This window comes from Cryptomeria japonica, chromosome 8 (assembly GCF_030272615.1).
Source record: "Cryptomeria japonica chromosome 8, Sugi_1.0, whole genome shotgun sequence".
Classification (NCBI taxonomy): domain Eukaryota; kingdom Viridiplantae; phylum Streptophyta; class Pinopsida; order Cupressales; family Cupressaceae; genus Cryptomeria; species Cryptomeria japonica.
The window spans coordinates 523,229,113-523,351,840 of NC_081412.1; the positions used below are offsets into that span (position 1 = coordinate 523,229,113).

At 36.6% G+C, this 122,728-nt stretch overlaps 1 protein-coding gene across 1 annotated transcript; it reads right to left on the reverse strand.

The window, feature by feature from the left end:
* Positions 1–61,931: 61,931 nt before the first annotated feature.
* On the reverse strand, positions 61,932–120,824 carry LOC131055930 (uncharacterized). The gene is made up of 7 exons (XM_057990254.2): positions 120,364–120,824; positions 100,004–100,061; positions 99,733–99,813; positions 63,463–63,501; positions 63,042–63,281; positions 62,800–62,938; positions 61,932–62,573 (listed from the first exon to the last, which is right to left on the reverse strand). Exons 1-7 carry the CDS (start codon positions 120,543–120,545, stop codon positions 62,092–62,094), a joined length of 1,221 nt encoding a protein of 406 aa, XP_057846237.1. The 5' UTR covers positions 120,546–120,824; the 3' UTR covers positions 61,932–62,091.
* Positions 120,825–122,728: the final 1,904 nt, after the last annotated feature.

Sequence of the window (122,728 nt, forward strand, 5' to 3'; positions counted from 1 at the left end):
GGTTCATGTACCATCTCTTGTTCGTGATCATTGTTCAGCCATGGCTACATTTAATGGTTGTAAGAGTTTGAAGAGGATTAGAACTCTCTCAACTCTTGTTGGTTTAATCTTTATTATCAGTCATGAGTAGAATAAGTCATCTCCTTGTTGTCATAGGAGAAATTACATTTGTAATAAGTTTTTGAGTTTGTAATTACTCCAACTCTCAATCCTCAAGCATAAATCTGAGATTTTGTTGAGTTGTGAGTAAGTAGTGTTGATAGTAGTGTTGAAAGTAGTGTTGAGAATAGTTAGTGTAGAGTGTAGAGAGAGTATCCAGTTAATGTTGAGTCTTTTTAATGGTGTCTATGCTCAATCAGCAAGTCTGATACATGTCCATGTAATATTTGATTTGCAATAAGAAGATTATTTGAGCATTGAAGCTTGTTTATTGAAGATGGAATGCAAATGACAGATTGAAGCAACTCAAGCAAGGGCCACTTGAGGAACTGTGATTTAATCATAGTTTAGATTTTTATTAATTATTCTTTACTTTTATTAGTGAGTTGGTTATAATAGGTTTTGTTTTCATTTCACTAGTTTTAAAACAGTCAGCCTACAGCCACTGCAGTTGCAAATAACCAGTCTTCCTGCAGCCACTGTTGTGTGATTAGTTTTATTTCGAGCATTGTTGTGTTTTCAATTTAGTTTATTGTTTTGAGTTTTTTTTCTATACACAACTAATACAATGGCTTAGAAGGCTCCCATAGTGCATACGCAGTGTTGTCTTATTTCAAGTTCACGTCCCTGGGTTGATAATTAAATGTAGCTTCTAGTTCATGAAGGTTTGCTTAGTGTTGATAAAAATCCCTATGTTTTGAATTAGTATTCCAACCTCAATTACAATTAAAAAACTCAATAGTGTGTTAGGAAAATGTGATGTTAATCTCTATGTAACCTGGTTTGATTTTAATATAGGGAGCAAGAAATTCATTTCAAATTCAAATTTTTGGGTAATTTCCTGAGAGAAATACAGAATGAACTCAACAATGCAAATAGATAGAGATAAATTCAGAATAATATTATAACACTTCAAAAATATGATCACTTACATTTAGGTCACTAGCAGTCGCCAATGCAGTCAGTAGCAATGGTTGTTCCCTGTCTAAAACTTCCCTAGTGATGAATTGAGAGCTCAGAATCGACCAAATTGTGTAGAGATAAATCTGATCTTTGACTGTATTTATACCAATCCTTATTTGGCAAATTCGGCGAGAATTTAATATGGTATACAAATATTTGGTGAATCATGCTTAACTATAACATGCCTTGTGTAATTTTTGAGGCAACTATGGGTCGTCCAATTAATTGGCAATTATAATAGAGTTGACAAAAATTAGGGTGAATTGAGACACACTTCCGCAAAATTCCGGGCAAATTGGGTCCTCCTAGCCAATAAATCTTTATATGACTATTGGCGAATTATGATCGTCTATTAAGACAACCTCGAAAAGTGTAGACGAAAATATTGAATTTATCATGTGGAAAATGCAGATTCTATTGGCAAAATCTTGATAGAGATACCATTAATTACATAAAACAATGGGCGATTGGGTCATGCATTTGACGAGTATTTATAAAGTCTGGGCAACATGGCGACCCCCGATCGATACAATATATTTGCCATTTTCTAGGTCACCGACGTGAAATATTCGCCATTAGCAAATATTCGCCACTAAAGTAAACTTTGGCTCCAATTGTGCAATAAATTGATTTTTAAAATAAGAAAAACATCAAAAATACTAGGTGGCAAGAATAAAGTCAAATTTATGAGATGCCCCCTATACAAGAACAATTATTTCACTATTTGTTACAAGGAAGTCATGGGTTTAGTTATCATTCATATCAATATCATTATCAAAATGAATAGTACTACAAAAATAGAAATATTACTCATTGTTCTCATGTCGTCCACCATGGTAATACCCTTATTTCTTATTTTTGTGACAAAGGATTTTAGGAATGCATTTCTCAAGTCATTTTAGGAGAAAATGCCTATAGTTATACAAGATTTATAACATGTTCTCATGCCTTTCATACCATTTTTCCCCAAGACAAGTAACATTGTTTATAATTGAACATGAAGATTAAAAAAATTATAATTAGTGCTTCACAAACCAAATAGAACTCTTTCATTATATGTACATATAGTCCATCAAACCTCTTATAAAATTCTACATATCCTAAGCCTTCCTTTAACTCTACTCTAATGATTTTCCAAGTTTATATAAATATTTGTAGGCTACACAAGATTGTAAACCCCTACACAAACCTTATAAACTTATTTCATAACTACACAAACTCCATGATGACACATAAACCTTGAAGTGATACAAACTTATAAATAATGTTTGATAGTGATAGAAATAATGAACAACTTTTCTATGTAGATATGATTAAAATCTTGAAATCTTGTGTGAAACTTTTGAACTTGAATCACCTTAAAATGACTCCACTAATCATGTCTATATTTGTAGATAAACAAATCACTATATAGCCTTAAATATTGTAAAAATTATGATTTATCATTTAAATTACAACCTTAATATCACCACAGTTCCTTATTGACTTGCATTGTTTCCAATGTTTTCTACAATTGGTAAGCTTCATACACAAGTTGGGATATGTATAGAATTAACTAAAAACCCTACAAGTTCACTTTTACTCAAACAGAAATCCTAAACATATGTGAGAGTTCAAAAAACTTACATACCTTATTTCAAGTTGAGACTTCCCCCATGATGTAAATGTGGTTTTTGGAGAGTCTAAGGTTAATTTGAATACTTAAAACTTAGAAATGTGACATATCAAGGGATATACCCCCTCTAAACTTTTGAAGGTTATGTAAGACCCTAAATACCTATTAAAGATCATGTACAATATTTTAAGATGATGAAAATATCATTAAACACTTTTAAGCACTCTTATAACATTATTTAAGTCTAAATACCAAAATAAGTCAACACCTACTTTTTATATTACAAAACCTTGTTAAGATTCTATGTCGAAGTGCTTAAATTTTTTGCTCCAAATATGACACTCTAATTTTCAAGAAAAACACTTCCACTTTTTTTCCCAAAAGTGGGTCTATTATCTTTCTCTTACTCTACAATTGTTGTTCTTTCTCTGATTTACATAATGAAGATATTAATCTTCTACCTTATTAAACATATATGTAATGCCCTTTCCATTTGCAACTTGGAGATATGTTCATCTCGACCCTAGTTTGACTATGTATCTAGAGATGCATAGGTTGTGGTTGTGTCTTTTCCCTTCTAAATGTTTGGTTAATGTTTGTTCTTTGTCGTGTTCATTAAATGCAATGAGCTCTAGGATTGGTCATGGTTTACCTATTTTATCTTATAGTTTACAAGATATTTTATATGCACGTAAGACAATTGCCTAAATTTATTATAACTTTCTATTCTTAATGGATGATATATGTTATATGATATATGCATGTGTCTTATAGATATTTATGGGATGGTATGATTTTATGATGTTATAAATTAAAGTAATTTGAAAGAATGATTTTTAAGAACTAACTTGCAGCAATAAGCTCAATTGTTAACCCACAACATTCCATCTCTTATGACTCACAAGACAATGGTCACAGAAGTATTGAATGCGATGCAACTGTCAAGGATGGAAGTGGTTGATTTTTAATTTCTATTGATCTTGTCAATAGAGAATAAATATACTCGAAGGATAATGGAACACTTATGGATGAATAGGAATATGGCTCATAATGACATTTACTTTGTTCTTGCACATTTCATATTTTGATCATTCTTTAATGTAATGTGAGTTCAATTGGGATTTTGAAACCATTAACTCCTATTACTTAGGTTGCTATTACTATTTATTGAGAGAATAATTTATCTCTCATTTTTTATTAAGGATCAACAATTGTTAGAGAATTTGTTTAGAATTCTAAAGAAATCCACTCTCATTTTTTATGTATAAATTCTAGATCTTGTCAGAGTTAGAGGGTTACTGTGGATGTATCAGTTATTCAATTGTTAGATTCTAACATAGTTTTCTTGTCAATCAATGATATCATTCACTATCAACTTACGTATCTATTTTTAATTTGAATAAAGGATGTAATCTTGATGATACTCCAAGTTATACCAAGCATTGGTACAAAGGTTACAACACTCAAGAAAGGGCCACTTAAGGTATTGTAACTCTCTTTGGAGTGTAGATTGTTAATATTAATGCTATATTGTTAGTTAATTTGATAGATTAATTGCTATGTTCATTTCCTTTAAATTAGATTGACATGTTTAGTTGATAGCATTATTAGGATAAGTTATGTGTATTAAGGTACAACATAGTCATAATAGATAATCACTCGCAACCACCATTGTGTTAATTGATCAGTGACCTACAACAACTATGTGTAATTGTTGGTTCAAAATTTTGTAATTAGAGGATGATTACAAAATGTGTCTTTTAGCCACAATATGATGAGATAGAATCTCTCCTCACAAAGGGGATGTTTCTTTCTTATTGCAACTAGCATCTATTTAACCTCTATCTTCTAAATTATTTTTCAAGGCATTACAATCCCTATATTCTCTTTTTTCAGAATAAGTGTTTATCCAATTCTCTTACTTCAAAATGGATTTCCTCCTTTTACAACAAATTACAAATTACAAGACACTAATTTTAGCAATAATAACCGATATAATTTTTAGCCAAATGAAGAAATGACCAAAAGATGTGCCAACAAATCTACAATAACTAAGAAATTTCGTAAGCCCAAAGCCTTTTGTTGGTTCCTCAACTGATTCTTGAAGCAAAATTGTAGTATAGAGGCAGCACAAAGTCTCTTCATATATATCAAAACTTTTACTACTCTAAACAAATAACCATATGTAGCACAAAGTCTCCACCTAGTTATCAATCACAAAAAAATATCTCCAAATATAATACTATAGCTCAAAGTCTACAATATTATACCCTTTATACTCCTTAGTATAACAACCTCATACCTCACACGATTCAATCTTTAAAGATAACATGACAAGAATGATATAAGAAAAATCTCACCATATAATAAAGTGATTCCAAGACAAATATTTGAAACAAGCTTTATTTCTTTATTGATTGAAGTTTTAGATTTCACTTGAAACCACCAGGTCTTAATAAGCTCTACAATCTCACAAAATTTTGATGCATTAGCCAAAAGATGATATTTACAAAGAAGCCCCTCATATTTGTAGAAGAGAGCTTATGAGAAAATAGAGGTAAAGTTGTAACTAACTTTGACTTATTCAACAGAAAAGTCCTATTTGACTTCATACTTGTGTTGTTATTACATGTAATTTTATGTGTACAAAAAGATGTGTAAAATGTAGATAAAAAACTACAAACTACATAGCTTGAAAGCATGAAAAATGGCTAAGTTTCTGGAGACACATCATCATCATCCTTCTTGAGAAAATATTCATATCATTCCAAAGTAGCCTATGCTTCAGAGTCATCTAGTCCCAGTGTGTAGGAGCAGGCATTTGGAATGGAATTATAGTACTGAATTGAAGAATCCCCAGAGTTGAGAAAAATATTCCTTTTGGATCAAAAATTATAAATCGGATTTTAAAACCTAATTTGCACCAAGGTAAGTCAAAACATGCAAATCGGGTTTCAAAACCCAATTTGCACAAAGGATAGTGCAAAACATGCAAATTGAGTTTCAAAACCCAATTTGCACTTAAGAATGGATTATACATGCAAGTTGGGTTTTGAAACCTGATTTGCACATAGGATGGAGTTATGGTGCAAAACATGTTCATCAGGTTTCAAAACCTAAAGAACAATTTGGGAAAAGTGTTTAGGAAGGTTGCACGTCGGGTTTTAAAACTCGATGTACATATGACAAGTACAAAGAGGAAATGCAGAAAAAATGCACATCGGGTTTTAAAACCCGATGTGCATGTGGGAAGAGAGAAATATGCCTATTGGGTTTTTAAACCTGATTTGCACTTTGTGTAACATGGATGATCTACAGTTTGGGTTTTAAAACCAAAACTATATATGAAGGAATTTCTATATCTCCCGAAAAACAATGGACAAATTTCATAGGGGTTAGCCCATAATTGAGCAAGCTAAAATTGGGGATAACAGTAATTAAGCTTACTTTCAACATTGTTATGTTTCCAATTCATTTGTTATTGTTGGCATATGATGAACCGGCATGTTGATATGATGATAATGTATGTTGTCATTGATGTCAATAAGTGTAAGTAACTCGGTATGTAGATTGAAAGAAGTTGGCGAACCGGTATGAAGAAATGCAATGAACCGGTGTTGGGGTTTCACTAAATGCGACTACCGGTTCATAGTCTCAGCTCTAGGGTTTCCGGTTTGGCAATCCAGCTTGCGCGATGCAACCGGTGACATTCTGTGATGAGTTAGCTAAGAGATTAGGATGAGATCGAGGTGCCATGTCAGCTTTGTGCACGTGAAGGATTTCATTGAGGATCTTGCATGAGAAGATCAACTCCATTAAAAGTCTACCTCGGGAATGAACATTCTTCTTGGCAATATGAGAAGAAAGCGTGATGAGTTACTGATTCCCATGTGCGGTGAAGAATGAATGATGCAGATTATCTTGTGATCTATTTGAAATTGTATTGCTCTATGCAAAGTGTTTGGACGGTCAGGATTGGACCGCTTGTATTGTAAACCTAAGATGCTTAGGGTTTAGGGTTTATGCTACTGACCTAATTGTTGTCTATAAGGTCGTTGATGTTTGTTATTGTAAGTTGTTGGCAAATGTTGTGTGTGTATCCAAGTGATGAGATACTTGCCAAACCAGTAAGAGAAAACTGCAGAGTGTGATTGCAGAAGTAGAGGAACTGAAAAGGATCTGCCTTGGCATGTAGTGTTGTTATCAAATCAAAGTTTTTTACCTGTTGTCTTCTAACCATTTCAACAGTTGGAAAATCCCTTTACCGAGTAGCTTTAACAAGCTTACTGTAAATCCCCTAACCAGGTGACTCAAGTTTATTGAGATCTTTAAATCCTCTAGTAGGGTAACCTTTAACAGGGTATATAGCCATCCCTTAATTGGGTGATCTTTAACAGGATCGGTTCCTAGCAGAACCTTATTGTAAAGTCTTTAATCAGACTAGGCTCCTAATAGAGCGAGCTTCAAAAGAGTTCAAAAATAAGCTTGTGGGTATTTATCCCCATCGTGGTTTTTCCCATTTGGGTTTCCACATGAAAAATATGTGTGTTAGTGCATTTTTCATGTGATTCTTTGTTTGAGTAATTATGCATGTAGAGCTAATGGTTATGGCATTGGCGACACACCACATGCATATGTTTATGGGTGAAGTTTTTATCAAGTATTGAATGTATTTGAAGTGTTCAGACTTATCAGTTTATGTTGTCTGAAGTCTTACTGTGTTCAACCAGTATTGTCATGGTTAAGTTCAGTAATGAAGACAATCGGTTGGTATTGCTTTAACTTGATAAGATAGTGAGAAATTTTTTGTCTATACTGATTCACCCCCCCTCTCAATACCAGTTAGGGTATCTATTGTTCATCATTATTCATCAGTTATATCCAGTTCATTTTCTATGCACAACTAATACCAAAACTTAGAGACCTTAACTACACATATAGTTCCAACATCATCCAAGAAGACACATCCCTCGAGGTAGATAATTAAATGAACCCTTCTAAGATAATAGGTTACATGATAAGGGATTTGTGGGTCCATTGAGTCATATGCATTGACTTTTCTACATCATTTTTTTACACTTAGTAGGAGTTAGTCAACATGCTTTTGCTTCCCTTATGATTCATGATTTGTTTCGACCACCCACATGTTCGAGATGGTATTCCTCAACATATGTTGATGAGATGCATGCATATTTATTGTGCTAAGTACCTTGCAAGGACTTGTATTCTTTTGTGGTGATAGTCCATGTAATTTATTTGAGATGGTAGAAAACATGATTACTACTATGCTTCAAATTAATAATGTGTGAGATATGATTTAAATGTAGATTGAATGTGATTTTGAACTTATGATGTTTTGAGGAATTAAATTCGGTTTGAAATGAAATGATAATGTGATTTAGATTAGTTAAATAAAATAAATGTGACATTGGAACCCATTGGTTTATTTTTCTATGCTTCAGCTATTGCATGCATGCATAAGTAAACTTGATAATTTTGGAGTGATTACAAGTACAAAGTATTTCTTCACCTAGCTCCAAAAGTCTAATTTGTACCCCAATAGCGATTATATGAAAGATTTCACATTAGTCATAAACATTAGGCTTACCCATCATACTCAGTTCAAGTACAATTTCCAATTATTGTGTTCGGTACTTTCCCTAGATATCATGGTTGGTGGCATTCTAAAAACCCTAATCCTTCTGTGGATGCCTAGTAAATAGTGTTTGAGTACTTTATGCAATCTCATATTTCTATAAATTTAAATTAAATATAATCTATGATTTTAAAATAGTTATTTAATGTTGGAATTTAAATGTGGTGTATATGTACTTGTCAATGATGTGTTTTGGAAAAACAGGGCAAAGGAAATCAATTGGGTATTAAAAATTATTATTTTAATTATTTTAATCTCAAAAAATGAGAAGTATTTTTGAGTTAAAAGGGAAAGAGAGTTCATTTTTACTCTTGGTATTTTCTGGAGAAACAATTGAGAGAAAAAGCCTAATTGTGACCTGAAAATGGTTTTAATCATTGTGGGAGCAACTATACACTAAATTGCACAGGATCAATTGCATTTGGATAGGAATGGTGAAGAGAAGTGGTGTCTTGATTTTTTTGTGCATGCATTGCTCATATTCAAAGTGTTCTCCATTTGAAATTCAAAATTTGAATTGAGGTTTTTTATTAAACCTTCCATTATACTCTATTTTAAATATTTTGAAAGGTTAAATAGGCATTTTTAGAATGTCATCATTCCTCCTAGTCCTTCGTTTCATTTAATTAGATTGAATATAAATTTGTATGTGGATTTTTTGTTAATTTTTCAAAATATAGGGTTATTATGCCCGAGTTTATAAAGTATTGATGTTATATCAAGAATAGGTTGTTGGTGACTTTTCTTCCAAAAGGGTATAATTAAAATTTAAATTTTGCAACTTTCAATTTTTTTATGAAATTCAAAGGTATTTTAATGGAGTTTGGAGAAATTTCCTAGTTTTTGTGTTTTTTGAGAAAAATAGGAAAATGAGAATTTATGATCATATTTTGTGGAAATAATGGTATACTTTGTCAAATGTGAAAAAAGATCTATTTGAATCATGTGTGAGTAATTTGGTGAAAATGTGAGAAATAGGGAAATGATGCCTTGTTAAGTATTTTATACTTTGTGTTGGTTTTATGTCATGTTCATTGGAGAACATGATGACCCTAAGGTGTAGGTATTAGATAGGGTTATGGGAATGGCTTCCGATGAGGTTAAGGACACAAAGGGGCCACCAAGATAACTTGTTGTGAAGTCATGGTAACAAAGTGATGAAACATGAGTAATTAATCAACTAAGATAATAGATGCCTCTCTCATGCCTTGAGTGTTTGTAAAGTTTAAGGATGAATTGGGAAGACCTGGGCATCTATGGGGCTTTGATCTAGAAAAATTGAATATCCTCGTCTCTTGGAGAGGACAACTCGATCTCATGTGAGTCATACCTTTGACCTACATGATGACACCCCCTCTCTTGCTCTCTAATATCTAACCCTAGAGTAGTTGAGTAGATTCAATTGGTGTTGACTTATTGATGCATATTTAGATGTCATGAGAGATTTGTTCTTGGATATCATGTATTCTACATACCTTAATATCTTTGTGTTTGGATGACTATATTCCCTTTTCTGTGTTTATCTTGCATATGTGAGTGTTTGGGCCTTATGACTATCTCCTAGCACAATGGATTACATCTCTTTATTACACATGATTGGGTGGCATGTATACTATCATTAGGGTCTAGAGGATAGCAGGTTGAGTTACTCAATAGACTCTTCTCTCATGGTTTTACTTATGCTTTTAAGTTATTTGATTAAAATGTAATTGTATATTGAAAGGAAATTTGAGTCCTCTTGTAATGTAAATATAATATTATTTCATGAACCTCTAATTGAGATGGAAGTAATTGTTATTAGTCGATACTTATATTATGAATTAGGTTTTGTGCTAAGTAGTGTTGGAGTTGATCACAATTGCATTATGAATTGACCAATTACTTTTGTATGGTTAAGGTAAAATGAGCATAGGAACTTGTATTTTGGACTTAAAATAAATTTAATAAGTCTTGGAGTCATCTTGGGTGGTTTTGTAGACCTACCATGTCCTCATCATGTCTCCTTATGTCATTTCAAGTGGTGTTGTAAATTTTTTGGGCCAAATTGGACCCACTTGTAGAGTAATGTAAATGTCAAAAGTGTCATATTTCAATAACCCCATAAGTGTACCTTTTTCATTTCAAATAAAAAGAGAAACTACTCAAATAACTCTCAAAGTTTACTGTTGACCCTTTTTCTGTCAACAAAGTTGCAGATCCAATCTGAGAAATCCAAGTTTTTTGCATAACCTTCATGTTATATGCACTGTATTGGTGGCAAAATAGGAAATTTTTTCTTTTCGGGCTCCAATTCTATTTTTGAGTTGACCGGGTCAGCCGGTCAACTCACTTAAGGTCACCGGTTGGAGGGTCCCTTCTTCATGGTGGGACCGACCCTTTTCACCCGACATCAGCTGGTGGTTCTCCTTTTCGATCAAAGTTCAGTGGTCAAAGGGAGGCTTTTTTGTCTTATTGAAAGCCTCGGTTACACCGAAATACATTGCGGAATAGAGCTAGAAAATTTTTTCTTTGTTATCTCGTGGTGGGTTGAAAGGTAATCAAATGGATGTGTGGGGTAAGCACTAAAGTAAGCAGACAGCTTTCCTTTTATCCTACAAGGTTAATATGGACATAGGTGGTGTCATGTGGGATAACAAAAGTCAAGACCAAGGATGGATACAATATACCCCATGCAGGATAAAAAAGTGAGATCAAAGGGTGTCCCCTTATCCCGCAGCAGGTTAATAACAAAATGGATGATCGTGCAAGATAAGAGTGATTAGTTGTTTGGTCTTCCCTCATGTGATGAAGTGAGAATGGTAAAATTTTGTGTGGAGTAAGCAAACAAAGGTAAGCAAGAGTTGCCCCCCTTATCCCGCAAAGCAAAAAGGTAAAATAGAACAGTTGCGCGAGATAGAAAGGTTAATAACAAGAGGATGGTTTCTTCTTGTCCCACACTAAGAAAAAGCACAAACGAAGGGTCTTGTCGGATAAGAAATAACAAAGTGGATGGTCTTCTTCTTATCCCGCAAGGCAAATAGAAGGAAGGAGGCTTGTGGGATAAGAAGAAAGGGTAGGCAGATGGCCTCCTCGTTGTCCTGCATGGATCAAAAGCATCAAAGGATGGTCATGTGGGGTAAGAAACAATAGCAAAATATACAAGTGATCTCAGCCTGCCACGTGGCATACGTGCGGTCATGGATTTTCACTTAAGAGTTTGATTAAGGACCATGTTTTAAAGTTCTTTTGAGCCCTTTGGAGGGCTATGTGGAGAGATCTCACGTGTCCATATTTGCATGACTCTCTCAAATCGATGGCCATTTTTCAAACCCGTAATAAAAATTAATATTCAAACCTCTTTGCACGCAGTGGTTGTTGACCCATTTGTTGAGACAATATTTTTTTGCCTGGTCGACGCCCTGAATCCGATCAGATTCTCACTCAATTATCAGATTCTTTCACCATAACTCTAGACATGAATCTACCGGTAGATTTCAAATGCCACCCATACCTCTTCAATGTAGATTGAAGACTTATGTGCATGCAAACGCCATCTAGTGCATCTGTGTAGAGATTTCCCCCCTTTCTGTGTAGGGGTTTTGTTTTTTTAGAGGAAGAGGACACGACCAAAGGTTGTTTCAGCATGCTATCAGATCAGTCAATCAAATCTTCTCCTCCTCTCAAATATTTTGTAACCTAACTCTGGCTAGGGTTAGAATTTCTAACTCCATCTTGATGTGAGTTATGCCTAAACTATAAAGGCAATTTTGTACATTGTTTTAGGGATCTTATTTCTTTCTTTTGCAGAAAACTATGTTCTTCTACATTTGTAAAAAATTGCTTTGCCCTACATTAATAAAGCTTGTATTTTTTACCGATATTTAGTTTGTTTAAGTTTGTGTGAATTGTCACCTTTCTTTATGAATGCATCTCTTTTAGTTTTCTTAGTTATCTAATTGATTGTGTTGAATCCATATTTGAATGCAATTTGTGAGCTAATTGTCAACTCCCTTTGTATCTCATAAGAACCCCAACCTTCATCTTTTCTTAGATAACTGATTTAGATAGAATCTTGTGTATGCTTTGGGTAGGTTTTGTTAATGTTTTGTGCAGTTACAGGCAAGGAAGATCATCATTTCAGTCTAGGTGCAAACCCCTTTTCCCTTCTTTCTAGTATCCATTCTCTATTCTCTCTTTTCCTCATCAAAACCAATAGATTAGGATTTTATCAATGTTGGGTTGGACCAATACTTGCAGTTAGATTGGAAAGAAAGTCGGCCTTCTCCGAAAAGTCAACCTCACAACTGTACAAGGTCCCACAATTGAGAGGTTGATTTCATGTTTCACAAGGTTGAAGACCAAGGTTTCTTGGATCATTAAGGGTGCAAACTTTTATGACAACTATTTTTGTCACACCCAATGGAACAAATTTTATGAGCATTCAAGGAAGATTCACCAGCCATACCACAATTTTTGGCAAACCTGGTTGGATAGACTAAACTAGTTCTAGTTCACACTTTATTATCTTTTGTTGATAGTTGGTGTCTCTATAGGCAAACTCAACCTTTGGAGGTAGCATCCTACATACCTAGTGACTCTACAAAGAAAAAGTCTACTAGTTAATGCAGTCCAGAACTCAAGCCAGCTGAAGAATTGGTGTGATCTTCAGTCTCAGCCTTTGGAGGTAGCTTCTATCAAGCACTAGACCTCAACAAGTTTCAGCAAAACAATGGTATGATATCAGCTCCTTGTTTTAAATGCTTTCATGATGGGTACATACCATGGGTGTAATTTCTATTCACCCCCCTTTTTTGAAAATACCAACTAGCCTCCCCCATTCTATCAGCATGAACAAAGTGCGATTGCTCCTAGTTTCAATCCTAATGGCTTTGCTCCAGCAGCAGGTCGGGATTTCTTAATGCTTACCACCCACCCACCCCTACTCTACGTCCTTATCAACCCCAAAGTGATGATAGGGATACTATTGCTGAGATAAAAAGTATGATTCTCAGTTTCAAATAGAGGATTGATGAGATCAATCAACAACAGCTTTAGGAGCAGCAATAGCAGGAGGCCTTTTACCAACAGCAACAACAAGAGGAGATTTCTTATCAAGCTCAACTTTAGTAGTAGCAAGAGTTGGAAGCCCAACAACAACATGAGGGCTTTCTTGCAGAACAGTTTTCTTCTACAAGGCAAGAGGAGGTCAAGCAATTGGCAGCACTTGAGGTCAAAATCATGCAAGTAGAGGCCTTTGCTCCTATCGCCCCTAAACAAATATTTCCAAGTTTCAAACAGGGGAGCCCTCCTCGATATGTTGAGGAGCCTATCCTTAAGCAGATCCATCCTTTTGAAGAGCATATTCAAGAGAGCTCTAATTTCAATGTCCCAAGTTTCATGGGAATGTCGAATATGGAGGTGCAAGAGCATATTATTCCACCCCTTTGGGGCTTTATCCTTATTGAGATTCACCTCTACAAAGATGGACTTGTTGTGTGTGGGGCAGATGGAGCTCATCATCCCTATCAAAATACCAAGCAGTTTGTTGCTAAAGAAAATTCCATGGTGGATTCTGAGGTGCTGGAAGAGCAAAAAGAGGACAGGTTCCAGCGTTTGGACACCAAGAAAGAAGAATGCAATAAGGAGGAAGCTTTGATCAATTTTTATCATCTTCCCTCCTTCATTGAGGATGAAAAGGTGCTTCCTTCATCTGAGCCAATGGTGTATTCTCTGCAGGAGGGGCCTACACTTGAAGAAGTTAGTCCTAGTGAATGTTGGATATTGGGAGAAATCAGTTATGCTCCCATTCCCATTTTTTCAATCCCTCAAGAGAGCTGCAACAATGCCCAAATCAATCCCATTTTACAAAAAAGTGAAGACGAGTTGTAGGAGGACTCCTTTTCGGATATTTTGGAGGGTTTTTGCTCAAATTTGGACATGTTGCAACCATGTCAAGTGCAATTCCGTGAGCAGACATTTGAGGACTCTCAAGTTTTGGAGAGTCAAAAGGATGACTTGTAGGAAATTGATGTTCAAAGTGAACAAGAACACAAATCAGAGATGATTGATGAAGATATAGTTTCTTATATCTTTGATTTTCAAAATTATAAGGTTGAGGTAGAACATGTAAAGGTTGATCATGATTTGAATGATCACATGTTCTCAAATATCATTGATTTTTTCTGTTCCAACCTCAATGATGAGTTCATGACCTTAGGAGGGCAGCAATCTAGTCAGTATGATCAGCTTTCAGTGGGAGAGACAGTTGAACCTGAGCAGGCTAGCAATGGAAGCTCAGTTTTTTGTCATATCAAGGGGTTCCCCGATCATATATCTCTCCATGATTGGGGCCAAGCATGAAGTTGCAGAGCCACATTCCCAAGCTACAAGTGAAGAACAGATCAGCAATGTGTCTGATCAATCTTTTGGGTATGTATGCTTGTTTGTGAGTTGCAGGGCTTCTTGCAATTGGTCTTTGTTTTGCCCTTCATCTTCTAGCTCTATATTTTGTTCCAAATCCATTTAAATCACCCCTCCTTATTTAGGGAGGGAAGCTACTTTAATCAATCTGTGAATGGTTTTGTTTAACATTTTAGGATTGATTGGTTAGAGTAGGGTAGTTTAGGATTTATTTTCCTCCAAGTGCTTTAGCACATTGTATTTTATTTTCAGTTATTTTTGTTTCCAAGAAATGCATGTGCATGCTCTGTTCTTTCAGAACAACAGAACTTTTGTTATCTTTTTGCAATTTGAGAGGTAAAATGTATCTATCTGGTTTATGCCTTGACTCTATGCCCAATGGATATACACAAGGACATATGGTCTTTCCCTAAGAAGGCTTAGGGCCCCCTTTGAATCACCAAAATGTTGACCCTTTTTTTGTCAAAAAAGTTGCAAATCCAATCTGAGAAATCCAAGTTTTTTGCATAAGCTTTGAGTTATGCATACCTGCATAACCTTTGTGTTATACACATTGTATTGGTGGTAGCATAGGAGCCTTTTTTTCTTTTTGGGCTCCAATTTTATTTTTGAGTTGACCAAGTCAACCAGACAACTCACTTAAGGTCACCAATTGAAAGGTCCCTTCTTCACGGCAGGACCGGCCCTTTTCACCCAGTACTTGCTAGTGGTTCTCCTTTTTTGCCAGAGTTTAGCGATCAGAGGGAGGCTTTTTTGTCTTGTTGAAAGCTTCGGTTACACCGAAATACATCATAGGATAGGGCCAGAAAAGGTTTTCTTTGTTATCCCAGGGTGGGTTGAAAGGCAACCAAATGGTCATGCAGGGTAAGCACTAAGGTAAGCAGGCGGATTTCCTTTTATCCCACAAGGTTAATATGGACACAGAAGGCATCGTGCGGGAAAAAAAAAGTCGAGACCAAGGATGGATACAATATGCCCCATGTGGGATAACAAAGTGAGATCAAAGGGTGCCCCCTTATCCTATGACAGTTTAATAACAAAACTGATGACCGTGCGGGATAAGAGTGATTGGTTGTTTCGTCTTCCCCCGTGTGATGAAGTGATAATGGTAAAAGGTCATGCGGGGTAAGCAAACAAAGGTAAGGTAGAGTTGCCCACCTTATCCCACAAAGAAAAAAGGTAAAATAGAACAGTCGTGTGGGGTAGAAAGGGTAATAACAAGAGGATGGTTTCTTCTTGTCCCGCGCTGAGAAAAAGCATAGATGAAGGGTCTTGTGGGATAAGAAATAATAATACGAATGATCATCTTCTTATCCCACAAGGCAAACAGAAGCAAGAAAGGAAGCTTACAGGATAAGAAGAAAGGGTAGGTGGATGGCCTCCCCATTATCCCGCATGGATCAAAGGCATCAAAGGATAGCCGCACGGGGTAATAAATAGCAGTGACATATACAAATGAGACGGCCTGCCATGTGGCATACGCGTGGCCATGGATTTTCACTTAAGAGGTCGACCAAGGGCCATGTTTTAAAGATTTTTTTAGCCCTTGCAAGGGCTATGTGGAGAGATATCGCGCCTCCATCTTCACGCAAATCTCTCAAATCGACAGTCATTTTTCAAACCTGCAATAAACGTTAGCATTCAAACCTCTCTGCATGTGATGGTTGTCGACCCGATTGTCGAGACAATCTTTTTTGCCTAGTCGATGCCCTAAATTTGATCATATTCTCACTTAGCTACCGAATTATTTTGCCATAACTCTATATATGACTCTGCATGTATATTTCAGATGCCACCCATGCCTCTTCAATGCAAATTGAAGACTTTTATTCCTGAAGACGCCATCCAGTGCATCTATGCAAAGATTTCCCACCCTTCTATGCAGGGATTTTGTTTCTTCAGAGGCAGAGAACACTTCCAGAGGTTGTTTCAACACGTTATCAAATCAGTTGATCTGATCTTCTCCTCCTCTCAGATATATTGTAACCTAACGCTGGCTAGGGTTAGGGTTTCTAACTCTAGCTCAATCTGAGTTATGTTTGAACTATAAAGGCAATTTTGTACCCTGTTTCAGGGATCTTCTTTCTTTCTTTTGCAAAAAACTATGTTCTTCTGCATTTGTTAAAAAATCCTTTGCCCTACATTCATAAAGCTTGTCTATTTTACCTAGATTCAGTTTGTTTAAGTTTGTGTGAATTATCACCTTTCTTTATGAATGCATCTCTTTTAGTTTTCTTAGTTATAGCTGATTTTGTTGAATCCATCTTTGAATGACATTTGTGAGCTAATTGTTAGCTTCCTTTGTATCTCATAAGAACCCCAACCTTTATCTTTTCTCAAATAACTGATTTAGGTATAATCTTTTGTATGCTTTGGGTAGGTTTTATTAATGTTTTGTGTAGTTATAGGTAGGGAAGATCATCATTTTAGTCTGGGTGCAAACCCCTTTTCCCCTTCTTTCTTGTATCCCTTCTTGCTTCTCCCTTTTCCTTGTCAGAACCAGTAGATTAGGATTTTATTAGTGTTGGGTTGGACCAATACTTGTAGTCAGATTGTAAAGGAATTCTTCCTTCTCCAGATTCAACCTCAAAACAGCGCAAGGTCCTACACTTGAGAGGTTGATTTTTGTTGGCATTCTACACTCTAATGAGAAATGATGGTGTTGTCATTGATGGTAACCTCCTAGCAACCACCCTGTATTCATCTGGTAAAGCCATCAGCAGGCACTGGCACCGGCTAGACATCTACATACACCAGCAGGCACTTCACCGACAACGGCTACAATGTATACCGGCATGCCAGCCGATAGGAATAAACTTTTGTTTAATTGTAATTATCTTTTGTAAAGCCGACATGACATATTGTAAAAGACTCATATATATGTATGAGATCTTATAGGTCATTTAGGAAGTGAAGAATTGTGAATTGTGTATAAGGTGATATAAGTGACAGCAAAGGTTTTTGGTTATAGTATGAGCTTAAACAGGTACTAAACCTGGCATAGTGGATGCTGATTTGAAGCAATGCATTGTATTGGATTTTCATAATCCATTTTGTAAGTCAATGAGACTTCTATTTTGTAGATTGAGCAGTGAGCTCTAGGCAGTTGGCCTTCCTGCATGTGCAGGCCCCTCATTGTAAATAATATTTATTCATTGGCCAGTGAGTGAATATAGTGGGTCACAAATCCCACCGAGGTTTTTCCCACACCGGGTTTCCTCATTAAACATCTTGTATTATGGTGTGTTTTCTATGTTGTCTTTATTGTTCCTGTTTACCACATTAATTCTTATTTACCAGTACACTGATTTGGAATGTAAAATACTTAATAAGGTTAAATATTATGCTAACCGGTTAGATATTGATTCACTCCCCACCCCCCTCTCAGTATCTTTGGGACTATCGTTAATCCTAACAATTTCATGTTTCACAAGGTTGATGACCAAGGTTTATTGGGTCATCAAGGGTGCAAACTTTTGTGACAACATTTACCTTTCAAATGTAACTCCCAATTCAATACCTTCTTGCAAGAGTATTTCCAAGTCATCGAGAATAGATAAATAACTACATATCTCCCCACCCCAACATTGACATCATGATTTTCTAGTCTATTATATTTGAAGATGCATCCATAATTATCCCTATACAATATAATTTTTCAACACTATATGTGAGTTTCAAACAATATGAATAATTCAAACACCTAATATACAAAAAGAACCATACGATTACAAGGTGAATATCACACCTAACGATAATAAATATTTTACTATGGAATTAAATAATATAGCTCTTATACATTGAATGTGTGAAGGAAAGGATTATTCAATTTCTCTTGTTAAAAATATAAAATAATATTGGATTGGGGACAAAAAAATCAAAATAAAAACTAGGAAAAACTACTACCAATGAAACCCAAAATGAGTCCTCTGGGAAAGAGATACAATGTTGATATGGAGAAATTTGATGCTTGCTTCTTCCAATGATGTAAAAAATACCAATATAAAATAAATTCGCCACATCCTCTTGTATGTTATGGAGTCAAGATATAGTGTTTTTGGATTATGGTGTGTCTAGAATAGTATGAGTAAAAGAGCATGAGAGAGGTTTGAGGAGCAATTGTAAAAGAGTGAGCTTATCAACTAATTTTTTTAAACTTGATATGAAGACTAGAAAAAGAAAAAATGCCTCAAGAATATTTATTTTTTATCTCAAGGAGAGAGGAGAGAGAGAGAAAGAGAGAGATTTGAAATGGGAAATCATGTTGAGAATTCATGATACTAATTCACATTCAAAAGATAATTTGGTATCCATTGGTATATGTTGTCGTGACTCTTTTCTATCTTTCATTTTTGTTATTAAATATGGATTCTATCATAAGAGTACTAGCATGCATTATCGTTTGAGAGACAAGATTTTTGGAAAATGTTATTGAAATATGAAAAAATGAAGGTCTTCATAAGATTTGATAGAATCATAGGATTAACATGATTCGGCACTTTTGGATTGGGTATAAGGCTAATGCATTTGATTTAGTGTGACATAGGATAAAGGTGATCCCATAATATTGGGCTACCTTTTTTGGCCAACTTTGACACTGAAATCAGCATTTTGCATCAAAGCTTACTTTCTAAAACCTATTGCAACTAAATAATTAAGAATTTGAAGATGAAGTAAACTAAGAAGTTGTGAGATTTTTCATATGGTTTCTAAATTATTATTTTTTTAATAATTAAAAATTAATTGTCCATGCTTTTAATAACTCAATATTTACAATAATCAGCATTTGTTAGAAGTGACATTTATTTGGTAATGCATAACATTTTTTATAGAAAGAAGGAAATTCTAATTTTAGAAATATAGAATTGTCACACCAATATCTAGTGAATAAATATTTTTCATAATATTTTGTTACATATATATTTTTTAGTTAATTTTTGAAGACAAAGTAATTGTAATTTGTATAGAGGTATATTTTGTAAGGCATAACTTTTTTTTGTATCCATTTGACTTAACTTATTCCTTTTGAGTTGAAATGAGGATATAAACACCTACGAAAAATATATTTTTTACAAAAAAAAAATATATTTTTCAATTTTTTCACACATGTGAAACACAATCCTTAATGTTTGATGAAAAACCTACATTCATAAGAAATAAAACATAAATATATTAATGAAATTAAATATATTAAAAATTATAATATTTGGAAAGCTTATAATAAGGACTAAATATTAAAAAAAAAATCTAAATGAATTCATTTGACCCCCCAAAACCTAATGTAAAAGTGGTTTTTTATCAGCATTTTGATAGGTGCGAAGGAGACTCCATTGCAAGTATGATTTAGAAGAAGAGAGGTGTTGGCAACAATAAAGAAAAATGAGAGAGGGGGTGAATCAGTTTGTACAAAACTTCTACACAACTCAAACTTGCATTCAAATCTGATAATTAACAGTTAAAGCATAAATCAACACCACATCAATAATACACATAGCACCAAGATTTTTGACGTGGAAAACCCAGTTAAGGGAAGAACCGTGGTGGGAACCTACCCACAATGAGATAATACCATGTTAGGAGTAAATGAAATATTACAATGGGGAATGCACATGCATTCAGGCACACTACTTAGAGCTCACTGCTCAAATCACAAAACAAGAAGGGATACAACCCTGAGGAAGACTCGCTGTCTTACAAAAAGATTTGGATTACATCTGAAGAATTATGAACTGATGAAATAGCATCTTCTCATGTTTGGTTACAATTCTGATTAAGCACATAAACTCAAACTCTGTACTTTCACACTTCTTCGCACTTCTCCTCTATTACTGAAAAATCAAATCAACATTCGCACATGCAAATACATCTCTCAAATGAATATTACATGTATTTATAAAAATCATCAGCCTATATTTCAAGGTCGGCTCAACCCTCAACACAAATTACAAAAGAATAACCATACATGCTACATCAACACATGCAGACCAAAACAATGTTGGCTAAGACATAGTCTAGACCCAAATCAATACCACAAATATGAAACACCTCCAAGAATTATGCCTTGAACATCTGCAACATGATACAATTGCCATAAGTGTCGCATAACACAAAGAACACCACCGGATCAAGAAAATGATCAATAATGTGCACAACGATCAATGCGGACCAATAACATGGATAGAACATGATCTAGAAACATCCACAAGCAATGTGAATTACCACAGAAACAACGGCAACATCACATCTTACTAGAATCTTCATCATCATTATACCAAACCTCAAGAACATCAACTCAACTGATTGTCAAACTCAAAAAATTCACTTGTGGATCTCCAAATCACGAACCATCAGAATTGAGGACACGCCTCAACATCCCAAACACTATGCCAAATACACAAACTAATATATTGCAATTCCAGAGCAATGCGGAGCACAAACCAAAATACTAAATAACATGAACAACTAAATATCAGCCAAAATACTTGATCAAATCACCATGCGGACCATAGAAACTTTTGTTGAATCAACTAGAGATACTTATCTCAAAACCCATTAAACCGCAACAGCACAACTACAACACACTGGCCAAACCAACTCATTTAATTTGACTGCAACACTGAAACATGTACAAAAGAATATGTTGACATCAATGACAAAACATTGTTCCAGAAAACTTCTCAACAATATCCAACAAGAGGTTCTATCCAAGATATTTTGATCTAAGAGTCTTTGATTTAACTCTCCTCAATTAATTACTTCAAATGGGACATCTTAAAGCTTAAATCATTATATTTTCTAAAAATTGTACGATTTCAACAAAAATCAAGATGTACTAAAAGGTGTAACCCACTATTGTGGGACCACGCATAAACTATAGGACCATTCATTAACATAAGTATGAATTATAGTGAGGTTGCGGAGATTATGCAATTTCTAACATTAAATTTTCCCCCACATTAGCAAGCTTATGTTACTATGTGAAAACTAAAGCTAAAGTATACAAATCAAAAGATGTGAAATGTAACTTGTATAAATATTGTAGCCACCTAAAATTGTCCTAGCCTAATTAAATAAATATTTTATTTATTTCATTATTTTATCCTAAGTCTTCTATTAATTAAATAGATATTTATTTAATTAATTAATTCATCAAGCCTTTTCTAAGTCTTTCCCCATTTAAATAAATATTATTTACTTAAATTATCCTTCTCCTAAACTACTTAAATATTTTATTTATTTAATGTAGGCCATTTCTTCTATTAATTAAATAAATATTTATTTATTTAATTAATTAATTAGTCTTTTCTTTCCATGACAAGTGTCATTCATCTCTTAATTGCCTTTAACCACCACTCTAATATTTTACAATTTCCTATGCGTACCCTCTAATCTGAGCCAATGATTTATCCTTCCACCTCTTAATCTTAGCCCTCTGTTTCTAGGGTACTCTCTATAAAAGAGGATCTTTTCCCTATCCTTCTATATATCAATCAAGTGCAAGTACCTAAACTCTGTTGAATTGCATACACAACCACTACCCATTCTCTATTGAGCTCTTGTAAACACATTAAATCTAAAAGCAACCATATCAAGCAAGATCAATGAAGATAGGAGGACAATGGAGATCAAACTCATGAAGCATGTGAATATGGTTCTCTATTGATGTTATGTTGGATTTCCTTTTGGAAGTCTAGGGTTTCAATGGTTGAATTCATTTAGATTTACAATATTTTGTTATCCAAATCTAGCATAAACAAATATAAATGTTTTCAAACACATGAAAAGGATATATTGCATATCTTTTAACTAGATGGCATATGCTTTAGCTTGAGAAATGAAAAATAAATATATGAAATATTTCTTTAAAATTGTATTTTAAGAAATTTATTTTCTTCAAAACTAAGTGTCACATGAAATGTGAAATATATATGCTAACAAAAAATATAACCTATAAAAAAACAGAAATGTATCATAATCCTAATCCAATAACATGTATATATGTGCTTTGAATACTAAAAATTGAAAATATTTGCATAGAGAGAGGAAGATATCCATAGGTGAGAATAAAGTATATCCACACATAGATATAAGAATTGTCTACAAGACGAAGGACACAACTAGGAGAGTGAGAGAGAGATGATTTGTAGGCTCACATACTCTATTAATAAGAATCATAAGAAGATGGATTGTGTAGGTTAGTGTTACACTATTGCTAAGCAAATCCTAATAAAATTGCTTAGGGCTCAAAATATAATGATATGAATTTAGGGTGTAAAATATAAAGTGGCATGGTTCATGGGTCATAATATAAAGTGATGTGGCTCATGGGCCATGTGAAATTTTATGCTAAATAGAAGAGTGAAAAGGATATTCCCCCTTAATGGTTTGTAAGAGGAGATAAGCAGTCATTTCAAGGAGAAATGATAGAAAATTTCAAAAAAGAGAATTGCATGGAAGAGATAGAAAGGAAGGAAAGGTGCACTATAAAATGGCACCCAAAAGGAGTATACAAAGGAAGAATATGAATTACACATAATAAAGACAAAATAAAGGCATACAAAGGTATCATATTCATAATTCTATTCTCAAATGTCCAAATTGAGGAAGAGATGGTGCTAATGGGAAAATTATTGAGGGGAAAGGGAAGTGAAATCAATGATTATGATGAAAAGAATACGAAATTCAACATGACACGCAGGGAAATTTTTAAGTTGTATGAAGAGAGAAAGGTAGAGGGGTAATGAAGGGAGAATAAGGTAATGAGAAAGACACCCCATAAAAGAGGTGTGAAGATCGACATGCCTAAGATAATATGGGGATCAAGAAGAGATGTGCTTAGATGTCAAAAAAGTGTAATTAAATACTTGTTTTAGTTAAATTATATAAGCATTTGAACAAAAAGGGTGTAATATGTTGAGGAATCATGAAAAAGAGGAGAGATTCCCTATTGAGTTACAATTTCCTTCAAATAATATAGGTAAGCAAAGAAGAGCAAAGAAGATGTCAATATAGAAAAATGGTACACCTAAAGTCGTACCCATGTGATGATGTGAGAAAACAAGAGGAAATGTCATATGAGGAAAAGAAACATCATGGTAATGGTCACATAGAGGGCTCTATACAAGTTGGATTCAATATGTATTTTAAGTTGGATTCAATATGTATTTTATTTTTATTATTGTAGCGTCGTAAATTGTACGCACTTGCTAGGGTGGTACAATTTCACACCTAGTTTAGCACCCGCCTTGGCGCATTTTTCATTTTGCATTGCATTTCCCCTTTAGCACTTAATTAATTAAATTAATTAGGTCTAAGGTTCTATTTCATCATCATCCACATCATAAAGTTGGGCCCTTTCATTAAAGTGTGCCCTTTTCATTTTATTCCTCCAATACATCATTTAATCAAAAACCCTGATTAGGTCCTATTTTGAACTTGGGGGCTTGATTTCAGGGGTCAAAACATCTCGAAATCACCTGTAACTTCGGGATTCTCTCTAAAATCATCATATCCGATGGCCCTGAAAATTTGGTGAAAAGTTGTCGGGACCATGGCGCCCGGAGTGCACACAGTCCCGAACATTTTTCCTGAAATTTTAGGAGCGCGATCCAATCATAAAATAAAGCTTAACCCCAAGAAATTGGTGGGAGATTCAATCTCTAGGTCGGCCAAAAGTTGAAATTAAGACCTAGGGTTTCATATATAAGAGCTCTCTTTCTTCATTTGAAAGGATCCGAATTTTTGGTTTCAGGGACCTTCTAGGCAGCGAAAGAGCAGATCTTTGAAGACTTCAACAACATTCAACATCTATCCATCAAGCATTCATCAATTTCATTCATCCATTTAGGGCTTTGAAGACATAGAAGAACAATAAGAGATCACCGACTGAAGATTGGCTTGTACCCCTCCCTTGGGGTTGGGTATGGTTTCATGTTGTTTTCATGTCTTTGCACAAGCTTCATTACATCCTTTGCACTCATGTTTTAGATCACTTTGCATCTTGATTTGGAGCATTTACATTATCATTTACAAGCAATTAGGGTTTACTTTCTAGGTTGCTCTAGTTTGCTTACTTGCATTTTAGGATCTTGCACACACACAAGGTCTGCACACACACTACTTTTACAATACAACTTGGCTATTCGTGGAGGTGGAAATCACCAAAGCGGGGGTTTGACTAAGGCAAAACCCTATATAGCCGCCCACCATACCCTTTCAGATATAAGTGCAGATTTCGGGATTCGAAGGACGCCGCAAGTTGCAGATCCGACAGAAGCGGACCGAGACAGAACTTCACACCGAATTCCAGCCCAGAAAGCTAGGACAGGGGCGTGGGGCGCCTTGGTCCTGCCAGGACAGGGGCGCTGGGCGCCCTGGTCCCTGGGACAGTGGTGCTGGGCGCCCTGGTCCTTCTGTCAGACAGCAAGTTTTAGCATTTTTCTAACAACTTTTCAGGTTGCAAAATAGCAGTTTCAGGAGCAGAATCAGGACAGTGGCGCCTGTGCCCTCGTCCCGAACATTTTCACTCAAATTTTAACTCCAGGTACGCATCTGCATTCTTGTCTTGTCCTTGTGTTTACAGCTTTCCATTGTTTAATCTTAATTATGCAATCTTGTTATTAGTTCATACTTACACTTTAGGGTTAATAGTTGAACTTTCATCATTCTATCTATCATTTGCAACAAAGGAATAGAAATCCTAATAGGTAGCCCGTGGCTCTCTTTTCCACAAAAAGAAGTAGCCAATTGTGTGATACCTCTAGGCTCTTTTGTATTCCACAAATGTGTGTCAAAAGGTAGGATTAGGGCATGTTGGCCTAGTCTCGCTTTTTCCCCCACACAATTATATGAAAGAATATATAATGACAAATTTCATCATTCCTCAACATACATTATAATAATTGCAAAGAATTTATATCAATGCTTCTACTTGGGTCAACATGGTTTGGGAGAAAAGAGGTCAAACACTATACATCATCGAAAATGGATTGGAGCTTGTTAGAAAGAAACATAAGAAGAATTATGAGAAAAAAAAATAGAAGAAAGGGACAACACAAAATTATTTGAGCCTAGATTATATACATACGGCGATTGCTAGGGGTCTCATAGAAGATTACAAATTAGTGTTTAATACTACTCTGGGCTCACACTATATGCTTTTTATTTGGATAAATGGGAAGAAATTAAAACCATGTACTCTAATCTAAGGTTCCTTATTAGTTACTCTACTCCTACTCGTGTTCATCTCCTAAGGGTGACTATCCTCCTCGAGTTACAATGTAAGATTCCAGCTTACCATCCTTAGAATTTTGGTAATGTGCATGTTGTGGGTGAAAATGGTAATTGTAATGGGTGTAAATTAAGATTAGGGTTTCACCAATTGAGATAGTAAAACCACTAAATATCTAAATTAACCTAATACATTGAAAGAGGAGGGAACCCACTAGATTTAGTCTCAATCCAAATAAGGAAAGGATTGACATTCTTATTGGATTCACTGGTTGGAATTGGTATTCCTCTTTCTTAGTTGAATGTGGAATGTAGTTGTGAAATTAGGGTAAAATTATGAATAGTTGAAGTAAATCGTCACAAACAGACTACTACATATATCCCACAGAGCCACAAGTTGAGATCCGGGTAAAAGAAGATGTTTAGAACCTATTACCAAAAGTTCGACCTAATTTTTCAAGACCAAGTAGCACAGATCCACCCTAGTCCTCCAAATTTTCCACTGTCGAAAGTTGAACATGTTTATCACTATCAACTCTACTAGAATTACTGAGTACAACTCTTGCACCTATTCCCTGCACACAAAAAGAGATGAAATAGGTTGACAATAGGGGTTTTCCTTAAGTCAAACCCTAGTTTTGGAATTAACCATGAAATTCAATTGATAAATGTAATGAAATACTGTAATAAAATACTTTCTTTTTTAGGGAAATGTTGGATCTAAAATAAAATACTTAAAACAACAATGTATACCTTGATAAAGTTGTGTTTGACCTTCACACAAATGTTATAGGGTTTCATTAGAATGCCTTCATAAAACATTGATAATGGATGCCATCTTCAATACTTGAACTTGACTTCACTTTTGCTCCAATGCTTGATGAACGACTGATTCCTTGCTCACTTGAATTGAATTAGAATCATAGTTTTTCCTCTTGAAAATGTTAGGTTTCAAATGAGATGGGTAGACCTCCCTTTATATTTGACTACCCGAAAACAAATTAAATTTCTGAAGTGGGCTGACACGATATCCAATTTCCCACTCGTTTGAGATGACCATTGTAGGGCCTATAAATGGGTCCTGATTAGGAGGACCAAGGTATTGTGAACCCTTAACCTAATTTAGGACTAGGGTACCCAACACCCTAGTCCTTAAGAATCGGAACTCGGCATGAGGGGGGAGATAGGGTAAATGTTGAAAATGTAAGTTTGATAGGGTTGTGAGCAAAATCGGCACAGTTATTAGGCATTGAAAGTTGGAATGCCAAAGTGAGGCCTAGGTGAGAACGGAATTGTAAGTGAGTACAATTTACGATGCTATAGTAATGAAGAAAATGTTGGCATTATGTGAACTGGCATGAAGACATAATGACATTGTATGTTGTCATTGATGTCAATATGTGTTATGAAGTGAACCGGCATATGTGATATGTGAGAAGAGGGAACTGGCATATGTATGAACTGGTTTATATGCCAAAGTGAAGTAGTATATTTGTTCAAGGTAAACCGGCATGTAGTTATGGGAACCGGCACATGGAAGCATTGTATGACTACCAGTTGGTAGGTAGCTTCCACTTCAGGATTTCCGGTTGGAGTACCTCAAGTCTGTGTGACTCAATCGGTGATCTTCATGTGATGAGTTAATGGAAAACAGATTGTGTTCCCACGTAAGCTCTGTGCGTGTGAAGGATCTAGCATAAAGAAGACTATTCCTATCTACCTCGGGAATGTGCGAAGTCTGTCAAACGGTGATAACGCGTGATGGGTTATCAGCCGCCATGAAATCGGTGGAAAATGGATGATGGAGAATGTCTTGAGATTGATTCAAGACTGTTGCATTTAATGCAGTATGACTCAACGGTCAGGATTGAACCGCTTGAATTGCTTAACCTAACAGGTTTAGGGTTTAGGGTTTTTTGCTACCGACCTGTCTATTTCCTATAAGGTCGATGTTGTGTTTCTTTCTAGGGTTGTTGGCAAAAGTTGTGAATGTGTATCCAAGGGAAGTGATACGTGATTCTTGCCAGACCAAAGGAGAGAAGAGATACCTGCAAAGTGAATGTGCAGAAGGAGAAGAGAAGCCTAAACGGATCTGCATTAGCATTGAGTGTTGTTAACAGATCATTGCAATTCCTGTTGATCTCTAACCACTTCAACAGTTGTAAAATCCCCTAACAGGGTAGCCTTAACTGGCTTGATGCAAAATCCCCTAACAGGGTGGTCTTAACAGGCTTGATTCAAATCCCTTAACTGGGTAACTCAAGGTTAATGAGTTCTGAGAAGCTATAGAGCTCTGGAGATCCTTTAGCTATTGAGTTCTTGAAATCCTCTAACAAGGTGACCCTACCAGGTTTAACCCTTAACAGGGTATTATAGCTATCCCTTAATCGGGTGATCCCTAACAGGATCAGTTCCTAGCAGAACCTATTGTAATGTCTTTAACCAGACAAGGCTCCTAACAGAGTGGACTTCAAAAGAGTTCAAAAGAAACTTGTGGGTATTCATCCCCACGGTGTTTTTTCCCAGTTGGGTTTCCACGTGAAAAAATATGTGTGTCATGTGTGATGCTTTTATCTTGTGATGCTTTGTTATTACCTGTTGAGCATATGATGGTTTTGTGTTTTATGCCTGTATATAAAGCATACTGAACTAACTGTTGTGATGATTAGAGGATAGTTTATGTGTTCATGCATGAGGGTGAAATGGTAGTGTTGTTTTGAGTTAAATGAAAAGCTAAGTGTTCGACCGGTCAATGCTTGTTTTAGACACTCTTGGCTTTACCGGTTGCAGTCTGTGTTGAATAGGTATTCATGTTTGCTAGTCGTTTGGAGTATTTGTTGTCAAACCGGTTTTGGACTGTATTTGTGTTTGTACTGATTCACCCCCCCCCCCCTCTCAGTACCGGTTTGGTACTAGTGGTTCATCATTAAGTTATCAGAAAATGTTCATTCTATTGAGGGTGGTATTCCTGCAAATCCAAATAATGTTCCTATTGTTGTTGCTTCTCTGGTTACCCCTTCTTTTGAAGGAAGTTATCATGGCAGTAATTAATTGCTTATTCTCTCTATCATGTTGCTAGTTTTGACAATTTGTACTTAATGTTTTTTGCTATCTCTAGAATCAAACATCGATATACAATAGTCTCTTTTTGTAATCTATGGCATGCCCCTCTTTGTTGGACCTGCCATATGGCCACATATATGATAGCTTAGATTGCTTCTGTATGTAATCTTTAATATTGTGTACTCCAGTTTACATCAATATAATTACATATGCTTTGCATCTTTCACCTAAAAAAAATTATTCCTACATCCATATCATTGCAGAAGTAACATGGGTCCCTCAAGTTGAACTAGAATATATACAACACACAACCCTTGGCTTTCACCAATCATCAAGTAATTCATTTATGTATGAATAAAAATCATAATAAGTGATGTACTAGTGGAAAGGGGGGGGAAATATCTTTTGGAGTAAACTAATGAATATGAGTCAAGGCATCAATACAATTATAAAAGGGATAAGAGGGATTCCCCATAGAAGAATAAAACATATGATAATAAAATAAATCAATGGTTCCATTAAATTTTGAGAATGGAGAGGAAATATACTAATAAACATAAGAAATATATCATTAAGGTAGAGAAAAACTTATTATGAAAGTGAGCTACCAATTCAAGCACAAAAAAAATTAGGCATAATATTCTAAACAATGATGATAGAAATGGACACTTTAGGATCTAAAATTTATTAATGGACAAGCACCATACCAAAGAATTAGATGATTCTTGTAGTACAAAAGAAGAAGGGTGATATTTAGATATAGTGAATAATCAATGGTAAAGTGCTTAAAGTTACATATGGGATGCTTAGGGGTATGGTGAATGGTATATATTTATCGAAGGAAGGGGAATTCGATGTATTGGTGGGTGAAATAAGAAATGGCTTATATCACTTCCAACCAAGGGTGACCTAGGAGAAGATGAAAATAAGAACTAGAGAGAATTATTTAGAATTTAATCTTATACTAATTTACACCTAAGAGTGGCTAGCAATATGATATGCTTAATAATTAAATGTTGTGCATCAATGGCACACCTTAGTGATAGTATTGAGTTACGGTAGGTCCTTTGATACAAGGAAACACAAACAAAGTACTCTTTCTAATTATATTGAAGATGAAAGTTGTGTCCACATAGACACCATGATGTGTAGATAAAATGTAATCCTCGGTATATAATAGGGCATACTAGCTATGGTGATGATTCTCTTTAGGAAATAAGGTAAGGAAAAAATGAGGGGGATGGAGGAGGATTATAGCAATGGAAGTGCAGAGTGGGAGTTATAATGAATAGAAGAGGAGCTAGAGGATGAGAACAAGGGATTCTATTCTCAATAGTATGGGTTGTCTCCAAGAATGACAAGATATTAGGAGAGTGATAATAGTATTATGGAGGTAGTAAAAGAGGTGAAGATGGTCTAGACAAGGAAGATATCATCATATTAGCACAATTGGCAATCGAGTGTTGAGACAAGAAATTGGTGAAAATTATAAGTTCAAATTATGAGACGCTAATGGCTTATTTCTTTGATCATTCACCTCTTGTACTAGGATCATGTTATTATCAATGAAACCCTAGATTAAGTGTCACATGCACATGCACACACACCTTTTAGTGTTATGTCCATTGACATAGTGGTTCATAAAATGATTTTTGTCATAGTATTGAGGCAAGGGAAGGTTAAGAAGGGACAAGAAGAAGGGAGTTAGATAAGGTTATAGGAACGAAACTTATGAAGAAAATAATTGAAGGGATCTAATAGCTTCATTTGTCAATCATTAGCTTATGAATGAAGGGAAATAGCTATCTTGAGGAGGGGGGAGGAGGGTTTGGATTAGCTTTGTAGACACCTAAAATTGTCATGTCTAATTAAATAAATATTTTATTTATTTAATTATCTAAGCCTAATTCTTCTATTAATTAAATAAATCTTTATTTATTTAATTAATTCATTTATCCTCTTCTAGCCTTATTTCTCATTTAAATAAATACATTTATTTATTTAAATTACCCCTTTTTCCTAAATTAAATAAATATTTTTATTTATTTAATTGTCTTATTCTTCTATTAATTAAATAAATCTTTATTTATTTAATTAATTCATTATCTTTTTCTACACATGACACATGTCATTCATCTCTTAATTCCTACACTACCTACCTCTTTCATTATTTTGGTATTTCTTATACCTACCCTTTAATCCTAGCCGACCTCTCTTTTTACACCTCTCAATCTTAACCCTCCATTTCTTATTGTGTCTTCTATTTAAGGAGATGCTTTCTTCATTGTCAAACCCTAACTACTTGATCAATTGACTACACTACAATTCTACTTGCAACCACATTCCGTTCTTTGTTGAGCTCTTGTGCATACAAAAATCTGAGAGCAAGCATATCAAACAAGATCAATGGAGATAGGAAGAATGGAGATCTAAACCCTAGTGGACATGTGATGGTATAATCTTTGTGATTTTGAGTTATTTGCATTGTCTTAGGTTATCTTCATATGTTATGGTGGATCTTTGTTCATTGTTAGGCTAGGGTTTGGTGGTTGAATCCATTTTAGTCTTTCAATATTGTTGTTTATTGCTATCCATTTTCACCATATACATTTTGGCACGCCCGGTGGGACTCTTGTCCCTTTGCATTTAACATTTTTGTTGCAGATTTTGCATTTTTGAAGTTGCAGATCGGACGATTTCGACGACATTTTAGGTTTTTTTTCCGCGTCTACGAGTGTTCGGATCGCGTTTTTGTATTTCAGAGGCGTCTGTGATATCTTGGATCACGTCTGTGTTTCTGTCATTTTCTATTTTTGCAGGTTTCCGAAAGTCGCGTCTGTGATTCCGAATCGCGTCTGTGCATCATATTATCGCGTCTGTAGAAGAAAGAGGTGTCTGTGTTCTTAGATCGCGTCTGCGAATCACAGAACAGCGTCTGTGCATTTTGTTTTGCAAATTTTTCAAGTTTTTCGATTCGGGTTTTCGGATTTTGTACTTAGGGTTCCAGATCTAGTTTATTTTTGGCTAACCTTTGCAGATCTAGTTAACCTGATTTGTGCAGCTTGCTTTGGAGGCAAATACGTTTTTGTTGAAGGCCCCTTTTCACAAAGTCTTTTTGGGTTTTCTAAAATTTACCTAACTTGTGTGCTTGCAGGAAGGGGTTATCATTTGAAACAACCCAAACTACTAACAATTTTGTTGTAGGGCCTTGGCTAGGGTTTTTGTAATTTTATTGTGTGCCTTGTTTTCATAGCTTAGCAAATACTTCAATTGGTGCACTAAAATTGAACCATTGTCTTTTGTGTCTTGAGCAATAGGCTCTTTTTGTTTATTCTTTAGAGGGCCTGTCTTCCCGTGTGGTCATTAGGACTACTAGTGAGAAGAGAACGACCCAAGTGGTAGCAAAAGAAAAGCCATCTTCTTCCAAGCCACTATAATCAAATGTATTCATGGTGAAAACTATGAATAACGTGTGCTGATTAGTTCATACCGACACTATGTCTCCCCATAAACCCGTTTGATCAAATTTATTTGATCATTTGTAGGGCGTAACCCCTACCGGCTGGGAGCCTTCTGTATTTACAGAGCTGAAAGTGCCGCATGTATGGCCACACGAGCGGATGCCCTTACTAGCACCTCACTGTTTTAGATGCTCAAATCCTTCTAGTTGTTGAGGCAGGAGGTCGGACCTCTGGTAGCGGCCCACACACATACGGTTCTTAGTAGAGATACAAAGTTCGCCATGGGGAGTTTTCATGGGGACTGATGCTTGGCTGACCCGAGAAGTGAGTGCCGAGGGTGGAGCCAGTGAGGTCAAGCATCTAAGTATCCGCTCTGAATAGCGTAGCCTCGGGGGTGAAACCCCATGTGGGATCAACAATTATTGTCCTGGCTAGCCATAAGAATTGTGCTTGACTTATGATAAACATTCAAACAATCAAGACAAAACAGCAAAACATTGTGTCTTTTGTGTCTTCAAGTGTATGCAAAAACTTTTTACATCAAACAACACACTTTTTGGAGTCTAAACAGTCTGCAAACATTGGGTCATCAACACTATGTCCTCTTGTCATGAAAAACAGTCGAAAAATCAGATTTGGTCACAGCAAAACAAATTCACAGATAGGAAAGATTGCACTAAGGTTACAGAAACGCGTCTGTGTCTGTTAAAACCGCGTTTGTGTCGGATAAATGCGTCTGTGAAGTACAGAATAGCATCTGTGTTTTTATCAGCGTCTGTGTTGAACAGAGACACGTCTGTGTCTGGAAATCGCGTCTGTGAAGTATACAGGCGCGTCTGTGTCCACAATTGCAAAAAACTGTTACAGTCCCAGCAAACATCAACAGGAAAATCTCAGAACCACGCTTGCGTCAAACAGAGTAGCGTCTGTGTCTTAAAACCACGTCTGTGAAGTATACAGAGGCGTCTGTGTCAGGATTTGAAAAGTTTAACAGTCAAACAAACAAAGAAAATCAGTTTCGGCATACTTAAGCTTCCTAGATTGTCTCTTCAGATTTCATCTAGCATTCAGCCTGTTCTAAGGTCTTACACAGTCCATCATTGCTTCATACCTCATTTTACATTCATACTTGTCTAAACTTGAGTCAAAAGGTCACTTGCTTGTCCTCACTATACTTTGTCAACACACTACAACACTTTGCTAAGTGGTCCCTCATCAAGGTTTCTTACCTTTGGGTCTCATTTGGTCTTACTTAGAGTCAAGGTCAGCTTACCTCATCAAGAGAAACTATCCTCTCTTTGGAAGTCACACCTACTCTACTACATACATACTTGGTCTTACACTTTGGACATTGCAAGTAAACTTCAGATTCATTTACATTCCATACAACTCTTGGTCTTACATACTCTTGTCATTCTTCATCTAGTTTCTCACATATTGCTAAACACCTAGTTCATGGTTGAAACCCGTCTTCAAAAATCTAGGAGAATAGTCAAAGAAGCTCAAGGGTCCGTAAACATGAGTTCTTATGAGTATGACAATGATGTCTTCTACAATCCTGAGCACACTACATTACCAGACATGAATGTTTATAGACACAATCCAAATGTGGAAAGCGCAAACACTATAAACAACAATGCTACACTCAATGATAATGTGGACAATTCTTCAATACTATCAGCAGACATACAAGAATCTATAATGGATCCTCAATTCAATAGATTGGTTGAAGAGATAATGAGGAGAGATCGTCAATATTTCCTAAACATGATGGCACAAAGTGGAGCCAAAATACCGCATGATTTTGACTTATCTCAACTTATGGAAAGTAGACCTTCACAACAAACTCAACTTAATAGTGGAGGACCCAATAATATGATGCCGGAGTCACCATCAGTTTTGCTTCAGAAACCAGCGATCCCACATACACAAGCTCAAATGCATGATACTTACACTCAAAGACCATCATGGAGGCCTTATGTTCAAACACATGCTCAAGATATGGGTCAATTAAGACAAGTGGATACACAAGGACATCCTCAAAATTTTGACACAAGGAGACCTCATGTCAAAATTGGGGGCAACACAATGGAAAATGAAAGGCCTATTGAATATGGTTTATACACACAAAACAGATATGGGGTCCCTCAACAAGAAATTATGCCAAGTGCTCCATATATGTCGCAACAATATAGACCTCCATATGGACATGTCTACGATCAATATCATCCATATATGCAACAAGTTCCCCCTCAAATGGGTGTTTCAAACATGGGACATGCTACAAGAAATCCATCTCCTCCCAAAAATAATTTGGAGCAACAAATTAGAGATCTACAAAAGAAAGTGGAAGACATGGGCACATCAAAACCCACATATACTATGAGAGATATATGCCCTTATCCATTTGATAAGAGCATTCCAATGCCTCCGTTTCCTCCGCACTTTGCAACGCCAAAATTCGACAAATATAGAGGGAGAGGAGACCCCAAGGCACACATAAGACAATTCTTCACAGCTTGCATTGAGGTAGCGGCAGAAGAAACATACTTGATGAGGTTGTTCCCACAGAGCTTAGGTGACCAAGCTATGGAATGGTTTTCTCAATTACCTCCTGGTATCAAGTCATGGGGCGACTTGGCAGAAGCATTCATTCAGCATTTTTCTTACAACATTGAAACAGATGTCTCAGTTACTACCTTGTGCAATACTAAACAAAAGGAAGGAGAATCTTTCGCGTCATTTTTACAAAGATGGAGAAACTTAGCTAGCAGATGCTCTTGTGAAATCCCGCAAAAACAAATGGTGGAGATGTTCACACAAAATGTTAACAAGGCTATTGGCTATGATCTCAGAAAAGCTTGTTTGTCTACATTCAAGGATGTCATTGAAAAGGGCCTAGCAACAGAAAAGGTCTTGATTGAACAAGGAGTTATCAAACTATTCAAAGAAAACAAAGAGGACTTTAAGGGAAAGGACAAACCAAAATTTTGGAACAAGAACAAGAACACAGTTAATGATGGTGTTGTGGATGCCAACACAGTGAGACCAAAGTTCGTCTTTTCTGGATCAAGTTCTACCAACAATCAAGTGAACAATCAAACGGCTGCTAAACCACGAAGGAAATATACTCCATTGGGAGAACCACTTGAATCAGTATTCAAAAAGCTGGTAGCAAACAAGGTGATCACGGTCCTAGACTTTCCTCCATATGAACCAAAGGTAAAACCGAATTGGTGGAATGATGATGAATATTGCGAATTTCATAAGAGCAAGGGTCACAAGACAAGTAATTGCCATCGATTGAAAAACATTGTACAAGATCTCATTGACAGAGGAGATATTGAGATTGAGGGACATTCATCTAACCAAGAGCATGAGGTGTTTAAGGAACCATTCCCAAAACATGACAAGGGAAAAGGCAAAGTCACAGATGATCAAGCCAATTACACTAGAGCATCTTACAATTATGATTCCACTATTAATCACATCTCAATGGACAATCATATTTCTACCATTACTATCAAAAACAAAAATCCTGAGAATCCTCCTCAGCGACCCAAAATTGTCCTAAAAGGTGTGGGATCTTCATCCACATCTACCTCTGAATGTCATGTTACAACCCGTCGAGGTAAGATCACATTGCCAGGTACCTCTACTAAGAATACCAATCTTTCGTCAACTAAGCCTGAGTACGACCTTGTAGAGCAATTAGGAAAAACACCCGCACTCATCTCTATTCTTGAGCTCTTACGCATATCTCCTGCACATAAAGTTGTCCTTGACAAAACCTTGAGAGATACTGCTGTCCCTACTGATCTAAACGTGGACCAGTTTCAAGCCATGGTGGGATACCTATCCGTTCCACACTCCCTCACATTCACAGAAGCCGATGACGCCTCCATAAGTCAGCCTCATAATGCACCTCTACATATTGAAGCCTTCATACATAAACACCGAATAAAACGAGTCCTGATAGATGGAGGAGCAGGTCTTAATATTTGTACCTTGAGCACCATCAGACAATTGGGATATTCTGACAAAGCTGTGAATTCTATGAACCAAATTACTATTAAGGCTTATGATGATGAAGAGCGTTCGTCCAAGGGCACGGTCATCTTACCACTAAGAATAGGGCCAGTCACGAAGGACGTGGTTTATCAGGTCCTGGATCTAGACCTCACGTATAACATATTGTTAGGACGTCCATGGATTCATGAAATGAGGGCAGTCCCATCAACGTACCATCAGTGCATAAAGTTTCCTCATAATGGAGTCGAGGTAACGGTCAATGGTGATCCAAATCCATTCATATATTGCAATAACTTGAGATCACATACTGAGACTATCATTCCTAGCAATCGTGAGGCTACTCCTTCTTCAGCATATATTGATCCTGAGTCATTAAAACCCTCGACGTCCAAACAAGGTGAACTTAGAGCCAAGTTTCAAGACAAAGGCATGGGAGAATACACTCTGAATCAAACAATGTTCTTACGACAAGTCATGAACTCCCCCAAGGAATATGGGAGGCCACATCCTAATAAGCAAATCTCCATCATGCTACTCAAATGGGATCCTACCGTCTTTCAAAAATGGGGCGAACTAGAGGAAGAAACTTTATATAAAATGCTATATAAGGACGCTGAAGATGATACACGTGATCAAATTATAATACCCTGTGAAGACTATGGCAAAGGTTTCAAAATTCTACAAAGATTTGGGTATGATGGAAAGAGTCCTCTCGGACTACGCAAAGAAGGTGTCATGGAGCCTCTACAACCTGAGCTAACTACAAGAAGGGAACGCTCTAAGGGGCTTGGTTTTCTAAATCCCAAGATTCAAAATAAGAGAACAAAATAGATATGGCGAGTCAAAGTGGCTGAAGTTCAACAAGAGGATAATTATTCCACAGACTCCAATGAGTGGGAATGGGGTTCAGACAAATCCTCCAGCGAGTATGAACTCAATGAGACATTTAGAGAGCCAGATGAACCTACAAAGGAGGAGGAGTTTTACAAGAAATTCAGAGTCGGTCAAGAACCGACCCATAAGGATCCCGCACAAGCTTCGTTTCAAGGCCCTAGGTCAGGATCACATAGGATGAGGACACCTGTCCCTGAGGGTGCTACTAGTGATGATAATTTGGACTCACTCATGATCGACACTGATGAGGAGAGTGCCATTGACGACCTCGATGATTACCTTGACATACCTGAATATAACCACATCTTCACTATTAGCCTTGCGGACTCTAAAAACACTAAAGACCTTCCCCTCGTTCACCCCCAACTCATTGACTGGGATCAGGATGGACCACCACAGCTTGATACATTTCAAAATGACGAAGCTATTGTTGATTATCTTGGCATTCGCGATGATCTTCCTCTTGGAGACCATAAAGCAGGATACGCCATAGAGCTTAATAACATGGCATACTTTGGTGAGGGTGTCGGGCCTTCTAGTCGCAAAAATGTGAAAATAAAAACAAAACAAGGGTCTTATGGCGAAAACCACACTGTGGCGCTCTCTGACTCTAAAAAAATAAAAAGAAAGGACGTATCTGAGGGTGAAAACCTCTCTGAGGCGCCCGAAGATGGAAGGCTTGACATTCTCCCAGCATCATACGAGGAAAAATCATCCATGTTGGTAGAGGAGACTATAAAGACAAACATTGGTACAGCAGAGGTTCCACACAACATATTTTTGGCTCAATCATTGACAGAGGCTGAGAAAGCAAGGTTCATAAGCTTCTTTAAGGAACGACAAGTCAACTTCACATGGTCTTATGCTGATATGCCTGGACTAGACCCCGACTTAGTAATGCATCATTTAACAGTCAAACCGGGGGCAAAACCAGTAAAACGAAAATTGAGGAAAATGCATCCACAGGTGGCATTGCTAGTCAAGGCAGAGCTGGAGAAATTATTGGATGTCGGATTCATACGCCCAATTGATTATCCTGAATGGATTTCCAATTTAGTACCTGTCAGCAAACCAGATCGCAGCATCCGAATATGTACAGACTTTAGGGATATCAACAAGGCTTGTCCGAAGGATGATTTCCCATTACCAAACATTGATTTAATTGTTGATCTCACAGCAGGCCATGAGATGTTATCTTTAATGGACGGATTTTCTGGATATAATCAGATCAAGATTGCACCTGAAGATCAACATAAAACATCATTCACTTGTCCATGGGGAACCTTCTGCTAGAATGTCATGCCCTTTGGGCTGAAAAATGCAGGTGCCACGTATCAACGAGCCATGACTACTATCTTCCATGATCTCATGCATGTAACGGTGGAAGATTATGTTGACGACCTTTTGGTTAAATCAATAGACAGAAATACACACTTGGATATACTTTCAGTTACTTTTGATAGGCTGTAAAAATACAAGGTAAGATTAAACCCAAAGAAATGTGTCTTTGGAGTAACCTCCGGGAAGCTCCTAGGATTCATTGTGTCTAAAAGAGGAATAGAAGCGGATCCAGCAAAAGTCAAGGCTATCTTGGACATGCCGCCACCCAAGAATATCAGTCAACTTCGGTCTTTACAAGGGAGACTCCAGTCCATACGAAGATTCATAGCACAACTTGCAGATAAGTGCAATCCTTTCCAGCACCTGCTACACAAAAACATTAAGTTCAAATGGGATGAGAACTGTCAACAGGCTTTTCAGGCACTCAAAAACTATCTTTTGAACCCGCCAGTTTTGATGCCACCAATTCCGGATCAACCATTGCTACTTTACATATCAGCTACTCCAACAGCGCTGGGGGCACTCCTAGCACAGCAAATACCTGACGGCAAGGAAAAAGCAGTCTACTATATCAGTCGCACATTGGTGGGCTATGAGCTAAACTACACACCAATTGAGCGTGCATGTCTCGCTGTGGTCTTCGCTTCACAAAAATTACGACATTACATGCTTACTCACAAGACCAAGTTGATTGCCAGAATTGATCCACTAAAATATCTTCTCAACAAAGCTACACTTACTGGGCGACTGGCCAAGTGGGTAATGATTTTGAGTGAATTCGACATTGAATACGTGGACAGAAAAGCAATCAAAGGACAAGCCATCGCAGATCAACTGGCAGATGCTCCCATGATAGATGATGTTTCTCTACAGTCTGAATTTCCAGATGAGTCCATTCTAACAATATCACCTGCAAAGCCATGGCAACTATACTTTGATGGCTCATACACACAGCATGGGGCAGGAGCGGGTGTACTCTTTATAACTCCCCAAGGCGATTCTATACCAAAGTCATACCGCTTATCATTTCCTTGTACCAACAATATAGCGGAATACGAGGCATTAACAACTGGGTTAAAAATTGCAGTTCAGTGGAAGATCCAAGAACTTCGTGTTTTTGGGGATTCTCAACTTGTCATCCGTCAAGCAACTGATGATTATCAAACAAAAGATGAAAAGCTAATGCCTTACAAACAACCGGTAGATGATCTGAAACAGCACTTTGCAAAGATAGAGTTTGAGCAGATACCAAGAGAACAGAATCGTGCTGCTGATGCCATGGCTACAATTGCTTCGCTCATTGATCTGCCACAAAATGAGACCTGCTATGAGTTCCTGGTTGACAACCTGCTGATTCCATCATATGAGATCACTCCTACGGAAATGATATGTGTTGTTGGTCCTAAATCCCAGTTATATGGTTCCATATTCACATACCTTCGCGACAATATCTTACCTCCCGATCTATCGAACAACCAACGCCGCACTTTCATTCGCCAATCCTCTCGATACGTTATCCTAGCTGATATTCTATACCGACGAGGTCTAGATGGCACCCTCCTTAGATGTTTAGAGAGTGACGAAGCTCAAATTGCATTACGAGAAGTACACGAAGGGATATGTGGTCCGCATACTAGTGGTCCTACCTTGGCCAAGAAACTCATCAGGACTGGATACTACTGGCCTACTATGGAAAAAGATGCATATCAGTTTGTCAAGAAGTGTAAGCAGTGTCAAATTCATGGAGACCTTATACATGCACCAGCACAAGAACTACAGCCACTTGCATCTCCTTGGCCCTTTTGTCAGTGGGGACTCGATCTCATAGGCAAGATTCACCCTCCTTCTTCCAACGGACATAAATTCATTATCACAGCCACAGAGTATTTCACAAAGTGGATTGAAGCTGTGCCTCTCACACAAGTTACTGGGAAACAAATCGCTACTTTCATCCTGAACTACATCATTTGCTGATACGGGATTCCTACTTCTATTATCACCGATAACGGGCGTCCTTTCAAGAACCAGGATGTTCGTGAACTCTGTGAGCGCTTCCATATCTCTCACCGTTTCTCCACACCATACTACCCCCAAGGTAATGGCCAAGCTGAGGCGTCTAACAAAACAATTCTCAAAATCCTTAAAAAGACAGTCGACAACGCTGGCCGTAACTGGCATGTCCAACTCAATCCAGCACTTTGGGCCTATCGTACCAGTGTCCGCACACCTACAGGAGCTACACCCTACTCACTTGTCTACGGTGCTGAAGCCATCTTGCCTATTGAGGTCGAGTTACCTTCTTTACGGGTCTCCTTGAGAAACATAATCAACGATGAAGACTACAGGGTCTCTCGCTTACAAGAACTAGAACTGCTGGAGGAACGACGACACACTGCTTTTAATCATCTCAAGGCTTACCAACAACGAATGAGTCGCAGTTACAATCACAAGGTCAAGCCTCGCACATTTGAGGTAGGTGACTTAGTCCTCAAAGAGAACCCCAAGAATCAACAAGACAGAGATAAGAAGGGCAAGTTCGAACCAAACTGGCTTGGTCCTTACATCATCACAGTGGTATATGGATCTGGGGCATATCAGCTCTCAACTACAGAAGGAGAACCCTTGGAGGATCCTATCAACAGCATGCACCTTCGCAGGTTCTACACATAAGCTCTTCGGAACATCCTAATTCAAAAATACAAAAAAATCGTTACTTGGTGAAAACCTGGCAAACAGGCGCCTTGTGACAACAAAAAAATTGAAAAATTGAAAAAAGTAAAGAGAAATAATTTCGTCCAACGGTGAAAACCACTTCGGTGGCGCCCTGGGCAAGTACCATGGTGAAAACTGGGTTCCCAGCACCATGCGTAGGGACTTTGCTCCTCCCTCCTTCAGGATTCACTTTCATCCTTTCACTTTGCACACACTCACAACCTATTCACTCACAATAAACATACCTATTCCCATCATGGCTTGTTATTGATCTACCTAAGATTGGTTAGCCATCCATAACCCTCCCTTTTCACTCCCTTTTCCATCCATAATAAATCAGATCCTATCTGTGACTATGGCCAATTCCTACGTCTAGTAATGGGTGTGGAACTGAGAACATCACATGTTTCGAGGAGTACAGTTTCTTTCAGCTTTCTTCAAGTCTATCCGCGCACAATCCGCAATAAAGCAGCATTTGTATCACAGATCCGCAATAAAGTTTCGTCTTCTCCGCAATAAAGTATCAGTTTCATGGATTCAGTCAGTTTCAGATGAGACACAGCAGCAACAATGGGCTTCAACAAAATCAAATCTTTCAACAGACTCAGACAACATATGGTTCAGTGCTATCTATCCTTTTTGTGAAAGTGAACATTGTGACCACAATCGAATAAGACTTAAACAAGTGACAAGAGACACTAAACTTGAGGACTACAGTGGATGTTGGTGTCGAGTCTTGGTTTTCTTTTGATTTTATCTTTTTGGTGACATGTCTTTTAGCTTTTCCAGGATGTCTTTGACTAGAGATTCTATCTCCAGGATGTTTTTGACTAGAAAGGCGAGGATGGGGTATCGTCACCTATTTGCATTTGCTGTCTGTGGATTGTCTTTTAGTAATGCTATGACTTGTCCAAGGATATGAGGACGCTGTGAGTCTAGTATGAACTGGGGCATTCCTTGTTTGTGACTGTCTTATCTCCATGCAAACAGGTACAATGACTTTCTGGGCCGAACAAATGTCTCGATTGTCATAACCTATTCTGCCATTATAAAGCTCAATGATGATAACGCACAAGAAGCTCTTTCACGTTCATATCTTCTGTCTTCCATCCCCCTTTCTTGATTGACTTCCATTGTCCTTCTCGAGTCCGCGTAGCCCGCTATCACATGACTGAGTATAATGACACACCAAAAACATTTGCATTTCATGTAGTTGCACCTGCATCACCACATATAAGCATTTCATACATACATATAGATATCACAATTGCATCACATCCTGCATACAACACATGTTAGCACATCTCACATTTTCATTAAGTAAATAATCATTTGCATTATCATATTCATTTGCATTACATACATTCACATTTGTATCATGCATCACATATACAACATAAAAGAACAAAAATATATTGCATTGCATCATATAAGCATCTATATCATAAAACAGGTATCACATAAGAACATTTCATCACATAAGGTACACATGCATATAGCTGCCGCAGAAATGAATCATCTCATATATAATCAAATGTGTCATAATACAATGATGTCAAAAGAATCATATGGCTACAAAAGAATCACCCGCAGGTGTCTACAATACAATAATGGTACATATACTGATACAATGGGAGCCCACTATAGCTATGAGGAACTCCCTCCCTCGGAGCCGCCTCGCCTCGATGGAGTCTGAGCTGTAGATGGACCCGCCCCAGGATCCCCCTGTCTCTCTGGTGGTGGTGGAGGCCCCATAACCCCACCGCTGGATGTCTGTCTCTTGCGACTCCCTCCCGTAGCCGTCGCTATGCGCGACGATCTCTGGAAGCTCCTAGCCCACTGATCTGCTGGCACGGCTGCATAGTATAGATCCCTCCAGTAGGCGATCTCCTCTCCCGCTCGCAAAACATATGCGTAGCCTGCCCCTGCATCCTCTGCTGCCCGCCTACCTGCCCTCAGAGCTATCTCGGCCTCTGTGTATCTCTGGATGGCCTGATCCCTCTCCCGCTTTGTGTCTCGGACCCTGATCCTGAGGTGGTTCCTCTCTCGAACCAAATCCTCAATCTCATCTGCCTGGCCCTGGCAGATCTCCCGCAGCCTCACCACCTCATCCTCCTCAGAGTCTCCACTCTCCGCCTCTGCCTGTGGCTCCTCCTCTACAGGTGCCTGTCTCTGTGCCTCTGCCTGCACCTGTCCCTGTGCCTGTATAGGTACCTGTGGCTGTACCTGTCTCTGTCCCTCTGGCTGCACCTGTCTCTGTCCCTCTCTGGGACCCTGTGCTGCTGGCACCTGTAGGGGCAGTCCACCCCGTCCTCTCACCACTGGAGCTGCTCTCTCCTGTCCTCCCTCCCTCCGAGGTGCCACCCGCCTCTCTCCCACCACTCCCCTCCGCCTCCGCCGGCCCCTACCTCCATCCCCTCCTCCATCATCATCCTCTCCTCCACCCTCTCCATCTAGTGGCTCTGCCGGATCTGTCAATCTGGGAAATGGATGTTCTGCCCAGTATGCAGAGTACTCTGCGTCCATCCCTGCCTCCTCTACCTCTGGCCACATGTCCCATGGCATCGGCATCATCTCCGCTAGCTGCATCACTACCTGATCATATGATAGCAGTGGGCCAAACTGTACCTGATCTCTGACCGTACGGACATACATGCCCGAGCCTCGTGGCATCCGCTGGATCCGCCCAAACTGCCTGCATACCCTGTCCACCAGCTGTCTCTCTAGTATATAGGGCGTCCGCCCAATCAGGTACCTACTCCAGAAGGTGTAGGGCAGCTCCACTGCGTCATCCTCCCACTCCTCGCATCCTAGATACGGCCTCCAGATCACCATGTCAATATCATCAATAACTCTCCTCCAGTGCTCCAATCTCCCAATCCGAGGCTGGGATGTAATCATGGCATACAGGTGCACGAAACTCTGTCCCTGTCCTCTGCCTCTGAAGTGAATCGGCTGTGTGATGGGAAGGTGCTCATAGGCCCACACCTGCAAGAGAGTCACACCGCAGCCCAAACCCACTGATCCATGGTATACAAACTGATGCAGCTCATAATACAAATGTGCTAGGACACATGGCCCCCATGCATACCTAGTGTGCTCTGCCATCAGCGTCTCCAATGCCCCTCCCCAACCCACCGCCAATCCTCGTGTGGCCCTGTCTGGACACAAATATCCACTGATAACTCCCCCAACAACTGCCGGCAATGCTAATCCTGTGGCAGTCATGGTGTCCCAGGCTACATGACCTGCTCGCATCTCCAACTCAGGATCCTGAAAAACTCGTCTCAATGCCTCCCTGTCACCGTCACCGTCGTAGGGGATCAACTCTCCATCAATAGGAACATGTAGAATCCTATATACATCCTCTAATGTCACTGTCATCTCACCCATCGGCAGGTGAAACGTGCATGTCTCTGAGTGCCATCTCTCGGCCAACGCAGTCAGCAACCCCATGTTTGCCCGAAACTCGGGCACATAGAGCATATGTGTGAGACCCATCTCCTCAATGGAAATCATGTCCTGAATCGACAACTCTGGTCGCAGTCTCTGAGTCGATGGGAATCTCTCCCGTGACTCCAACATCGGCAAATACTCCTGCAGTCAAGCAACTCAATCATGTCAGTTATCGTGGCATTCACTGTTTATCACAAAATGCTACTCGCTACCTAAATGCATATGGCTATCTACCCTAGTGACACTCACTGTTCATCACAAAGTGTTGCTATCTACCCTAGTAGTGCTCACTGTTCATCACAAAGTACTACGTGTGTGACATTCCCTGTTCATCACAAAGTGTCACTCACATTCGCACTCCCTGTTCATCACAAAGTGTTGTCTATCCTGGTGCTCCCTGTTCATCACAAAGTGCCTTGATCTATCCTAATCTTCCTAGAGGACCTGCTTGAGTGTATCCTCTCAGCAGCTTATCCAATCGACAGCGTATGTTCATCACAGAACTGTCGATTTGACCTAAAAGACTAAAACCGTGCATTTAAACACACAAACGCACCTTTTCAACACACACGCGCTTTTAACTCATAAACGCGCTTATAGACTGCATACACGCGCCTCTGCAACACAGACGCGCTTTCTGAACACAAACGTGCCTATGCCAGACACAAACGCGACCAGGGAACACAGACGTCCCTACATGACATAAACGCTATTAAAAATCACAGACGCTTCTACATTTCACAAACGCGTCCGCATTCAACACAAACGCGGGTCCAGGCACAGACGCGCCTGGACCCGACACAGACGCGCCTGGCGCTGACACAGACGCGGTTGCGCGTTTTTGCACTTTTAAACTATCCTATTCCTAGCGCATTTATTGCTCCTAAACATGCATTTATGACAAAACTCGAAATGCGTGAAAGTACGCGGAGGTTTTCGGGTACTTACTGGCTCTCCTGCATCGGCTGGTCGCTGGAATCGGCGGACACGGTCGAATCTATGAATGAATGCCATCGCTGCTGACTGCTGCTGCTCTTTTCTCACTCTGCACTGTGATCTTCTAAGGGTGTGGATGACAATGAGGATGTCTTTTGCCCGTGGTCTATCTTATAGCCTAGCCTAGCCCTCGCCTGCATTTTCCCGAGTCCGTATTCTTCATCCCGTGACTCTCTCACTCTATTCGCTCAACCCATTCTATCCCGTCTTTCTTATCGAGAGATTGTCTGCAATCTTTTCAGACATTTTCATCCAATCTCTCGAGGGGGCATATAATTCCCATTTTGGGGCAACTCTGTATCAGTTCATCTTATCTTCTTTGAAACAACGCGACAAGCCGCATTGTCTCAAAGAGGGGCAAAATGTAGACACCTAAAATTGTCATGTCTAATTAAATAAATATTTTATTTATTTAATTATCTAAGCCTAATTCTTCTATTAATTAAATAAATCTTTATTTATTTAATTAATTCATTTATCCTCTTCTAGCCTTATTTCTCATTTAAATAAATACATTTATTTATTTAAATTACCCCTTTTTCCTAAATTAAATAAATATTTTTATTTATTTAATTGTCTTATTCTTCTATTAATTAAATAAATCTTTATTTATTTAATTAATTCATTATCTTTTTCTACACATGACACATGTCATTCATCTCTTAATTCCTACACTACCTACCTCTTTCATTATTTTGGTATTTCTTATACCTACCCTTTAATCCTAGCCGACCTCTCTTTTTACACCTCTCAATCTTAACCCTCCATTTCTTATTGTGTCTTCTATTTAAGGAGATGCTTTCTTCATTGTCAAACCCTAACTACTTGATCAATTGACTACACTACAATTCTACTTGCAACCACATTCCGTTCTTTGTTGAGCTCTTGTGCATACAAAAATCTGAGAGCAAGCATATCAAACAAGATCAATGGAGATAGGAAGAATGGAGATCTAAACCCTAGTGGACATGTGATGGTATAATCTTTGTGATTTTGAGTTATTTGCATTGTCTTAGGTTATCTTCATATGTTATGGTGGATCTTTGTTCATTGTTAGGCTAGGGTTTGGTGGTTGAATCCATTTTAGTCTTTCAATATTGTTGTTTATTGCTATCCATTTTCACCATATACAAGCTTCATTGGTAGTTGGTTTAGGTTTAGAAATAGGAGAAAAGAAGTTATTAGTACTATTTTTTATGTATATTGGGTTGTTGGAAAGAAGATGGGGTTGATGAATAAGTAGGGCAATCACATTTCAAAGAGGAGATGACCTCAAAATGCGCAATTTCATACTCATAATCACACATGTTTGTGCAAAGAGTGGAGAATGAGGGATACTTATGCAAGAGAATTTGGATGAAGATTTGGGAAAAGGTTCCCAATAGAATGGAATATATATTATATCACCTTTTCAATTTGACCTTGTGTGCAGCTTACAAGGTCAGTAAAATTGATGTATAGGCCAACGTTGACTTGAAAGCTAAAGAAAAATATATGCAAGTTCGATAAAGCAATCAATAAAATGCCTAGATAAATAGTAGAACCATTATAAGGCCTTTTTCTTGATGGAATAGGGAAAATACTTAGCTAACAAATGACCATTATTATAATGATCTATACATGTAGATAGGATGATTTGGACATAGAGATTAGGGTCAAATTTCTATCTATACATTTTGAAGCTTGATGCAACAAATTATGGTAGAAGTAGGTGACTTATAATAGAAAAAAAAAGACTCATGTCAAGGAATTACGGTGTGTTCTCCCCTAGGGTAGAAGGCAATGGGAGAGTGGCTAGCTACCATTGTATCATTCACATATCTTGGAATAGCTAATGAAGAACATGGTATAGAATGAAGGTCAAGATATTATGGGTGGGAGATGTTGATGCCATGAAATCTAAATAAAGGTGGGGTAAGAGTTGTGAGCTAAAGGATAAGCTAGAAGAGGGAGTGGTTGTGGTGACAAAAGAGAAACTAGTAGGATAAGAGAAAGGTAAGGTTTGGGATGGTGGCACATAGGAGTAAAAGAAAAAAGCATTGGTCAAAGAGAAAAGATCATGGTTAAAATAAGAAATGAAGAGATGAAAATGGTAAGGATGTGGGTAGGAAAAGATGGAATAAGCATAAAAATTTGGGTAAAGAAATATTAGGTAATGTTAAAAGGAAAATAAGTAGATTAAGAAGTGAGGTGAAGATATGGAAGCTAGGTTACAAAGGGACAAGGGTATAAACAATGTATCCTATACCTTGTAAAATTTCTAATCCATCCAGATTGATAGCAAGGAGATTCATTGTGGAATATAAAAGGAAAGAGGTTGAAAAATAGGTGATATCATCATGTAGGTTTCTTTCAAGGAGGGACAAATATCAAGTGATCCTTTAGCAGGTAGCAAGCTCAACCTCAACTAATATGGCCTCGTCACTGAATTGGTTATCATTCAGAGGCATCTAAATTGGCATGTCTTGTGGGTTGAAAGACAAGAAATGGAGGAACAAGAACCAAAAAAAAAGGTATAGATATTATTGAATTTAAGTGAAGGATCATGTGAGGCATAATAGAAGACGAAGGGGTACTTGAAGAGAGAAGGCTCATGAATTATGTTAGAGAAAAATGGAGATAATATATATTCCATCTTTTTTCTTATTTTTTCAATGTTAGTATTGTTCATCCATATACTTGTCTTATTCCATTGGCCAACTCTAATTTGGCTCATTTTTTGAGTTCCTTGATAATGATTTTGAGGATGATGACCTTCTTTATTATCATTAGCTAGTACCTAGGTGACATGATCTGTTTTTTTACTCTCTAAATGGTTCTCTTCTAATTATTGTCCCTCGCTATAGTGGATGGTGCATGTTACCCTCAAATTTTTATGTTCTATGTCGTGTATATTCCTCTACATGTTTGATGCATCCTTTACTCTTTGTATATCAATGTGTTTCCTTCCTAAATATTTGGGGATGATGCAAAGCATCAAACTGTGACCTTGTCATGTTAACCCATATATTTTGAGTCATATATTTTACCTTTCTATTGTATAGTGTTCTACTTTTTATCTTTTCTTCTATTTGGTGTCTACACTTTATTTCCTTCCTCTTTATGTATCACCTCTTTTATATTGACCCAAAGATAGCTTATGCTTTTTCATCTTACTCGTTGTTGTTTCTTGTTCTTTACTACTTCATATGTGCATGTATTATTCGATGAGAAAGGAGGGGGGTCCATTTTAAGATATTCTTATCCTTATAGGAATGAGAGCAATCTAATAAAATCCTTCATACTTTCTATACATGTTTTCTATGTAATTGTACTCTTATTTACCTATTGGCATTAGTTTTCCTATTTCCTTTTTGTCCTCCATTTTCATATCTCATATTTTTAAAATTGATATTACTATGTCTCTTAGAGATTGTTAAGTGTGTATCTCTCTCTTTTATCTTCTCAATGATCACTTCACATACATTCTATTTATTGTAATCTTCCATACAAGCATGTTTATTTATAGGATTTACTCATATATGTAATAATATTATAAATGCCTACAAATATAGGAACATATAGCATTCTTCTATTAGTTACTCCTTCCCTGCCTTTCCACTCAATTGTCTCATAGGTTGTGACCCTTTGAGATTATAATCACCTTTCTATTTACTAATCATAGCATTCTCCTTTATCTTATTCTATCACATTTTCCTTTCTCATAATGGCATCACTTAGCTTACATATCATTTTCTTAAGCTCCTTATCCATTTTCTTATTTATCATCATTTTTATGCTACTCTTATTTAACCTTTAAGAATGATCTTGAGGACTATTTACAAGTCCATTACTTGGAAGCAAATATTCTTAGGGTTATATCCTTATGTATCCTCTATTCTATCTGCTATCTTACATACCTTGGATTTTTTTCTTTTTCCCCTTCTACTTACCTTATATTGATTAGTTCTCCTCTTTTCCAATCAAACTTAAAATGGGCATAATATATGTTACTATCTATATGGTGGTCATGAAGGAACACAAATGGACCACTAAGAGGGGGGGAGGGGGCAGTGAATCAATGGTAACTCAAAACTTGCACTTTCTAAAAGATTAAAGCTCTAATAGAAATGATCAAGCAACGATGAGAAAAGACACTAAATAAATCTGGACACATACATAAAAGACAAGCCCACAACACAAGATATACGAGGAAAACCCAAGATGGGAAAAACCTCGGTGAGAAATGTTGCTAGAGTCTACTGCTCTAATCCAGCCTCACAGTAGAAATAGTTTGATTACAAAGTTTATGGGCACCAACCCCTGATCTGAGCACCCACTCAGATGATTACAAAAGATTTATGATAGCTACAGATTGAATACCTCGTTACAAATGATGTTTTGTAACACGTGTTCTCCACACCTGAAACTGAATATGCTCTTTTCAGCTTACAGGTTGTCTTCAACTCTTTAATCTCTGCAATAGATTTATGCTCTCTACTTGTCTCTTACTCTGCTCTACATGGTGTGAAATACACATTGTGTTTCTTATGCTCTATTTTCTTGCTTTTGTTTTTTCTGCAACAACACATTCCATTTTGCCTTCAACAACACACTCAACACTTAGCAAATCCTTCTACTAGATACTTTCAAATGATCACGATCCTTTTTTTCTTGAAATTTTCCCTCCAAAGAAGAATTTCAAAAATACTTCTCAAGATATAGAGCTTAATTTTCCTTAATTTGTGCTTTTTGATTTCCTACCTTTCGTATCACATTATTTCTAATTTCAATTAGTTAACTTAGCATTCTGGAACGATTTTTGCATGCAACACTCATTCTCATAAATGAAACTTCTAGTTGTCATTTCCTCAGCAACCATATCTTGTTAGCAATCTCTTATTGGTCCTATACATTCCACATCCTCCATATCTCCTTTTAAATCATCAAGTCAAACTTGGTCAAAAGTCCACGTAGATAGCTTCTGTGTTGGCATCGAGTGAAATACCCATCGTTTTCTCAACATCGCAAACCAACTTGCGAGATGATGGGACTGGACGCCTTCTCCCATTTTACTTATCTCACGAGTTCATTTTCATCACCCTTCTAGGTTGCAGGATAGCAAGATCACTTATTTTCATGTTGTGATTATTATCCCGCAATGCCTTTTTGTTTGGTCTTTCTTGTTGCGCGATAGCAGGGCATTGTGCAAAACACATCATTGATCTTATGCGGTAAACACTTCTTCTGACTGATTATCCCGCAAGGTCATTTTGCTCCAGTCTTCTAGGCGCGAGATAAAGGAGGTCGCGGTTTACTTTGTTTTTTGTTACCCTGTGAGACAATTTCATGTCGCTTGTCTTTGCGCGGGACAATGGGGGCGCCAGTTTCTTCACTATGGTGATTACCCCGCGAGGTCATTTACACCCATCCATCTTGTCGCAGGATAGCAGGGACCTATGGTGATAAACACGTTGGGTTTGCCACAACATTTTTCTAAAGCTTTATTGACAAGACTTGATTGATCTCTAAGGCAGCCAAGGCATCTTGTCAAAATGCAATCTCACATCAACAAACTCAGGTGCAAAATGAGTGGCGTCAAACACGTTGTGTAGTCAACATGAAAAAGTCCCGTGCATTAATGCCAATGCCTGAACCAACACTTCTCCCTTTGCATCCTGAACCCAAATCAACTCTACATCTATGCATGTTGATATCAATGACAACTCAATGCCAATAGGTCATTCCAAAATTTACATTTGATCTAACCTAGCTTCTTTTATTGATGGAGAAACAACCTCATATAATTGGGTGGAAACCACATTATTATTAGGTTTACAATGTTTTAAATCTAGTTTATCCTTTGAGTGGCAACCTTATATAGCTAGGTGACAACTCCAATGCCATTTTACTTAAACTTTTTGGCTAGGTTTTACCCCTTTAATCATTATTCATAAATCCCCGATCTCTTTTGTTTCTCTTCATACTATATATTCATGGTTGGAACATAGTCAAAACCATTTCCAAGGTTCTTTTACTCCATGCTATATCCATGTGTCATTCATAGCCTCTATTTTCCTATCCCTACTCTATATGATCCTTCATAAATCTCCTAGTTGGTCGGTACACATTTCAATAAAATAATGGCTTAATAAAATAAGCATGTGCATGAATCTCTTCTAATATTATTCTACTATTAGCTTTAGCGTGTTTTTCTATCAAGGGTGTGTTTCTTTCTAAATGATATAGTGATTATGTTCCTCAACATGGATGTATTGCAAAATTGGAAAACATTGGAATGGAAGAGAATAAAAGAGCATGAGCTCTTCATATACCCTTTGTAGTATACTTACATATATATATATATATATATATATATATATATATATATATATATATATATATATATATATATATATATATATATATATATATATATATATATATATATATATATATATATATGTATTTACTTTAATGTATTGTTTCACCTAGTTGCACCAACTTGTGAAAATGAATAAAAAAAATACAAGGTCAAAAATTGCATCCTTTGGAATTTTTGCCTTCAATTCAGTGCTCATTCTTATGGTGTTCTCTAGGGATCTTTTGTCGTATTTATAGGCATTATTCCAACATTGGACTAATTTTTGACCAACCTAGAACTATTCTAACACCTAAAATCCATCCAGAAAGTTCCAAGCTCAATTTCAAATTTAGACATCAAAACACTGGTGTCATGGTCACCTAAACATTGGGCCAGTGGTGTCCACTTGAAACTTTTGAATATTTGAAATCCCTTTTAACCAAAACTCTTACTCTAAATTAACCCTAACACGTTCTCAAATGGTCATATTGACTTAAGCTCAAAATAAAGCCAATATCATGCTCATTTTTAAAGGTCAATTGTTTTCACTTGCTTTCACTTATAGCTCTTTGTTGCATACTAAGTCTTCTTCTCTCCTTGGAGCACTATAGGGTTTTAAGGCTATTTACCTTGGACAAAATTTGCAAAAGATCATCCTTAAGATTTTCTTTCAATCTGTCATCACTAGTATCCTTGTCCTTCTATTCTATTTGTGATTTTATCCAAACCTTCCCAATTTATTTCATAATCACTTACAAACATTCATATTCATTTCCCTTGCATCTTCCATTGTCTTAAGCTTTAGATTTGGCCATCAATCATTTCATTTTCTTTCCCAAATCAATTAAATCTTCTCCATCACCTTCAACCCTCCATCCACTTGCACGCACCATTATAAATAGATTTTCCTTTAAGGGTTTTATCCCTCTAGATCCAAATTTGCACGCACCACTTTATATCACCACTCTAGCACTTTACATAGTTCATTTTTTCAAAGGTCTTATTCAATTCGAAAGAGGCCACCTAAGGTACTGTTGTCACAAAAGTTTGCACCCTTGCTAAACTCTCAACTCAGCAACCTTGTGAAACATGGAAACAACCTCGAAGTGTGGAACCTTGTGCAAGGGGGTTGAATCTCCGAAGAAGGTTGGCTTCCTTCTCAATCCAAGTGCAGGTGTTGAACCAACTCAACACTCCAAATTCTACTTCTTAACCTATCCTAATAGCATGCAAAGGAAAAAGGAAGAAGAAAATGCTAAAATGAAAGGAGGTGATGCACCAAGATAAGAGATGTTCCTTTCTCCACCCGAAATCACACAAAGAATCAATTGAAATACCCTAGAGATGCACAAACTTTGGTTGCATGAATGACCCCAAACACATATATAAAGGTTGGAAATTGTTGAGTGTCAAAGGGGGAGAAGGTTTCCCACATGTTGCACCCAGAAATAGGTTAACACAGCATATACATGAGAGAAAGCCACAAAACATACACTTATAATGAAGGTAAGAAAACATACACAACATCCATAAGTTGAAAGAAGACAGGAATGACAATTATATTCATTCTAAGGCCAATGGCCAAACTTATAGTTGGAGATATGCAAGAAATATACAAGTCTTCCAGAGAAGTGAAAAAGTAAATAATAGCTCAAGCCAGTAGGGAGAGAACCCTTTACAATAAGACTTAATAGCCTTTATATAACAAACTAGTCGCAGAGGAGACCAATGGTCAAGGCGGAGAGACCAATGGTCAAGGAGGGGAAGCCTTGACCATAGAGGAACGTCAGTCAGGGAAGTGCACAAACCTGTCATGGTGTACATGCAAGCAACCCAGCCATACCTTGACAAGGCAATCCTAAAAGAAAGTACCTCTAGATGGTGGATTGCCTGACATTCCAAAGTCAAAGCATGCAAGTATGACATGAAGGCCAACAAATAACCATTAATGCGCATGGCCTTGTACTCCACTCGATGGTCATCCTACAAAAAACATTGCATACGCTCCTGTAGCTCTATGAATGAAAGTGTACATGTCACAAGAGTTGGTGGAGCATTAAGAGCTTTGAGTATTGATCATGCCATCTGAAGTGTCGCAAGTCAAAAACCTAGGATTCTAGGGTTTGGAAGACTAGGGTTACTTGAGTTTTTGAGGCTGGAAGACTTGGGAAACTTGGGTTTCCGAGGTTACACCTATATGTATATATTGATTAGTTACACCTATGTCGAGGTGTACATGGAATTATGCTTACTTTTCAAGACTTTTATGAGCTTTCAATCATTAACCTTCATTGACCAAGACCTTCGATAGAGTAATTTTGCCAATTACCCCATGCGCTAATATGTGATATATTTCACTAAATTATTTTAAATCATTTTTGCAGAAAGGACCAAAGAATTCTGAAAAACATTAAAACACTAAGGTATAGTATAGTGTTCTCTTGGCATTAGCCTGTGTTAATGAAATTTACACATGTATATACTGTTTTACTAAATGTAAGTACATGCATGTGGCACCAACTAGGTGGAACTTTTCATTATGTTTTGCAAACAATATTTATTGCTTCAACTAGCCAATGAACAACAACAATAGGGCAAGGGCCATACATACTATCCTCGAGAGTGATACTCATGTGCTCCTTGAATGCATAATCAAGCCTGAATGGATCTAATCACCCATCTCCTACAATAGAGCTTGAGAAGAGGTCCATTTCTCATCCCCTTCTATTAATCCGACCAGCCCAAAACAAACCCAATAAAAGAACCATTTTAGTTATAAAAAAATGCAACTTGAATTGAGACGGCAAAGTTCAATGGGAGAGCTGAAGTTGAATTTTGATAGGGCATCCAAAGAAAATATAAATGGCACCAACATTGGGTACTTCTTGTGGGATCATAATGGAGGCTTTGAGATGGGTATTCTATCTATATGGAAGAACAAACAAATAATTATCTGGAATGGGTAAGATTGCTTGGTAATCTTAAAGCTACATATGTATATGGTTTTTGGATAGTGGATGTTGATTAGGACAAGTAGAGATGACATTTAACTCAGTGTCTCTCATTGCTCTAAAATCCAAATTAGCATTGCCAAATGAATTGGCTAATCAAGGAGCATTGCTTGAAGAATTGACTTTGATTGAAAAGAAGGATATAAAAGATTGGGTTAATATTGCCGCCATAATTGAGAAGGATCGGCCACCTCAAGTATTTAATATGATTTACACTAATTATGATATGTTAAGTCAGATAGTGTGGTGGATTAATGTGATTGGAGACTTAGTATGTGGAGGCTCATGATATCGGGTGACGTTATTCTAGTATTTGTTGTTTTGTAGCAAATCTTTGGTATATGCAACTAGCACTTTGAATCCGATCTGGTAGCTACGCGCGAGTTGTTACAATGTAGTCTATATTTTCTTTAGGATGGCACAAAGGAGACCCACTTAGGTAAGGACCGGTCTTGAACCACTAGTTGAAACGGATATTCAAGTGCGATGAGGCTTTGCTGATAATGGATGCTTTTGGTCGTGTGTTATGATTCTTTATGAGATTTTTGAGAAGCTTTCTAACAGAATAGTAAATGATGAAATTACAGCTTTTATGATGGAATCTTGGTTGAGATACACGAGAAGGAGATTTTTGTCTAGATAGCCAAGATATGTGGCAAATCTAAAACAATATCAACCCACGAGCATTCAACTTGAAATGTCCACATTGCAATTCCAAGAAGTGTATGAGCTAGAGGATCGATGATAAAATACTCCAGGAGTTCTATCAAAACCTAACAACCGTGATGTGTCATGTGGTTTCAACATTTCATGATGGTACTTGTTGTGAGCTAATCACACATCACCCCATCCCAGATAGGGACCCCCTAACTTTTAGGCTCTTTTGGTCATTACGTCTTGGTTTTTTGTGGGTTTTGGTGGCAGTCTCGTCAGTCTCTCCGCTTTGCAAGTGTTCGAGGGTCATTTGGATTTAATCTGCTTTTCGTTTGAGCGAGTTTGGTGAAGTCTAGGGCTTGTTTTGTCCTTTTTTAGGGTTTCTACCTTTTGCCCTAGATTTTAGGGATTTTTGTTAGGGTTTTGAAGAAACTAAACATGCGACTGGAATCAGGACCCTTCAAGGAGCCTCCCAGTAAAATTTGAGCCAAAACGGAGCAACTTTCTATTTTTAGAAAGTTCTTATTTTTTAAGGATTTTACTAAATCCCATAATGTCGTCATTTTGTCAAAAATCAAACTTACTATTTTTAGTAAGTTTCTATTTATAGTAAGTCATTCCTATATCATGTTTAGGGGTCTAACGCTAACACTTTAAAGGTTTCTAGTTTTGGAAGGTTTATTTTGACAGGACCATTCGGGCACGGTGACAAAGATCAGGCATTTGCAACTATTTCTAATTCCAAAAAGTCAGAAAGCAAACAGAGAAGGTCAGAAGATGGTTGAGTGCTGGAAGCCCACTCCTGAAATGGAAGGCTCGGGAAATTTGTCTCTGTCTGGAAAAATCATCCCAAATTCTTATATGGTGGCTTGATCCGAAAGAGGCTCAAAACCCATCCAAGTCTGGAAGAGGCATGAAATGTTGAAATTCCTCCTCTAAGGCAAAATTCTGCTCCAAGCCAAGGACAGGCACCAAAATGGAGGTCTCACGGAGGATTCACAATTTGATAAAATTCCCCCACCAGTGAGAAATTTTGCCCAAATCCTCAACTAGGCGCCAAAATGAAGGGGTCATGGAGGATTCACAATTTAATGAATTCCTCCTCCATAGAGAAATTTCGCCCAAATCCTCAGCTGGGCGCCAAAATGAAGGGGTCATGGAGGATTCACAATTTAATGAATTCCTCCTCCGCAAAGAAATTTCGCCCAAATCCTCAGCCAAGCGCCAAAATGAAGGGCTCATGGAGAATTCACAATTTAATGAATTCCTCCTCCACAGAGAAATTCTGCCCAAATCCTCAACTGGGCGCCAAAGTAGAAGTCTCATGGAGGATTCACAAATTGATGAATTCCGCCTACAGTGCAAAATACCGCCCAAACACTCAATTGGGCGCCAAAATAGAGGTCTCATGGGGGATTCACAATTTGATGAATTCTTCCTACAGTGCAAAATTTCGCCCCAACCCTAGGAAGAGCGCTAAAATGAAGTGTGCAAGGAGAATTGAAGAAATTGTGAATTCCTTGTCTTTGGTAGAATTGCACCTAAGGCATGAGGAAGGTGCCAGGCCAAGGTAGTCATGGAAAATGTGAAAAGCATGAACTTTCCTTTCCAGGTGGAATCCACGCCCATGCACAAAGATGAGCTCCTAAATGCTTTGAGGCAAGGAAAATGATCAAATTCCAAGGCATGGTGAATTCCATACTCAACTTTGAAGATTGAAAAATTGTCTAAAGCATGAAAATCAAAGGGTCAAGAAGGAATCAAAAGTAAAATCCCCTCAGGGAATTTTTTGAATTTTCTATTTTTAGACACCAAATCTTATCAGAATGTGAAAAATTTTATAGATTCGGAATCGTGGTGAATTTCTCTATCCAATGAACTTGGCTCCTAAATTTTAAGGGGATCCCTAAAAAATAGGGGATGTTGAAAAGGGCATGAAAATTCCTTCAGAAGCAGAAGGGAACAAGTTATAATGAAATCAAGCAAATCTTAAAAAATCCTTCAATTTCCCTTTGAAATTTGAAAGAGTGGAAGTTAATGAGTTGGCGAAGAGAATCTTCTAAGTATGACGCATGGCTTAGTACATTTAATGAAACTTCTAATTTCGAACTCACTCACAGGGGAAGTTTTTTTTGCATGGCACAATGATTGGGAAAGTAATTCAGGAGAATGAAGCTTGTGACTTTCCCCGATGGTTCTACATCGTTTGCTCAAGAAAGAACACCTTCGATAAATTCAACGTTTCATCAGAGGGGTGCAAGAGGAAATCATCAGTGCCATTGAGGCATTGTTCGTAAGGAAACTCAATGACAGTGGAATAACAGTGAACTCCCTAAAATCTTCGTTGCACGAGTTCTTCTTCATAGGTTCATTCCCTAAGGAACATTTTGCAAATGTTTTTTCATTTTCCAGTATAATGAAATAGACACGAGAAATCATGATGGAGTGGGAGAGCTTCTTTTCCAAAACTGAGGAAGAAATTGCCTTGATGGAATTCGACATTGAAAATGTGCCAAGTGTCTCTATCGGAGAGCTAGAAGTGGTCGTCAACAAATTCATTGCATATCATAAATGAACGGGATAATGGTCGTCCATTCTTGGACGAGAATCTTATAGTTGAATAGTGGTCGCATATTTACTACTGGGGGTATTTTGACTAAGTGTTGGTTCGATCAATGCATGTCGTCGTCGCATGGGGAATCTTCTTGCATGCAGCCACCTTATTTATGATTCTATGACAGATTCTCCATGCATGTCGTCGTCGCATGAAAAATGATGGGCATTTATTCTTTGCATAGAGATGTTTATTATATTTTGGGCGTGATCGGTATAGTGGGGTACATTTAATGCACTAGTGGGTGCTATTTTAGGCTCATGGAATAATTGTATATGGGCTTTATGGGGTATTTATTGTCGATTCCCACCTTGTTGCATCTTGAGTGGAGAATCTTCTAAGATGAAACCCTAATTAGGGTTTGCATGGCTTGAGGCCTATATAAAGGGGCAACCCCCCTCATTTGTAAAGGAGAGATTATTATCTGAGATTGTTGCATCAAGATTGTTGAAGTAGCCAACTTAATACATTGTTCGATTTTGATGGTGTATTCTCATTCTATTTTAGCAATCTGCATGGTCTTCCTCTCTTCAATTAGATTAGATTTGCTTACATTTTGTTAGGAGAACCGGATTTGATAGGAGTACTTGTTGCAGAATTCGAGCTCATATTTTTGGTGTGCAACTGATTGTTGTATACCGTGCAAAGTTAGCATGAGTCTTTTGTTATGTGTGTACGCTTAACTTCGATCATCAGTGAAGATTGTTCGATCTGATGGTCCATATTGGTGATCTAAAAAAACTCTACACGCCCTTTGAAGAATGCACCACCTTCGCGTAGTTGTGCTCTATTGGCAAAGCGAAGCATGGTTTGATTTTGCATGAATAATCCTATCTCATGTTCTTAGGATTATATTAGCTTTAGCATAGTCCTCTCTACCCTACTCTCATTTACTTTCTACATAATTTGAAAATCAAAAAAATCAAAAATTAGGACTTTCATTGCAAATCATCCATATAGAGATCCTTGAACTTGCATGAGTTTATCATCTTCTTCAATTGAACACACGTAAGGCCCCTTGGATTATTAGCAAACCCATCAAACAACTGAGTCACGTCCACGCACTGGAAGAACCTTGGAATTAGCCATTTGAACTTTATGCAATCTTAGCATACGGACTAATTTTGATCAAGAGAGGGTAAGGTGGCCGTTGGTGACTTTATTCTGTGTTCAACGCTGTCAAAATAACACGTCAACAGTACTCTAGAATTGTACAGTAGTTTTATGATGCCCCAAATGGAGAGTGGCTTGCTGACAAGAGTTGTGGGGTAGACGGAGATTATCGAAGACATTAAGGTGCATAGAGTGCTGTCAACTTCTGGTGCATTTGTGCCACTATTGGTGATAGTTTTTGTTTCAGGGAATTGGATGTATGGCCAGGTTTTTGAGCATTGGAAAATGGCTCCTCCGGATAGCTGTTGGACTAAAAGGTCTTTTCTAGTTTATGTCCATTCTTAGGTTTCAATCTTTAAGGGTTTATAGGTTTCTGGGTTTTCTCTGGTAGTTGTTCTTCTATGAAGGCTGGTTCTGTTAGGTTTGCTTTGTTTTAAGGGCCAGATTTGTATCCAATGCGTTGCTGTTTTGCTGTTAACACTTGTACCAGGCTGGTATTGAGCTATTTTCCAGATATGCTTTTTGGTGTCTTTACTTTAATGCAGTTTGTATGGTTTGATATTGTTGGGCTAGGTTCCCATTTTTAGATCCCCAATATAATAATAAAATTAAAATAAAAAGATGCTCCTTCAACAGCAAGCACACATTGGCCGCACAATGGTTATCGATCTCGCGGAGAGAAACATGCTTCTAGTGTTAAAACATTTGCTTCCTGATAAAACGTTAATTTCATTCCCAACCATCGATGGGAAAAACTAATAAATAAAAACAGTAAATGATAATTTTGTAATCGAACTGGGAATAAAACAAAATGAAATATTTCCTTACCTTAAGGTGGATTTGTAGGTACAACAGGGCGCTTACAGAGCTACAGATCCCAAGAGATTTGAATTCATGAAATAGAACAAATAAGTTACTGTTTTTTATCCTTTGCATCTGGATCTCCAATTCATCACCTTACAGGGCAAGAATGAGGGCAATATCTTAGCAACACTTTGGAATTTGTTAAGCTTAATAAGCAGCACCAGTGGTCCTTTTATATGACACTGAAATTGTACTCATCATTCTTGATGGGCGTAATATCTAACACTACTTCCAGAGCATTACTCCATCTTCACAGGTATATGATCATATCGCTCTGATGCCACTTGTTCAACAAATCTTCACAAGCAAAATCATAAACAGGGGCAATCTTCATTCACAATATTCATACGGATATAGTACACTGAAATAATAACTCTCAAAACTTACCAGGAGTTAACTTCTAACACTTTTGTGACTATTAAAAGTGCTATATCTTATCCCTAAGAGTTAACTTTGACAGACTTGTTTGCAAATCACCATCCATCATCAGAGATTCAAATTTTTGATGTAGAAACACAGCCTAATAAAAGTTCATAAATCGGTGGCGGAGGCTGAACTGAATTGTTTAGTATCCTGAATGTCATTCCAGTTGCTTTTGGGGGATAAACTGGGTAGACCTACTATTAGGGCTGCACGGTATTAGTGTCTTTGCTCCTTGACAGGTCCTCCATCTAAAATCACGGTGTATATTGGATTATCTAAAACTAGATGAAGTATTTAAGTATTGCCAACAGAACAAGCTCCTAATACAAAAAGCTATAAAGAACTATCAGAATAGTCTTCACCAGAAGATGTGAGTAAATTCAAAGATGTTCCATTTATTAAAGGACAGCAAAGACTATTAGAATAGGAATAACATAGTTTTGTGTTCTTTTCACTGCTAATTATGTACTCAGAAATAAGATGAAAAGATTACATATATATAGTACAGCGTAATCAATAAAACTAGATTGCCAGTGACATCCACTTACAGAACTAAATGGCATCTTCCTTCCACTTATTGTAAATAGAAGGCAAATCATATTAAGATATAGCTAAAACTTCCAAATCAAGTTATACAGTTTCTACTTAAGAGCCCAATATAAAGATAGAAATGGGCATTTTAGAATATCCAAGCCATAAGCATGCTAAAACAATAGTTAAGTTCTATTTGATACCAAGTCATTTACGAAAAATGGCAATAGCATAGAGAGCAGTTATTCAAAGGTCATATACCTTAGCCAGGATAAAGAAAGGAACAAGATTACACTGCATAGATTGGTCGTCCAGGTTAGTGAATATACAATAGCATTCTAGGAAAAGGGAAACCTTTTCGAAAGGGAAACAACCCATCGCATGCTTATTTTACACACATGGTACAAGCCAAATTTCAGTCTTTACATAGCCTCTTTATATTCACAATCAGGATTTTTACCAATAAATGGGGTGGAATCTTCAAATGTCCCAACATTGGAGACTTCTTATTAATAAATTACTAAGCTGACTTTCTATATACATTTCATATGAAATTTACCATTCACAATCTACAACGACGTATAAATCTAGTAGGATTAATCGAGCCTGATTTGGCACGAGCGTTGATAGATCGATTAAACATACGTAGTGACGAACTAGAAGATTTTATCTCCCAATCTTCAATATATTTTGGCATATCTATATCAAATGGAAGCTTTCCTGGCATATCCTCGGCATTCGAACTAGAAAAATTCACAATATCTATTAATTCTTCCTTCTGCCCATCTGCATAAGATCCAATATGTTTACGAATTTGAACTTGTGGACAACTTGTTAAGGTCGAAAGATTCATTTGCCTGGTCACAAGAGAGTCAGCTGTAACCTCATCTGCATCACAAACAACCTTAGAATTGCAGTATGATTGTCCACCTGTAGTTCCCTGCTGCAATAATTTTCCCATTCTAGCAGAGAAATGAGAAGTTGCTGAGCTGAGATGCATCACAACAGCATCCCTGTACTCCTCAGGATGATCTCTGTAATGGCCTGCCATTGTGTATACAAAATTTACATTCATTGTGAAGACATTGAACAGTTCTTGTTTTAGGATAAAACCTAGTAATAATTATCAAATAATTTCAAATCAGGTTTTCCATAAAATAGAATAAAAAGAAGATTTTGATACTAGACCAATCTAACAATCCAAGATCTGAACGTGAAAGATTATTTTATTAGCTTAAACATTGAAAATGTAAAACGTTGTGCTGCTTACCAACATGAGGGGAACTTTTCCATGCAACCATCTTTACTTGGCCACCAAGTTCACGCATATGAGAAGCGAAATTGCAGATTGTCTCAAACGGAGCAAGATCGTCATCTTCAGAGCACAATAAGAGGACTGGACCCATGTTCTATGCATGGTAATTGAGCTAGGTTAGAAAAATACAAGTTTCCTGACTAGATGGAAATTCACTCAGCAAAGTATTTCACGACAGTTAGGATGGGTTCATTTACCACTGATGAATACAAAATCTGCCAGTGTTCAGCACGTTGTGCTTCAAACCTACTAAGAAAGAGAGCATCCAAGGCCCAAGCTGTAGCCTGAGCTCCCCATCTCAGCACTCTCGGTGGATGATTTAACTTGAGGACGGTAGGGTGGACTACAAAGTTAGCACCCAATTCGCTAATGAAATCTATAGGACTTGAATCATATATCTGTCCTGCAACACACTTTCTGACCAAATTGAAACTCCCCTTCACAAAAAGAAGAGAAACAATACACCAGGCAGTATAATAAGACCACTTAAAGTAAATACTTAGTGACAAGAATGTGAAAAAATGCACTTTGTTTGCTATGAGCATAATCTGCCCATTTTACTTTTGTTGGAAATAGGACAAAATGGTTAAAAGAAAAGAAAACGATAATCAATCTTACTGAATCAACATTTGGTTCTTCACACCTCTCTTGCAGTATCTGAAATAATATCCAATAAAGTCACATCAGTATGCTTTTCATCCTCAACATACAAAATGTTATGGCCAACTTACTTCTGCAAAAAAATACAATAGTACACCTAACAATTTCCCTCGAACAAAATTTCTTTGACCTAGAAGATTTATCACCAACACAAAACCAGAAACAAAGCTACACCATGGTTTAAAGACAGGGCATTGAGTAAATATTTTTCCCTTCACAGTGTTCTTATACAATGTGCATAAGCAGTGCATAAACTTGCTCATCTTCCCTGACATAAGCCCCCTTATCAAACAACCAGAAATCAAGGCCTTATTTACATCTCTTAGGCCAAAGTTGTGAGTGTGGGCATCTTAATATAGGTCATAACTTATACATGGTCGACTTGTTTGCTGTTCAGTTAGTACAGGTACCCTTTAATTCATATTAGAAATTTTTGAGAACCACCCCAAAATTCATAACACAGAAAGAACAAACTATGAACTAAATGGCATGAACTAAGCCACAGCCGCCCTCAGTTTTTCCTTTCACTCTTAGCAAAACAAACTCCAGTGAGCATCTTCTAAAATTGTAATAGGCAAGGTTGCTAGGAGAGTGGTACTAGTACTGGTACAGGAGACTAGTACTAGTACTGGTACATCTGTTTTTGAAAAATACGAGATGGGGTACTTGGAAACGCCTTTTTTTTACATTAAAACTCATATCTATACACATAAAGTAACTCTATAGAACTACTCATCAATTGAGTCGTCCCTTTATTTTTTTAAAACAGGCAAATTAGTGTTGGGTGGGACTCTTGTCCTTTGTAAATAGAGGTCACAGGCTAAAACAGTGCCTGATGTCAAAAGAAAAATCCAATTGATGTCAAAAGAAAAATCCAATGGAGGCAACAGATTCAAATTGAGTCTGCAATCTACATGACAAGACCAATTCAATGCAACATTAGTTATAATTACCACAATTTGATCACCATTAACCTCCTTGTGATAGTCCAACACTGAAGCAATTCTTCTTACCTATGGCTTGTCTTTAATCATTTAATATCCCACTGTAGGTATCGGAATTGTTATCACCACTGTCTCCATTATATACTTACTGGTTAGCCACACTAGAAAGGCAGAGTGCAAGCATGTGGCTGTCATTGTAAGCTGAAAATATTTCAATGCAGGTCAAGAAAGTGTGCATAAACACCAAATTCAGGAATCGTACATAGCTCAGTACACTTCTTAATGAAATCAAACTGCATCTGGAAAAAGAGCAAATCCCTATTTCTGAAAAGGATAATGATAATTGCTTCACTGCTTCACATTCAATTCCACCCAAAGCATTTACTGATATCTAAATTTGTATTTAGAAGGTTGATTAAGCAAAGCAATGCTTTCAAGCAATATATATTAGGTTTTTGTCTTTTTTTTTGTGGGGAGACTGCAGGAGTCAACAAGAGACTGTGGCGGGATGTCCCCTACAAGCAGGGACGACTCCAACCATGTCTCCAATACCAAAGATGCGTCTCAGTCCCTAAGATGTGCCCAGGGGGTCGGAGATGCATCTCCTTGCTACCTTGTAAAATACCATTCGTTATATATCATAAAATGTTCACAACAATTATAAATGTGATTAAAAGGACCGTGAAATCATGATAGCTCCATTGTCACTAGGGAACTCGTTGTCATATCCTCATTTTCTAAAATAATATGGGCACACTATATATTCTCAAAGTATGTTTTCTAATCGTATAATTCATGTTCCTTGAATTTCAATGGACTTCAATTTTGCAAGAGATCTTTTGACATTTTCTAAAGGCTCTTAAATTTCACTTCAGGTTGAGTCTAGTTTCTATAAGTCAAACCATAAAACATGATTTTGACATTGCCATGAGAAAATAGATGCATATATATGACCATAGTTCACATAATCAAACTCAACTCAGACTAGACAGACCAAAAACTTCTAACTTGGAAAAAACTCTACCAGACTTGGCAACTTAAAAAATACTTAAATTTCTTTAAAAACACAAATTTTATGCAAATTCAATTACAAAATATATCATGAGTCTATAAAGCATGGAGAAGTATTTATTTTTATTATTTATCCTTGTTCTTTGTGCCTTTTCCTACCTCCCTCCTCTTTTTATTAAGAATCAGGTCTGCAACTCACTATTTTTCATCTCCTTGGAATTCTTGTTCATCCTAATGATGAATCACGGAGTGTGATTCGAAACGTTGATGATAAAAATTGCATACACAATCGAATCCAGAAGCAATAAGTGAATATTAGAATGGATTGTGGAAATCTGAGAGCATTAATTGGATAAGTATTTTCTATTAAATTTGAATACAAATAGAGTACAAAATTGCATCAGCATGCCAATAAAGTAGCTAGCTGGTAACTATTACAAATTTATGATGCATGTCTTTTAAAATCATCATAAATTAAATATCTGGGCAAAGTTAAAAATTACAAGATTTTACAAAATTCACTTCCACTTCTAGTGAAAAATAGGGGAGAGGGTATAGTCCTCACACTTGATTGTAGCTCTTCACTTAGCCTAGAAAACTAAACCTCTGGCTCCACCCTACTTCTAGATGGCAATGACTCTTCTACCACATTGATCTCATCCAATCCAATCTCTCCTACTTCTATTGCAACCACATCCTCCATATTTTGTCTCTCAAAATCAACAATCTGGTCTTTTGTAAATGAGGGTTCCTTATACTACACAGTAAAATCACTACAAGGATCAATCTCATCCAAAGTAATAAGCTCCTATGATTTGCCCAACAACTTTCTTGTGTGATGCCAAAGGTTGTATTAGACAAACTAAATAATTGAGGCATTACTGAGTCAACCTATTGCACTTCTTAGTGTGAATGTCATAAAAAAACTCCAATTGTGCTCACAACCAAAAACACTGCAAAGTTAAGACAAAATTCAAATGACTAGCTTTTGGAGATTTGGGATATTTCCATCCCAATCTTCCCACCAAGAACCTACAAATAAATTATTCAAAAGTTTGTAAGCAAGCACTATTACATTAATAATTGTAATTTGTAACTCGTAAGATACAAGGCTTCAATTTTGGTTACCTCATGTCTAAGTGGATCTCCCTCAAATGGCTAGTGGCAAAGAATAGAGCCTTTCCCTAGCTTGCATAATTCTACATCTCTGAAATAATGAGATCTCTCCCCTCAACCTCGGGTGTCATCCTCTCGATGCATGTCTATTTGCCCAACATAACCTCCATAATTTAGCGTTGAGTGGCACTTTGCTACATGCATGGGTTAGTGGAGTCAATTGATTCACCACCAATCAATGGTCATTCCAAATGGATGCAAATCTACTTGTACCCCCTTATAGAATTTTGGATGGCCTCTTTTGCCCTATCCATAGCCTCATAAATATATCCCATTGGGTTTTTTTCCCCATCCACCAAAGGCTCAAACAGCTACAAAGTACAAACAAATTAAAGCTATAAACTTACAAGCTATAATTAAAATAAATGCTTTTAAAATTGAAAATAAATAATTTAATTTGAAAATTAAATTGAAGTTTGAAGTTACTTTGATGACCTCTAAAGCTTTCTTTGCAAAGGCATCATCAAAAATTAACTTTGCAGTCTTCTATCCATCAGCCTTAAGACTAGTCATGCTCGACTCACAAACGTCTACTTCAAGAATGTCAATGAACTAGAAATGCTTGTCAGTTGCAAACCTTATGAAATCTGGTTGCACAAGCTTTTTCCCCTTGATATGATCTCTCATCAAGTTGAGAACCCAAGGGTGATCATAAATATATTTTGTGACGTTCCTTGCAACTTATACAACCAATCTCATCCAATCAATTTTGGCTATTTCCTCCAAAATAAGGCCAAGACAATGGATTGTGTTAAGGATCCAAAAGAGTGATGTATGCCTTTCTTGAAGCAATCTTCTAACTGCCACATATGTCATTGCATTGTTAGTGACAACTTGCACAACATTTTGTAAGCCCACCTCTAAAACAATCTCCTCCAACATTAAACTCAACATTTCTACATTCTTTATTTTATTGGAGGCATCAACTCACTTCAAGAAAATCAGCTCACCATTTGACGCCACTAAAAAATTGATGAGGATGTGATTCCTTCCATCCATCAACCCATCTAAAAGAATGAAGCATCCAAACTTTTGCCCTTGCTTCTTTTGATCTTCCACCATTGTCTTTGCATCTACACTAGATCTTGAAGCAACCTCCCACTTAACTTTTTTGGAAAGGGTGTCTTGGACCATTTCCCCACAACTATCAATAATATCACCAAATATTCTGTCACATTAAAGGGAAGGTTGTAATACTAGAAGATTTTGCATGACTTGTCTACTTCTTTGTTCACCTCCTTGTTCCACCCTATACCTTGCAATGAAGATTGTGCTCCAAGTATATTTCTAGGCACAAAAAAAGCCTTGTTACTCGGTTCTCCTCGAGTTGGATGAGATGGATATGCCATGTTCGCATGGATTGTGACTAGAGCCTACAATGCTTATCATATCGACTATAGTTCTTGTTGGCAAATCAAGAATAAGGGTTGCTTCTATGGCCTACTTGTGCCCTTGTCCTCCCCAATTTCTTCTCATCCAACAGTGCAATAAGTGTTTTCATCTCTTGTTTTGCCTCTTTAGAGGCATTTGGAAACAATTTGGCATCACAATTAGGAATGCTTGCAATATGGTATGTGAGGCAATTGATGCCTCTGTTAAGCTTCTTTGAGCACAAAATACAAATCACAATCCCTGCAACCAGTCTCATTATGGCATATTTCCATGTCTAGGCACAAAAAAAGCCTTGTTACTCGGTTCTCCTCGAGTTGGATGAGATGGATATGCCATGTTTGCATGGATTGTGACTAGAGCCTACAATGCTTATCATATCGACTATAGTTTTTGTTGGCAAATCAAGAATAAGGGTTGCTTCTATGGCCTACTTGTGCCCTTGTCCTCCCCAATTTCTTCTCATCCAACAGTGCAATAAGTGTTTTCATCTCTTGTTTTGCCTCTTTAGAGGCATTTGGAAACAATTTGGCATCACAATTAGGAATGCTTGCAATATGGTATGTGAGGCAATTGATGCCTCTGTTAAGCTTAAGCTTCTTTGAGCACAAAATACAAATCACAATCCCTGCAACCAGTCTCATTATGGCATATTTCCATGTGGGGTCACGGCTTGTATCTCTAGCATGATAGCTTCCACTTCTTGTGTCTGACCTTGATTAAAAGTCGAATGTTGTATACTAAACTACAACATCAATAAAAACAAAAAAAAATACTGTTTGAAAAAAATACAGCAAGCTGAACATGATTTATTTAAATCATGTAAATGCATTTGGAAAATTCAAAAAAAATACCATATTATAGTAACTGAATAGAAATTGAATTAATGATTTTTGTTAAGTTTGACCAGATTTACATATGGTATATTTTAAATTTTATTGTCACTTATTTGATAGTTATACTACAAATTCCTTAATGATTCAATATGCAGACTTCAAACTATTTCGAACTATCCTCAGTTCAAATGATGTATATTAATCAACAACAATAAACGATCTGCTGCAGCAGTTTCATAACCTTATTGTAATGCTCAGTGTATATTATTTCTGCATATATTATTATTGACTGTTCAACGTCGACAGCACCCAAAGTAATTTGCTTGCAGTAAGGGTTGATTGTATATATGATAAGTGTTCGCTGTGTTATATATTGATTGCACTTATTTATTATTTCAACTTTGCCTTTAATCTGAGTTGTTGCAGATTACAGTGTAAACCGTAATTCTCATACAAGTAATATTACCTCTACGGCTGTACGTAATTCACATACAAGTCAATCTGCACGGCTGTCTCTATATGGACTGTGATGAAAGTCGATCTGCAATGTATATTCGTCAAACTTCTGCATCTATCGACGATATGTTATTTATACACAAAGGTTGATCCACAAAGGAGTCACGACTCCTTGTGGAACCGACATGATTCCTCAAGGAGTCGTGACTCCTATGTGGATTCATGCCGACAGCCATCAACAAATGCTTAACCCACGATAGTGAAATATGACTATTTACTAATAATCGGAAATGTGTCAAAAATGAAATTATATAATTAATATTGATTATAGTATTAATCATGATATTAACCGATTAATAATTAAATAGTTACATAAATATATATACCTATATGTGATCAGAATAATAAGGATAGATATACAGATAAATACAAGACAAATGTCTAAGGCCGTAAGGCCAATTAGACATTTGGTTTATCCGACTGATGCTATCTATTTTAACACTCCCTCTTAGCAAGGGAGGATAATCTTCTATCCTACAACCCTTATTGTGATCACAATAGATTCATCTATAAAAGAGAGAGATATCACCTCACTGTGATATTAGGAGATATGGTATATCCACGGATATCACGTCTCATGATATCCACCATGATCTCATAAACAATACCCACCATTATATCCACGGATATCATGTCTCATGATATCCACCTTAATGGCAAATTTAAGGATATTGATTAATGGCATGTCCACGGATATTACGTCACATAATATCCACCATGAACCTCTTAATACAATACCCACCATTATGGCTTGTCCACGGATATCACGTCTCATGATATCCACCATTATGGCATATTCAAGAATATTACTTCATGGCATGTCCACGGATATCACGTCACATAATATCCACCATGAATATCTCTTTATGTAATATCCACCATTATGGCTTATCCATGGATATCACGTCTCATGATATCCACCATGATGGCATATCCATAGATATTACTTGTAGAGATATAAACCATTATGACATATCCATAGATATCACGTCTCATGATATCCATCATAATGGTATGATCAATCAATATCGTAAGATCGTCATCTTACAATAATGATCAGATGTACAAGTGTTCATCATTGAGAGATCGTCACCTCACAATAATGTTCACAGGGGTTCATCAAGCACTGAACCAAAGAAGTCATGGAGTCACACACATGACACTAATCATGAACCATATTAGATTAATAAGATTTAATAAGAGTTTACACATTAAACATCTTATAGAATACATTAGTACTATTAAAACAAATCAATGTTGCTGAGACTCAATCTCAGCTAGGGCTACATTTTCTACCATACCAAGCTTACCTCGAAAGTACACAAACTTTATTCTGGAGAGAGGCTTGGTGAGAATGTCTATCGTCAGTTCATTCGTACTAATGTGTCTTAACTGGATAACATACCTTTCCATTTGATCTCCACATGCCTTGACCTTTCATGAATTAGCATAAAGGCCTTCCAACCTATATACATGGGACTCCATCTCATGAAGCATAATTCTCTGATTAATCACTAGAGAAACCATCTTGACATGGTCCACTCCCTCTGAATCAATATGATCAAAATCCTCGAATATCAATCGAAGCATATCTTATCAGTTGCTCCCTCTGTCACAGAAGCATCTCCTGCTCACATGGACCCAATCATGGAAGATATCTTGCTTCAAGAGACTCTCATTTTCTAGCTCATATGTCTCAAAGTGTATGATCCAAAATCACTACAGAACTAATGTCATAAGATCGAGCCCTAGACATGAATATGACCATCCTGATATTCAGAACAAAAACCCCTAGCAGTATGCTCCCTCTCATTTGGAGAGCCCTCTTGTCTCAACTTTTCTTTGTAACCATAGATGCTATCATCACCTGCACAAATGCCTCTATGGCTTTCACAAGTGAATTGCACTTCTGCAGGTAAATATTTGTTTTGGAAATGCAAAATCTCAGAATTTCCACTAAAGTCCTCTACATATTCTTCTTGAATTTCAATCTCTTCATGACAAATAGAACTTCAAAACTCTATAACCTGAAAAGCAACAGGCTGTGATTCTAAAGATGTCCTGTATGTAAGGGACAAGTTTCTCATAGTAATTGAAAAAATTTTAAAAAACAAGATATCCAAATGCAGCTTGTCGTAAGCGAACATCAGCTCACAATGTTGCTTCACAAATAACATGCATAATGTAATTGCATGAATTAATAACTGCATATGAAATTCATGAACATTATTCAACCATAAAACTTATCTCTTTCAAATCAGAATATGAATCCATCTGCATCCTTTTGTGGAAGAGTCTCACTAACATCCACAATGGAAGCTTGAGGCATAGTCCTAGTTGGACATTGCATTGCATAGTGCCCATATTTGTCACATCTAAAACATTGGATTTCTGAAATTTCCTTCCTTCTTTTGAAAGTAGGAGCACCATTGTATTCCGCATCTTTCTTTCTTTTGAAATATCCTTTCTTACCTTTCATCTTTGAAGAATGCGAGGCAAGAACATGAATATCTTCATTTATGGAGCTTTGGCCAATGCCTCTTATCGCCAATCTAGACTCTTCTTGAATGCAATCTGTTTTTAGACGATCAAACTTAGGAAGTTTAGATCGTGCACTTATCCCTTGAATGAATGATTCCCAAGAAGAAGGGAGACCAATGAGGGCTAACATGGTTAACTCTTTACTTTCAATTGTGTGACCAATGGTGGAGAGTTGATCTCTTAGTTCGGTTATCCTCATGAAGTATGCGGTGAGCGTTTCGCCCTTGATCATTTTAATATGGTGGAGTTGTTGCTTTAATGCGAGAGCTCTACTAGTGTTATTTATCTCGTACATACTTTCTATGATTTGAACATATCATAGGCTATTTCCAATTTTGAGATAATTGGTATAATGTGGTCTTTTACTGCATCCACTGACATTTTCATGGCTTTATTATTCTTTTTCATCCATTGAGGCTTCTCACCAGAGTTCCCAAACTCGCCGCGAGTCAGGCGAGTTCGCCGAGTTGGCGAGTCGAGCCAAGCTCGGCGAGTTTTGCTGACTCGGGACTCGGACTCGGCGAGTTATGGCAAAACTCGCCGAGTCCAAGCTCCAAGACTCGGCCACGACAGGTCAATGTTTTGACTTGTTTGATGAGTTAGTCTCTCCGCCAGGATTCATATATGGAATATAACATTTAAGTATAAGAAAGAGAAAAGACATAAGGAAAGAGAAAAGACATAAGGAAATGTCACCTATACTTTAAGTTATATTCCATATATATTGTCAGGATGTTTGAGAGTGGTTTCGGACCTCCATGAGTTACAATGCAAAATCTAGTTTTTGGAGGATCCTTCAAATTTCCAGACTTAGTCAAATTTCAGACCATTTCAGGATCAGGATGACATTCCAGACTTTTAAGGCAAGTTCACTCTGACCTTGATGTAAGGGACGCGACCTAGGAGGACACTATACATTCAACCAAGGTTTGATTTAGCAACTTGAAGCGTGACCAAATAGTACACAAAAACCCTAGGAATGATCTAAATAACACCTAATCACTCAACTGACCTAACCTCCTTCACTCCACCTTGAGGAGATCCACCCGATTTGATGACCTTTGAGAAACTCAATCCTTTCAATGCAAAGGCTAAGACACTAAAACAACCAACAACAAAACTAAAAGAGCTAACCCTGGAAAGCAAAAAGTGGGGGTCTTCATTTGCAATGGGGCGATGTGTGAGTACCTCACAACAAGGATGTTTCTTAAAATTTTGAAAAAAGGGGGTGAGTTGGGGACATTTCCTACCTGTCCCCACATCCCAAAACATCCCCCCATGGGGCACAAGGTTATTTTTGGCAAGGGACATGTCTCTGAGGAGCATATTTTCAAACCCTTCTGGCCTCACAATTCCCCCTTCCATCCAACATATATATAGCCTAAAAACTAAGAGGTCCAAGAAAGACCAAGGTCAACTATAGTCCCAAGGTAAAACCTAAGTTCAACAAGCACACTATTTAATGCTACCATACACATGCAATCCTTACAATTTCCAAGTGAAGATGTTCTTGATGTCTCATGTTGGTGCTCCCAAAATTTCAATTTGGCCAAAGAAAATACTAAACAGAAGCCCCAAACAAGTAGATACTCTACCAACATGCCTTTCATGGCATTACAAGCTAGCAGCCTAGCACACATTATAATTGAGCTTTATTCAATAATGGGTGCATGAAACAAGTTTTAAATTGTTAAAAATCTCTTAATTTCAAGGTTTTTTTATTTTGCCGAGTCATTGCCGAGTCGTTGCCGAGTCATAGCCGAGTCACGAGTCGAGTCGACCTTGCCGAGTCCGAGCCGAGTCCGAGTCTGGGAACTTTGCTTCTCACCTTCGTCATCTGGTTCAGGTACAACTTTCTTTACGAATTCATCTAATTCGTTGTCTCTTAAGGCAATCATAATCCTAAACTTCCAAGATACAAGGTTGGAAGCTCCTTCAAGGCGATCCTCGAATCTAACACCATTCACCATTGTGACTTATAGAAGAGAGTGAGGAAATTGAGGGTATATGAAGAGTAGTCTTGCCTAAATAAATCTGATCTGATCTTATACTTATGCTGGCTCTGATACCATGTTAAGTTTGACCAGATTTACATATGGTATATTTTAAATTTTATTGTCACTTATTTGATAGTTATACTACAAATTCCTTTATGATTCAATATGCAGACTATAAACTAATTCGAACTATCCTCAGTTCAAATGATGTATATTAATCAACAACAATAAACGATCTGCTGCAGCAGTTTCATAACCTTATTGTAATGCTCAGTATATATTATTATTGACTGTTCAACGTCGACAGCACCCAAAGTAATTTGCTTGCAGTAAGGGTTGATTGTATATATGATAAGTGTTCGCTGTGTTATATATTGATTGCACTTATTTATTATTTCAACTTTGCCTTTAATCTGAGTTGTTGCAGATTACAGTGTTAACCGTAATTCTCATACAAGTAATATTACCTCTACGGCTGTACGTAATTCACATACAAGTCAATCTGCATGGCTGTCTCTATATGGACTGTGATGGAAAGTCGATCTGCAATGTATATTCGTCAAACTTCTGCATCTATCAACGATATGTTATTTATACACAAAGGTCAATCCACAAAGGAGTCACGACTCCTTGTGGAACCGACATGATTCCTCAAGGAGTCGTGACTCCTATGTGGAGTCATGCCGACAGCCATCAACAAATGCTTAATCCACGATAATCTTGTCGGGTTCTAATAAACACATTATCAGTCAACCAAACCGATAGTGAAATATGACTATTTACTAATAATCGGAAATGTGTCAAAAATGAAATTATATAATTAATATTGATTATAATATTAATCATGATATTAACCGATTAATAATTAAATAGTTACCTAAATATATATCTATATGTAATCAGAATAATAAGGATAGATATACGGATAAATACAAGACAAATGTCTAAGGCCGTAAGGCCAATTAGACATTTGGTTTATCCGACTGATGCTATCTATTTTAACAATTTTGACAAAAATAACATGTTTTTACCCTCAAACATAAACCCCATATTTAGAAACAAAAAAAGAAAAAACAATTATCAAATAAACTCTCATCTATTAGCAAAAAATATTTACATAAGTTGAATTCAATGCAACTAAACTTGTAAATTTAACATAATAGAATTTTAATGCTTGGATGAAAAGGAGAAAAAAAAATTAACCTACAAATCCAAATTTCACAAAATCACCCTTTGAATCCTCTATAAAATTCTTCCAATTTGCTCAACAATGTTGAAACACTATTGTACTTCTTCAATGGGGCCAAATGGGGCTTATAAAGCCACAAATTCGTGTTTTTCCAGCATATATTTCATATTTTTACTATGTTTTCCCATGTCCACATATCATCCTATGTAACATGAGTTTCTAACACAAACTCAAAAAGTACTCGCTACTAAACTCACGAATACTCACCTAGGACTCAACTGAAAAACTTGGCAAGAAAAACTTGAAAAAACTCAGTGCAACAAAAAGCTAGTGAGTACTCGATGACTCACTGAATAGTTAAACTACGTATAAGACTACCTTCATAAAAGCAACTTTTCCCACATATTCAATCTACTTAGAGTCCTTACAAGCAAGCAAGCAATCAATTTCCCTCACCTTTGAACAATTGGTTGAAAAAATGACCCAAAGAAAAAAAGACCTTTTGAAGAAAGAATGAGAGCACCAAAGAAAATAGTTGCCTTGCTCATCAAAAAGAAAAATCTTCAGACAAAAATTCTTCTATGGGTGATAGGAGTGATAAAGACAGAGGAAGAGACCAAGGATGTAATAGGAGGGGAGGAAAAATTGGCAAAAATAATGGTCAATACCATGAGAAGCAAAATGATAGACAACACATGTTTTGCAAAAGGGAGTCCTGAGTCTTGTGAATACAAAACATCATGGGATAAAATTGAAGCTTATCAAAAACAAACTGAAGTAATTAAGGGGAAGAATAAACATTCAGATTCAGCTCAATTTGCATGCGATCATTGTGAGCATGATCATGTGCTCTCCACATTAGATAATGCTAATTGTGCCTCAATGAATTCAGTCTGGAATGCTACTTGGGTCTTAGTCTCTTAAAAATTGGAGCCACAAAACACAACTTTATCAAGGGACTTCTTTGAGAAGTTCCACGAATAAAGTTGTGGTCTACTATATTTGGCAAAATTAACAAGTCTACAACCAATAGGAAAAGGAACAATTCAACACAAGCTGCCAGGACTTCAAGATTCTATTCTCCACAATATATTGTACCTTCCTCAATTACAATGAAATTTGTTGTCTTCTGTACTCATTCAGTAACAATGCCACTCCAATTTGTTGGATGATGAAGAGGTAATAATCAGAAGGACATCTGATAATAAAGTCATCTTGACAAAGTATGAGGAAGGTAATTGTTAAAACTGAAAGGTGTTTCTTCAATTTCAAGGAATCTTAACCATCTCAACAAAAGCACTATTTCAATGAACTTTTGTGGCATGCAAGACTTAGGCATGTGAATTATGACAACATTTGAACAATGAAAAAGAATGGAGTTCTACGCCTGCTCACTTTACCCAAAACAACTGAATAGCGTGAAGGATGCATATTTGAAAAACAACAAAGAGAGCAATTCGCAAAGTCAATCTGGAGAACTAAATGAAAGTTGCAATTAATCCTTTCTGATACGTATTGCCCATTACCAATTCCTTGTGTTGGTGGTATTAACTATTTCATGTTCATTTATAATTATAGCAAAATGACCTTGTCATGCCCCTGATCTGATGCCTCGTCCACGAATGAAACCTGGAGGTGAAATCGTCTTACAAAGTCAGACTTCACGATTTCACTAACATTCCCTATTGCCTATCACACACGGCCGGACTGATCAGATTGTGCAACCATTAACAGTACATCATATTTGCTGAATATGACTAGATTGGGTTTGAGGCAACCAACCTTTATTAATTCTCGCATCCGCCAAACATAATCAAACAAGATCTGTTATAATAGATATTGGTTATTCTTGGATTAGTTAAGTTAATTCTCACAATATGGAAGAGGTAGCAATTCAAGGGAGATGTCCCTCCTTGACAATGAATCCCACAGTGAGGGGTTGTGATCCTACAGCAACAAGCATAGAGTATATAGAGACCCTCCACGTCAAAGCAGAAGGGGAATGATTGGGGAATGATCATCCATTGAACCAAGCACTTGATACTTGGTAAGGCATTGAATATTAAGCAGATCAATTGATTAATACTGTTTGGTATGAGTTCCTTTGTACATAATAGAATAAATGCTGCATTATGAATATACTCCTACACACTAATGATTGAACAATACATTGCTGTTATAATTTGTTAGCCCTCTATCTAAACTAGTCAAAAATTTGAACTCTGAATTAAACTTATCACTTGGCTAGTCAAATATCTATGTTTCTAAAGAACATTCAAGACTGGTTGTCATAATGGTTTCATTCAAAAAAAGACTTCATTGAGTCAAAGTTGATGGTCGTTACCTGTCCATAAGTTTGTATAAGTGCACAAGTTCAATCACCAAATGGCAGAGCTAACTATCATAATTTCTATATCGGCAAATTGGCAAAGTTGTTAAAGAGACCAATATATTCAATTTCTTGGCATTTTGGTAAGTTGGGTCAGTTCACAAAGAGATCGACAAGGATGTAGCTGAGTTGAAAAGATTAAGTTAAAAACTTCTTACACCAACACAAGTTGGTGGCGAATGAGCACGAATGGTTATGAAAATAAATACCTTAGTCTTCAAGGTTACCATTAAATGATTTATGGGTGAGTTATTAAGTTTCCAAACTAACCAATATAGCCATTTTTTTTATTCATCAGGAATTTAGAGAAGTTGGCTAAGTTTATCTAAAACCGATAGCAAGTGGACTACCAACTTCAAACAATTATTTTGGTAAATTGTGAAATCAAGCAAAGAGACCGATCAACTTATTATAGATACCCATCAACTCATCGTCAAGTTGCGGCACTCGTGCAAATCATCGATGAGGAGGATAGCAAGTGATTCATGAAATGCAAAGAGGGAAGTGAAGGTGCTTTTGGCTTGTTTGCAAAGTTCTCCAAAAAGCCGATTGGAAAGTTAGTTATTATAACTAACTTGACAGAACCACAAAATTAGTTTGTTGAAAGAAATAGACTTTTAAACAAACACAATCAGCAAGGGTATAGTAGAGTTATGCATCTTTGCGTGGATTTCTTCAAAAGAGATGTCATCTCATGGAATGCTTGATTGCAGATTTCACATGGATTAGTCGAAAAGGCTTTGAAAAAGCTTTCTTCAAGAAAAATGCACTTGGCAGGTGTAACGGTTCTGCAACCTCCCATCTTGCGCAACAATGGAATCATAGATAGTGCACGTGAAAAGTCTACCAAACTGTTTTAAATAAATGTCGCCTTTTGGAGTACGAGGGTTTGCCGGCAATGGACGAGTTAAGATGGTTTTCAGAAACCTTCTAACAAATGCAATTGCTGCGGTGTTTTTGTCAATATACATGCAAAAATGTAGAATCATATATTCACACCCAAGTTGTTCGAGAAGAATGCCTTAAGAAGATGTCGTCTCATGATGCAATGATTGCAAGATTTGCAGGAAATAGATTCGTTGTGAAGACATTATTCACTTTCAAGAAAATGCACTTGGCAGGTGTAAAGGTATTCATTTTCAAGCAAATGGAATTGCACGAATAGTGCCAGGCTCTGCGACTTTTACCACCATTCTTTTGTGTCTGCACCGAATATGGGAGCTTTGGAGTAGGTTGTAAACATCCACCCAACCTTATCGATGGGAGGAGGATCTCCTGTCAGATATTAAAGTTGGAAATGTGTTGGTCGACATGCATGACAAATGTGAAAGCATAACAGAGGCATGTGAACTGTTCGACATGATGTATCGAAGAAATGTTGTCTCATGACGTGCTATGAGTGCAAGTCGTGGCATCTACAAGAAATGGACGAACCAATACCCCGGAGAGATATCATCTCAATGATCGAAATTGACTGCAATATGAACACAAAATGCGATGATTGCAAGGTATGAACATTCGAAAGTTTGAAGAAAATGCAATTGGCTGGTGTATATCTGAATTCCACATCCTTTCCTCACATCCTCTATACCTATGTCGACATTGCAATTTCAGAATAAAGGCATAGACAGGTCTGCAAGATGCGGAATCATTGACTCATGTTCTAGAAAAAAGGTGGACTGAAGAGTCATTTGGAAGAACACAATGGGAGAGAAGATTTTGATTTCAAATCTCGATACCAAATGATTAAAGTTCATCAATGCATTGGTTCCAAAGGGGTGGATATTCTCTCCGCAGTGCCAACAAAGAATTCATGATGAGATCATTACAAAGACCAAAGATGCACATGAAGATGGATAAGCACCTCACTCCAATCCTAACTTGAAAGTTTCAAGATGTTCTTTTGAAGAAGTGGCTATGTTACTCCTGTAACTATAGGTTAGAATTTGGACTCAATTCTTGTAAAAATTAGTTATCCTAACTTGTCCCTAAGAAATAGATATCCTAACTCATTTCTACAAGGGTAGTTATTTTAAGTAGTTAGCCAAGTAGTTATCCTAAATGGTTATCAAAAGTTAGTTGTCTTAAGTGGCTTTTTAGGAAGTTTTTCTAAATAGTTACACAAGGTGGTTAAATTAGGTGGTTGTTCAAACTTCAAAGTAGTTATGAGTTGGTTATCAAGTTAGTTATTCTCTAAAGCTTATAAATAGAAGGCTTTTGCATTGTAATGGGACGGAAGGGGAGATGCTGGAGAACTTTTGGATTTTACTTTTTGTACTAAAAGCTTTTGAATTTGTATACTTTCAAAAGAATAATCAAGAATTCATTTAATTCATGTGTCTTGAATGTACTTCTCAATTATTGTTATCAATTTCTCGTATGTTAAATTGATAATTCCTTTATGTATTTGTGCAATCTATTGCTCTACAGTTCAAATGATATATGTATATGATGAAACACAATCATGCCTCGGTATCTTGGTTTGAATGTGATAAGATAACCTATTTCCTCATAGGTTGAGACTTGTTATCCTTCTTTTGTCTTTACATGTCAAAACTTATATTGTGTTTAAATCCCCTTTTGTAATTGTTATCTGTTGTGAAATCTCAATCGGTATTCATATGTCTATTGTTGGGGTTTCTGTTTTTTATATTTCTTAGTTCTATATTTTCTCCTATATGTACTTTCAGGTTAAAAGTACACAAATCTCAAATACCCCCATCATACGAGGGAGCTGCCCCTCTCAAACGCAAAGGAAGATTGTGGCCTCAACACAATCTCTCCAACTGTTGGAACAGTTGTCACTTCTCTTCAGGCGAACAGGGTCAATTTTAAAGGAGAATCCACAGTGACAAATCAGTTTACCAACATAATTATATCACAGTAGCCATTAACTGCATCTGATTTGTGAAATTCTGTAACTTATTTATTTTATGTTAAGTAGATGTATGATACTGGAATCTTTCATATTTTCTAAGGCCTTCCAACCATGACAGAAGGAAAGTAGGCCTGCTAGAGGGGTATGGTGATGGGACACTCCTCTAGGTACACCACCTCTAGGAGGGGACTAGATGAGTTCCATGAGGCCAAGGGGGTAGAGAGGGTATTGCCCTTGGGCCTAGAGGAGATGGCTTCCGAGGCACCCTGTTGGAATGTCTTTCCCCTATCGTGGTGCATCAATACAAGGAGACCAATCATAGAGAGAAGGAAAAGGATGGCAAGATGAGGGGGAAAGGAAAGTGGACACCTCACTGGGTAGACCACCTCATATGGATGACATGGACCACATGAGGCCAAGAGGGATGGCATATCCACTCTTGGGCCCAGGATAGAGGATCTGAGGAACCCCATCGAAGTCACTCTCTCCCATGCTCTCTTATGGTTGAGCCCTCCAAATATGTTTTAATGCTTTATGGTTGAATTGATAATTCTGCCATGGATTTATTAATGTTTAATTATTATAATCAGCTTATTGGAGTTGTTGTTAATGATCTATAATCTGTTTGCAGGGTTTCTATCAAGTGAATGGTATTATCTAAACCCACTTATTTATTTGAAAATTGAGAATTAGGGCAAATTTAGGGTATTTCCAATTAGGGGAAATTACATATCTATATCTACTTCTTGAAGCAAAAATATGAAGCCTTTGAAACTTTTAAGAAGTTTTGCATAATGGTTGAAAATGATACTCAATCTTATATTGGCACATTGAGGACTGATAATGGTGGTGAATTCACATCAAAAGTGTTAAAAGATTACCTTGGAAAAAATGGGATCAAAAATCATCTCACAGTCCCTCACACTACAAAATAAATGGAGTAAATGAAAGGATGAACAAATCTGTGATGAATATGGTCTTGGCAACTTTGCATTTCAAACGAGTAAAACTGCATCTCTAGGGTGAAACAGCAAAAACAATAATATATCTTTGCAATGAGTCACCTTCAAAAGCTTTTCAAATGAAGACTCCGTATGAAGTTTGCTGTGGTCACCCTCTATTAGTGTGATATCTCAAAATATTTGGATTCACATGCTATGCATCAATTCTCAAGAAGAGCAAACAAGTTGGACCATGTTGGTATATTTGTTAAAGTTCACATAGTTTGTTATAGGTCTGTTAGTATCATGTGGACTATTATAATATGTTAGTTGTACGTATATATGTTTGTTGAGTTGTTAAAAACAACTCAACTCATATATTTAGAGGATTTGTTTCCTCTAAAATAGGATTTGAGAATCCTATAAATATGTAAGTATTTGATTGAATAATAACATATATTTTTTGTGTGTTCTCAAACTTAATATGGTATATATGTTTTTTGAGTTGTTAAAAACAACTCATATATGTAGAGGGTTTGTTTCCTCTAAAATACAATTTGAGAATCCTATAAATATGTAAGTCATTTGATTGAATAATAACATATATTTTTTGTGTTCTCAAACTTAATATGGTATTAGAGCAGGAAGAATATCGTGGGATTGATTTTATCTTTTGTAGTTGAGATTGAAATTATTTTTGCCAAGGCTGTCGACAGAAGAATGGTGAGCTTTTCCAGTGAGTCCCCTTGGATATTATCTATCTTTTCTCCACCTGGCATGCAACATTCCTACACAAAAAATATATGTGCTTGACTTTGCCCATGCCACCTAGTTTCCTCCTTTTTTTGGGTCACTTGATAATGGATTAAATAAAGTTGTGCCAAAACTGTCAAACGGTGGACCTCCACCCTTGGGAGGCACGAAAGCTAATCTCAACGTTGTCACCTGCAATATAATCTTTGAATTTGCTTACCAAGAAGTTGGTCATCCAAGGGCCATCAAGGCAACTATATTGAGGTTTTCCTCGACCTCAACTGGATATGAGTGCTCAAGTATTTGCCAACGCCATCAATGCTACATTTCGGACCAAGTTGAATCCTCCATTTGATACATATGAGAGCTCTCTAAATTATTTGCTTGCCAATTATTTGATCCCTTATGTTGGACTCACTGGCTACGTTGGCACCAATTCCAACCTCGCATCTACAACTACAAAGCGGGTGAGTAGAGTTCTAACATATATAACACTATGCACCAAACCTGATTTTGTTAAGAAAGAGTAATGTATGTGTCTCTATATTGCAATGCATTAGCTTCTGGCGGATCTTCTTGTAGTTGAATACGGGCAAGATGCAGTGCTACATGCAATGGAGCCATATTCATTACAATGGTGGAATTCACAGACAAGCTTTCAAGACTAAGAAACAAGCTAGGCCACACTTGGAATGTGGACGGTGGTTTGGTGATGGCACAATCACAAGGAGCAAAACAAAAAGTAACGGGCAACATTCTTGCTTGACTTTCCTCATCTCTCAACGCCTTTCTTGATGAATTGTTTTCTTGCAAGAGGTTCAATCTTTAACACATTTGGGTTTTGTGTATGTTTTTGGGTTGAGTTCTAACATATATAACACTACGCACCAAACCCGATTTTGTTAACAAAAAGTAATGTATGGGTGTTTATATTGCAATGCATTAGCTTCTAGCAGGTCTTATTGCAGTTGAATCCGGGCAGGATGCAGTGCTACATGCGATGGAGCCATATTCATATACAATGGTGGAATTCATAGACAAGCTTTCGAGACTAAGAAACAAGCTAGCCACACTTGGAATGTGGATGGTGGTCTGGTGGTAGCACTATCACAAGAAGCAAAACAAAAAGTAACGGCCAACATTCTTGCTTGACTTTCCTCTTCTCTCAACGCCTTTCTTGATGAATTATTTTCTTGCAAAAGGTTCAATCTTTCACACAATTGGGTTTTGTGTATGTTATTGGGTTCAGTTCTAACATATATAACACTATGCACCAAACCCGATTTTGTTATGAAAAAGTAAAGTATGTGTGTCTATATTGCAATGCATTAGCTTCTAGTGGGTCTTCTTGCAGTCGAATCCAAGCAGGATGCAGTGCTACACACAGTGGATCCATATTCATATACAATGGTGGAATTCATAGACAAGCTTTCGAGACTAAGAAACAAGCTAGGCTACACTTGGAATGTGGACAGTGGTCTGGTAGTGGCACAATCAAAAGGAGCAGAACAAAAAGTAACAGCCAACATTCTTGCTGACTTTCCTCTTCTCTCAACACCTTTCTTGATGAATTGTTTTCTTGCAAGAGGTTCAATCTTTCACACAATTGGGTTTTGTGTATGTTTTTGTGTTGTGAGAGGGAACGGAAGCTCCACCACTTCATCGTCTAAAGAAAAGAAGGCCAAATATCATTGTGTATTCCTACGTCGATCATGAAGACTTCACTCTGTTTATTCAATCATCTTGTTTCCGCCACGAATAAAAACAGTAACATTCGATTGTATTACAAATATAATATGGTATATGTAGGAAAACTCCATTAATTGCAATTGTTGGAATTGTGAAACTCACAATGGCAACAACCATTCAAACTCTGCTACTACCCGAGTCACAAAAATTTACTCGCACCAACTACAATGTTTGGAGTCATAAAATTCTCATAATTTGTTGATATTGAAGTTGTTTGTTGGAGATGAATTGATAACTGAAGTTCACAACGAAGAATCTCCTACAAACTTGTAGTCGAAGTTATGTGACAAGTACAAGACCATAGAGGCAAGTAGATCCCTATTCCTAAAGAATCAATTGTATTCATCTCAATTGCAGACTACCTCATCCGACTCAAGAATTTGTGTGACCAGTTAGCTGCTATCAAAAAGAAAATAGACAATAAGACATGGTCAACATAGTACTACGTGGTTTACCACACTCATATCAAGGATTTGCGGATCCTTGTATCTAATTGCTGAAACACAAATCCTTGACTTCAACAAATTGTCTGCGTTACTTCTATAGGAGAGAAGACAGATGCAAGAAGAAGCATTTGTTCAGGAAGCACAAAAAGAGCTTTTGTGACAAAATTCAAGGGAAAGCAGCAGCAGGACTATTGGAGGAAGCCAGACGGTACTAAGTCTTCTCATAAAAAGACTGAGACTGGTAAACCCTCGAATGCAATAGGTAAATCATCTAAACCAAGTGTGGTTTGTTAAATTTGTAAAAAAACATGGACATCATGGCGATATTTGTTGCCATAACCCACAAAACATTCGACCTAAAAAATAAGCTAATGTTGCTACAGCAAAGCCTGATGAACAAAATGAGGAGTTTAAATTCATCTCATCAAAAGAAGGCTTGCATAAGTCCATGGAGTGGTACATTGACTCAGGAGCATCAAGACACTACACATGTCAAGAAGATTGGTATGCTTCTTTTACAATTTGTTCAGATAAAAAAGAAACTGTTTCTCTAGGTGATGGTGCCACATACTTTGTTCAAGGACATGGTGATGCATTAATAATGCTACATACACTTTCAAAAATATGAGATATATACCAGATATGGATAAGAACCTGCCATCTATCAGTGAAATTACTAATAATACACATCTCTCAGTATGTTTTAAGAATAACAGGTGTGAAGTCACTCACATCAACAACAAGAAGTTGATAGCCCTTGGAGTTGGTGACAACGATTTGTACAAACTTGTGGATTCAGGTATATCAAACTCATATGCCTTAGCAGTAGAAGCTGATAGCAATGTACTTTGGCACAAGAGATATGGTCATCTAAATTATAACTATCTAGCTCAGTTAACCAAGATTGATATGGTCCATGGTCTTCCTACAATACAAAATCAACAACATGAATGTGAAGGTTGTCAGTTGGGAAAGCAGAGTCCATTGCCTTTTGCAAAGGGGCAATCTTGAAAAGAACGAGGTCTATTAGATCTTGTTCACATGGATATATGGGGTTCTGCTAGAACTACATCCATAGGTGGAGCTAGATATTTTTTATAATTGTAGATAATTATTCAAGGAAAATGTGGGTGTATTTCATAAAAGAAGAATCTGAAACTTTTAGTTTTTTCAAGATCTTTAAATCTTTGGTTGAAAAACAAACAAGTAGGAATATCAAAACTTTGAGGACAGACAACAGTGGAGAGTTCACCTCAATGGTATTCTTTTGCAAGCAAGAGGGTATCCATCAACTGTATAACACACCATACACTCCACAAGAGAATGGAGTGGTCAAACGTAGAAATAAGACAATTGTTGAAATGGCCCAATGTATGATGCATAGTCAGAACGTGTCAGAACGTACCATACCATTACTGGGCAGTAGTAGTACAGAGTCTTGTACACAATCTCAATCGATGTCCTAGTAAGTCTCTGCAAAATACTACTCCTGAATAAGTTGGACTGGTCATAAGCCTATTGTTGATTATTTTCGTATTTTTGGGTGTGTTGCTTTTGCACTAGTTAAACAAAACAATATAGATAAACTACATGCAAAGAGTCAAAATATTCATGTTTGTTGGCTATAGTGAAAATCCAAAAGCATGTCGCTTAATTGATGTAATTACTAACAAATTAGTTGTTAGTAGAGATGTAATTGTTCATGAAAACACACCTTCCTTTGTAGATGGTAAACCAATTGAGGTTCCAAACAGTGAATTTCCTGTCAAGAAAGCATTTCTAAATACAGATGATGATTCATCAAGTAGCCGACATTCAGACTCTGAAGATGACAAGGATAGACCACATTGGTGTATGCAAAATCCCCTTTGGGATACAGTGAATTCTTCTCCAAGTCAACCTTTTTGACAATCAGCAACAAATACCCAGACCTCGTCCAAAATGGTTTGATAAATCATAAGACCATTAAGGATGTGAAAGAAGATTAACATAAAGATGCTCGAACGAGACAAACTACACAAGAGAAAGTCAAAGTTCCTGAGTATGCAAATTTTGCCTCAGTCTCATAGGAGTTTGAGCCGCCTGATTTGAAGAAGCCTCTGGGAAATCAGAATGGGAAGCTGCTACAAAAGCAGAATTTGATGCCTTGACAAAGAACAACACATGGAAGCTATGTGAATTGCCTCATGGCAAGAAGCCCATTAATTGCAAATGGGTGCATAAGGTGAAATACAAATCAGATGGGTTCATTGACAAGTTGAGCTTGCATAAGATGAAATACAAATCAGATGGGTTCATTGACAACTTGAAAGCTCAACTTGTTGCCAAAGGATATGCACAAGAAGAAGACATAGACTATGAGGAGACATTTGCTCCTACTGCCAAAAATGGTATGTCTTCACCTTGATTCTTCTCTTGTAGCACAGTTTAGGTGGCCACTGTACCAAATAAATGTCAAAAGTGCATTATTAAATGGTGACTTAAATGAAGAAGTCTACATGGTCCAACCAAAGGGTTTCAAGTAACAGGGAAGGATAATCTTATTTGTAGGTTAATCAAGTCCTTGTATGGACTAAAGCAAGCTCCTAGAGCTTGGTATTTTAAGATTGACACTCATTTTAGAAATTCTGGATATAGCAAAAGTCCTTCAAATCCTAATCTCTATATACAACTTTCTGGTGAGGACATTGTTATTCTCATTGTATGTGTGGATGACCTAGTCATCACAAGTAGTGGAGCTCGTCTCCTTCAAAAAGTCAAGAATGATCTTTGTTTTGTATTTGACGCGACAAATCTTGGGCTCCAGTATTGCCTAGGTGTAGAGTTTTAGCACGGAAGTTGTATGATTTTCATTTCTCAAGCCAAGTACGTTGAAACACTTTTGGAGAAGTTTCAAATGCTTGATTGTAATCCTCTTGCTACACCTGTGGACGTTGGGTTGAAGTTGTCAGCCCATTTAGATTCCTCTTTGGTCAATGAGACCATTTACAAACAACGGATAGGTAGTTTGATCTATCTTACTACTACCAAGCCAAACTTGTGTTTCACAGTTAGCTACTTGTCTCGATTCATGTCCAATCCAAAGATAGATCACTGGTTTGCAGCAAAACGAGTTTTGAAATATATCAAAGGTACCCTGGGGTGATTTTAATATATTCTATCAGCACACAGATGAATTTCACTTGAGTAGTTACATAGATGCAGATTAGGAAGGTTCCATTGATGATCGTCGATCAAATACTGGATACGTGTTCTCACTTGGTTCTAGAGCAAATTACAACACATTGTTGCACTATCATCTACAGAAGCAAAATATAAAGCAGCATGTAGTGCAAGTAGTTAAGATGTTTGGTTACGTCAAGTTCTTTATGATCTTCACATAAATCAACATGAGCCAACGCCTATTCATTGTAACAATTAGTGTGTTCTCAAGATGGTTCAGGATCTAGTTTATCGTGCCTGCACCAAAGATGTTGAAATCCATCATCATCATATCTGGTAACTTACAGACCACAATGCAGTCTGTCTTCAATATTGTCCAACCGATGACCAAGTTGCTGACATAATGACAAAACCGCAAAACCGCTCAGTTGATTCAAATTTGTAAAATTTCAGGATAAGTTAAGCATTCTTTCTGGTTTTCACATTAAAGGAGTGGTGTAATCGCACTAGTTCTCTTATTTTTTGTTTGTTTGTGCTATGAGAGAGTCATGTCCATGTTCATTAGCTAAGTGCTTATGTGTGTTCAAATTGTTGTAATGACATAACCTGTTAGGTTTGTCATCAAGAGAGGATGTTTGTATATTTGTTAAAGTTCACATAGTTTGTTATATGTTTGCTAGTATCATGTAGACTATTTTAATATGTAAGTCATTTGATTGAATAATTACATACATTTTTTGTGTGCTCTCAAACTTAATAGACCATTGGAGTCACAAATGCATCTTTCTGAGGTGTTCAAAATCCTCAAAAGCTTCTTGGTAAAACTAAAGAAATGAGAATCAACTTTACTCAAAGAGAGAGCATGGCCTTTTTTTTAAGTCTAAAAATAGAAAGTAGTTGCAAACTAAAAATAGACACCGGTTACAAAATAATATAGTTACAACAAATGGCAATTACACACTGATAACTAAAGATACTACTTACTATAGCAATAACTAATATTATTCTAATATCCCCTTAATGACTAAACCAGAGAAAAAGAAGTTTGGCTCAAATTTTGATAGGATCAAGAGGTTTACTTATTAAATTAGTAGATTATAATGAGATGTACAAAAATGAATGGAAATATCTGAAAAATAAATTGAATGAATGATTCAATAATCGGATAATCTATTCAACAATATACAAGCGTATATAAAGAGATTACAAGACGACGTTCTAAATTAAGAACAAGTCGTTTAAAGTGAACTACTAAAAAGCTAAACACTAAATAAAGCTTAAAAGTTAATTAACTAAAAAGAAAAAGCTAAATGCTAAATAAAGCTTAAAAGCTAATTAACTAAAAAGAAAAAGCTAAATGACCATTAAACAAGGAACTAAATATAGGTGACTAAAATATAATTAAATATTCTAATACCCTCCCTTAATGGTCATTCTATCTACTGACTACCCTACAGAAGACACTGCAGATCTTTTGATCACAAATGAAAATAACACTTTGTCGCGGTGGAGACCCTCCCTGGATTTGAAAAGTGTTAATGACCAAGAATACCAAAATCCACCCAGCCTGACGTTGGGTAACCAAACTGAAACTTGAAACCATGATTTTGAGGAAAATCAGCAAACCCTCCAAAACTAAAGATACAAATCATCATTTTTGTGGAAAAAAATGGTAAAAACCCTTGAAACGATTTTTGTGGAAAAAATCAAACAAAACCCTAAAACTTCAAATGGCAAGACCCAAAACACCACGTGGTAAGACACCAAACATCACGCGGTAAAACATCAGACATCATGCGGGAAAACACCAGACAACATCACGTGGTAAAACCTTGATTTTTGAGAAAAAAATAACGCAAAACCCTCCCATGATTTTTTATGGCGAAAAATTAGAAAACCCACGCAAGCTTTGCAGATGACAGATAATAATTTTTAAGGAAAAAATTGTAAAACTTGCGAACAATTTTTGAGGAAAAAAAATGTGAAAACCCTGGGACCTATAGGACGAGGTCTGGCCTAAATCAATCTGATCAAAGCAATGATATTCAGATATCGTGAACATGCACTGTTTCTAGGTGTTGTGGTAGCTGTTGAACTTCTAACTGTGTTCCAACATGATGTTGGTCAAAGATGCCATCACGAAAATGGAGGTTGAACGAGGTCAACCTAGTGAAAGCATGAGACAAAAGAATCTGATTCAAAAATCAGAATAGACGCAGCTGCACAAAAAATCTGAAACCTTGGAGGAGAATTCTGGCACGAATTCTAGGGTGCAAATTTCAAGGTTTGGAAGAAATCCAGAAATTAAAAAATTTCTGCAAACTTAAAACAGCATAAATGGTGCCCAAAAAAAATCAGCAAAAATCCCAACGTCCACAAAAATAGCAAAAATTGTGAACTGTTTTTAAATTCCAAGGCAAATTTGCTGGCACAAAATTTGAGGTGCGGAAAACGAGGCACCCAAAAAATCTGAAACCAACCCAAAAAAACTCTCGAAAAACCCACCAAGAATCTGAAATCAAAATGCAGATCCGACGGCTCAAAAATTGAGGCACGAAAAACGATGCACCCATAAAAATATGACGACGACCCAGTTGAGGTCTCGAAAAACCCACCAAGAATCTGAAACCAAAAAAAAAATTCAAGTTGAACTGAAGGGTCAAAACCCTAGTCGAAAATTGCAGAAACCCTAGGAAAATTTTCAATCTTCAAAAAAAACCTCTAGGTTGCAGGACCGAAAATCTCCAGAACCCTAAAAAAAACATGAACTGCTGCCCAGCACAAAGGAATTCGCCCACAAACAGGAAACCCTCGAAACCCACAAAAAACCTTCAAAAAAGCAAAATCGTTTTTGTATAAAAAACAATTAAAAAAATCTGGAAAATATTCCAGAAAAAAAGCCATGAATTTTTACTAAAAAATTCGCCAAACTTTAAAGAATCCCATCGACCCGCTCTGATACCATGAAAAATAAATTGAATGAATGATTCAATAATCAGATAATCTATTCAACAATATACAAGCGTATATAAAGAGATTACAAGACGACAACCTAAATTAAGAACAAGTCGTTTAAAGTGAACTATTAAAAAGCTAAACGCTAAATAAAGCTTAAAAGCTAATTAACTAAAAAGAAAAAGCTAAATGCCAAATAAAGCTTAAAAGCTAATTAACTAAAAAGAAAAAGCTAAATGACCATTAAACAAAGAACTAAATATAGGTGACTAAAATATAATTAAATATTCTAATAATATCTACATGGGCAACTTTCACAGCAGCTAGCACATGACAAAAACTTTAGAATGAACATGCTCAGCTACCAAATCACCAATTTGTTTTCCTGTCCTCTGAATTCATGCATTTGTTTGTGGAAGTTCATCCTCATGTACACCTGCTAAAGTGGAATAATACTGCTTAGGTCTCCAATGTGCCATTAGGCAAATGCTATGAAGGTGAAGTCTCAACTGGAATGGATACACCTTCAATCCTCTGTTGTTGATAGACAAGTGCAGAAGAAATAGAAAAAAAAGTCTGATGTACTAGATTAGACAAGTAACTAGAAAGCTCATCTTACAACAGCACCATAACACTAGATTAGTAACTTCACTAACCTTCTATGAAACACTAGAAAAATATAGCTCTATTTCTTTTGCATCATCATCCTAACTAACAATGGCTTTGTACGGCTTATAGTGTTCAAAGAAATGCCTGATACTTCAAGAATCTAACTTATGCCCTTTTCTACTCAAGAACTAATGTGTATGCAGCTGAACCAAAAACATGAAAAATGCTACCTCGGGTTTGTCACTGGACCAAGCTTCCTCCAATGTGATATTCTGTGAAGCTCTACAAATACTCATGTTCAAGAGATAAACCACTGTGTTGATAGCTTCTCCCCATACTGATAGGCCATGCTCTTGCTATGCATCATGCATTGTGCCATCTCACTAATAATCCCACTACACCTTTCAACTACTCTATTACTACAAAGAGTATGGTATAGTCAACTAACATTGAATAACTTCTTGCAAAATTCTCTTAATATAGTAGAGGTGAATTCCCCACATTATCAGACCATTAATCTTGATCTGATACCCTGTGAAAGTTTTCACCAATACCTTAAACTTCTAGAATACACGAAAGCAATCAAACTTCTTCTAACATCTTCCTTGAGAAATCATTCACCAACACTTGAAAATACTTCAAACCGAGGGTACTGGGAGATTTCTAGGATGGCTCGCATAGATTTGCAAGAGTGAGATCTAAAATACCCTTAACATGCCATGCACCTTCAGTAGGAAACCACTTCCTCTTCTACTTACTAGCAAAACACCTAGCACACAAATCATGTTTTCCCTAAATAGGTGTCCCTTGAACCATACAGGCTCTATTGAGTTTGGCCAAATATTTGAAGGTTAAGATGACCATATCCTTCATGCCAAAGAATATTGGCTTTCTCTTCGACGGCTAAGACATGCAAATCAATTGTACGGGGATCAACAAATCCATACAAGCCACCTTGCTCAATGCATAGGGCAGCCATTATGTCCTATTTCGCATCATAAATAATGTGTTTCTTCCAACTAAACATAACATGAATGTTAGGAATTTTTTTAAGTTTACTAATAGACAACAAACTTTTGTTCATCCCAGAAACATACCTCACATTATATACTAAAAATTCTAAGTTGTTGGTTCAAGTTCGGGCACAGGTTTGGGTTCGGGAACCCGGTTCACCAATTTGGCAAAATTTTGAAAAGGGGTTTGGATTTGTTTTGGGTTTCATAGCATCATATACATCAAGCTTAATATCAAAATAATAATATCGAGTTCAAGTATCATTGTTTCAACAATTGGAACTTTAGTTTTAAAGTTTAATCATCAAATGGATTCTCTACATCATCAACATCATCATTCTCATCATCCTCATCATTGACATCGGCATTAGATGAACCAATGCCAGTGCCACTTGCACTTGCACTTGCACTATTAGTGTTCTCGCTTTCTGAGTCCTCAAATGCAACAAGCTGAGAAATGGAAGCATCCAAGTTAGTATGCTCTAGCTCTATATCCCACATCTTCAACTCCCCTTGTAATCATGTTGCTTGTGTGAAAGGGGACGCAAGTTGCAATGCACATATACTAAGTTCTCTGCTCTTTTTGATAGCAATCCATTGTGCTTTACTGAGTGGATGAAAGAATATGTGCTCCAATTTATTTCTAATGCAGATGAACTCAACCTATGAAGACAAAGTAAACAATTAAAGTTATAAAATTACTAGCAATATATGAAGATAAAGTAAACTATAAATAAAACTTACTTGTGAATCGTGCCCATCCATGTTAGTGTATTGAATCATGCCCATAATGAGCTCGATGAAACTAAGGAGATACTTCACACGATCCCACCATAAGCCATCCAATATCCTTTGCCTAATTCTTGTTGCCCTCTCAGTGCTACTTTGTTTCCATATAGCCCAATTTTGGTTGATCACCATATGATTTAACTTTCACAAGTGGTCTCAAGATGATTGTGTTAGATGCAAAATGGGTATCAACAACCTAAAATAGAAATTAAGCCAAAATGATTAAAAATTAAAGACAAACTTTAAAGAAGAATACACATTATACAATCAAATTATTAACATTGAAAATCAAAAAATGTAAAATTAAATTACTATTTCACATACCTTCAATCACTTCAAACTTGAAAAAGACCTAAAAAACCCTTGAGACATGTGCTGGTTTACAATGAACATCTGGATGTCCTCAACCTCTACGTACACCTCTTTGATCCAACCAATTTTATTCCCAATCTTCTGTAGCATAAGATTGAGTGGACCGCACAAGGTGTCCAAAAGATATGGTGATAGCGTTCCTTAACCAACAAATCAGCAACTCTACAATTCTTTGTGTTGTTCGTTATGACTTGAACAACATTGCAGGGTCCCACTGCCCCAATGGCAGATATGAGAATATCTGCAATAAATTGCCCATCTTTTACCTAGCCCTCACAAACCATAGCTTTCAAAAACATTGCCCCTTTAGGGGACACCGCTATGACATTGATCAAGGGATGATTTTTGGAATCTTTCCACCCAACTGAAACAATGGATACACCTATCTCAGTCCATGAATCCCTTATGAGCTTCAATGCATCTTAAACCCCCTTGACCTCTCTTTCCCACAAGGTGCCACGTACCTTCTCACAACTCGGGCCCTCATACCCTCTTGGAGCTTCATTAACACTTTTCAACATCTTTTCCCGATATGGGGAGCGAACAACGTAGAAAGCCAACCCATTTACATATATACATCTTGCTACATCTTGGTCAACAATGTCTCGACTCTAATTTTAAAATGCACTTTCTAAAGGCCCCTTTGATCTTTTGCATACAATGGGTGCTTCACTTTCAAGCTCAACTGCGGAAAAAAATGGGTGGTTTTCTACTATAATATTGGGATTAGATGGGGGTTGCATTCCCTTTGATTTTTTGAAACGGGTTGATTTAATCTAAGAACTTCTCTCTTCTACTTCTTCATGCTCCCTAATATATTTTAACATTGTCTATTGTGGTATAGGCACAACATTTTTTCCAAGGAATTTTTTGATGCCTCTTCTTGGTATTCCACACAAATGGCCTACCACCCAAAAATATGAACTATTACATTCTACATCACATCCTTGGCATTTCCAACGAAATCCCCCACCTCTTGGAAGCGGTGTATAATATCAACATATTTCCATCGAGGAGAATTTGGATCTGTTTTGTGTTTTTGTTGTTCATATTTCCATAAAGGTAGATGCCATTCTAGTTCCTGTGGAAATGAATTTTATGAACACATTCAAAAACAAAAACAAAAGAATGGAAAAAAATAGGTAAACTAAATAAATAATGCTTCATGTTCACAAAACAAAAATGGATGAAAAAAATGAAAAAAATGAAAAAAAAAAACCTCTTTCAGCCAATGGAAGCTTTCAAATGAGTACGAATGAAGCTGCAACACTTGATCAAGCTTCAAAAATCAATCTTCAGCTCCTTCTATTTGATGCTAGAAGCCAAACTTTGCTCAATTTGCACAACTGCTTGCAAAAGAAATGAAAAAAATAAACCTCCCTAAGTGTTTAAAACTTACTTCTAGGTTTCATTTTGCTTTTAGGGCAAAATGGACTTCAAAAAAAAGTTAAATAAACGGCACCCAAACATCAAGATTTGTTAAGGGTTCGTCCCGAGTTTGCCCTAGACAGATCAAAGCACCTAGGCACACACCCTGCCCGAACCCACAGGCATATCGGACCGAAACCGGTATCAAGGACCGAACCCTACAACTTAATAAAAATTCAAATGCATCATTTAGTGCAATTCTTACATCACCTATCCCTTCCACCATATGCCACCTATCATCACCAAGTGAAACTGAATCTATGTGACTAGAATCAGCAATAAACCTTACGTACCAGTCCTTTGACATGATATGTCTAGACGTCCTTGAATCAAAGAATCAGCAATTGTTGTCAATGTTGTCTAAAAGAGATGCAATGAGTGAAAACAAACCATCTAAACTATGCTCTTCTTCAATGGTTGCCATATTAGCTTCATCACATGGCTTGTGCAATAATTTTCTTGCATTCTTTCTGAACATGTCCAAATTTGTCATTGTAAAAACACTTACTGGTCTATGAAGTATGGGAAGTTTCTTGCATTCTTTCTGAACATGTCCAAATTTGTCATTGTAAAAACACTTATTTGACTATGAAGTATGGGAAGTCTACCTCTTAAACCGTTCAGCAAATGCACTTTCTAAAGTCCCTAACGTAAACTCTCCTAGTTGTGTTCGTCTATCAAAAGTTAGAGTTCAAGTTTCAGCCAATAGGTTTAGAGACTCCACAAATGTCTCAAATGAAGGAGGCAAGCTATTGATTATCAAAGCCACCACATAATCCTTATCATCTAGTTTGTTGATAGCGGATAGCTAATACCTATCTTTCATTTCAAAAGATGCTCAAACAAAGAAAATAACAAAAAAAATTGTTTATAAAACTCATGCTTTTCTAAAGTTTGATATTTATTTTTTAACTAAGCCATAATGCATTTTAGTAGGTTATAAACTTCATAGCTAAGGTCATCAGACATAGATAGTTTCAACAATGACAAAGCTTTCCCATGACACTTGTCATAGTCATCTAGTTAGGTTGCAAGCCAAGTTTCGCTGCCTAAATTAATTTGAGCACACATTCCATAATCAACTATAGTGAGTATCTTGTGACTCCAAATATTATAATTTTTCCCAACAAGTTTTTGTTTATCCAACATAACTGAATTCTAAATATTTGCCATTATAGATACAAGTGTTAGTGATGTAGCGTCAGTAGTAATCCTTCTGACCGACTAAGACCAAATATGTGAATGGCCTATCGGCCTTACATATTTGGTAATTCGATCATTTAGATTTAATCATAATTCTTGCCTTAAGTCGATTTCTGATATATATCTATTAATATTAATTAGAGTCGGTATTCATAAACAAGTTATTATTAATCTAATGAATATTGTTAAGCAAGCAAATTTAATAGATGATCGCTTGTCTTAACTAATCGTAGTTTTAATGAATGACTGATATTGTCTTAACCCGTTACCCTTATGGAAGGGTACGATATGAGAAGTCGTATCTCCCTGAGGAGATATGACTCTCATCATTAATATAAAGAGCAATAGAAATCATAATCGAAGAGAATATAATATATCGTGCAGAATAAAATCTGTGTAAAGATCGAATAAAATAGAACAAAGAAACGAATTGCAGACCGTGGCAATAAGATTGAAGATAGACATCAGCAAATCTTATATTGCATCCGATTGAACATACAGCTCAGATTATCAGATAACACATAACAGACGACTACTGTAGTTGACAAATCAAAAACCAGATAGCATACTGCGGTTATCTGCAGATTGGATGTAGTATAAACATCTGATCATATGCATATACATTCAGATCAGGGTCCATATATATAACTGTTCGATTCTCTCCTTATTTGGTGTTGAATGAACATACGTAGTTCATCAGGTGAAGGTTATCTACAGCAGATTAATATTCACTTGGAGCAGATCAAATTCATTACAGGTGTCTGTATTCATTTGAGGCAGATTGCAGATAGTGAAAGGCAAATTGAATATATACTCACAGTTCGAATTGTTCTACTAATTTGATTGATATCATCCATTGTCCATTGATATCAGATTAAGATTAAAAGACAAATAAAATTAAAATTACCTGCCTATTATAAATCTGATCAAAACTTAAGAACAAGAATGTACTAACCCTGAAATTTCAACTTATACAGTTTTTTTCCAAACTCAAATTTTATTTGCAGACAAAATACACAAAATTGGAGAACAGAAAAATACCCACAAATGCTGCCATTTGCAACAATCAAAAAAACCCTTTCAGACTCCCATGACTATAAGCATTGGATGCCAATAGCAAATGGAAAAAGTGCATGCCCTCGCATGCAAATATACCCTCATGTGATTGGCAATTGCCTTTTGTATTCCAAACACCCACTACTGTAAAATAAAGCTACGACTCCCAATAGAGAGAAAAATATGCAAATGGTGTGAGATCTTGTGAAGTTTTCAACCTCAAAATGCCCTCGCTCAGACATCCGCAACATACAAACAAATGGTATGCCCTTATTTTTCAGATGGACATAATTTAAATTCTTCTTCAAACATGACTGGTTCTCTCTTCCAACCAAAGTCCTTGTACAGCCTCTGCACAACTAGTGCAACAATATTCACCCACAAATCTTCAGCAATGTCCAGCAGTCTTGTCCTTCTCTTCACGTCCTTCAGAATCTGTACTGTCAGTGTTGTAATCACCTAACCAGGCTTCCTCAACATGATCCAGCTTTAATATCAATGTTGGCAAAAAGTGAAGTAATGAAAATGAGAAAAATAGCAGGTTTACTCAACTAGAGAGCCAAAAACTAATAGAGTTACAAACTAAAAATAGACAACAATTACAACAAAGGGTGTTTAAACACTAATAACTAAAGATACCGCTTATTATGGAAATAACCAGTGTTACCCGGAAATGCATTTCCACCCTAAAGGCACACATTTCAGAAACGGAAATAGTTTCGGGGACGGGGGGACAGCTAGAAACGTTTTTGATATATGATATGATAGATACTTTTCAATGTTTCAATGAATTATATATATGAATGTATGAAATTGAAATTTATAGTCTCATTCGATTCATTTGATCATGATGCTGTCCTATGTTCTTATGCTATGATGATTCGATTTGAATCATTTGATGCTATGTTCTTAGTTCTATGATGATTCAATGAATGATCATTGATTCAATGATTTTAGATTTAGAATCTAGATTCTGTTTTATAAATGTTATTTTGTTGCTATAATGAATGTTTACTGTGTTACAATGTTATATAAATTTCAGATTTCCATATATATATAGCCGTCCCCTGCTCTGGGAAAAAAAAAAAGCATCCCAGAAACCCATTTCCCCATTCCCCCATCCAGGAAACTCGGGGTAAAATACGAAATAACATATATTAATATCATAATTGAATAAAGCTTATTGGCTGTATGATGAGAAAGCTAAAAAATCCTCATTCCTAGGGATGTATTCTGTGAAATTAAAGAATTCTTAAGTATAGATTGAAGAAGCTACTTGAAATTAAAAAATTCTCTTCCAAAAGCAGAGTATGTCATGAATATGGCCACTCAATGCAAAGGTGTACGTATATAAGTTTGTGACCTATACAAAGGCAACACAACCCTATGCCCAAAAGGTGTTTCAAAATTCAGTTACAAAGTACATATCAAGGATGAAGACAGTATTTCAACAGGTTGTAAATTTACAGTGTCCAAAAGCAAAGTTAAGGCATATCCAGGAATCTGCTCTTGCTGTCATTGTGAAGAATGAGAAACAGCATTCCAGGGCATGGAGAAAGAGGTAGGACAGATTGAACAAGTAACAGGACCGAAGGTAAACAATTAAGTAAGGAATATAAAGCAATTGAGACCTAAGCAAGCTGGTGACTGGTGAGCAAGCTGCAACATCTTTCAATAGCACTAAATATTTCCAGATTCTGGAGATGCAGATGTCAGAAACTGACATAATTAAAGTACTTAATGTTTTTTTCTTCTTTTTTTAAGTGTTTAATCTTCATGATCAATTAACACAAGGAAAATTAAAATCAAGATAAACAATAACTTGGTTATGAAATTTCAAATGCTAGTAGCTTTCAAGGGTAGTAAACCTGTTAAATTTCAAACGCAAGAGCATACTGAAGCCAATATAGACCATGGAGAATTTTATTGACTGGAGTTCATCTGCCAGAGAAGATGGATCATACTACTGATTTATCACAACACAGAGAAGAGAAACAAGAAAACAACCAAAGCTGCCTGCCAAGAATCCAAACCAGTTAAAACTTGTAATACTTCAAACTAGGTAGTTAGACTCCAACTGGTCCTTTTTAACATTTTTTAAATTTTGTTAAACTACTAATTATAGTTTTAAATTTTAATATGCATACTTGTGGTTGTGGTTGTATCTGGCTATTATCCCTGGAATGCCCAGAATTATATTTCTTGCTCCAACACATAAGAAAATGAATTAATAATTCACAGCAGGAATATCCTTTAAGTTGGCACATATGCACATCCATACTATTTTATTTGCTTGACTCCATCTGTAATCTCTTTAACAATGAAAAGAAAGCAACTTAAGCAGCATTTAAATGTACTTCCATCACCGCAGGAAACTGACCCGAAAAATAACAAATTTCACAATCAAATCTCAGATAAAAGTGTGATATTCACTTATATTGAAAAGTACTAAATTATGAAAAGAATGTATCTTTTTTGGTACCTGTCATTGAAAAATGAATATATCACTTGTTGATTAGCACAGATACTAAAACATTGCAAAAATTATACCACAGGGTGCTCATTTGATACAAATAAAATGTGAAATGAAATATTTGCTCAGTTGGCACAACTGATTGTTTTTAGGCCCAACTCACATATATCAATTGTTGATTAGCACAGATACCGAAAAATAAAGTGGCAATGTTGCTCAGAATAATGTAAATTTAAATTCAAATGCATTTATTATTGCCATTGATTTTTTTTAGACCCAGCTCACACACCGTCAATTGTTGATTAGCACACACAGATCCTATAAGATAACTAGTGGCATTGTTGCTCAGAATAACGTAAATTTAAATTAAAATGCTTTTATTATTATATAAATGCCTTGGTGCAAAAGGGTACCTGGAAAAGTTTGTACATACATGACTTTGACCCACCAGAGAATGTGGCAAAGACAATGGGCCTTGGTCTTTTTGCAACTTCCTAACAATCACTCCAGAATAAAGTTTCAAATTAGTTAAGTTAAAGTTAAACCTCAATACAAAAAACAACTTTCCATTCCCTTATTGATACATCAAAGCTTTGACATTTCCTTTAAAACTCTATTCTAAAACTAAATTCACTTGTAAGATAAAAAAAAAGCTACTTCTAGAGTGAAGCTAAGCTCAATTACCTTGGAAAGCTCGTCAAGGACAACCAAAGCCAAAGATGTTGCCTGGCTAGGAAAAAACCTGTATAAACTCTATGTAGTAAGTATGCAGAACAGAGTATGAAATCTAATTCTGCATTTAAGCACACAATAAGACGAACTTCATGCATGCATAATGCTATGATTTTTGTATTTTTTCTTGCCAAATTATTTAATATAAATTTCCTTCCTTCTAATTTAATTTTACTTATTTGTTTCAATACCATTCCTTTTATTTATATTTAGCTAGTTGGAATAAATACCATTCCATTTCTCATAAACTTATGTTGACATAAGTTAATTACTACATTAGTGTAAATAAACTAAATTGATATATACTAAAGTGTATCATTTATCAGAAAGTAGCTGACAAATTCCTCCTCATAAAGATACTGTACAAACATTAAGTTATAGTGACTATACCATCAAGCAAATTTTAACTTGCAATGGAAAAAAAAAAATACAGAGCTTAAATGTGTATGTTTTTGGGTTCTGTTGTGACGTTTTCACACATCGCCCCATTGCAAATGGGGACCCATGTTTTTTTTTGCTTTTTAGGGTTTGTTTTCTTGGTTTTTTAGGGTTTTGTTAGCTGGCCTTTGCATTTTGAGTGTCGCCCAGGTGATCACATGGATAAGCAAGTCCGGCTTGAGTGAGGTCCTGATCCTGAATTTTGGCTAAGTCTGGAATGTCCTGATCCTGAAATTTGACTAAGTCTGGAAACTGAAAAAACCTCAAAAAACTAGATTTTGCAATATAACTCCTGGAGGTCTGAAACCACTCTCAAACATCCTGAAAGTATATATGGAATATAACTTAAAGTATAAGAAACTTTCTTATACTTAAATGTTATATTCCATAAAAGTTATCCTGATAGAGAGTTCGAAAAGTCAAATTTCGCTCCCGTCCTTCACTGAGGATCCAGAGCGAATTTCGCTCCTGTCCCTCCCAGGAGGACCAAGGCGAAGCGCTCCTGTCCCTCGCCAAGGGTCCAGAGCGAAAATGCTTAGTTAAGCCATTCCTGACCGTGTTTGGATGAATTGAGACATCAAAGGCATGGTGAAGGACGAAATGAGCATGATAGAGCATCCAGACTTGATCAAAAACAATGAAATGATGAAGTTTTTACCTAGAGGGTCAAATTCGCTCCTGTCCCTCACTGAAGGACCAGAGCGAAATTCTTCATAGGGCATGTTCTAGGCAAAAATCAAGCAAGTTTTATGTTTGAAGGTAAGAAAGGAGATGAATTGAACCCATTGAAGACAAATTGAAGATTATTAAACGTCAACAAGGGACCCAAATGCCCAAGTTCGCTCCTGTCCCTCAAGAAGGGACCAGAGCGATATCTATTATATTTGCCAATTCATGTAAAATTCGTGCCAAGTCAAGGTTTTGCAAGGTGGTAAAAGGTCTAAGGCGTCCTTCGAAGGTGATATACCAAAGGCTTCAAACGTCAAACGATCACCAATTTGTATAAAGAGCCTATATCGCTCCTGTCCTTTGGACAAGGACCAAAGCGATTTTCATCAAAACACTCATGTCCCGTCAAAACCAAGACAAGGCAAGGATAGGCAAGGTCAAGGACGTCCTTTGGAAGGCAATGAACGAAGAACGAAGATCAAAAGTTTGCAAATTTGAGCCAGGACACTAGGATCGCTCCTGTCCCTCAGGAAGGGACCAGGGCGATAATAGTCATGAGATGCATTCATTCGCACAAACAAGTCAATTAAGCTCAAAGATCCTAGCAAAAATGTCTAATTCAACGTGGAAATAAATACTTTGAACGTCGAAATTGCAAGAATCAAGACACAGTTGATGGATCGCTCCTGTCCCTCTCCAAGGGACCAGGGCGATGAGGTACGTATCTTTCCATCTTCAAAATATTTTGGCGCTCAAACACATTTTTGAATTTATTTAAATGCTAGAAAATTCGATAAGATTGAAAATTTAATTAAAAATAGCATTTAAATATTGCATTTAAATATTAATTAATTTTTGCCTTGTAAAAAAAATCGAAGTTTATTAATTAAAAACGATGGCAAATTAATTAATTATTATAGAGCGCTTGGTATTTTATTGTTTTATGAAGGTCGGCCTTTCTTATTTATTAAAAAATCGTTTATAATTGCTTTATTTTTACAAAAGTCGGCCTAAATAATGATGAGAGGTAAGCACTTATAAAGGAGGGTGGTGAAGATCATTATTTTCACATTGTTATTTTATCATCTCAAGTGCGATTTAAGGAAGACAAAGAGGTGCGAATTATATTCAAAAGGGGTGCGAGCTTGAAAATTCTATTGGTGCGAACTTGTCAAAGGCTTGAAGATCACGTCAAAAACTTGAAAGGTGGCGAAATTGCTATTTTGAAGGGAGATCACGTTGAAGACTATCTTATTTCAAATTTTTTGCCTAGGCGAATTCCTTTATTTTGGCATTTTAGAGTTAAGCTCTCAAGTAAGGTATGGCAAGATCTCTTGTTTTAATTTCGAATTTTGATCGTCATTGCCTTAATTTTGAATTTTGAAAATTTGTTTTCCCTTAGCTCAGTCGTTTTTAGGAAATGATTAATAAAGGACTTATCATTAAGTTTCCTAAAATTTGCTCTCTAATTTATGTTATGTATTGCAAAATCATGTTACTAATTTTGAAATGTTGTGTAGGCATCAAATGGAGATCTCTTCAAGGAAAATCAAGCCGGATCAAGGACGGTCTTCGCCAGGACATGGGCGACCTCTTTCAATCCAGCGTTCCAAGGCAAGGTACATCATCATCCTGCACATCAAGGACACAGGGAGTTAGAACAAGGGCTCGTTGAAGAAGCAAATAGTTCCAGATGAATTAATTAAAGCAAGCTTCTCAACAACATCAAGTTGAATATCTACCAAGTTACAAGTCTCAAATGAGGTGGCATCCTAGTCATCATTTCTCCAATCAGTGAGGTCCACCTCAGCATGTCCAGATTCAATGTACTTAACTCATGGAAGGTGGCACAAACTCCGATGTACCTACCCCGGCTATCCATTGGTCGATTTTTCTAGAAGGGACATGTGTCCAAGCAATACAATTTTGTCATTGGTCAAGCATTAAATGTTATGTAATGGTTGTAACAAACCCTAATTAGGGTTTTCATTGTAAAATCTTGGCCATTGATCTTGAATTGATCTAAGCCATCAAATTGTATTGTGGGCACTATATAAGCCCAGGCATTTCATTTGTAAAGGCTAATTAGCAATAAGTTAGAGATAGCATGTAAATAGTTGGAAGAGTTAGAATATAGTTGATAGAATAGTAATTAGAGTAGAATAGGAGGACAAGGCAAGAAATTGTTGCCATTGATTGTAAACAAACTCCATTTTCATTGAAGTAATGGTGAAGTGTGTCGTTTCTTGCAATTTGCATGGTTTCTTGTTGAGTCTTCAATCCTAGATGGTAGATGATTAGATGAATGGAGGAAATGCGATTGATTAATGGTGGAATTCGTACATCCATACTACTAGCAATTTGTTGATTGCAGACTTGCCTTGCGTAGTCAACTGGAATCATTCAGCCTAAGCTCAATTTCAATTTGTCGCTTCTTCATTGATATGCATCAACTTGATGGTGTCTGTGCCTGTGGTGATGATTTGAACATCATAAAGCTTCCCTTAGAAGATCGCACTAGCCTTGTGTAGCTGTTCCATTGATGTCAAAACAAGACCTAGTTAGAGTTTCATCAAAAATCAAATCATTGCTCCTACATTTTTAGTATTAGGATTAGATCCTCTCTTCACCCCCTTCCTTTTTCCCTTTTTTTTAATCTAAGTTAGTGAGAGCTTGTGTTCTAGCAAAGTAGATCGGAAATTCAATCACCAAATGTAAGTCCCCTTGTGATTCCAGCAAATCACATCATACCACGGCGAGCTTATCCACACGTAGAGACCCTACTAAAAGAACCTTGGAGTCTACCTAACTGATCCTTTACGCGAATCTTCAGCAGTTAGAGACTATTTTCTCAAGAGAGGATAAGATACCCTTAGGTATTTTATTCTGTGTTAGGCTGTGTACAAAATACACGTCAACAGGTTCCTATAAGGTCCCCTGGCTGTCTCAGGGACAGCAAGGTATCCTCAGATGCCCCCTACTGAGGGGGCTATCCTAGCAAGTGGCACCCGTAGGGATGGCAGAGAGAAATTTCATACCCATCCTGCCATCCTTAGGACATCCCCATCCTGCCCTCCTTAAGACATCCTTGTTCCCAGAATGTTTGAAAAAAATCCGTATGTCTAATTTTAATCTCTACACACTATATTTGACTTAAAATAGCAAATTTATTTTTCTCTATTTCTACAATTAGTAAAATGTTTTTCAGCTCCTGTATTTTTGCTCAGTTTTCCCCATATTCAAACAGGGTAATTGAATATCCTTTGCTCTTTTGCCAATCTATGACATTGTCTTGTAAATGGAAAACTATTATACTCCTGCTCCAAGATCACTTTGCCCCAGTCCAACTCTGGAAGCTCACTCTGGATCAGCATCTTGTTACCTACAATTTCCTTTAGACAAGAAATGTGTAAGGCCGGATGACTCATAAAGAAGGTAGCTCCAGCTTGTAAGCTACAATACCAATCTTATGAGTCACCTTATGGGGCCATAAAGTTATGTTGCTGGCTTACTGCTTTTTAGTTGCTTGAGCGTTAACTACTTGTAGCGTTAAATTCAAAGAAAGATCAAATCACATACCTCAAAAGTCTATCTTGTGCTGTTCATTGTTGTAATTGATTATAAGCCGTAATCAGATTGTCCTTAAGAATAACAAGAATCATACGTTGTTGACAATGATCTTCCACTACATTTACACTAAACTAACCGTGGAGGTAGCATGTGATTGTTGATGGTGGATACCCATAGAATATTAGAATGCCTTGAAGGATGTCATTTTTTCAAAAATGTGCAAAGTAGTACCATGTGATGTTCCCTGGGGTTTTATATTGCAATGTTCCTAGGGTTTTATCTTCTGCCCTAACCAGATATAATGTCCCCTTATTAACTTGACTGTTACATATATTTCTGTTGTTTTAAGTTTCGATTCAGTGTATATATATATATATAATCTCAAACACTTGAAGCCAAACTGATTGCAATTAACAGACCTAAAAATTTAATTATTTCTGATCTACAATACATTCAAACAGGGACCATGCAAAAGATTGAACTTCTGAAATCTATCGTTAGTGAAACAAACTTCTGTACTGATATATGAAAACTTTGTAATCAATACACCACAGCCCGCACCAACAATTATTTCTTTAGTTCAATGAGTGTTTGCTGATCATCCAACTTATGTGACTATACAGCTCTGTAGGACACAATATCAGATTTGCAAAAATCTGTCCCACTTGGAGCAATGATTGTCACAATCCTGGCAACTTAAAGCCTGTAAATATATGCAGAAGATCTATCCTTACAAAACCAGACTTATTTCACAATGATTATTGCCAGCAATTTTAAGCAATATCAACCCTTAAAGAGCAGCCAATGAAAATCTAAATCCAGATCAATACTATGTAAGCAATTGACACATCAACAACAGCAAGCATGGACTCTGAAATGCTTCCAAGTCAATAATCAATGGCACTGAGCAAAATGCCTTATACAGACTAAAAATTAATCAAATCTACACAATGGTGATCTCCATGTGAAATCACTGTAAGGAATTATGTGTTTCCGTCCCCCAATTCCAAACCTAGCTGGTTTTCATCCTCAAATTAATTGAACCAAAGTCCATTGCTCCAACAAACAGTAGAAATCAGATAATAAATTGATTGATCAATATGCCTCCTTGCTTGGCCTCTCTTTAAGAGTGTTTCCCCCAAGAGTCATAACTCTTCAAATTTCCTTCATGACCCTTGATTGATATTTGAGAGTAATTATATAAAATAAACTTCAATTATAAGAGACCTTATTTTATAGTTTCACTTTACTTGAGGCCCTTCTTTATTATAATTACATTTTATAATAACACTTAAGAGGCCCTCTTTTATGACATTATGATCTCCTTGAGTTATTATTATACTCCCAATTTCTAGTGCTGAATTCCCAAGGTCCACGGGAAATGAATGTTGGGCATTTGGGTTTCAACTTGGCTCCATTTCGAGTGTACATTCTCCATGAATGTCCTAGCTACCTTACTATATACCAATGGATAAGCCAGACTACACAAAAATGTCATTATTTGGGACGTCTATCAACAAATACCATGATGACACTTGAACCCTCAAACTTTGGCAACTTTCAAATCAAGTCCAGACACCTCATATTGATAATTAGGTATTAATAACAGTTGCAGCACTGCCAAAGGCTCAACTCTTTCCCCTTGTTCCATTGTCATGGCAACATTTTGACACAAATTCTTGGGCATCTTCCTTTATAACTTTCCCAAAAGAAATCCTTTTTGAGCCTATGATAAGTCTTCAGAAATTCAAAGTAACAACAAAATGAAGATGCATGAAGTTAGTCAAATTATTGTTTCTCCATATGAGTTAGTCAAAGGTTATGCATGCCACATGCCAACTGCTCTATAATCCGACAAAACATTATAACAAACTGAAGCTTAATACAGAAGAAATTGCAGCTCTATGCAGCATACAACTTAAAAAGCAAACACTATATAAAAAACATTCTACAAAAGGGTACCTGAGAAATCTTCAGAAACAAACTAAATCCAAAAACTAAAAGACAAAATCACTACTGGGAATTGTAATCCAATAACAATGATTAATTTAAAAGTCAAGAAGTGTGTGGGAAGCACGAACTCCTTATTTTTTTCAATCTTCTATGTCAACTTCTTTGATAAGTTCCCTATCTTTTGGCCCTTGGTGTCCATTTTGCTCGAATTGATTTGCTATTTTCCACGAATGCTTTCACTTGATTTATGGTAACTGCTGTCCTCACAGTCTTGCATTATTCCCTCAAATATAATCCCACATTATTGCAATCATCACAATAGTAAAAGGCAACATTGTCCATATGTTGCAACACGCAAAAAAGAGAGACAATAATGGAAAGTGAGGGAAAAACAACATATTACTATTAGAAATTGGAACATGCTTTATTGGATTCAACAATTTTATCCTTAAAGAAAACAATGGTTAGATTATTTATCTCAAGTTCGACTCAAAATTAATAATTACAACTATGGCCATGTGCCTACAACATCACCACAACCTATCCTACTTAAGAAAGATAGAAACCTAGGATTGCATCAAAATCCTGCAAAGAAGTGCATATAGTAGACTCGTCATTCTTAAAAAACATAGCCTAAAACTGAATAATCAAAAGAAATTATAGGATTCCCTTAAAATTGTGGTAACTATCACCATTAGTGATAAGCCATCAATCCATATATAACCTTCATAAGTATCAGTTTATAATCTTTTTAAACTTTGAGTCCGTGTGTTTACATGCCTTTACTGCTTCTTATTCATCATTAGTGTTTTGTCACATAGCTGTCCCTTTATTGTCATATGCAACCTTTGTGTTGTCTTGAAAGTGTGATAACGTTTTCTCAAGTTTCCTAATTGTTATTTTCATAATAGTGAGGCTCTCCATATACTTTTTACCGCCATAACAGTGGGTTTTCTTGATGGCAAGGGTATCTATACAAGTCAATCTTTGTATGGCTTTGCGGTTTATTTTTGTTGTTCCAGCCTCAATTTTCAGTACCACTAAGTTCCACATGGCATCCCCAAATATACACAGCTAAACACAACACTTATCTTATATTGTGCAAATCATAACATTCAGTAAGGATCTGCATCATTTATCACCCAAACATTTTCTCAAGTTTCCTTATTGTTATTTGCATGATAGTAAGGCTCTACATAGACTTTCTACTGTCCTAACAGTGAGTTTTCTTGATGGCAAGAGTATCTATAAAAGTCAATATTTGCATGGCTGTGTTTATTTTTGTTGTTCCAGACTCAATTTTCAGTACCACTAAGTCCTATGTGGCATCCCCAAATATACATGCCTAAACACAACACTTATCTTATGTTCTGCAAATCATAACATTCAGTAAGGATCTGCATCACTTATCACCTAAGTATATTCCATGCTACTTTACCATGGCCATAATACCATGGAGCAACCCATATTTTCTGAAGAATAAATCTTATTACTCATGAAAACAAGTTGAGGCAATCTTCCCATGTAGGTTTCTTCATTTTCAGAATTTGTAAGTGTGATCAAACCCTGGAAGTCTATGTGCCCTCGTTGTAATGTCTTTCTTTTTATTGCAGATCTTATTTCTATTGTTTTAGTTATGTACCAGATGGTGTGAGAAGGACATCATTTCATTCATTACATTTTATCTGATATTTTGTCACTGCCATCCTCCTTACTGTTTTTACTTTAGAGCCTCCATTGTTGTCGTATCTTTATTAATATTATTAAGGCTCTCTTGAAAAAATAAAAAGCATTCTACACTGTCAACCACTTTTGATATTCCATCTTTGTTTACATTGTCTTGTTATTTTTGCTTCTATCCCTATCCTTTGCCCATCTTTGAAATCAAAACAAAATAATCTGATGGTTTACTCTTTGGAGTACTCTTATCTTGTTGACAATAGAAAGAACCAAGGAAAAGAGATAAAGACCAGTACAATGACATTTTGACAAGATTGAAGCTGGTATTGGATGAACACATGGACACCTTGCAAGAAGCATATTTATATACCCAAGAGTCTAAAACAAGTTAAAGCATGGTAAGAACAATTCTCCACAAGGATGGAAGAAACTAATGGCATATGAGAAAATGTTGTGGAGTTAATTAAACAACTCCCTTCAGATATTTGAACAACGCATGACAAAAATCTATCTCCCAACGACTTCTTTATATAGCAAAAGTAAGTAAAATTGTCAAGACAGTAGTTTGTACCCATTCAAGTGCAACTTCTTTGCTTGGCCTAGATGGATTTAACTGTACGTAATATCCCTCACCAGGATTAGGGCAAATAATTTTAAAAGATTTAAATATCTAAATGGTAACCATACAAAACCTTAATTTGTTGCAATGTTTACCCATAACAATAAACTTATAAAACCCTAAAAAATATAAATATTCACACAGCAATATTAACTGCACATGCAAATGAAAACAATAAATCTACAATACACTCTTTACATTTGTGCGTCTACATGGAAAGCTCAAATCATAGACCAACCTTGCAAACGAAAATAGATAATAAATATGTATTTAGAATTTTACTAACGGGCTTGAGATGCACTTACAAAACATTGTTATCATAATGGAGGCCATTAATGGTGATGATCACAAACCCTAAGGATATAGAAACTTTGATTATAAAATACCTCTCAAAAGAACAAATCTAACTGGTATTGCAATGACCATTTATCACCTTAATGTCAATTACAGCACAAAACTTACACTTAGGGCAACTGGAAGTATTGTGGGGACTCACTGTCACCATTATCAGCCACCATGAAAGCTCAATTGCATCTTTTGTGTAAATCTACCTTTACCATTGAACAGGGTTTCATCCTCCAACGATATATCTATGGGGGTTTTCATCCCCCAACCTCCCAAATCCATAAGGAGAATTCCCTATAAGGGGAATTCCCTGTGTCAAAAGGAGTTAACAAAGATAAGTGAAAAAAATTGATGTGTTCTCTTTGCTGCCCTCTGAAATTTTCCTAGCAACCTAAATGCTAGGTACAATCCTTTCCCTCCTGTAGACAACTATATTCTCCTAAATTGTAAGATACTTCAACTAAGTTCTCAAAGAAAATTCCCATGAAAAAGGATTTGATTGTAGCAAAATTAAAAAATCTATCAAATTTTGGAATCAAATATGAATGTCCCTTTCTAGATTATAAGCATTATCCTAAATCTTGTATGCATAACTCAATTTAATTTCCTACTTTATTTGTAATGATATATAAGGTGAAGTTGTTTGAAACTCGTTTCAATTGGGTGCTTATGATTTTCCTCCCTTGCCCTCAATTGTAGCATGTCACAAGATGTGCAAACACATCACGAACAACCAGCTCCCTGTATGCCATATATTATAGAGTACTAATGCACATTAAAAAAGTGCACTTCAAATAATCCATACATTTCAGCACATCAAATTGTCTAACTTCAAGAATCGTACCCCTAACTCTCCACAAAAAAATAAAATAGTCAATAGTGTCAATTAGTTTATCGATTATTCACTTCAAACCAGAACATACACAAAATGTCACCCCTGAAAGTAATGCACCCACAATTACATTTAGGCCTGAAAATACGTATACTACAAGGGAAAAAGGGACAAGGCCAGGGCAAGATTTGGATAGATTTTGTTTTAAAGTGTTTCCCTTCCCAGCATAGCCAAATTATGTACCTCTCTACAACTTATGGGTTGGTTTCCTACCTCAAACAATTAAGAATAAAAAATTAAAAAAAAACTCAAAATATCAATGAGAGGCTTCAAAACTCCAAAATCCAAATAAGTCAAATTATAGTTCACAAACTTGAAATTTACTTTGACTCGGGCTCAGCAAACTAAAAATCTTCCAACTTCAAGAACTTGGCAACTTGAAAAAAATACTTAAGTTTCTAAAAAAATATATATTGCTTATGAAAAATTCAACAACAAAATGTATAGAATGAGTCTATAAAACATTGCAAAAGTGTTTTCCATTAGATTTGAATACAAATACAGTGCAAAATTCCATCAACATGTGAATACAACAACTAGCTAATAACTATTATGATCTTATACTGATTGTCTTTGAAAAATCATCATTATAAATTGCATGACTAAGCAAGGTACAAATTACAAGAACTTACAATTTCGCCTACCCTACTTTAGTGAATAATTAGGGAGAGGTCTAAGGGATTGAGCTTAATTGGTTAAAGCATTGAGTTCTCATTGTGGAGACCCAAGTTCAAATCCCATAGGGACATCTAACATGGAATTCTAAGTTGTGATTCTTGGTCTTCCATAGTTGGCTTCTAGTGTGGAGGTGGTTTCTAAATAAGTGGATTTCTAAGTTGTGACTCTTGGTCTTCCATAGGTGGTTTCTAGAGTGGTTGCTTGAAAGGAGTTGGTATTAGTCTTACCATTGTGCTCACAAGAGCTTGTATTGGTTTCATGTTGATGCTCATATGAACAGAATATTTGTAAATGATTATCAATATAAAAAAATTATTAGGGACAAAGTCTAGCTCTTGCACTCTACTACAACTCTTCACTCAACCTGTAAGTTTGCACTTGAAATTCCACCCTAGTACTAAATGGCAAGGACTCCTCTATCGCATGCTAGGCATCATCTACAATGAAGTCGTTCAATCCAATCTTTCTTGCTTCTACCATATCCACACCCTTAGCTTGCCTCTCGAAATCAATAGTCTCGTCCTTGGTGAACAAGTAGGTCTCCTCTTCCTACATAGTCCAATCACTACAGGGATCAATCATTCAGTTCTATAAGCTCTCATGGCATTTCTTCTACCTTTCTTGTCCAAGGTAAACGGTTATATTTCACAAAAATTGTCATTGAGGTGCTACTGAGTCAACTTATTGTGTTCCTCCATATGAACGACCTCAAAAAAACTCCAATTGCACTCACATCAAGAAGTGTTACAAGAGTGAAACAAAATTTTAAGGGCCATCTTTTAAAGATTTATGGTAGTTCCACCTCAATCTTCCCACAAAGAACCTACAAATAGGATATTCTAAAGTTTGTAAGTAGGCAGTAATAATAATTGTACTTTGTAACTTGTAAAATAAAGTAAAAACTCCAATTGTTGTTACTTGGTGTCTAGATTGATCTCCAACAAATAGCTAGCACCAAAGAAAAGAGCCTCCTCTTAACTTGCTTGTAATTCTACAACTCTAAAATACTAAAACCCCTCACCTCAAACACTCGTGTCATCCTCTCAATGCATGTTGAAAGGCCCTCCATAACCTCCCCATTAACATTTGTCAAGCCGTCTAAGAAGAAAATCTTGAGGTTGAGGTAGTGGTTGGTGGAGTTGATTGTTCCACCTATGATCGATGATCCCACAAATGGATAAAATTTGTCTCTATCCTCCTGCAATAGTTTTGGATGACCTCTTTGACCCTATCCATGGCTTCATAATCTATCCCATTGGTTTTGCTCCCCATCCACCAAGCATAAAACCCTCACCAACAGCTCAAATACCTACAAGTATAAACAAGTTAAAGTTACAAACTTGCAATTAAAGTAAATATTTTCGAAATTTAAAAAATAAAGGATTCAATTTAAAATTTAAATTAAAGTTTGAAATTACCTTGATAATCTCTACAACTCTCTTCACAAAGGCATCACCAAAAACTATCAATTTAGTCCTATTGATGGTGTTTTTACGCACTATGCAACACAGAATAAAATACTAAGTATTCTATCCTCTCTTGAACAAAGACTCCCAAATGCTAAGCTTTGTGATCAAGTGGGACGACTCCAAGGTTCTCTAATGTCAGGTCTTGACATGCTCTTGGATGGACTCAGTTGTATATGATGTGATATTGTTGGGATCACAAGGTGTACTTACGTTGAATGCTCGAATGATGTTGGAACGTGGGATTTCACTTGATTGAGAAAAAAAGGAAAAAGGATAGGGTTTAGGAAGCTATTCTAACTCCGGGAATGTAAGAGCAATGGACAATCTTTGATGAAATTCAACTAAGCCTTGCTTCGACATGCTATGAACATCTCTAGAAGGCTAGTGCAATCTCCTAAGGATAGCTTTATGATTTTCAAATCACCACCACAAGCATAGACACCATCAAGTTGATGCATATCAATGAAGAAGCGATAATTAAAGTTAAGCTTGGCTAAATAGATCCAGTTGACTACGCAGCGCACTTTACCATCGGCAAGGTGTTAGTAGTATGGATATAAGAATTTCACTAATGATCATACACAAAGTTCTTCCATTTGTCTAAACAACATGAAAATCAAATTGAGAAGTAGAGACCATGCAGATTGTTGAATCATCATATCGATTTCACCATATCTTCAATGAAGTTTACATGCTTCTTGCAACAATGTCTTGGCAACAATCTTTGCCTTCTCTTTCTACTCTACTCTAATTATTTGCTTACTACTTATTGATCAACTACTGTCTATTCGCTACTAACTTTTACAAATCAAGAAGTGGAGCCTTATATAGTGTTCTCATTACAATTGAATGGCTCATATTGATTTGCAATCAATGGCCAAGATTGAAAGATAGAAACCCTAATTAGGGTTTGTTACACCCATTGCAAAGCATTAAATGCTTGACCAATGATAAAATTACATTTGATGGGACGCGTCCTTTGAAAACTCAACCAATAGATGACGAGGGTAGGTACTTCGAACTTTGTGCCCATGTGGTAGTTATCTCCTTCGATGGATGAGTCAGGTACATTGAATCTAGACGCCTTAGCTCGATGTGATTGGATAAGTGATGACTAGCGCCACCTCATCTTGCTCGATTCTTGTAACTCATCACAAGTTGTGAATGTAAATGAATGAGGCATCTCTCTTGATACTCAACATTTCCAAGCTCCTAATGCGATGATGACTTTGCTCATGTTGATCTTCTAACTTTGATTAACTCTTCTGAAACTATCTTTTGTCTTGATCACTTACATTCTAGAGCTTCTATCTGGGTATACTGACAATGATTCTTGGATCCGAAGGAAATTCAAGATTGTGAAAATCTCCACCCTGAATGGTTGATGTTGATGCTATCCTTTGTCTTGATGTTGCATTGGTCTTACTCCTTGTGTTACTTTGTCGTTGTGATGATCTTCTTGTTGTATATGAGTTGATTGTCTCATTCTTCTAACTTTGATTAACTCTTCTGAAACTATCTCGTCTTGATCACTTACATTCTAGAGTTTCTATCTAGCTATACTGACAATGATTCTTGGATTTCCGAATGGTCGATGTTGATGCTATCCTTTGCCTTGATCTTGCATTGGTCTTACTCCTTGTGTTACTTTGTCGTTGTGATGATCTTCTTGTTGGATATGAGCTGATTGTATAAGGTATTAAGGTGACATTTAGTTAAAGTGATTTTTATTAAGTTATCAAAATATAAATAAAATATTCGTTGATGACTTAATATTAATTAATTTAATTAAATAATTAAATATTATATTGTCACTTTATTAAATAAAGTTTCCATTTTTCAAGTCGGCCCTATCTTCTAGAAAGTTCTCGGAGATCTTTATAAGGAGGCTTGCTGGGAGTTGTAAGGTATGCTTTTGATTTGATAAACGCTTGGTGATTTCTGGAAACAAAAACCTTCAGGAGTTTGATAGAAGGACTGGACGAAAACCTGGTTCTTTCTAGAGGTGGATTCGCGACGGAGTTCACAACTGAACAAATTTGTGAAGTCTCCATTGGAGACAAATTTGTAAGGTTACGGTTTGTTTCAGAAATAATTGCGGATATTGATGATCAATATTGCCTTATGACAGGAGACATTTATATATGGTTGAGAGCTAGTTGCATGTGTGCTTTGATTAAATTATAAATTCATTATTGGTCTGCTGTATTCTGAATTGCTATATTTTCCATAAGGAGTCTGTGTGATTGAATTGATATGAAACTCTTCGGTCGATATCAATATAAGTGCTAGGTGGCGATATTGAGGCAAAAGGGTCGATATTTCATCAGGCAATAAAAGAAGTTTCAGATAATAAAAAGGCACAAAGTCCATTTGCTGGAAATTATATATGTTATACTTGGCGGCGGCAGTTATTGCGGGAGTGATAGTTGAGGGAAAGAATCCCAGACTATTGGCGGCGGCGGCATATCTGTCAGTTCGCAGGGGACAGACATCTATCACGAGATAGTTTTCAGAGCGAGGCAAGAAGATTGGCGACTCCCAACGCTAATAAATCGATCTATCCGTATCTGCCCTTGACTCGTGAACCATTGTAAGAGCTATGGTGTTATGTTGATGTAAGTCTGTTTGAAGCTAAAAGGTTGTACTCAATTTGCTGATAATAAGAATCAATGATAGTTGCCTTCCAAACTGTTTGGTGTTAAATCTGTTTGTAGTTCAAAACCTGTCTACTATTCAAGTCTGAATGTAATAACATTTCTGGAAAGGAAAAATAATTCTATAAGCCAGGGAATTTTTCAGGATCAGAGATATCTCAGTATATTTCAGGCTTCGGGATATTTTAGTGGTATCAGAGCTTAAAGTCCTGCCAACCTGTGGGGACAATTGATGAGTGAAATTGCACAAAGGTATCTTCAGAGAGAGAAGAAAAGTATCAGTATGGGGGATGGAAAGGAAGATGCTGCTAAAGCCTTCTACAAGAGATCAGAAGAGCTGCAAATTACCATGTCTGAAACATTGAAGGAAATGGCCCAATTGTTGAGCGGTCTCAATCAGAAACAGAGTATTAATATGCCTGCATATGACAAGAGAAAAGGACAACTTAACCAAGCTAATGAGATGGACCGACTTCATGCTGAATATAATGCTTTGAGTACAGCAGTCCGTGATAACATGACCTTCGCTGAATACTATGGCCTAAAAACAAAAGGAAGGCATAAGAGGAAAGGGTATTGTCTTAAAGACAAATTGGATGGTGAGACTAATATGAATGAGAAGAGTAAACAGCAGAAGTCAGAAGAAAACTTAGAAGCTACCTTTGAAGAAAGGACAGAAAAGAAAGAGGAGCCAATTGTTTATGATTTGCAGCCTACATGTGGTCATGGCAAAGACAACAATCAGCCATGTGAGGATATGATCAAGAAAGAATCGACTATTGCACCTAAAAATTGAGAAAACATAAGTCTTCATGGCAACTACAAGGTTGAAGAAAATGCTTTCTCAGAGTTGGTCAAACCAGCATTAACTGATCTGCTATGTAGATGTATGAATCCTACTAATGTTCCATTGCATGAATCAACTCTGTATCATATTGATAAAGAATCAAACTGGGATGAAGTTCATACATATGAAAGCAATATAAAAATTTGGTCATGTAGTAAGATGGACTTTCTTTGCTTCATACCCCTGATTACCTGGGAGAAATACGTGTCAAGATCATGTAAGGTATGTTGTCTTAGAGAATTGATTTTGGAGACTAGGAGATTGCCTAACAAGAAGGTCCTGCAGTTTGATAATGTTTGGTTTGTTATAGATTCTTCACCAAGGTGTTGGTTGGGGGCAACAAACATCATAGCCAAACAAGTGCAGGTATGGATCAGTTTAATGACAGCTAAAGCAGCTAGAAGAACATGTGACTTTCAGCTGGATACACCACATAGACCAGCCCTTATGAGGAAGCAACTATTCATGGATGAAGATGCAATAAAGAACAATGAAGACACTTTGAAGAGGCAAAAACATGATTCTGATTTTTTGAGTTTGACTAGCATTCCTTGCATTCAGGACACTCAAGAATGGATTGATAAGTATGGAGTTAAAGGTGATAATTCAGATTGCTCAGAGTCTTATTTTGCATCAGCCATTGAACAAGCACATGAAGTAAATGACTCTACCTACTATTATGACGGAGATCCTTTGACTGAGCGTGAAAGTGACCAAGCTTCCAAACATGGATATTGTGGAAAAGATGTCATGGAGGAAGCTGATCAAAAGAGGCATTATTATGAAGACAAATCAGAAAAAATGTATAAGGATAATAGGCCCCTTGAGTCGCACCATTTAAAAGGTCAATTGAACGAAAATGAGGATATGATTATTGCAGCCCTAACCCACTTTGATGACACTCACAAAATGATAACAAATTATTGTTGGAAGGCACAAGGGAGACACAAGGACCTTGATGGAATAATATCTGTTGCAGACTTACAGGATCAAAGACCACCATCTATTGAATTGCAGCTAGGGGCACCAATATCAAAGCCTTTTGCTAATTTCAGTTCAGGGCCTGTTGTTGCTGCATCATTGGGACAGGTTTGTCTGCATACTCATTCTGGAAAACTTCTTGTTGTAAAAGTACAGAGGCCTAGGATGCCATTGATGCTGGCTCTTGATGCACACCTTATACGCATTATTGGGGGCCAACTGAAGCACTACAACAAGGCACAAGGAGACTTGTTAGCTGCAGTAAATGAAATGGTTAGATATATGTTTGAAGTGATTATATCCATGAAGCACAGAGTGCTGAACATTTTGCTTCTCTCTATGACTTTGATGCAGATTACAAAAGCTCACTTACAAACAAGGGAGTTGGAGGAAGCAGTAATAAAAGAGGAATAAGTACACCTAATTATGGTTCTCAGCATAAAGGTAAAAGCTGGTTGAAGGTGCCAAAGATTTACTGGGACTTCACTTGCAAATCTATCCTCACAATGGAGTGGATAGATGGTGTTAAACTGATAGGCAAGGAAGGAGTTGAAGAAGCTCATTTGGATGTCAAACAACTTGTTGATCAGAATGTCTATTGCTCATTGAGACAAGTACTTGAAGAGGGCTATTTCCATGTTGGAAATCTTGTGGCTATTAGTAGTGGATCACTTACTTACCTTGAAATTGATATGCAAATTATTTTTGTTGCTATGCAAGCATCATTTGGTGATGAAGCAACAAAGTCTCAGTTGGACTTCCGGGGTATTATGAACCAGTCAGCTGAGGTGACATACAAGTACAATTATTTTTTGCCTGCTGACTATGCTTTGGTGGCAAGAGCTTTGGAATCTTTGGATGGAACAGCAGGGTCACTTGATCCTGACTTCAAAGTAAGTGCATATCCTTATATAGCAGACAGACTGCTTGCAGATCTTGATCTTGACATGAGAAAAATATTGAGGGAGCTTCTTAAACAGAACAATACTGTTGCTGCAACTACAGTTGATCTACTTGATTTTATTTTCTCAGGCAAAGGTGAAAGGGGCTGGGTATTCCTAATTCAAGATATTGTCAATGCAGTGGATACATTATTGCAGCAAGAAATTTTAAGTTATCTTTATCTTGAGACAAGTGAAGTTGTTGAAGACAGCAATGTCTCTTATCAGAAATGTAGGTCAAATAATGAACATGTCTCCCAAAATGATTCAGCTTGTTTTAAGCATGTGGACACTCTTAGAGATGCTACTGTTACACTTCTACTTTATGACTCATCAGTGGAGTATAGAGCTGCTCAGTTTTCAGGATATCAAGTGTGCAAGATCAATGTTCTTTATATTGAATAGTATTTATTTGGAGTGGATAAGTTTCTGCTGAGCCTTGATACATGGCATGATGAAACCACAAAGGTTTTGGGTCGTCTTCTGAGGACAGCAGCTGTTTGGGTGTTTTGGAGAGAGATGCATCATCTCTTTATAACCGGAGGTTGGCATAACAATAAGGCTCTATCATCATTGGTCATTAGAGGCACCTTTTACATCATCATAAGTCTGATTTTCAGATTCATGGGTGTTGTTAGAGTTTCCATCAGCAGCCTAGGATGGCCTGATATGTGTTTTCATACACCTTGTATGAGTATTTCAAACATCCATGGAAGATCGTGTGGAGTTGGAGAATTGTTTGTTATTGATAGCTTTTGAGATACCTCTATTTCCTTATTTTTGATGAATGGGACAGCGTGATGATTTGGGCTCTATTAATTAACTTGATGGTGGGAAGGTTTCGGAAAAACAGAATTGCAGGGTTTAGTACTGTAGGTTGCATTAGAATGGAGCAGTGGAATGCTACAGTGTTTTTCATATGGCTAGTTTGGCATCCTGGTGGTACAACAGAGAATTGCTTGAGGACAAGCAATGTTTGGGCCGGGAGAACTGTAATGTCCCCAATTTTTAAGGTGACATTTAGTTAAATTGATTTTTATTAAGTTATCAAAATATAAATTAAATATTCGTTGATGACTTAATATTAATTAATTTAATTGAATAATAAAATATTATATTGTCACTTTATTAAAATAAGTTTCCATTTTTCAAGTCGGCCTTATCTTCTAGAAAGTTCTCGGAGATCTTTATAAGGAGGCTCGCTGGGAGTTGTAAGGCATGCTTTTGATTTGATAAACGCTTGGTGATTTCTGGAGATGAAAACCTTCAGGAGTTTGATAGGACTGGACAGAAACCTGGTTCTTTCTAGATGTGGATTCGCGATGGAGCTCACAGCTGAACAAATTTGTTAAGTCTCCATTGGAGACAAATTTGTAAGGTTAGGGTTTGTTTCAAAAATAATTGCGGATATTGATGATCAATATTGCCTTATGACAGAAGGAGACATTTATATATGGTTGAGAGCTAGTTGCATGTGTGCTTGATTAAATTATAAATTCATTATTGGTCTGTTGTATACTGAATTGCTATATTTTCCGGAAGGAGTCTGTGATGGAATTGATATGATACTCTTCAAAGTTCCTAGTATTGGTCGATATCAATATAAGTGCTAGGTGGCGATATTGAGGCAAAAGGGTCGATATTTCATCAGGCAATAGAAGAAGTTTCAGATAATAAAAAGGCACAAAGTCCGTTTGCTGGAAATTATATATGTTATACTTGGCGGTGGCAGCTATTGCGGGAGTAATAGTTGAGGGAAAGAATACCAGACTACTGGCGGCGGCGGCATATCTATCAGTTCGCAGGGGACACACATCTATCGCGAGATGGTTTTCAGCGCAAGGCAAGAAGATTGGCTACTCCTAACGCCAATAAATCGATCTATCCCTATCTGCCCTTGACTCGTGAACCATTGTAAGAGCTGTGGTGTTATGTTGATGTAAGTCTGTTTGAAGCTAAAAGGCTGTAATCCTCAAACAAATTAAAATAGGTTTTAAAACATAGCAACATAAATAGCTCAAACAAATTAAAATAGCTTTTAAAATATATTATATATATATAATGTGCTGAATTTACAATAACAATACTTCCTTTTTTCTAAATCAGATTTTTAACATTTTTCCTTTTATTTTTTTATTTTTTAATCTGCGCCAAATGAAGCAGGCTGTCCATTCCTCAAAAGGAGGGCTTACCCTCCAAATCCCCTAATCCCTGAGATCCAGACACCTCGGAATGCGTCACCAGCTAACACTGAAATTAACAGAAAGAAGACGACTCCTCTGTTTTCATTTTGTCAACGTTATGTTAATTCGTGGCCCTCCATAACAATAATTTTTCAAATTACATACAAAGTCCTTCAATGAAAATCAAATGGAAAATTTTAATAATGCCCTCGAGACCGGAACAGTTTATGGGGTCGCTGAGCATAACTAAGATGGACTGCACACAGGATAACTCCTTGTTCCACATCGATTGCATCTCTCCAAATAAGGGTTAGACTATCAGGCAAAATTGTCATACCCTCGACCATATTTACTTTTCCTTGGAATGAAAATAAGAAAAGAGAAACTCACAAGTTCAACAAATGCGAATGGGTGACCAAAGAATCCCATCGCAGAGAGTAGAAAAGGTTAACGTAAGCCTCCAAATTCCGCCGTTTACTGAGCATCCATGCAAATACAACGACAATTCCCTCACTGTTGCCTTCATCTTCGCTGATTTTCTTGCCCCAGTAAAAATCCCCCGCCCGCCACATTACTCTGATTGCGCGGCACGATTCTGGTGCTCCTTGGTTTCGAACCCTCGCCCTACCGGCCGGATCGTATTTGCAATTCCTTATAAAAAGCCACAAAATCAACCTCCTAATTGTAAGCAATCCATGCTGCTCGCTTGGATAAGGTCCTCCTTTGACACACGTATTTCATAATTCATTATCCTTGTATAAATCCTATGCTATAAATATACTCGTACGCTTTCAAAGCGCCTGAAACTTTACGCTACTACTGTGAAGCAGACAGACAGAAAACGACGCCAAAATTTTTTGGATTTTTTAGCGCACCCTCGCTTAACTGACAGTTGGCATCCTAATGAACCGAAAAAAGCATACTTTGGGCAACGTCTATCCAGCTCTCTTGGGTGCACATTTATTGTATTTATTAATTAATTGAAATTGAGTATATTGTTTTTGGAAAATTTTAAATATATATTTGATTTATGATATGAGATTTCCATAATCCATGGAATTATGTGAACAAATTTCTGGAATCGATTGTGTGTTTCGGATCACATTCTGTGATCCATCATCAAGATGAATGAGAGCCATAAGAACATAAGATTTAGTGATGCAGACCAGGTGGAAACTCAATCTTATGTTCTCCTGGCTCTCATTCACCCTGATGATGGATCACAGAGTGTGATCCGAAATGTTGGTCCAAAAACTCGCACACAGTCAATTCCAGAAGCTTGCTCACATAATATATATTTGATGTTTTTTATTATTGAATAAATAAGATAATAAAAATAAGATTATATATATATGATCTTTATTTATTATTTAATAAAATGAAAGTTTTAATGGTATCTACCATCTATTATTTTGTATGTACATTTGATCTTTATTTATTATTTATTGAAAAGAAAATAAAATGAAAGTTTTAATGATATTCGCCATCTCCTATTTAGTATTTTGTATGTACATTTCATCTTATTTATTATTTAATGAAATGAAAATGTAATGAAGTTTTCGTGATATCCACCATCTACCCTTTTGTATTTACATTTGATCTTATTTATTATTTAATGAAATGAAAGTTTTAATGATATCCATTATCTACCACTTTGTATGCATATTTGATCTTATTTATTATTTAATGAAATAAAACTGAAACGAAAGTTTTAATGATCTCCATTGAATGATAAAGATAATGGGACCTAACAGTTGAATTGTTCAACAAGAAACGAAACTAACATCCAACAATCCTCAACCCTTATCTTTAAATGTCCCCTAATTCTTTGTTCATCATGGATCTTCTACTATGAATTTTAATCAAAGTCTACTTAGCACTCTAGATGCACATTTGGATGTACATTTGATCTTTATTTATTATTTAATGAAATAAAAATGAAATGAGAGTTTTAATGATGTTCGTCATCTCCCATTTTGTATTTCGTATGTACATTTCATTTTATTTATTATTTAATGAAATGAAAGTTTTAATGATATGCACCATCTACCCGTTTGTATGTGCATTTGATCTTATTTATTATTTAATGAAATGAAATAATGAAATGAAATTTTTGATGATTTTCATCATCTACCACTTTGTATGCATATTTGATCTTATTTATTATTTAATGAAATGAAATTGAAATGAAAGTTTTAATGATATCCCCTGAGTGAGAAAGAATATGAGACGTAACACTTGAATTGTTCAACAAAAAACAAAACTAACACCCAACAGCCCTCAACTCCTATCTGTAAATGTCCCCTCCTTCTTTGTCAATCATGTATCTTCTACTATGAATTTTATTGAATGTCTACTTAGCAGTCTAGATGCACATTTGACCATATTTATTAATGAATTGAAATGCACATAATATTTTACAACACACACTAATTAATAGCTACCATCCTAAAGAAGAAAAATAAGTATAGTTTGGATAACATCTATCTAGCACTATGTGTGCACATTTGACTATGTTTATTAATTAATGATATGAGATGAAATTAAAAAATTAAAATTAAAAACATCCACGAGACAATATGAGATATGAGAGTTGAATTGTTTAGTAAGAAACAAAAGTCACACCTAGCAACCATCAACTCCTACTTCTTTGCTAATCATCTATCTTCTACTATAAATTTTGATCAAGTAATATGGCAACTTTGTTATTTGCTTCCTTTCAAATAAATTTGATAAAGATTCAATTTCTAGATCA

What these genes read in the sequence shown, in the direction of transcription:
- LOC131055930 (XM_057990254.2), bottom strand. Translation starts at nt 120,545, where the DNA reads ATGTGGCGGGCGGGGGATTTTTACTGGGGCAAGAAAATCAGCGAAGAT. An exon ending in TCCTTGACGAGCTTTCCAAG is followed by an intron (nt 99,814 to 100,003) that starts GTAATTGAGCTT and finishes AGTGATTGTTAG; the next exon opens with GAAGTTGCAAAAAGACCAAG. An exon ending in AGATTTTGTATTCATCAGTG is followed by an intron (nt 62,939 to 63,041) that starts GTAAATGAACCC and finishes TACCATGCATAG; the next exon opens with AACATGGGTCCAGTCCTCTT.